Source organism: Odontesthes bonariensis, chromosome 5 (genome assembly GCF_027942865.1).
Source record: "Odontesthes bonariensis isolate fOdoBon6 chromosome 5, fOdoBon6.hap1, whole genome shotgun sequence".
Taxonomy (NCBI): Eukaryota; Metazoa; Chordata; class Actinopteri; order Atheriniformes; family Atherinopsidae; genus Odontesthes; species Odontesthes bonariensis.
In genome coordinates this window covers 41886278-42006277 of record NC_134510.1, presented here as the reverse complement: position 1 = coordinate 42006277, position 120000 = coordinate 41886278, and the positions used below count along the sequence as shown (strand labels likewise).

Genomic DNA, 120000 nt, shown 5'->3' with positions numbered 1-120000 from the left:
TGTGGGAATTTGATATATGTGGCTGAGATGCGGATAATTCTGTCCCAATCGGCTGGCCAGCTCCCTCTCGAATGCTCCGGTTGCTATAGGAACCCCAGTGTGCACATCACCTGTGGAATGCCCCGGTTGCTATGGGAACCCCAGTGTGCACATCACCTGTGGAATGCCCCGGTTGCTATGGGAACCCCAGTGTGCACATCACCTGTGGAATGCTCCGGTTGCTATGGGAACCCCAGTGTGGACATCACCTCTGGAATGCTCCGGTTGCTATGGGAACCCCAGTGTGCACATCACCTGTGGGATGCTCCGGTTGCTATGGGAACCCCAGTGTGCACATCACCTGTGGAATGCCCCGGTTGCTATGGGAACCCCAGTGTGCACATCACCTGTGGAATGCCCCGGTTGCTATGGGAACCCCAGTGTGCACATCACCTCTGGAATGCCCCGGTTGCTATGGGAACCCCAGTGTGCACATCACCTCTGGAATGCCCCGGTTGCTATGGGAACCCCAGTGTGCACATCACCTCTGGAATGCCCCGGTTGCTATGGAAACCCCAGTGTGCACATCACCTCTGGAATGCCCCGGTTGCTATAGGAACCCCAGTGTGCACATCACCTCTGGAATACTCCGGTTGCTATAGGAACCCCAGTGTGCACATGGCTCCTCACTGTGTTGCGCTCCAACGCCGGCCGCAGTTCTGCGCAGTTCCAGGAGGATTTCCCTCAAAACGGCTAATGAGCCGCCATCATGTGCCAGCAGATCCTCTCTGTCTCTGAACACACGCTCTCTTTTAATACCGCTAAAGCAGCCATTGTTTTTAATGGTGTGCATTGCACCACTTTGCGCTGCTTTTATATCCACTCGTTGTTCATGTGTCTCAGATGTGCACATCACTGTCTGAGGACTACAGGTGCTGGTCAACGAATTAGAATAATTTGAAATAGTGCAATCAATAAATTCTTTGAATGCATTTTTCGTGCAGAAAGCAAATCAGGTGTTCACCGCACCTGTCCTACTCGTTAGACTAATCACAGAACTCGTTACCTGTAAAAAATTTGCTCAGCTGATCTTTCCAAAAGGCCCATTTAGGCCATTTAACTGTGACACTGTTGTTTTATTGAATTAGAATAATGGAGAAACCGTTTCATTGAATTAGAATAATTTTTATTATAATTAGAATCATCACTTTCTCAGTATTTTGTGGCTGCCCCCTTGGCTTGTATGACTGCCTGAAGTCTCCGCGGCATCGATTTGACCAGCTTGTCGCAAGTTTCCGCACTCACAGCTTCCCAGGCAGTGGCGATGTTCTGCTTCAGTTGGTCCAGCGTAGTAGGCTTTCTGTCGCGAATTTTCCGCTTGACGATGGCCCAAAGGTTTTCAATGACATTGAGGTCAGGCGAGTTGGCCGGCCATGCCAAAACTTCAAGCTGTTTTTTAGTGAACCAATCTTTGGTCGACTTTGCCGCATGAGCCGGTGCAAGATGCTGTTGAAATATGAAGTCTTCTTCGCCGAACTGTTCCTCAACAGTCGGAATCAGGAACGTTTCCAGAACATCTTGATATACAGTACAACCACGAGTGCGTGAAAAGATCCGTCAAGTTTCCCCAGAGCGTTATGGTCTGGGGATGCATGTCCGCTCGAGGTGTAGGGAAACTCTGCTTCCTCAAGAAGACTGTCAATGCTGCCGTATATCAAGATGTTCTGGAAACGTTCCTGATTCCGACTGTTGAGGAACAGTTCGGCGAAGAAGACTTCATATTTCAACAGCATCTTGCACCGGCTCATGCGGCAAAGTCGACCAAAGATTGGTTCACTAAAAAACAGCTTGAAGTTTTGGCATGGCCGGCCAACTCGCCTGACCTCAATGTCATTGAAAACCTTTGGGCCATCGTCAAGCAGAAAATTCGCGACAGAAAGCCTACTACGCTGGACCAACTGAAGCAGAACATCGCCACTGCCTGGGAAGCTGTGAGTGCGGAAACTTGCGACAAGCTGGTCAAATCGATGCCGCGGAGACTTCAGGCAGTCATACAAGCCAAGGGGGCAGCCACAAAATACTGAGAAAGTGATGATTCTAATTATAATAAAAATTATTCTAATTCAATGAAACGGTTTCTCCATTATTCTAATTCAATAAAACAACAGTGTCACAGTTAAATGGCCTAAATGGGCCTTTTGGAAAGATCAGCTGAGCAAATTTTTTACAGGTAACAAGTTCTGTGATTAGTCTAACGAGTAGGACAGGTGCGGTGAACACCTGATTTGCTTTCTGCACGAAAAATGCATTCAAAGAATTTATTGATTGCACTATTTCAAATTATTCTAATTCGTTGACCAGCACCTGTAATTGTTTTCACATTTATTTATTATAACAGTTTCCCAACATCACCTTAGGTGTCGCCAAAGAACCAGCAGCTGCAGAAACGTGCGTACGCCAGCCCTGAAGCTGCCGTGAGGCGCCGCACATTTCCACGGCCTTTTCACATCTGATGGTTGACGTGAAAAAGTGCGTACGCCACTTTTCTGTGCGTATCTACGTATCCTTTGTACATGAGGCCCCGGGAGCATAAAACTGTCAACATGACCTCAAACCGATGTGATCAATTCAACTGATAAGAAAAGGACTTAGGAGGGAAATATGACTCATTGTTTCATCAAAGTAGATCTCCTCCAAGAAGCCACAAACTCCTTGTGAGGAGGAAGACATCGTTCAAATTAGTTTATATCAGCACGAACATGTTGGACATGGGGACATTTTGGGTGGAAGACCGTCTCAAACTGTGTGACTGACTGCTGGGGGAGCTCCCATGATGCACCTCTCCTCATTTTGTCCCCCCCCCCCCCCCCTTTTTTTGTGACATTATTGTCATCATTAACTTGTGTTTCTCCATCTCAGCAGCTGTCCTTTGAATGATGTTATAGTGTTTGTTGTCCCATCTTCTCTGTCCTCTAAAACTTATTTATATATATATATATATATATATATATATATATATATATATATATATATATATATATATGTTTTATTTATATATATATATATATATAGAAATATATAAGCGTTTTGGTGTCCTCCTCGATATCTTGAGACATACATATATGTACATAGATAAATAGATTTAAGGGGCTTTTCTTTTGAGCCGAGGGGACGGACTGAAGGTCTCTGGGGTTTGGTTTGGGAAACGGCGTTGTTGGGTTACCGGACCTGCTCAGAAGCAGAACAGCCACACAGTTACTTCCAGGACTCAAACACCAATAAAGCTTTCATGTTTATTGATCTCAGAAGCTTCCCTTCAAACATTAATACAGAAACAGACAAAAGTGGAGAACAAACAGAAAGTGACAGGAAATATTTACAGTTACTGATCCGACACTAAATGAGGAGTGATGTCACTGAGACAAAGCTGCTCTATAAATGTGCTGTCAGACTCTGCTTACATTCTGCAGATATGTAATCTATGTGGAACATTTTAAAGTGCAGAGACTTTTTATACTTATTACTATAAAAGCATGCATAATGTAGTCAGACATTAAAAAACAGAGTTAGGAGTGTAGAACAGATGATCCTCTGGCTACATTTCACCGACAGAAAACAGGAGTTAAAACCATCAGCACCGAGATAGGGCTGCAGGAGGATGCCTCACTCTGTTCAGAAAATAATGACTGAGTGAGACATCAACACAAAGATGGAAGAGAAGGACAGATATTCCACTCTGGAGTGAATTCTAAAGGAGGCAGCAGCATCAGGAGTGTTTTTTTTGTTTAAAGTTTAAAGTTAGAGTTTAAGTTAAAGTTTAAAGCTTATCTGATATGAACAGAGATGGGGCTGCAGGAAGATGCCTCGCTGTTGGAGAAGCATTGAAAAAGTTCACCGAAAAACAGACAGAATGAGAAGTGTGAGTGTTTCTTGGTTCATTTTTTGAAGAACTTCTTATTGAGGAGGAAGATGAGCAGATTGACATTAACCTTGGCCTTATCGAACATCTTCATCACTGCGACGCCCTCGTACTGCAGCTGCAGCAGGTCCTGCAACACAAACACAAACAGCATTTGGACCTGGTGCCTGTCTGAAAAACTGGCCCGGTTGGGACCCGGTTTGGACTGGTTTCCGGCCCGGTTTGTACCTGATATTTGAGCAGGAATTCCTCCATCTCCACCCCGAGGAACCGAGCCTTGACGTTGAAGCTCCCTTTCTCGGGTCCAGGAACAATGTCAAAGACGACGTTCTTGAACCTGAAAGCGGAGGTCATGTGGTTACGTGTTCCACGTTGTCATAGCAACCTGTTTGTGTATGTGCGTGCGCTCACTGGGTCGCCGGCAGGTCCTGGATCTCCAGCAGAACTCCCTTCTCCTGCAGCCGGGCGGCGCTGTAGCTCAGAGCAGGAAGCCTCTTCCTCCCTTTACCGTCTGCTGCCTTCTTATTGGTCGATTTACTGCAGCACAGACCAATCAGAGTTCAGCCAGTCAGGAGAGCACCAGCATACATAAGCCCCTTTCACACTGAGGAAGAACCCGCGTTTAATTCGCGAATTTAGCGTGTCCGCTGTTCCTTTCACACTGACGGTCCGGGCTGGCGTGTCAACTCGACTCGCTTTTCGACCCGCGTCGGACCCTAGTCTTTTTGCCGAGCCGAGTTTGATGTGAAACCAATTGACGCGGGATGGACGTGGGCGTGGCGTGACGAGTTTAAAAGACAGACGTACATCACTCGGCATGCAAACAAACCGACGAAGTAACGTCTTCAGCACAGCACTAACTTTGCGCACTATTGTGCACATACCAACTCCAAAAATGCAGCTCACCGATCTGTATTCACGTGGGGTGGCATACCACCACAAAGCAATTGCTAGTTTGACACGTGGTTCCAGTGGTTGTCGAAAGTTTGTTACCTTGCGCATCACATGTGGCTCAACAAGTTCCACAACAAAGTTGAAGGTTTGCCGCGACATCCGAAAATGCTTTCTCCACTCGTCGTTGTCAAAACTGTTCAGAGCATTGGACCTAAACACCAACCCTGGTGGTCTTGCCATCTTCCAGACTCTTCTGGCAGACATGTGTTCAGAGCCATGACAGCTAAACGTCTTCGTCGATTACGTCGACGCTGTTCGCCTTCTTCTGCTTCAAATTGTCGATGGATTTCCTCAACTTGGACATTATAGTGCTCTTGTATTCTTCGCATATGTTCTTCGGCAGCATCCCACGTTGTGACCATCCTCACCCCGTAACATAACATCTCCATGAACTGCATATACAAAAACAAGTCCTCAAGGTGTCCCGCCATCGTTGGTTTGAAACATTTGATGCAGACAGGTGTATTTAACCCTACCTCCGACGCATGGCTTGTGCCTACGTCTTGTACACGCCCAGCATTTTATGTGTTTCCTGTGACGCTCTGCCACTAGGCCACGCCCCCGGAACTCGGCTTCAGGCGGCACAGGTCACCAACACGCCAAGCGTTCACATTGCTCGACGCGGGACGAAGTGGCAGTTTGGACCCGCTAAGGTAGCGGGTCTGAGTGTGAAAACAGCTACTAAGGACTGGGAGGGTGGGGGGGACAGCGAGTTCTTTAACCCGTTTACAGGTGAGTCCACCTCCACACCTGTTGACCTCTGTTGACCTCAGGTGGGTCCCTACCTTTTGGCCGTCAGGTTGTCCAGACAGGAAGTGATGTAATGCCTGTAGTAGTCCACCTGTTCACTGTGGAAGCTGCTCTTCTCCTGCAGGCTGCCGAGGGTCTGACGGAGCTTCAAGAGCTCCGCCCCTCGACACTGACGGTGCAGACGCTGCTGCCGGATGTCCTGGTGGAGGAAAGAGAAACGTTACAGGGAGCACAGGTGTGCGAGTCCCACAGGTGTGCGAGTCCCACAGGTGTGCGAGTCCCACAGGTGTGCGAGTCACACAGGTGTGCGAGTCCCACAGGTGTGCGAGTCCCACAGGTGTGCGAGTCCCACAGGTGTGCGAGTCCCACAGGTGTGCGAGTCCCAAAGGTGTGCGAGTCCCACAGGTGTGAGAGTCCCACAGGTGTGCGAGTCCCACAGGTGTGCGAGTCCCACAGGTGTGAGAGTCCCACAGGTGTGCGAGTCCCACAGGTGTGCGAGTCCCACAGGTGTGCGAGTCCTACAAGTGTGTGACCACATGTGGCCCTAACACCTGTGGCCCTAACACCTGTGACCCTAACACCTGTGACCCTAACACATGTGGCCCTAACACCTGTGACCCTAACACATGTGGCCCTAACACATGTGGCCCTAACACCTGTGGCCCTAACACCTGTGACCCTAACACATGTGGCCCTAACACCTGTGACCCTAACACATGTGGCCCTAACACCTGTGGCCCTAACACCTGTGACCCTAACACCTGTGACCCTAACACCTGTGGCCCTAACACATGTGGCCCTAACACCTGTGACCCTAACACCTGTGGCCCTAACACCTGTGGCCCTAACACATGTGGCCCTAACACCTGTGGCCCTAACACCTGTGGCCCTAACACCTGTGGCCCTAACACCTGTGGCCCTAACACCTGTGGCCCTAACACCTGTGACCCTAACACCTGTGGCCCTAACACCTGTGGCCCTAACACCTGTGGCCCTAACACCTGTGACCCTAACACCTGTGGCCCTAACACCTGTGACCCTAACACCTGTGACCCTAACACATGTGACCCTAACACCTGTGGCCCTAACACCTGTGACCCTAACACCTGTGGCCCTAACACCTGTGACCCTAACACCTGTGACCCTAACACCTGTGGCCCTAACACATGTGACCCTAACACATGTGACCCTAACACCTGTGACCCTAACACCTGTGACCCTAACACCTGTGGCCCTAACACCTGTGACCCTAACACCTGTGGTCCTAACACATGTGACCCTAACACCTGTGGCCCTAACACCTGTGGCCCTAACACCTGTGACCCTAACACCTGTGACCCTAACACATGTGGCCCTAACACCTGTGGCCCTAACACCTGTGACCCTAACACCTGTGACCCTAACACCTGTGACCCTAACACCTGTGGCCCTAACATGTGACCCTAACACCTGTGACCCTAACACCTGTGACCCTAACACCTGTGGCCCTAACACCTGTGACCCTAACACCTGTGGCCCTAACACCTGTGGCCCTAACACCTGTGTCTGAGGGTCAGACGGTAACGAATCACCTTGGCCAGCATCTGCAGGATCTGGTTCTCGGCTTGAGGTGGTCTCAGGACTCCCAGGGCCTCCAGGCGACGAAGACTCCGCAGGATCTTCCTCTTCTTTTCCTCTAAACTCAGGTTGCCGTTGGCGACAAGCGACTGGTTCCTCTTCATCTTCTCAGGTGTTCGAGCGTCCTGTTGCGCCCGACGCTGCACCAGCCAATCGTGGCACACTTCCTGTTGGAAGAAGTCACATGATCAGAAACGTTACAGCGGCACAAAGCATCAACATGTGAAACTGCTCCCAAGGTGTGTTACCTGGTCATGTGATGTCTTTGTCTTCAGGATGTCACTCAGAGAGTCACCTGACTGAGTTCTGATGACATCAATGATCAGCTGTTTGGTGCTGGAACAGAAAAAATAAATTACCTGAGCAGGTGAAGCTGACTGATCTACCCGAGCAGGTGAAGCTGACTGATCTACCCGAGCAGGTGAAGCTGACTGATCTACCCGAGCAGGTGAAGCTGACTGATCTACCCGAGCAGGTGAAGCTGACTGATCTACCTGAGCAGCAGTCCTCTGGCATCTGGTTTGTCGTCTGAGTCGCTGAAGATGTCGAACTTGTTGGTGAGAGTCAGAGAAACGTCGACCTTGCTGAACTCTGATCCTGCATCAAGTGCTGATGAAGACTCTCCTGAGGAAGAGGAACCACACGCTGTTCACACCGTCCTAACACCTGTATACCCGTCCCAACACCTGTCCTAACACCTGTATACCCGTCCCAACACCTGTCCTAACACCTGTATACCCGTCCTAACACCTGTATACCCGTCCCAACACCTGTACTAACACCTGTATACCCATCCTAACACCTGTATACCCGTCCAAACACCTGTCCTAACACCTGTATACCCGTCCTAACACCTGTCCTAACAGATGTATACCCGTCCCAACACCTGTATACCCGTCCAAACACCTGTCCTAACAGATGTATACCCGTCCTAACACCTGTCCTAACAGATGTATACCCGTCCCAACACCTGTACTAACACCTGTATACCCGTCCCAACACCTGTACTAACACCTGTATACCCGTCCTAACACCTGTATACCCGTCCCAACACCTGTACTAACACCTGTATACCCGTCCTAACACCTGTATACCCGTCCCAACACCTGTATACCCGTCCCAACACCTGTATACCCGTCCCAACACCTGTACTAACAGATGTATACCCATCCTAACACCTGTATAACCGTCCAAACACCTGTCCTAACACATGTATACCCATCCTAACAGATGTATACCCGTCCTAAAACCTGTATACCCGTCCTAACAGATGTATGCCCATCCTAACAGATGTATACCCGTCCCAACACCTGTACTAACACATGTATACCCATCCTAACACCTGTATACCCGTCCCAACACCTGTATACCCGTCCCAACACCTGTATACCCGTCCTAACACCTGTATACCCGTCCCAACACCTGTATACCCGTCCCAACACCTGTATACCCGTCCCAACACCTGTACTAACACATGTATACCCATCCTAACACCTGTATACCCGTCCCAACACCTGTACTAACACATGTATACCCATCCTAACACCTGTATAACCGTCCAAACACCTGTCCTAACACATGTATACCCATCCTAACAGATGTATACCCGTCCTAACAGATGTATACCCATCCTAACAGATGTATACCCATCCTAACACCTGTATACCCGTCCTAACACCTGTATACCCGTCCCAACACCTGTACTAACACATGTATACCCATCCTAACAGATGTATACCCGTCCTAAAACCTGTCCTAACACATGTATACCCATCCTAACAGATGTATACCCGTATGTCCTAACACCTGTATACCCGTATGTCCTAACACCTGTATACCCGTCCTAACACCTGCCCTAACACCTGTATACCCATCTGTCCTAACACCTGTATACCCGTCCTAACATCTTTATACCTGTCCTAACACCTGTATACCCGTCCTAACACCGGTATACCCGTCCTAACACCGGTATACCCGTCCCGACACCTGTATACCCGTCCTAACATCTTTATACCTGTCCTAACACCTGTATACCCGTCCTAACACCTGTATACCCGTCCTAACACCTGTATACCCGTCCTAACACCGGTATACCCGTCCCAACACCTGTATACCCGTCCCAACACCTGTATACCCGTCCCAACACCTGTACTAACAGATGTATACCCATTCTAACACCTGTATAACCGTCCAAACACCTGTCCTAACACATGTATACCCATCCTAACAGATGTATACCCGTCCTAAAACCTGTATACCCGTCCTAACAGATGTATACCCATCCTAACAGATGTATACCCGTCCCAACACCTGTACTAACACATGTATACCCATCCTAACACCTGTATACCCGTCCTAACACCTGTATACCCGTCCCAACACCTGTACTAACACATGTATACCCAGCCTAACACCTGTATAACCGTCCTAACACCTGTCCTAACACATGTATACCCATCCTAACAGATGTATACCCGTCCTAACAGATGTATACCCATCCTAACACCTGTATACCCGTCCTAACACCTGTATACCTGTCCCAACACCTGTACTAACACATGTATACCCATCCTAACAGATGTATACCCGTCCTAAAACCTGTATACCCGTATGTCCTAACACCTGTATACCCGTCCCGACACCTGTCCTAACACCTGTATACCCATCTGTCCTAACACCTGTATACCCGTCCCAACACCTGTACTAACACCTGTACACCTGTCCCGACACCTGTACTAACACATGTATACCCATCCTAACAGCTGTATACCCGTCCTAAAACCTGTATACCCGTATGTCCTAACACCTGTATACCCGTCCCGACACCTGTCCTAACACCTGTATACCCATCTGTCCTAACACCTGTATACCCGTCCCAACACCTGTACTAACACCTGTACACCTGTCCCGACACCTGTCCTAACACCTGTATACCCGTCCTAACATCTTTATACCTGTCCTAACACCTGTATACCCGTCCTAACACCTGTATACCCATCTGTCCTAACACCTGTATACCCGTCCCAACACCTGTCCCGACACCTGTCCTAACACCTGTATACCCGTCCTAACATCTTTATACCTGTCCTAACACCTGTATACCCGTCCTAACACCTGTATACCCGTCCTAACACCTGTATACCCGTCCTAACACCTGTATACCCGTCCCAACACCTGTACTAACACCTGTATACCCGTCCTAACACCTGTATACCCGTCCTAACACCTGTATACCCGTCCTAACACCTGTATACCCGTCCCGACACCTGTCCTAACATCTTTATACCCGTCCTAACATCTTTATACCCGTCCTAACATCTTTATACCCGTCCTAACACCTGTATACCCGTCCTAACACCTGTATACCCGTCCTAACACCTGTATACCCGTCCGAACAGATGTTCAACAGTGTTAGCTGTCGTACCAACAAGCTCCTGCAGCATTGGAACCGGTCCAAGATCCTTCAAAATGTGTCTGAGGGGATCCGATGGGTCAGGGCACAGAACCTCCTGGTGCTCCAACAACAGCTGCAGAGACACAAAGAGACGGTGCTGCAGGTCCAGAGGGCTCATTAAACCAGATGGGAGTCCTGGTTCCGGACCGGATCAAAGCACAGCTCCGGGTCCTGGTCTGAGCTTTCTCACCTTGTGTGTGTTGAGCAGTTCGCTGACAGAGATGTAGACGACGGGTCTGTTGACGATCAGCAGCTCCGAGTACTCGTCCATGCTGAACCGGTCCTCTGGTTCTGGGACGTCACAGACCGAGGACAGGAACCTCCTGACAGACAGAACATCCAGAACCATCAGGTCCACCTCCTCCCATCGTCACACCCAGAATAAAACTGACCCTAACCCTTCCATCGTCACACCCAGAATAAAACTGACCCTAACCCTTCCATCGTCACACCCAGAATAAAACTGACCCTAACCCTTCTATCGTCAAACCCAGAATAAAACTGACCCTATCCCTCCCACAGCAGAATAAAACTGACCCTAACCCTCCCATTCCAGAATAAAACTGACCCTAACCCTTCCATGCCAGAATAAAACTGACCCTAACCCTTCCATTCCAGAATAAAACTGACCCGAACCCTTTCATCCCAGAATAAAACTGACCCTAACCCTTCCATCCCAGAATAAAACTGACCCGAACCCTTCCATCCCAGAATAAAACTGACCCTAACCCTTCCATCCCAGAATAAAACTGACCCTAACCCCCCCAGATGAATCTCGGGTTCCCCTGGACAGGTGACCTCACCTGAACTTGCTGTGGGTCTGGCTGATGTACTGGTTCAGGACTCGGATGTGGTATCCGTCTCCGTGGAAGTGCTTGTTCGCAGCGGCGTGCTGCAGCATGCGGGCGATGGAGCCCAAGATGTGGCGCTGCTCCGGCTGCAGGTTGGAGCCGGCGGAGCGGTCCACCACGTCGAAGCCGTCGGGGGCCACGATGGCCGGGTTCATGTAGCGGTAGTAGACCAGGTTCCCTACAATCTGAAGGGAGAAAGGACCAATGGATCAGCCCAGATGCAAACATTTCCTGAGGCTCTGCTCAGTTCTTGTCCCGGAGAATCAAAGATGAAACGATGGAAACCCAGTTTACTCACGCTGATAGCATCAACCATTAGAAATATCATCAATGCAAGGTGTGTTACATTAGAAAAGCTAACCTATGTAATTAGGGGTAAAGTGCAAGAATTTGAAGAGGTGTGGGCACCCTTAACTCATTGGCTGCCAGCCATTTTCAGTTCAGAGCCACCCATTCTGCCAAGTGTTTTTCAGTATTTTGACTGATTTTCCAAGACCCACAGAAAAGTGTGTCTTATGACTATGTACACACCGAAATTACCAAAAGAAAGAGTAGACTCTCTTCTTTGATCAGGAAAAAAAAGTTTGTTTCTACCATTTTCAGTCTTTTAGTAATAGACAGTAGAACATAGGTTGGTTTCACCAAAAACAGCTGTTTGACCCAAAAGAATGGAGAAAACGAGCTCTTTTTTTTTGTGCATAGTGGCACTGCTGCCACCTAGCGGGTAATTTTGCCAGTATATTCTCTGTTTAGTGTTTACAAGCCTAAGATTTAGTGACGAACTCCGCTAGATTGTCCCCAAGCCCGCTCCGTTAAAAAACGCAATTGACGTCTATAGACGTCTTTGGCAGTGAACGTTTTTTTTTAAAATTGACGTCTATAGACGTCAATGGCACCGAAAGAGTTAATGGACTTTCTTAAGCAACAATAGGTTATCTTATCTGTAAGGCTACTGAGTGTGACAATTTTATTTATTTACATTGGATTTATTTCTTATCATTGTTATTATTATTTTATATATATATATATATATATATATATATATATATATATATATATATATATATATATATATGTGTTTTATATGTGTATGTATGCAGTGAGGTCTGCTTGTATTTCATTGTGCAACTAGTGTGGTATGTGTCGATGTTTCGTATGTTCTTATTGAAAATCAATAAAAACATTGTAAAAAAAAAAAGAAATACCTCATCAATACTGATCAATACACAAGCTGTGTGGCCCAAACAGTCAGAGATCCTCTGAACAAGAACCACTGAACGAGGAGTCCATTTACCTTTCAGTGGGGTCACATGGCTCTGAAAGAATTGGATTATTGGCTAAATTACAATCAGACTGAGCTGAGCGAGGGTAATTCTCCTTGGATATGTGGCGGTGAATGAATGGGATCAGAGGCACAAAGCGTGTCATACCCCGGTATGATAGGTGGCGCTGTACCCATTCCAGCTGTTGCTAATAGAGCCACTTCCTGTTGACCTCTTCACCACCAACAACAACAACAAACTCAGGCATTGGAGAAAGATGGAGAACGCAGAGCCAGATGAAGCTACGTCCCTCTACATTTGCTCTGTGATGAGCTGCTTGTTGCACAAACTCGATGCCCAACGGAGCATTCTCCATCGCGTTGTTTGTTTCTTTCTGACGGCGACAACAACAGGAATATCGTCTGCTTTGACTTCCGGGTCACGACCCCGGGAAAACATCTGGAGCATGCGCAGAACGCAAAGTCTGATTCACCACGAGCTTCAGCGTCTACAAGCAGGTTTAGAGTGACTTTCAACCCAGTTATCTCGGGGTCTGAATCCAGCCAATAATCCGATCCGATCCAATTCTTAGTCAGATTAAGGTGTCTACATGCACTTAATAACTCAGTCCGATTGTAATTTAGCCAATAATCCGATCCTTTCAGAGCCATGTGACCCCACTGAGTGTGTTTAGCGCTCAGATAAACAACAGGTAACACGCACAGTCAGCGGGATGCTGTTCACCACGCTGCGTCTGATTGGTCTGACTTTGGCCCTCTGTGACATCACATCTTTGTTTCATGATCATTAATAAGCCCCTCCCCCTCCTCTGTCACAGTGCACGGCGGTCAGGGGAAGTAAGCGCCGGTTCACCTTGTAGAGCTCGTCCTCACTGGCTGCTGGAAACTTCGTCTTCAGGGAGTCCCGGAGCACCTTTGCTGTGTAACGTAGACCATAGCTACAACAAACAACACAAAATAAATACAAACACAAAATAAATACAAAACAACAAAATAAACACAAACAACGCAATAAATGGGAGGAGTTCCACCATCCGGGGGGAGGAGTCTCTGCCTCGGGGGGGAGGGGTCTCTGCCTCGGCAGGAGGAGCTCCACCATCCGGGGGGAGCTGGGAGCAGAGCCGCTGCTCCTCCACATAGAAAGGAGTCAGCTGAGAGGGTTCACCTGGTCAGGATGAACCTGGGAGGAGGCCCCGGGTCAGAACCAGAACTCTCTGGAGGGATTATATATCCCACCTGACCTGGGAACTCCTCGGGACCCCCAGGAGGAGCTGGAGGGGGGCTGGGTTCTCCTCAGATAAAAGGAGGATGGATATAGTGTACGATAGTGTGGGAGTGCATGGATACCTACGGGAGTTTTGGGAGGTTGGAGGTAATGGCCTTGAGGACTCGGTCGGTCAGGTTCTTCAGGTTGATCATGGCGATGTCGATGCGCCTCTGAACTTCAGGATGGGACAGAGCCTGTTCGGGAGAAACCTCGTACGGCAGAGCGCTGCACACAGGTGAGGAAGGCAGGTGAGTCCGACCGTTCTGTAGAAGAATCTACTCAGGATATATGCACCAACCTCTTGTGTCCGGACTGGGTCTCGGTCTGGTTGATCCAGGTCTTGTAGACCTCCACAGGGTCGGTCCTGATACTGAGCATCCGGTCCTGGAGGACATCCTGCAGAGCCGGGCCCAGAGACTCCCGCAGGGTGTTCTGCCCCCGAGCGTGGCGGTAGAAGTTCACCAGCATCTTGATGACGGTGGGATTTCCTGTGACCACATCCTGAGGCTGATCCACCTTCAGTCTGACCCAGGAAACACAGGTGAGTTCAGCAGGTGAGTTCAGCAGGTGAGTTCAGCAGGTGAGTTCAGCAGGTGAGTTCAGCAGGTGAGTTCAGCAGGTGAGTTCAGCAGGTGAGTGGCGCGTGGTGCGTTTGGTGTGCGTGTAGTGCTTTTAACATTCATGTTTATAAAAGTGTTTTTAGACAAGGGACCTGAAATCGGGTCTGCAGGACAGTTACAACCTTTTAAGGGGAACCCAAACAATTTTTTATTCAACAAACATCTAGGATTTGGCAAGAAAATACTCATGGACACATTCCTCTATCCATGCTGGTATCCGGCCAGGCGCATTGATAAGAACAACAACAAACATCAAGTAAATGGTGGAGATCTGATCATCTGTATCTGCCTGTTACTTTCTGGCGATATACACCAATGTCCAGGTCCGATGCCGAGAAATACACCATCTAAAAGAACCTCGGCAGGTGCGGCGTTGTGTATGAGTCGTCCAAATGTTGGAGAGCAAGTTATATCAGTCACGGCAGAGAATGGAAATGACCGTGGGCATGGAGTTGGCGAAAGACGCGGAGATTCGATGATGGGAGGCGAGCTACAGCATGGCGGTGAGCAGGCCAGCTTGAATGTTCGTAACCCCGTAGCTGCGGTGAGGCAGCAGTCTCCTGAGAACCGGGGGGGCATCGGCTGTGAGAGGCCGAATCCTGATTCCTTCCTGGCTATGCGTGGATTACACCTGTTCCCCCTCAATGTCAGAAGCCTTCTGCCGAAAATCACTGGGATTCGGCACCTCAGCAAAAGCAGAAAGGTTGGAAATTTTTGTTTTACTGAAACATGGCTGGACAATTCCGTTAAGGACGCTGAAGTTGAATTGGAGAATTATTTGATTATCAGGAGAGACAGAAACCGCAAAGGGGGAGGGGTGTGCATTTATGTGAGAGCGGACATTGGTATTAATCACAGGACGGACTTGCACAGCGATCAGATTGAAGCGGTCTGGTTGGATATTTTGCTTCCGATGAGCAAACCCTTTCTAATCTGTGCATGCTATAGGCCGCCTGATCAATACCAGTTTTATGAACTTTTAGAAGAACATTGCACAAAACAAATGGACTTGTTGAAAACGGAGGTTATTTTTATGGGGGACTTTAATACTGACATACAGAAACGTGATATGCCTGGGTACAAGGCTTTGATGAATGTGTGTCGTTCTTTTAGTTTAGATCAGCTGATCAACGAACCCACACGTGTATGTTCCAACACACAAACTACAATTGACCTGGTGTTAGTATCAGATAAGTCAAAGTGGGGTTATTAATTATGGACTGAGTGACCATTCAATCATCTTCTGTACCAGAAAAACCAAGAAAGTTGTTTTTAATTGTCATTCTTCTGTTAAAGCCAGGTCAATGAAAACTTACAACAAGGAAACATTCAATGAAAGGTTGAAACAGATGGACTGGTCTTTTGTACTGAATTGTGAAGATGTGAATGAATCATGGTGTACTTTTAAACATATGTTTTTAGAAATATTTGATAAAGTGGCCCCATTCAAAGAAATTAGAATAAAACAGAGGTCAGAGCCCTGGGTAAATGATGACATTTTCGAGGCATTTCGGGATAGAAATAAGAAGTTTAATCATTTTAGAACAAAGGGGGATGAATAAAGTTGGGCTGAGTTTAAAAAGGCAAGAAATGAAGTTAACAGATTAGTGACTAATACTAAAAAGGTTTACTTTAAAGAAAAAAATCAAGGGATATAGAAATGACTCAAGAAAGCTATGGAAATCCCTAAAACACGGATGAAAACAAAAATTTCCAACATCACCTTAGATCTTGGTAATACTGTTACTTCAGATAAGAGAATAGTAGCTGCTGGCTTTAATGATTATTTTTAATCTGTGGCCCATGATCTAGTGGGGAAGCTACCTGTCCAGACTGGTCTATATGGGGAAAGTCATGTGCAACACTATTACTCTCAGTTAAGGGTACAGCCTGGGAGTTTCACTTTTACTAAAGTGTCTGAAGCACTGGTCCTTGAGAAGCTTCAAAAGCTTGATTGTAATAAAGCTACTGGTTTAGATGCTATCCCATCCAGGTTTTTAAGGGACTCTGCAGAGGTCATCCATTACTCATATTATAAACAGCTCTATTAGTCAAGGACGATTCCCAAATGACCTTAAAGGAGCCAGAGTCATTCCGCTATATAAAAAGGGTAGTAAGCAGGACCCAGGCAATTACAGACCTGTTTCTATCCTCAGTAGTCTGTCAAAGGTTATAGAGAAAATCATATATGAACAAATCGATCATTTCCTTTCATCACAAAACATACTTTATTAATTTCAGTCAGGGTTTAGAAAACCCCATTCTACTGATTCTTGCCTACTTTATTTATCAGACTTCATTAAAAAGGAGGTTGGCAATGGGAAATTATGTGGCATGGTAATGTTAGATTTACAGAAGGCATTCGATACTGTGAATCACAGTGTTTTATTGTATAAATTAAAGGCTATGGGGTTTAATGACTTGGCTGTGAAATGGGTGGGTTCATACCTGGGGAATAGGATGCAGGTAGTAGATATTGGCGGTGTTATGTCTCACCCAGCTGGCATTGGCTGTGGAGTCCCTCAAGGGAGTGTTTTAGGACCTCTTCTTTTTCTTTTATATATTAATGATTTAAAAGCTGTCTGTTCATCAAGTTTGTTTTTATATGCAGATGATTATGCACTGGTAGTTTCCCATAAGGATAAAAATATTATTGAGCAATCACTTAGTGCTGAACTTCTTAATCTCAGCAGATGGATGTCTGACAATAGATTATCATTGCATATAGGAAAAACAGAATCCATTCTTTTTGGTTCAAAGATTAGATTAAAGAAAGCCTCAACCTTTAAGGTTTTAATAGGGGATTCTGAAATTGCAGCCAAGGAATCAGTCAGTTACCTCGGCTGTGTTTTAGACAGTAATCTAAGTGGCATAAGTCAGGCACAGAAGGCAATCACCAAAATAAACCATAGAGTGCGTTTTATGGCTTGAATTTCTAAATTTCCAATTCTTTTTTATACAAAAACTTTGGCTATTTTGGCAGGAGCCTTAATTCAGCCATACTACGACTATGCGTGTGGCTCATGGTATAATAGTTTGACAGTGAATTTGAAACACAGGGTACAGACATCACAAAATAAACGAATTAGACTGGTTTTGGATCTCCCAATGAGAACCCACCTTGAGTCATCCCATTTTGATAAGGTGGGATGGCTGAAGGTGGAGGATAGAGTGGCTTTGATTCAGTTGTGCATGGTTCACAGGATTGTGTATGGGAAGGTTCCAAAGTATTTTAAAAACTATTTTAGTAAAGTAAATGAAGTTCATCACTACTCCACTAGGGGGAGCACAACAGATTTTGTCCCTCCCATAGTTAAGACAAACATGGGCAGAGTGTTTTTCTTATGTTGGTTCTGTACTGTGGAATAGGTTACCTGGCCCACTCAAAGCAATAAGTAGTTTAGACAGTTTAAAGTGAAACTTGAAAAAATGGTTTCAACAACAATACTAGACTGAGTGCCAATATTATGTGTCAGGTGTATTCAGAACCATTTCAATGTATTTCTTTTTCTATGTGTTTTGAATGAATGTTGGTATGAATATGTATGAATATAGGCATGTATGTATCTGTGTATGTATGTAAGAATGCTGCCATACTTGCCCTTGTTTTCCTACCATCCAGGGACCACAATGGAAATAAGCCTTAGGGCTTTTTTGTGTTATCCCTGACAATTTATTTCTTTTTATTGTATGGTTCAGTTGCTGTACCATGTTTTTACAAAATACTAGTCAAATAAATTCATTCATTCATTCATTCATTCATTCAGCAGGTGAGTTCAACAGGTGAGGTCACCTGATCTCGTATCGGAGCGCCTCGGTGAACAGCTGCAGCAGCAGGAAGGCCTCCCGCCGGTCGGAGCCGTAGTTAAACAGACTGAACACCAACATCTCCATGAAGGAGGTGGAGCGACTCTGAGGCATCAGGAAGATCACCTGAGCCAGGTACAGGGGCTGCGTCTGAAACAGAGACACGCCTTCAGAACACACCTGCAGCAGTAGAACAGGTGTGAGTCTCACCTGCAGCAGTAGAACAGGTGTGAGTCTCACCTGCAGCAGGTAGAACAGGTGTGAGTCTCACCTGCAGCAGGTAGAACAGGTGTGAGTCTCACCTGCAGCAGGTAGAACAGGTGTGAGTCTCACCTGCAGTAGAACAGGTGTGAGTCTCACCTGCAGCAGGTAGAACAGGTGTGAGTCTCACCTGCAGCAGGTAGAACAGGTGTGAGTCTCACCTGCAGCAGGTAGAACAGGTGTGAGTCTCACCTGCAGCAGGTAGAACAGGTGTGAGTCTCACCTGCAGCAGTAGAACAGGTGTGAGTCTCACCTGCAGTAGAACAGGTGTGAGTCTCACCTGCAGTAGAACAGGTGTGAGTCTCACCTGCAGCAGGTAGAACAGGTGTGAGTATCACCTGCAGCAGTAGAACAGGTGTGAGTCTCACCTGCAGCAGTAGAACAGGTGTGAGTCTCACCTGCAGCAGGTAGAACAGGTGTGAGTCTCACCTGCAGCAGGTAGAACAGGTGTGAGTCTCACCTGCAGCAGGTAGAACAGGTGTGAGTCTCACCTGCAGCAGTAGAACAGGTGTGAGTCTCACCTGCAGCAGGTAGAACAGGTGTGAGTCTCACCTGCAGCAGGTAGAACAGGTGCAGCAGGTAGAACAGGTGTGAGTCTCACCTGCAGCAGGTAGAACAGGTGTGAGTCTCACCTGCAGTAGAACAGGTGTGAGTCTCACCTGCAGCAGGTAGAACAGGTGTGAGTCTCACCTGCAGTAGAACAGGTGTGAGTCTCACCTGCAGCAGGTAGAACAGGTGTGAGTCTCACCTGCAGCAGTAGAACAGGTGTGAGTCTCACCTGCAGTAGAACAGGTGTGAGTCTCACCTGCAGCAGTAGAACAGATGTGAGTCTCACCTGCAGCAGTAGAACAGGTGTGAGTCTCACCTTCAGTAGAACAGGTGTGAGTCTCACCTGCAGCAGGTAGAACAGGTGTGAGTATCACCTGCAGCAGGTAGAACAGGTGTGAGTCTCACCTGCAGTAGAACAGGTGTGAGTCTCACCTGCAGCAGGTAGAACAGGTGTGAGTCTCACCTGCAGTAGAACAGGTGTGAGTCTCACCTGCAGCAGGTAGAACAGGTGTGAGTCTCACCTGCAGCAGTAGAACAGGTGTGAGTCTCACCTGCAGTAGAACAGGTGTGAGTCTCACCTGCAGCAGTAGAACAGATGTGAGTCTCACCTGCAGCAGTAGAACAGGTGTGAGTCTCACCTTCAGTAGAACAGGTGTGAGTCTCACCTGCAGCAGGTAGAACAGGTGTGAGTATCACCTGCAGCAGTAGAACAGGTGTGAGTCTCACCTGCAGCAGTAGAACAGGTGTGAGTCTCACCTGCAGCAGTAGAACAGGTGTGAGTCTCACCTGCAGCAGGTAGAACAGGTGTGAGTCTCACCTGCAGCAGGTAGAACAGGTGTGAGTCTCACCTGCAGTAGAACAGGTGTGAGTCTCACCTGCAGTAGAACAGGTGTGAGTCTCACCTGCAGCAGGTAGAACAGGTGTGAGTCTCACCTGCAGCAGGTAGAACAGGTGTGAGTCTCACCTGCAGCAGTAGAACAGGTGTGAGTCTCACCTGCAGCAGGTAGAACAGGTGTGAGTCTCACCTGCAGCAGGTAGAACAGGTGTGAGTCTCACCTGCAGCAGGTAGAACAGGTGTGAGTCTCACCTGCAGTAGAACAGGTGTGAGTCTCACCTGCAGCAGTAGAACAGGTGTGAGTCTCACCTGCAGCAGGTAGAACAGGTGTGAGTCTCACCTGCAGTAGAACAGGTGTGAGTCTCACCTGCAGTAGAACAGGTGTGAGTCTCACCTGCAGCAGTAGAACAGGTGTGAGTCTCACCTGCAGCAGGTAGAACAGGTGTGAGTCTCACCTGCAGCAGGTAGAACAGGTGTGAGTCTCACCTGCAGTAGAACAGGTGTGAGTCTCACCTGCAGCAGGTAGAACAGGTGTGAGTCTCACCTGCAGCAGGTAGAACAGGTGTGAGTCTCACCTGCAGCAGGTAGAACAGGTGCTGGTAGGCCTCCAGCCTCTCCCTCCTCTCTCGGCTCAGAGCCTTCAGGCCTTTACTTCTCTCTCCATCCATCATGTCCGACAGCTGCTCCTTGTTCTTCCTCGTCAGTTTCTTACAGTGAGACACAACTTCCTGTTCAGAGACAGAAACAGGAACATCTCTCAAGTACAGGTGGTACAGGTACAGGTAGTACAGAGCTACAACAGGTACAGGTGGTACAGGTAGTACAGAGCTACAACAGGTACAGGTACAGGTAGTACAGGTGGTACAGAGCTACAACAGGTACAGGTAGTACAGGTACAGGTTGTACAGGTACTACAGGTACAGGTCAAACAGGTACAGGTTGTACAGGTACTACAGGTACAGGTGGTACAGGTAGTACAGGTGGTACAGAGCTACAACAAGTACAGGTAGTACAGGTACAGGTTGTACAGGTACTACAGGTACAGGTCAAACAGGTACAGGTTGTACAGGTACTACAGGTACAGGTGGTACAGGTAGTACAGAGCTACAACAGGTACAGGTAGAACAGGTACAGGTACAGGTAGTACAGGCTCATACCTGCAGAGTGGCTCTGTTCCGAACCAGGAGACCGATCTTCAGGTCCATCGTGTCCAGGTCCGCCTCCAGTTGGCGATTGAAGCGAATGCTTCTCACCACCTCCTCCCTCAGGCGTAGAAGCTCCGCCTCCTCCCTGATGTCACCGTCTCCGACGTCAAGAAGGTGAAGGAACTTCCTGACCACAGACAGGGGGGGCGTGTCCAAATGCACTGTGACAGGGGAGGGGGGAGGGGCTTATCACTGACCAGGAGCATGGAACAAACAGTTGATGGACCAATCAGCCGCAGCATGGTGAACTCACCCAGCATCCTGTACTCGTGTCTGGCTCTGTTGGCTCTGAAGAAGGCCTGGATCTTTATGACGGCGCCCACCTGTAAGCAGATCATTAAACGTCAGGAAGCTGTCCCTTCCAGGCTGGGATGGAGGTTTCCTCCTGTTAAAACAGGTGAGTCTCACAGGTGAGTCTTTTCTTGGTTTCCTGAGCGAGCCAGGTCAGTGCGGAGCCAGCTAGCATAGCTAGCTCCTGGTTCTGGTTCTGATGGAGGTTTCTTCCTGTTCAAAGGGAGTTTTTTCTCCCCACAGTCGCCTCGGGCAGCTCAGGACGGGGGATTGGATCAGAGGGAAGTTTCAGTTAATCTGTTGGTTTCCTTAACTGGGAAATTGTTTTTGAATTGGCCCCAACCCTAAATGAATGAATTGGGCTAATTTTTGATTAATTAATTGGATCTGATTGGATTATGACAACAATGAATCTAATTGGCTTGAATTGGACTGTTATTGAATTGATGACATTTGTTGTGATTTGGTGCCAATGAAATAAAACTGAACTTTATCAAAGCTCGATTTGGAATTTAATGAAGTGGATTCTATCCTTGAAGTGTCTCGAGACATTTGCTGTGATTTGGCATGTGAATAAAATGGAATTGTAAGCATGAAGACCGGATCAGAAGCTCTCAGGTGGTCCTGGACTCACATTACGTCTGAAGAAACTCAGCCGGGCTCGGTATCTTCTCCTCGCCGACCACATCTTCACAAACGACTGGATCTGTCAACACAAACATTAAAGAGTAAGTTCAGCGTTTGTTCAGCAAAGTTCAGACTTTGAGTCAACTTTAAATGAATAATGAAGCAAACTGTCCTTCACCCTTTTATTCACGTGTCGGGTTCAAATCCAAAGTTTAAAATCCAAATATTTTAAAATTTTCAAAAATGTATTTAAAATTTTAATTTAATTATTTTTATTTATATTTAACAAATTTTAAAAATGTTAAATTTTAAGACAAAAACAAAAACAGATTTAAAATTCAATAAAGTTGCTTTATTTTGGGGCTTTGGTAGGGCGGCTCATTTCTGACCCATAGGACAAAGGAGAGTAAACACAATGTTAAGACCACACAAGGGCTAGAATCTTTTGTTTACATTTTCCACCTCAGTGACTAATCTACAGAGCTCTGTTCTTGGTGGTAAACTCGTGTCCTCTCACACAGATGGAGGTCGTCTTCACTGATGGAACAAACTTGTATCTTCTCTACTCAGACTTTGGATCTATGGGTGGAATGAGCTTCAGACCCGACAGGCTCAGCTGGGGGTTAAACTGGCTGAATGGGACTCATTACTGTACAAATCTTCTAATTACCTCCAACCTCAGGTAATTGGACTCTTTATCTAATTAGGGACCGAGCAGTGAAACTGCAAGGACCCCATTGTATCTGTGAGGTTTATTATTGTTTCTTTCTTTCTTTCTTATTCTTTGCAAAAGGTATGCGAAAACTCTTGAAATTTTGCGAGCGCCACCTGCCAGTCGACGACATGAAAGAATAAAAACTTTATATTTTTGGGAGTCGCTCATTGGCTCTGTAGCGCCCCCTACGATGCTTAAAAATGGTCCCCACAATAGGATTAGTTTCGCGTGGGACGACAAAATTCAGTACACTCATTTATCATGCTCAGACGCACAAAAAAGTCTCATGCCGACAATGTGCCACGTCCACAGGAAGGCGGCCATTTTGGATGGAAGGTGCATTTTCGTGCCATTTTTGACCGATTCCACGCCTTGCATATGATGGAACTCGTCCCACAAATTTAATTTTAAATGAAAAGTCTGCAGCCTTTTCTTCTTCTGTGGCATCTGAGCCCCGTTACCTTGACCACGGCTCTCCAGTTGATGCAGAGGAGCTGCAGCCTCCGTCTGTACGCCCGCTGCTCAGCGACCCTCCTCCACTGAGCCTGAACACAAACGCACAGTTCAACACGGCTGCGGGGCACCTGTGGCGGCACACAGGATGGCGGCGCACCTGCGGCGGCCATGACAGTCTCACCTGGATGAGGATCACAGCAGGCGTCTGACTGATCAGGTAACGCCGTCGAGCCTCCAGGCGCCGTCTGACCAGGAAGCCCCGACACAGAGCCTGCAGGCGAACCACGAGGGGTTCGCCGCTCCGCCAAAGGACGCCACGGCTGTACGACGCCGAAACGCTGCTGACGACTTCCTGTAGGGGAGACGTGACATCACACATCACATGACAGAGAAGATGCCAGCAGCGTTCTGAACCTGTTCGCTCAGCTTCCCCCAGGTGCAACTCACCTGTATCTCTTTCAAAAATATTTTTATTGAATTTTCCATATAAACAGCAATGTGAGGGCACATCCAGCATAAAGAGTAGAAGTAATAATAAATAAATAAAATAAAGTAAAAACAAAACAAACCCCTTGGGTATATAGATAGTAATAATGCCAAGGTCATACAGAGTATTTTTTTTTCTTTTTTAAAAGGACCCAAACAAAGCAATTTAAATAGAATAGTCATGAGAGAAACAAAGAAAAGTTGGAAAAGAAAAACAAACAAAACAACAACAGAACACTGACTAAAGAAAAAGAAAATGTCACCTCACCTGTATCTCCTGCTGGCCCATGAACACACGGTTCTGGGTGAAGCCGGCGGGTCTCTCCCAGCTGCCCTCCAGTCTGCTCAGGTGGAAGTAATAGAAGGACCCGTCCTGCAGCCGGACCTGGACCCAGGGGCTCACCTGAGCTTTACCTGAGCGGGTCCTGCGGGCCATCAGGGCTCCCAGCTCCCTCTGATACTCAGCAGCACAGTCGGGTAGGACGCCCCGCAGCCCCACCTCCGGCAAGACCAGAACCCGCAGAGTCTGCCCGGCTCGGTTCTCCTTCACAGCCTGGTTCACCGCGGCCACGGCCAGGCACACTGCAGGGGGCGGAGCCAATCAATCAATCAGTCAGCCAATACATCAATCAATCAATCAGCCAATCAGTCAGTGAGTCACTCACACTTTAGAGCTTTCTGACTCTGCTGATTGGCCTGCTTCACTACTTCCTGGATATCAGCCAACCACAGCTCAGCTCCTGGGTCTCTGCTCACCTGTTCGGATAAAGGCAGAGCTTTTGACATCAGCCTCTAAACACCCGGCTTCATTTCTTCCACCTGTGTTACCTGTGTTACCTGGGCTTTGTGCTGCCTGGCTTTGGTCAGCAAGGTCAGGTATCTGCAAGTGTTGGCAGGTAAGACCTCCTCCAGTCCGCAAGAGGGCAGCATCAGAGCAGACGTCAGCTGCTGGAGGTCTCCACCCATCACAGCCTGGTTTATCAGCCCGACAGCCAGGAGCTCTGAGGTCGCAGGTCACATAGATAAACACAGGTAAACACAGGTCACATAGATAAACGCAGGTAAACACAGATAAACATATTCCATTTGATGTCTGCTGTCGTTTGCCATTTGTGTTGTTGTCGTTTGCTGTTTACGTTGTTGTCATTTGTGTTGTTTGCTATTTGTGTTGTCGTTTGCGTTGTTGTTGTTTGCTGTTTACGTTGTTGTCATTTGTGTTGTTGTTGTTTGCTATTTGTGTTGTTGTCGTTTGCGTTGTTGTTGTTTGCTGTTTACGTTGTTGTCATTTGTGTTGTTGTTGTTTGCTATTTGTGTTGTTGTCGTTTGCGTTGTTGTTGTTTGCGTTGTTGTCGTTTGCGTTGTTGTCGTTTGCTGTTTACGTTGTTGTCATTTGTGTTGTCATTGTTTGCTATTTGTGTTGTTGTCGTTTGCGTTGTTGTTGTTTGCGTTGTTGTCGTTTGCTGTTTACGTTGTTGTCATTTGTGTTGTCATTTGTGTTGTAGTTTGTGTTGTTGTTGTCGTTTGCTGTTTACGTTGTTGTCGTTTGCGTTGTTGTCGTTTGCTGTTTACGTTGTTGTCATTTGTGTTGTCGTTTGCTGTTTACGTTGTCGTCATTTGTGTTGTTGTTTGCGTTGTTGTAGTTTGTATTGTTGTTGTTTGCTGTTTACGTTGTCATTTGTGTTGTTGTCGTTTGCGTTGTTGTCGTTTGTATTGTTGTTTGCATTGTTGTCGTTTGCTGTTTACGTTGTCATTTGTGTTGTCGTTTGTGTTGTCGTTTCCTGTTGTTTACGTTGTTGCTGTTTGCGTTGTCGTCATTTGAGTTGTTGTCGTTTGCATTGTCATAATTTGCATTGTCGTTAGTTGTTGTTTTTGTTTGCGTTGTTGTGGTTTGTGCGTTCCCATACGTTGGTGCTCGTCCTGCGCCGACTCGTTGACAGAGTTGATCCCTTCCTGCAGCTGATTCCAGGTCAGCATGTCTCTGCCCCTCTGCCGCTTCACGCCGGCCAGAAGCTCAAAGTACCTGAATGACAGCGACGTGGTCATCATCATCTTCAGGTGCTGTGAAACCATCTCACCTTCACAGACAGTCGTCTCACCTGTCCAGCATGATGGGGTCCACATCAGAGAGTCCCGCTGAGGGGCTGACCAATGAGGAGCTGAACTGCTGCAGGTGTGCCACCTCCAGGGATTGATTGATGAGAGCCACAGCTGACAGCATCTCCACGGCAACAAACAGCTCTTCCTGCTGTAGCTCCGCCTGCAGGAGACAGGAAGAAACACACCGATGCAAAAATGTAACAAGGAATGAAACTGAAAGGTGATAAACACACCTGAGACACAGGTAAACAGACCTGAGACACAGGTAGACACACCTTAGATGCACCAGGCGCCTGTGCGGCCTGTCTCTCCGGGGTCCGTTTCACAAAGCAGGTTCAACCAACTCTGAGTCTATTCCTGATCTCTGAGTTGATCTACTCTGAGATAGAAAACTCTGAGTTTTCGGTTCCAGAAATGCTGATTTGAGTGAGGTTAATCAACTCTGAGTAAGTTCACCTTGAGTTTAGCGCGTGCACCACAACTTTAAAAAGCCAGCATCAATGGAGCCCCCATTCGACGAGTCACCATGGCAACGGGGAAGAGGAGGGGCTACGCTTTTCACCAACCTGGAATTGGAAATCTTAATGCGCTCATACGGCGAGTTTCAATACGTTTTTAGAAATAAGTGCAACACCGCTGCAGCAGCAAAAGTGTAAGTTTAAATGTAGTCCTTTGCAATCACAATAATATTACAGGGAAACTGCTTGAATGGTACCCCATTCATTTATTTCATTTAGGTGCAATCCCGCAGGGGAGAAGCGCTCTTGGCAGCAGCTTAAGATGAAATATAAAAACATTGTTCAAACAGGTGAGACCTCGGCATGGAGGTACCTCATTCTGATCATGTTTTACACTGTAAAGTAAATATTAAGTGGCTATTTGACTGTGCAGTTATTTTATCCCCAACATAATGCTGTTTTCACACACATAAACTATGTCTTCTCATCTATATCATGTTCTGTTAAATACTTATGCCTATTTAAACTAACACAGACTTCTACTGAGCCAACAGAAAGAAGGCAGATGCCTCTAACGGGAGGGCAGTGGCTGAGGGAATCCACCCCCAAGACACAAGTGCCTTTATAAAATATAATAGGCCTATATATGTATTTTTTAAGCCTATTCATACTAATATTTATTTGTCTTTTATGTCTTTTTTTTTTCTTTTGTCCCAACAAAATTCTGATGGTGCCGCTCAAAAAGATAATTGTCTGTAAATGCAAAAATCTATGCGGTCTGATAACCATCTCCGACGAATATTTATTTCTTTGCGCAATATTGCTGCACCTTCATCCACGGGATCGTTGTCAGAAGGACATGTTCGTGAAAAAAGTCGCCTCCTACTGTGCCTGATGGACTTCTAGAAGTAGAAGAACTCGCGCTGCTGAATGAATGAATGAGGAAATCAAATGTCGTGTGTAGCTGAAAGAGGGCGGAGACAGAAAGAAACTCGAGGTTTCTTGAGGAAAACCTGGTCCCGACCAGGTTAGGTTCAGAGAGTCTGTTACTACGGTAACTGACCGAGAGGTTAAGTTACCTCTCTTTGTGAAACGGAAAACTCAGAATTTCCCTCATTTCAGGGTTAATCAACTCAGAGTTTTCACTAAACCTGCTTCGTGAAACGGACCTCAGGTGTGTTTACCCGTCTCTCAGGTGTGTTTACCCGTCTCTCAGGTGTGTTTACCCGTCTCTCAGGTGTGTTTACCCGTCTCTCAGGTGTGTTTACCCGTCTCTCAGGTGTGTTTACCCGTCCCTCAGGTGTGTTTACCTGTGTCTGAGGCGGGCTCACCTGTGCGGCCTGTCTCTCAGGTGTGTTTACCCGTCTCTCAGGTGTGTTTACCTGTCCCTCAGGTGTGTTTACCTGTGTCTGAGGCGGGCTCACCTGTGCGGCCTGTCCCTCAGGTGTGTTTACCTGTCCCTCAGGTGTGTTTACCTGTGTCTGAGGCGGGCTCACCTATACGGCCTGTCTCTCAGGTGTGTTTACCTGTCTCTCAGGTGTGTTTACCTGTGTCTGAGGCGGGCTCACCTATACGGCCTGTCTCTCAGGTGTGTTTACCTGTCTCTCAGGTGTGTTTACCTGTGTCTGAGGCGGGCTCACCTGTGCGGCCTGTCTCTCAGGTGTGTTTACCTGTCCCTCAGGTGTGTTTACCCGTCCCTCAGGTGTGTTTACCCGTCCCTCAGGTGTGTTTACCCGTCCCTCAGGTGTGTTTACCCGTCCCTCAGGTGTGTTTACCCGTCTCTCAGGTGTGTTTACCTGTCTCTCAGGTGTGTTTACCTGTGTCTGAGGCGGGCTCACCTGTGCGGCCTGTCTCTCAGGTGTGTTTACCTGTCTCTCAGGTGTGTTTACCTGTGTCTGAGGCGGGCTCACCTGTGCGGCCTGTCTCTCAGGTGTGTTTACCCGTCCCTCAGGTGTGTTTACCCGTCCCTCAGGTGTGTTTACCCGTCCCTCAGGTGTGTTTACCCGTCTCTCAGGTGTGTTTACCTGTGTCTGAAGCGGGCTCACCTGTGCGGCCTGTCTCTCAGGTGTGTTTACCTGTCTCTCAGGTGTGTTTACCTGTCCCTCAGGTGTGTTTACCTGTGTCTGAGGCGGGCTCACCTGTGCGGCCTGTCCCTCAGGTGTGTTTACCTGTCCCTCAGGTGTGTTTACCTGTGTCTGAGGCGGGCTCACCTATACGGCCTGTCTCTCAGGTGTGTTTACCTGTCTCTCAGGTGTGTTTACCTGTGTCTGAGGCGGGCTCACCTGTGCGGCCTGTCTCTCAGGTGTGTTTACCTGTCTCTCAGGTGTGTTTACCTGTGTCTGAGGCGGGCTCACCTGTGCGGCCTGTCTCTCAGGTGTGTTTACCTGTCCCTCAGGTGTGTTTACCTGTGTCTGAGGCGGGCTCACCTGTGCGGCCTGTCTCTCAGGTGTGTTTATCTGTCTCTCAGGTGTGTTTACCTGTGTCTGAGGCGGGCTCACCTGTGCGGCCTGTCTCTGCAGCAGCTGCAGCTCTCGGTGATAAAGTGTTGCAGCAGATGGAAAAACTTCAGGCAGCTGCAGGTCAGAGTTCATCAGACAGCTGACGGTGTGTCGGGGGTCGTTTCCACGCAGCGACGCATTAACACTCTGCACCGCCACGTGCACTGAAACACACACACAGGTGTTTCACAGGTGTTACTTACACAGGTGTTACTTACACAGGTGTTACTTACACAGGTGTTACTTACACAGGTGTTACTTACACAGGTGTTACTTACACAGGTGTTACTTACACAGGTGTTACTTACACAGGTGTTACTTACACAGGTGTTACTTACACAGGTGTTTCTTACACAGGTGTTTCTTACACAGGTGTTTCTTACACAGGTCTTTCTTACACAGGTCTTTCTTACACAGGTCTTTCTTACACAGGTCTTTCTTACACAGGTCTTTCTTACACAGGTCTTTCTTACACAGGTGTTTCACAGATGTTTCACAGGTGTGCGGTGCTCCTGAACCAACAGAAAAAGGAGGCAGCTTACTGTTCCTGGCTCTGTGAGCTTCCCGGTTGGCCAGAGAGACACTTTCCTGCAGCTCGACGGGTTCCAGAGGATCGACGGAGCCTTGATCCTGGGTCAGAGGTCAGAGGTCAGACTTTATTTCAACGCTCATTATTACTACATCATTCGCTTCTTAAGCGAATGTAGAACTCAGATTGAGCTATTCAGTCTGAGGTTGATAATAATTACTGATTATTGATCATAAAACATAACATGCAGGTATAAGAAAAGCTCAGGCAACAGGCAGACCGAGTTCTCAGCTTCAGGCCGGCCGACTCTGAAGATCCCAGCAGAGCAAAGTGCTGCTGAGAGCCTTAAATCCATTTTTAAATGAATGCATTTTCACCAGCAGAATTACACGTTAACGCCTCCTGTAACGTGTTAGATTAACCCCCCCAGTGCTATGCAACAGCATTACAGTGCATTGATCAACCAGCACCAAGTGGTTGTGTGTGTGTACCAGAGCCTTCTGCTGGCGGTCCACCAACAGCTGGTCCAGGTACCAGGGGCCACTGTCCGTACGGAGGCCCCTGAGGGCCAAACAGGGCAGCTGCAGGGCAGACAGCAGAGAGAGTTCGTCTGCAGCATCCAGAGCTTCATCCACCTGTTCCACCGCCGATCGGACTGCAACACAGAGCCATGTGATCAATAATGTGATCAATACTGTGATCAATAATGTGATCAATATTCCCCAGCTGAGAGACTCAGGAACCTGGCGACAGTGGGGGTGGGTCTGGCGACAGTGGGGGACTGGGTCTGGCGACAGTGGGGGGCGAGGCTTGGCGACAGTGGGGGACTGGGTCTGGCGACAGTGGGGGGCGAGGCTTGGCGACAGTGGGGGACTGGGTCTGGCGACAGTGGGGGACTGGGTCTGGCGACAGTGGGGGACTGGGTCTGGCGACAGTGGGGGGCGAGGCTTGGCGACAGTCGGGGACTGGGTCTGGCGACAGTGGGGGGCGAGGCTTGGCGACAGTGGGGGACTGGGTCTGGCGACAGTGGGGGACTGGGTCTGGCGACAGTGGGGGACTGGGTCTGGCGACAGTGGGGGACTGGGTCTGGCGACAGTGGGGGGCGAGGCTTGGCGACAGTGGGGGACTGGGTCTGGCGACAGTGGGGGGCGAGGCTTGGCGACAGTGGGGGACTGGGTCTGGCGACAGTGGGGGACTGGGACTGGCGACAGTGGGGGGCGAGGCTTGGCGACAGTGGGGGACTGGGTCTGGCGACAGTGGGGGCGGGGCCTCTCACCATTAACAGTGCTGATGTGCTCCTGGATCTCCCTCTGCGTCAGGAACTCCTCGTACATCTCTTTGTCCTCCGAACCTCCGTGCTGCCACAGATATATAAAATAAGAACACACGTACCACCTGCCTGCATCAGCTGACTCTGGCTGACCAATCAAAGCTCAGTCTCACCCGGCGCGCGGCGCCCTCGGCCTTCCTCCTGCGGGCCTGCTGCAGCATCTCCTGGTAGAGGCTCATCAGCGCCTCCTGCAGGTCGCTGAGGAGGGCGGCCGGGTTCCTCAGAGCCGCCGCCGTCACGCCCACGTCCCCTCTGTCCACCGCCTCGTTAATGGCGACCACCGCCGCATGAACTGATGGGGGAGCGCAGGGTTAGATCTCCTTCGGACCCCCAGCCCACAACCAATCAGAGCGCGGCTCTACCTGCAGCTTCGTCCACTGACAGCTCGGTGGCGAGGATTCCTCCGATCTTGTTGAACGCCGGCATCTGGATGCCATATTTGTCCAGCTCCAGCTTCATGTTGCTGATCTCCTCGTCTGACAACACAGGCTCAGGTGAGAACACCTCTGATTGGTCCACAGGTTACACTTACACAGCAAACACACGCTACCTGTCTCAGGTAGCCTCAGGTGGAGGCGAGCAGCATTTACCTGTGAACTTGACTTTTCCATAAAGATCATGAATCTGTGGAGCCAAACCCAGTCTGTACAGGTAGAGGCTGCAGAGGGCAGATAATACAGGTGATCAATACTTCTCACACACACACACACACACACACAGGTGATCAATACTTCTCTCACCCACACAGCTGATCAATACCTCACACAGCTGATCAATACTTCTCTCACCCACACAGCTGATCAATACTTCTCACACACACACAGCTGATCAATACTTCTCACACACACACAGCTGATCAATACTTCTCACACACAGCTGATCAATACCTCACACAGCTGATCAATACTTCTCTCACACCCACACAGCTGATCAATACCTCACACAGCTGATCAATACTTCTCACACACACACAGCTGATCAATACTTCTCTCACCCACACAGCTGATCAATACTTCTCTCACCCACACAGCTGATCAATACTTCTCTCACCCACACAGCTGATCAATACTTCTCACACACACACAGCTGATCAATACTTCTCTCTCACACCCACACAGCTGATCAATACTTCTCTCACACACACCCACACAGCTGATCAATACTTCTCACACACACCCACACAGCTGATCAATACTTCTCTCACACACACCCACACAGCTGATCAATACTTCTCTCACACACACCCACACAGCTGATCAATACCTCTCACACACACACACACACACACACACACAGCTGACCAGGTGATCAGGTGATCAGCTGACCAGCTGACCAGGTGATCAGCTGACCAGGTGACCAGGCAGGCGTACCTGAGCGCATGGATGCAGTAAACCGCTCTCGGCATGTTCTTCTTGTCGTAAACGTCTGTAGTTTCTGGATGAAAGATCTAACAACAACAACAAATTATCACTCTAGATTCAAACTGATCAGCTGATCAATAATCTGATCGATCAGTTCACTGACCGCTGGCAGTCCCAGGATCGTCATGGCATTCCTCCAGTGGCTGATGTTGTCGGTGTGACGAAACTGAAGCCCCACTGCCTGAAAAGATCAATGAACAGCTGATTATAGATATCTGAAGGATCAATACACCATTGATGATCAACATTTGACCAATCAATAATCTCTGATGATAAACTCTGGAGGACTGGCTCTGCTGATCAAACTGCTATTAAAGCATCCCGTATCAGTTTAAACTGGTACAAACTAGAATTAAAGGATGTTAAACTCATTTTAAAGCAATACAATGTAACTTCTCAAAAAGCCCATTATGGAGCGCCCCCTACAGGCTTGGAGGTAATGTACGGTTACACTGTCGTAAATGCAACACCCTTTCGCTTTCAAGTTTGTTGACGAACCGGCGAGGAGTCAGAAGGTGCAAGCTATGTCGCCCGAGAAGGTAAGAGTAATCAAATGTACCTGGGAGTGTGAGAGGGGTCTATTTGTTTCTGCGGTAGGTGTGCCAGAAAGCAAGTCGAAGTACTTCCGCTCAGCTCCCGGGCCGCTCCAGCAAAGTTACATAGCGCAGTTTTTCCAACTCAGACCCCCGAAGGGCACAGGAGACAGGCCAATCGTAATATTAAAACTCATTCTAGCCGCACAATTCTTTTCAAACTGTTATTTTAAGGTAGAAATGTTACATAGTATTACTTTAACTGGTACAATCTGGTTTTGAACTGGTTTAATCTGGTTAAAACGGGTTTAATCTGTTTTTAAATCTGGTTAAAACGGGTTTAATCTGGTTCAATCTGTTTTTAATCTGGTTCAATCTGTTTTTAATCTGGTTCAATCTGTTTTCAATCCGGTTCAATCCGGTTCAATCCGGTTCAATCCGGTACACTGTGTTGGATCAGAGCATTTTGTCACCTGGTATCGGCGCTGTTCCGGGTCGTAGATCTTCTTCAGGGGTACGGCACTCGGAGCGAAACGATGGCCGAGTTTGGCGAGAACGACTCCGTTCCTCAGCGCCTCCTCCAGCTCGGTGGGAGCAGGAAGCTCCGCCCCCAGACACGCCTCCATCCACCTGAGCAGGAAGCAGCTTCTGTCAGCAGAATACAGGTAAACCCGACCCGGTTAGGGTTCTGCTTACTGACCTCTTGGCTTCCTCCAACCTGCACAGGTACTGATACGCCACGTTCTGGATCCTCAGCTCATCCATCTGCTCCGCTGTCAGCCGCTCATCTGCAACGCAAAACAGAGCCTTCAGTTATCAGGCCCCTCTCTGTGGAACGAGAGCCTTCAGTTATCAGGCCCCTCTCTGTGGAACGAGAGCCTTCAGTTATCAGGCCCCTCTCTGTGGAACCAGAGCCTTCAGTTATCAGGCCCCTCTCTGTGGAACGAGAGCCTTCAGTTATCAGGCCCCTCTCTGAGGAACCAGCTGCCAGTTTGGGAGGCAGAGCCTTCAGTTATCAGGCCCCTCTCTGTGGAACCAGCTGCCAGTTTGGGAGGCAGAGCCTTCAGTTATCAGGCCCCTCTCTGAGGAACCAGCTGCCAGTTTGGGAGGCAGAGCCTTCAGTTATCAGGCCCCTCTCTGAGGAACCAGCTGTCAGTTTGGGAGGCAGAGCCTTCAGTTATCAGGCCCCTCTCTGTGCAACCAGCTGCCAGTTTGGGAGGCAGAGCCTTCAGCTATCAGGCCCCTCTCTGAGGAACCAGCTGCCAGTTTGGGAGGCAGAGCCTTCAGTTATCAGGCCCCTCTCTGTGGAACCAGAGCCCTCAGTTATCAGGCCCCTCTCTGAGGAACCAGCTGCCAGTTTGGGAGGCAGAGCCTTCAGCTATCAGGCCCCTCTCTGTGGAACCAGCTGCCAGTTTGGGAGGCAGAGCCTTCAGTTATCAGGCCCCTCTCTGTGCAACCAGCTGCCAGTTTGGGAGGCAGAGCCTTCAGCTATCAGGCCCCTCTCTGAGGAACCAGCTGCCAGTTTGGGAGGCAGAGCCTTCAGTTATCAGGCCCCTCTCTGTGGAACCAGAGCCCTCAGTTATCAGGCCCCTCTCTGAGGAACCAGCTGCCAGTTTGGGAGGCAGAGCCTTCAGCTATCAGGCCCCTCTCTGTGGAACCAGCTGCCAGTTTGGGAGGCAGAGCCTTCAGTTATCAGGCCCCTCTCTGTGGAACCAGCTGCCAGTTTGGGAGGCAGAGCCTTCAGTTATCAGGCCCCTCTCTGTGGAACCAGCTGCCAGTTTGGGAGGCAGAGCCTTCAGTTATCAGGCCCCTCTCTGTGGAACCAGCTGCCAGTTTGGGAGGCAGAGCCTTCAGTTATCAGGCCCCTCTCTGTGGGACCAGCTGCCAGTTTGGGAGGCAGAGCCTTCAGTTATCAGGCCCCTCTCTGAGGAACCAGAGCCCTCAGTTATCAGGCCCCTCTCTGAGGAACCAGCTGCCAGTTTGGGAGCAGAGCCTTCAGTTATCAGGCCCCTCTCTGTGGAACCAGCTGCCAGTTTGGGAGGCAGAGCCTTCAGTTATCAGGCCCCTCTCTGTGGAACCAGCTGCCAGTTTGGGAGGCAGAGCCTTCAGTTATCAGGCCCCTCTCTGTGGAACCAGCTGCCAGTTTGGGAGGCAGAGCCTTCAGTTATCAGGCCCCTCTCTGAGGAACCAGCTGCCAGTTTGGGAGGCAGAGCCTTCAGTTATCAGGCCCCTCTCTGTGGGACCGGCTGCCAGTTTGGGAGGCAGAGCCTTCAGTTATCAGGCCCCTCTCTGTGGAACCAGAGCCCTCAGTTATCAGGCCCCTCTCTGAGGAACCAGCTGCCAGTTTGGGAGGCAGAGCCTTCAGCTATCAGGCCCCTCTCTGTGGAACCAGCTGCCAGTTTGGGAGGCAGAGCCTTCAGTTATCAGGCCCCTCTCTGTGGGACCAGCTGCCAGTTTGGGAGGCAGAGCCTTCAGTTATCAGGCCCCTCTCTGAGGAACCAGCTGCCAGTTTGGGAGGCAGAGCCTTCAGTTATCAGGCCCCTCTCTGTGGGACGGCTGCCAGTTTGGGAGGCAGAGCCTTCAGTTATCAGGCCCCTCTCTGTGGAACCAGAGCCCTCAGTTATCAGGCCCCTCTCTGAGGAACCAGCTGCCAGTTTGGGAGGCAGAGCCTTCAGCTATCAGGCCCCTCTCTGTGGAACCAGAGCCCTCAGTTATCAGGCCCCTCTCTGAGGAACCAGCTGCCAGTTTGGGAGCAGAGCCTTCAGTTATCAGGCCCCTCTCTGTGGAACCAGCTGCCAGTTTGGGAGGCAGAGCCTTCAGTTATCAGGCCCCTCTCTGTGGAACCAGCTGCCAGTTTGGGAGGCAGAGCCTTCAGTTATCAGGCCCCTCTCTGAGGAACCAGCTGCCAGTTTGGGAGGCAGAGCCTTCAGTTATCAGGCCCCTCTCTGTGGGACCGGCTGCCAGTTTGGGAGGCAGAGCCTTCAGTTATCAGGCCCCTCTCTGTGGAACCAGAGCCCTCAGTTATCAGGCCCCTCTCTGAGGAGCCAGCTGCCAGTTTGGGAGGCAGAGCCTTCAGTTATCAGGCCCCTCTCTGTGCAACCAGCTGCCAGTTTGGGAGGCAGAGCCTTCAGCTATCAGGCCCCTCTCTGAGGAACCAGCTGCCAGTTTGGGAGGCAGAGCCTTCAGTTATCAGGCCCCTCTCTGTGGAACCAGAGCCCTCAGTTATCAGGCCCCTCTCTGAGGAACCAGCTGCCAGTTTGGGAGGCAGAGCCTTCAGCTATCAGGCCCCTCTCTGTGGAACCAGCTGCCAGTTTGGGAGGCAGAGCCTTCAGTTATCAGGCCCCTCTCTGTGCAACCAGCTGCCAGTTTGGGAGGCAGAGCCTTCAGCTATCAGGCCCCTCTCTGAGGAACCAGCTGCCAGTTTGGGAGGCAGAGCCTTCAGTTATCAGGCCCCTCTCTGTGGAACCAGAGCCCTCAGTTATCAGGCCCCTCTCTGAGGAACCAGCTGCCAGTTTGGGAGGCAGAGCCTTCAGCTATCAGGCCCCTCTCTGTGGAACCAGCTGCCAGTTTGGGAGGCAGAGCCTTCAGTTATCAGGCCCCTCTCTGTGGAACCAGCTGCCAGTTTGGGAGGCAGAGCCTTCAGTTATCAGGCCCCTCTCTGTGGAACCAGCTGCCAGTTTGGGAGGCAGAGCCTTCAGTTATCAGGCCCCTCTCTGTGGAACCAGCTGCCAGTTTGGGAGGCAGAGCCTTCAGTTATCAGGCCCCTCTCTGTGGGACCAGCTGCCAGTTTGGGAGGCAGAGCCTTCAGTTATCAGGCCCCTCTCTGTGGAACCAGCTGCCAGTTTGGGAGGCAGAGCCTTCAGTTATCAGGCCCCTCTCTGTGGAACCAGCTGCCAGTTTGGGAGGCAGAGCCTTCAGTTATCAGGCCCCTCTCTGTGGAACCAGCTGCCAGTTTGGGAGGCAGAGCCTTCAGTTATCAGGCCCCTCTCTGTGGGACCAGCTGCCAGTTTGGGAGGCAGAGCCTTCAGTTATCAGGCCCCTCTCTGAGGAACCAGCTGCCAGTTTGGGAGGCAGAGCCTTCAGTTATCAGGCCCCTCTCTGAGGAACCAGCTGCCAGTTTGGGAGGCAGAGCCTTGTTACCTTACTTAAGTAGAATTTGTGGGTATCTATACTTTACTGGAGTAATTATTTTTCAGCCGACTTTTTACTCCTTACATTTTTAAAACAGCCTCGTTACTGTTATTTAATTTCAGCCTGGGTTTTTTCATCGTTCAAAAACATCGAGTGAATTTGATTGCGATTGGATGAGAAGTATAAACTTATACCATTCGGACACACTATTGGTCTGTAGGCGACCTGTAGCCCTGCACGTCACTCATCAGTCACACAAGCCTGGAAGCAGTGGCTGTGTGGAGCTGTGGTTCAGGGTCTGAGGCCCCCTGCCAGGCTCACCTGCTCCAGTTCAGACATGTGGCTTCACTGACGGATGAAGGGAAGAATGTTTGATTTATTTATCAATCACCTGCAGCTAAGCTTGGATGTTCATTGACATTCCAATAAACATGCCTCTGAAGTTTGACTCTTTGCACCATTACTTATCTGCCTGTAACTACTCATCATACCTTCCACATGTTGATGCTCAGTGACACACATATATGGTGCGTGCATTATACTAAAATGCATTCTTTTTCATTGGGCTGAAACAGGTAGCTCAGTGCTCATTTTTCAACATTGACATTTTAATAGAACACAATAGTCATTATGGCTTTTAGAACAATGAGGTTTTTGGGTTAAGGGTTAGGGGCCTATCACATTTGATGGCTTTTATTTCCTTTACATTACTTTTACTTTTATACTTTAAGTAGTTTTGCTTGAGTTGATACTTCAGTTTCTATAGAAGGCTTTAAACTCCAGCATCTATACTTCTGCTTGGGTAATGAATACTTTTTTTTTTTTTTAAACTTTGTTTATTGAACATTTTTATTGAATACTTTTAACACCCCTGTCCCCAACCAGAACTCAGGTTACTTACCTTTATTGAACCGGGTCAGAACCTGTTCTCTAAGTTTTGTTTACTTTTTAGTATTTTTTTATCCCGTTTTATTTTTGTCCTGTTTGCACCGAGCTACTCTGCTTTCATTCACCTGAACCACATTTAAAATCATATTTCTGTTAACACAACATGGCTGAAACACGTTAAATGATCATATTTCATGAATAAAAATAAAATAAAAATGTATGACTCACAGCGACTGTCCGCAGCTGAATCCCCCATGTTGGCCGGCTCAACGTTTTCCTTCTCCCGCGGGTTAATAACCGTTCCTTCTTTCTCTTGATGAATATAACTGATGTCTAAAGTCTCCAAATGCTCACTTCGGCCGTGAAAAGCATAAAAATAAAGCTCAGAAGTGAGTTCGCGTCATTCCAACTGTCCGCCGCTGTTTCCTGTCTGAGGTTTGAAAGCTCCCGCCGCTCTCTGATTGGCTAAATTATCAACCGCTTCTGCTATTGGCCAGAATTTTGCAGCGTTGGATTGTGGTCGTTGGTGTTCTTAATAGTTTTGTTTTCGTTGGATTCAGAGCAAACACTGGCTGGGTTGACATTAAAGTTTACGATAATTCAACTGTAGACCCACATTGCGTGATAAAAACTTACCAGAAAATAGTTTGTTTTGCAAATGTCTCTTAGACTGTTTTACTGGTTTAAACTTTATTGGGAGTGCTTCCGTGTTGCCATAGCGACCGAGACAAACTAAAAGAGCTGGTACAACGTTAGCTTGCTGTCTATTTACCAGGTAAAAATATGGGTACAACGTTAGCTAGCTGTCTATTTACCAGGTAAAAATATGGGCACAACGTTAGCTAGCTGTCTATTTACCAGGTAAAAATATGGGTACAACGTTAGCTAGCTGTCTATTTACCAGGTAAAAATATGGGTACAACGTTAGCTAGCTGTCTATTTACCAGGTACAAATATGGGTACAACGTTAGCTAGCTGTCTATTTACCAGGTAAAAATATGTTTCCTTGTTTGCAGGTGAATGCATAGGGGCTCTGACCTCAGCTAAAGGCTGTGAGTGTGCCTGTTAGCAGCTGGTTAGTGACTGGTTAGTGGCTGGTTAGCAGCTGGTTAATGGCTGGTTAGCAGCTGGTTAGTGGCTAGTTAGCAGCTGGTTAATGGGTGGTTAGCAGCTGGTTAGTGGCTGGTTAGCGACTGGTCAATGGCTGGTTAGTGGCTGGTTAATGGCTGGTTAGCCGCTGGTTAGTGGGTGGTTAGCAGCTGTTTGAGTGGTTATCGGCTGGTTAGTAGCAGGTTAGCAGCTGGTTAGTGGCCTATTAGCAGATGGTTAGCGGCTGGTTAGCAGCTGGTTAGTGGCTGGTTAGCGGCTGGTTAATGGGTGGTTAGCGGCTGGTTAATATGTGGTTTGTGGCTGGTTAATGTGTGGTTAGCAGCTTGTTAGTGGGCTACTAGCAGATGGTTAGCGGCTGGTTAGTGGCTGGTTAGCAGCTGGTTAGTGGCTAGTTAGCAGCTGGTTAGTGTCCTATTAGCAGATGGTTAGCGGCTGGTTAGTGGCTGGTTAGCAGCTGGTTAGTGGCTGGTTAGCGGCTGGTTAGTGGGTAGTTAGCGGCTGGTTAGTGGCTGGTTAGCAGCTGGTTAGTGGCTAGTTAGCAGCTGGTTAGTGTCTGGTTAGCGGCTGGTTAGTGGGTAGTTAGCAGCTGGTTAGTGTCTGGTTAGCGGCTGGTTAGTGGGTAGTTAGCGGCTGGTTAATGGGAGGTTAGCGGCTGGTTAATGTGTCGTTAGTGGCTGGTTAGCAGATGGTTAGCGGCTGGTTAGTGGCTGGTTAGCAGCTGGTTAGTGTCTGGTTAGCGGCTGGTTAGTGTCGGGTTAGCGGCTGGTTAATGGGTGGTTAGCAGCTGGTTAGTGGCTGGTTAGCAGCTGGTTAATGGCTGGTTAGCAGCTGGTTAATGGCTGGTTAGCGTCTGGTTAGTGGCTGGTTAGCAGCTGGTTAATGGCTGGTTAGCAGCTGGTTAATGGGTGGTTAGCGGCTGGTTAGTGGCTGGTTAGCAGCTGGTTAGTGGCCTATTAGCAGATGGTTAGCGGCTGGTTAGCAGCTGGTTAGCCACTGGTTAATGGCTGGTTAGCGGCTGGTTAGTGGCTGGTTAGCGGCTGGTTAGTGGCTGGTTAGCGGCTGGTTAATGGGTGGTTAGCAGCTGGTTAGCGGCTGTAGGATCGGTCTGTGCACCTTTAACTACATCATTTCTGCTTTAATCCCTCTGAGAATTATGTTTCTGTCTCTGATTCTTTTTTCTGATTTCAGAGGTGTTGGAGTCAGAGAATTGGAAACCTTAGAATGTAAATGTAAATGTTTTTTATTTATTTATTTATATTTATTTCTACAGCCCTTTACAGCCAATCCTTACGGTGTACCAAAATGCTTTACAGCAGGTAATAAATAAAGACAAGAATAAGTCAAAACAATAAAAGAACAGTGAAAGCTGAAAGATAAAATAAGATAAAAGTGTCATCATGCTACTGAGTATTAAAGCCATCCTAAATATAATAATAAATAATATAATCAGAACCCTGTTTTCTCAGGACGATGGAAGCAGCTTCTCTCCTCAGAGATCAATAATGTGATCAGTGTCAGTGAGGTAATGATGTTTCTGCTGGACTGAAGCTTTGCTCCTTGTTATTATTCCACCTGCTGGTGAACACCTGTAACTGCGGCCTTAAATCTGACACCTTTCACTGCATTTTCCTGGTTGTATTGAGCAGGAATCCTGATCATTTGGTCTGTTTTCAGACTCTGTTCAGGCGAGCTGTCCTGCTGAGGACGCAGCATGGCGTCTGATGAGCCTCCACCAGGTGATGAAGAGGTGAGGAGGAGGAGGAGTAAGAGGAAGATGCAGAGGAGGACGATGGACATCGAGGAGTTAACAGCCGCTGGTCACGAAGCTCTGCAGGAGCGCCGGCCGCAGGACGCCGTCAGCTGCTTCAAAGAGGCTCTGAAGACTGCAGCACAGGTGAGAGGTCAGAGGTCAAGGTCAGAGGGACAGGTCAGAGGTGAGAGGTCAGAGGGACAGGTGAGAGGTCAGAGGGACAGGTGAGAGGTCAGAGGTGAGAGGTCAGGGTCAGAGGTCGGGGTCAGAGGTCACAGACAGCTTACACACAGGGTGGGACTCAGTAATATCAGCAGTTCCCAGAGGTCAGGGTCAGAGGTCAGAGGTCGCAGACAGCTCACACACAGGGTGGGACTCAGTAATATCAGCAGTTCTTGCAGAAACTACATTTCCCGCTCTGCTGCCCTCAGCTGCAGGACTCCCGGGTCCTCCGGGCCTGCTCCTTTAACCTGGGAGCTGCCTACGTGGAGGTGGGCCGACCTCAGAAAGGTGTGGACTTCCTCCAGCGGGCTCAGCCCGGTCCAAAGGCAGACCGTCTTCCCGACCTCCAGTTTAATCTGGCCGTGGCCCACAATGCACTGGGCCAGAGCCGAGAGGCCGCCGCCTACTTCCTGCAGGCCGCTCAGCTGTACAGGTCGCAGGGAGACGGAGGAAACGAGGGCGACGCCTGCATGGAGATGGGCCGCTGCCACAGCAGAACCCAGGTGGGCATCAGAACCAGAGAACCAACACAACCCTAATCTGGCTCAGGTGTATCAGTAGCCTAGCAAGCCAGACCCCTACAGCAGTGTGGGCGGGATAAACGGTGTTCTGTTAAGTTGCCTCTGCACTCAATGCCACGCAATAGGATGGCGCAACAACCAATCAGAGCGATGCAGAAGGCGCGAAGGAGCCAGCCTCTTCTGACCAGTCCTGGGTTGTCATGTCTTTGGGTGACTAATAAATTCGTCCATATTTCTAGAAATGAGAGCTGCTCCTTCCAAAGTGGGATGGATGCCGTCTCTCCTCATCAGACCAGATTTTATCCAGAAAGATTGCCAATTATCTCTGTAGCCCACGTTGTTTGCTGGACACCATCTAGACAACCAGCGATTGTAGGAGGACATGCGACTAAACATGTCATCACTGGTCAGATTTGGCAGGGGTCCAGAGAAAACTACGGAGTCCCACATTGTTTTGGCACGTTAACGTTAACTTAGGTGACCTCCGATTGGCGTAACCGGGTGTCATTACCGCCGACGTGAATAACTATTTTACCGTATTTACGTTTATCCTTAGCCAGCAGATTTAAATAGGATTCTACGTCGCCCGCTGGGGCCCCTGGAATGCATCTGACTATGGCCGCTGGTGCCTCTAATGCCACGTTTCTGACTATAGAGCTGCCAGTTACCAGGGTTTTGTCCTCAGCGGGTGTGTCGCTGAGTGGGGAAAATCTGTTTGAAGCGTGGACAGGTCGATGGTGAACAACGGGCTTGACTTTAGAGCTATGCCTCTTCCTGACAGTCACCCAGCAACCCTGTGATCCCGGCTGCTCGGGTTCTGCACAGGGTTAGCTACGCTAGGTGGCTCCGTACTGGCTAAAACAAACACCAAATATCTGTAGGAGTGAGTGTTCGCATTGAACAAGTACTGTGATCGGGTTCAATATTCGAAAATGTGTCACTTATAAGAAGAAACAATTATTTTAAATAATCCAAGAGGAGCAAGAAATTTCACAAAATACAATCAAGATAACAGGAAGTGATGCAATACTTCTTACCGCAAAGCATCAGTGGTTTAACAGGTGTAACAGGTGTAACAGGTGTGAAAGGTGTGTCAGGTGTAACAGGTGTTCTCTTGTATTACAGAACTGGTCTCTGGCGGTTCAGGGTTTCCTGCGAGCGGCAGAAAGTTACAGAGTTTCTTCCATGTTGGATTCTGCAGCCATCGCCCTGAAAGAGGCAGGAAGTCACATGATCCAATCAGATCAGTTCAGCCAGGATGACGTCAGCAGCGTGCTGGACGATTGTCTGAGTTTGACAGACAGCATCACTGACCTCAGAACTCAGGGTAATCACCTTCTATCAATAGAATAATAGATTCATCAATAGGTCGATCACTAACTCCTCTGATGTTGTCCAGGTGAACTGTACCTGTCGGTGGGCGTGTTTTACTGCCGGCTCAGGTGTTTCCAGGATGGGGTGCAATGTTTCCAGCGGGCCCTGGGCCCCGCAGCTCAGTGGCCCCACCTCCAGGCCAAAGTGCTGCACAACCTGGGAGCTGCCCTGAACTCTGTGGGCCAGTTCAGACCTGCTGTGCACTACCACAGGCTCGCTGTGGGGATGTACGGTGAGTCACCGCACCTGTCAGGCACCTGTCAGTCACCTCACGTCAGTCACCTGTCAGGCACCTGTCAGTCACCTGTCAGTCACCTCACGTCAGTCACCTTTCAGACACCTGTCAGTCACCTCACGTCAGTCACCTTTCAGACACCTGTCAGTCACCTGTCAGGCACCTGTCAGTCACCTGTCAGGCACCTGTCAGTCACCTGTCAGGCACCTGTCAGTCACCTCACGTCAGTCACCACGCATGTCAGTCACTTGTTACCACACGTCAGTCACCTGTCAGTTACCTGTCACCACGCATGTCAGTCACCTGTCACCACGCATGTCAGTCACCTGTCAGTTACCTGTCACCACGCATGTCAGTCACCTGTCAGTTACCTGTCACCACGCATGTCAGTCACCTGTCACCACACATGTCAGTCACCTGTCACCACGCATGTCAGTCACCTGTCAGTTACCTGTCACCACGCATGTCAGTCACCTGTCACCACACATGTCAGTCACCTGTCAGTTACCTGTCACCACGCATGTCAGTCACCTGTCACCACACATGTCAGTCACCTGTCACCACGCATGTCAGTCACCTGTCACCATGCATGTCAGTAACCTGTCAGTTACCTGTCACCACGCATGTCAGTCACCTGTCACCATGCATGTCAGTAACCTGTCAGTTACCTGTCACCACGCATGTCAGTCACCTGTCACCACGCATATCAGTCACATGTCAGTCACCTGTCTGTCACATGTCAGTCACATGTCAGTCACATGTCAGTCACTTGTTACCACACATGTCAGTCACCTGTCACCACGCATGTCAGTCACCTGTCACCACGTATGCCAGTCACCTGTCAGTTACCTGTCACCACGCATGTCAGTCACCTGTCACCACGCATGTCAGTCACATGTCAGTCACCTGTCTGTCACATGTCAGTCACCTGTCTGTCACATGTCAGTCACCTGTCAGTCAGCTGTCTGTCACATGTCAGTTACCTGTCACCACGCATGTCAGTCACCTGTCACCATGCATGTCAGTCACCTGTCACCACACGTCAGTCACCTTTCACCACGCATGTCAGTCACTTGTTACCACACGTCAGTCACCTGTCACCACGCATGTCAGTAACTTGTTACCACACATGTCAGTCACCTGTCACCACGCATGTCAGTCACTTGTTACCACACATGTCAGTCACCTGTCACCACGCATGTCAGTCACCTGTCACCACCAATGTCAGTCACATGTCTGTCACATGTCAGTCACATGTCAGTCAGCTGTCTGTCAGATGTCAGTTACCTGTCACCACGCATGTCAGTCACCTGTCTGTCACATGTCAGTCACATGTCAGTCACCTGTCTGTCACAAGACAGTCACATGTCAGTCACATGTCAGTCAAATGTCTGTCACATGTCAGTCACCTGTTACCACACATGTCAGTCACCTGTCACCACGCATGTCAGTCACCTGTCACCACGTATGCCAGTCACCTGTCAGTTACCTGTCACCACGCATGTCAGTCACCTGTCACCACGCATGTCAGTCACATGTCAGTCACCTGTCTGTCACATGTCAGTCACCTGTCTGTCACATGTCAGTCACATGTCAGTCACCTGTCAGTCAGCTGTCTGTCACATGTCAGTTACCTGTCACCACGCATGTCAGTCACCTGTCACCATGCATGTCAGTCACCTGTCACCACACGTCAGTCACCTTTCACCACGCATGTCAGTCACTTGTTACCACACATGTCAGTCACCTGTCACCACGCATGTCAGTAACTTGTTACCACACATGTCAGTCACCTGTCACCACGCATGTCAGTCACTTGTTACCACACATGTCAGTCACCTGTCACCACGCATGTCAGTCACCTGTCACCACCAATGTCAGTCACATGTCTGTCACATGTCAGTCACATGTCAGTCAGCTGTCTGTCAGATGTCAGTTACCTGTCACCACGCATGTCAGTCACCTGTCTGTCACATGTCAGTCACATGTCAGTCACCTGTCTGTCACAAGACAGTCACATGTCAGTCACATGTCAGTCAAATGTCTGTCACATGTCAGTCACCTGTCTGTCACATGTCAGTCACATGTCAGTCACCTGTCTGTCACCTGTCTGTCACATGTCAGTCAGCTGTATGTCACATGTCAGGCAACTGTCACCACACATGTCAGTCACATGTCAGTCAGCTGTCTGTCACATGTCAGTAACCTGTCTGTCACATGTCAGTCACCTGTCTGTCACATGTCAGTCACATGTCAGTCACCTGTCTGTCACATGTCTGTCACATGTCAGTCAGCTGTCTGTCACATGTCAGTCACATGTCAGTCACCTTTCTGTCAAATAGCTGTCACATGTCAGTCACCTGTCAGTCACCTGTCAGTCACATATCAGTCACATGTCAGTCACCTGTCAGTCACATGTCAGTCACCTGTCAGTCACCTGTCAGTCACATGTCAGTCACCTGTCAGTCCCATGTCAGTCACCTATCAGTCAGCTGTCTGTCACATGTCAGTCACATGTCAGTCACCTGTCTGTCACATGTCAGTCAGCTGTCTGTCATATGTCAGTCACCTGTCACCACACATGTCAGTCACATGTCAGTCACCTGTCAGTCACCTGTCAGTCACCTGTCAGTCACATGTCAGTCACCTGTCAGTCACATGTCAGTCACATGTCAGTCACCTGTCAGTCACCTGTCAGTCACATGTCAGTCACCTGTCAGTCACCTCTCAGTCACATGTCAGTCACATGTCTGTCACATGTCAGTCACATGTCAGTCACCTGTCACCACGCATGTCAGTAACTTGTTACCACACATGTCAGTCACCTGTCACCACGCATGTCAGTCACTTGTTACCACGCATGTCAGTCACCTGTCACCACCAATGTCAGTCACCTGTCTGTCACCTGTCAGTCACATGTCAGTCACCTGTCTGTCACAAGACAGTCACATGTCAGTCACATGTCAGTCAAATGTCTGTCACATGTCAGTCACCTGTCTGTCACATGTCAGTCACATGTCAGTCACCTGTCTGTCACCTGTCTGTTACATGTCAGTCAGCTGTATGTCACATGTCAGGCAACTGTCACCACACATGTCAGTCACATGTCAGTCACATGTCAGTCACCTGTCACCACACATGTCAGTCACATGTCAGTCAGCTGTCTGTCACATGTCAGTAACCTGTCTGTCACATGTCAGTCACCTGTCTGTCACATGTCAGTCACATGTCAGTCACATGTCAGTCACCTGTCTGTCACATGTCTGTCACATGTCAGTCACCTGTCTGTCACATGTCAGTCAGCTGTCTGTCACATGTCAGTCACATGTCAGTCACCTTTCTGTCAAATGGCTGTCACCTATCAGTCACCTGTCAGTCACCTGTCAGTCACATATCAGTCACATGTCAGTCACATGTCAGTCACATGTCAGTCACCTGTCAGTCACCTGTCAGTCACATGTCAGTCACCTGTCAGTCCCATGTCAGTCACCTATCAGTCAGCTGTCTGTCACATGTCAGTCACATGTCAGTCACCTGTCTGTCACATGTCAGTCAGCTGTCTGTCATATGTCAGTCACCTGTCACCACACATGTCAGTCACCTGTTAGTCACATGTCAGTCACCTGTCAGTCCCATGTCAGTCACCTATCAGTCAGCTGTCAGTCACCTGTCAGTCACATGTCAGTCACCTGTCAGTCACATGTCAGTCACATGTCAGTCACATGTCAGTCACCTGTCAGTCACCTCTCAGTCACCTTTCAGTCACATGTCTGTCACATGTCAGTCACATGTCAGTCACCTGTCTGTCACATGTCAGTCAGCTGTCTGTCAGCTGTCTGTCAGATGTCAGTCACATGTCAGTCACCTGTCAGTCACCTCTCAGTCACATGTCAGTCACATGTCTGTCACATGTCAGTCACATGTCAGTCACCTGTCACCACGCATGTCAGTAACTTGTTACCACACATGTCAGTCACCTGTCACCACGCATGTCAGTCACTTGTTACCACGCATGTCAGTCACCTGTCACCACCAATGTCAGTCACCTGTCTGTCACCTGTCAGTCACATGTCAGTCACCTGTCTGTCACAAGACAGTCACATGTCAGTCACATGTCAGTCAAATGTCTGTCACATGTCAGTCACCTGTCTGTCACATGTCAGTCACATGTCAGTCACCTGTCTGTCACCTGTCTGTTACATGTCAGTCAGCTGTATGTCACATGTCAGGCAACTGTCACCACACATGTCAGTCACATGTCAGTCACATGTCAGTCACCTGTCACCACACATGTCAGTCACATGTCAGTCAGCTGTCTGTCACATGTCAGTAACCTGTCTGTCACATGTCAGTCACCTGTCTGTCACATGTCAGTCACATGTCAGTCACATGTCAGTCACCTGTCTGTCACATGTCTGTCACATGTCAGTCACCTGTCTGTCACATGTCAGTCAGCTGTCTGTCACATGTCAGTCACATGTCAGTCACCTTTCTGTCAAATGGCTGTCACCTATCAGTCACCTGTCAGTCACCTGTCAGTCACATATCAGTCACATGTCAGTCACATGTCAGTCACATGTCAGTCACCTGTCAGTCACCTGTCAGTCACATGTCAGTCACCTGTCAGTCCCATGTCAGTCACCTATCAGTCAGCTGTCTGTCACATGTCAGTCACATGTCAGTCACCTGTCTGTCACATGTCAGTCAGCTGTCTGTCATATGTCAGTCACCTGTCACCACACATGTCAGTCACCTGTTAGTCACATGTCAGTCACCTGTCAGTCCCATGTCAGTCACCTATCAGTCAGCTGTCAGTCACCTGTCAGTCACATGTCAGTCACCTGTCAGTCACATGTCAGTCACATGTCAGTCACATGTCAGTCACCTGTCAGTCACCTCTCAGTCACCTTTCAGTCACATGTCTGTCACATGTCAGTCACATGTCAGTCACCTGTCTGTCACATGTCAGTCAGCTGTCTGTCAGCTGTCTGTCAGATGTCAGTCACCTGTCAGTCACATGTCAGTCACATGTCAGTCACCTGTCAGTCACCTGTCAGTCACCTGTCAGTCACCTGTCAGTCACCTGTCAGTCACATGTCAGTCACATGTCTGTCACATGTCAGTCACCTGTCAGTCACATGTCTGTCACATGTCTGTCACATGTCAGTCACATGTCTGTCACATGTCAGTCAGCTGTCTGTCACATGTCAGTCACTTGTCACCACACATGTCATTCACTTTTCTGTCACATGTCTGTCACATGTCAGTCACATGTCAGTCAGCTGTCTGTCACATGTCAGTCAGCTGTCTGTCACATGTCAGTCACTTGTCACCACACATGTCATTCACCTTTCTGTCACATGTCAGTCACCTGTCAGTCACATGTCAGTCAGCTGTCTGTCACCTGTCAGTCACATGTCAGTCACATGTCAGTCACCTGTCAGTCACCTGACAGTCAGCTGTCTGTCACATGTCAGTCACATGTCAGTCACCTGTCTGTCACATGTCAGTCAGCTGTCTGTCACATGTCAGTCAGCTGTCTGTCAGATGTCAGTCACCTGTCAGTCAGCTGTCTGTCAGATGTCAGTCACATGTCAGTCACCTGTCAGTCACATGTCAGTCACATGTCAGTCACATGTCTGTCACATGTCAGTCACCTGTCAGTCAGCTGTCTGTCACATGTCAGTCACATGTCAGTCACATGTCAGTCACATGTCAGTCACCTGTCAGTCAGCTGTCTGTCACATGTCAGTCACCTGTCAGTCACCTGTCAGTCAGCTGTCTGTCACATGTCAGTCAAATTTCAGTCACCTGTCTGTCAGATGTCAGTCACCTGTCTGTCAGATGTCAGTCACATGTCTGTCACATGTCAGTCTCTTGTCTGTCACATGTCAGTCACCTGTCTGTCACATGTCAGTCAGCTGTCTGTCACATGTCAGTCACTTGTCACCACACATGTCAGTCACTTTTCTGTCACGTCTGTCACATGTCAGTCCCATGTCAGTCACCTGTCAGTCACCTGTCAGTCACCTGTCAGTCACCTTTCTGTCACATGTCAGTCACCTTTCTGTCACATGTCAGTCACCTGTCAGTTACATGTCAGTCACCTGTCTATCACATGTCAGTCACATGTCAGTCACATGTCTGTCACATGTCAGTCACCTGTCTGTCACATGTCAGTCACCTGTCAGTCAGCTGTCTGTCACATGTCAGTCACCTGTCTGTCACATGTCAGTCAGCTGTCAGTCAGCTGTCTGTCACATGTCAGTCACCTGTCAGTCAGCTGTCTGTCACATGTCAGTCACCTGTCTGTCACATGTCAGTCACCTGTCAGTCACCTGTCTGTCACATGTCAGTCACATGTCAGTCAGCTGTCTGTCACATGTCAGTCACCTGTCTGTCACATGTCAGTCAGCTGTCACCACACATGTTTGGAGGTTTATCAATGAGACAGTTTATTATTTTATCAATCACACCTCAGACCTCATCTACCGGTGCATCCGGGGGGGCAGCCGTGGCCTAGTGGTTAGAGAGGTGGACTTAAGATCAGAGGGTTGCAAGTTCAAGGCCCGCCATTACCTCTCCCTACACCTCCATTCATGGCTGAAGTGCCCTTGAGCAAGGCACCTAACCCCACATTGCTCCAGGGCCTGTAACCAATACCCTGTATCTAAATAAGATGTAAGTCGCTTTGGATAAAAAAGCGTCAGCTAAGTGTAATGTAATGTAATGTAATCTTTTTCTGCAGGCTCCCTGGGTTGCCGTGGTGACCAGGCTCAATGTTTCAGTAACCTGGCGTATGCTCGCAGTGAGCTGGGTGAAGAAGATGAGGCAGCGGAGAGCTTCATCCTGGCTCTGCAGGGGTTTAGGGACACAGGTAATTAATTCAGTGTTCTCCTGTGTGTCAGCAGTGATCAGGTGTTCTTACCTGTGTGTCTGCAGAGGATCACATGGCTCAGGTGCAGGTGTGTGAGTCCTTGGCGGAGTGTTACCTTAGGCAAAGGAAGCAGCAGAAAGCTGTTCAGCTCTACAAAGAGGCTCTGAGCGCCCTGGCTCACTGTGAGGTAACTCACCTGGAACATAAAAGCTGTGATAACCATGATGTCATTTCCTGTCACATGGTTCCTTGTTAGCCCATCAGTGATCTCTTTATTCTGAAATGAGAGCAGTGATGTCATGAGGGGAACCATCAGATCATTCTGACCAATCACAGCTCCTGTTCTTCTCCTCAGGAAGGTGGAGGTGTTCAGGATCGACTGGTGGAGCGACTCACTGCGGCCCTGCAGCAGAAGCTGACCGTCAGTCTGCAGGTCAGACCACAGGTCAGACCACAGCTCCACCCACCACAGCTCCACCCACACTGCTCCACCCACACTGCTCCACCCACCACAGCTCCACCCACACTGCTCCACCCACACTGCTCCACCCACCACAGCTCCACCCACACTGCTCCACCCACACTGCTCCACCCACACTGCTCCACCCACCACAGCTCCACCCACCACAGCTCCACCCACCACAGCTCCACCCACCACTGCTCCACCCACACAGCTCCACCCACCACTGCTCCACCCACCACTGCTCCACCCACCACAGCTCCACCCACCACAGCTCCACCCACCACAGCCCCACCCACCACTAATCCACCCACCACAGCTCACAGCTCCACCCACTTTCTTTCTCTCACAGATGCCCCGCCCCCTCAGCCCACCTGTGAGGCAGGCTCTCAGGTAACTGACAGAGTGAAAGTTCAGTCCGGTGACCAGTTCTGTGCTCATGTTCTGACTCCGCCCCCTCACAGAAAGAGTGACATCACACAGACTCCGCCCCCTCGCAGAAAGAGTGACATCACACAGAGTCCAGCTGCTGCAGCCAATCAGCAACCAAAGGAGCAGAGTGGGGAGGAGCCAGGTAAGTACCTATCACCTGTTCCAGCTTGAAACGAACACCTTGGCGAACACCTGGTGCACACCTGGCGAACACCTAGCGAACACCTGGTGCACACCTGGTGCACACCTGGCGAACACCTGGCGAACACGTGGCGAACACCTGGCGAACACCTGGAGAACACCTGGCGCACACCTGGCGAACACCTGGCGAACACGTGGCGAACACCTGGAGAACACCTGGCGAACACCTGGCGAACACCTGGTGCACACCTGGCGAACACCTGGCGAACACCTGGCGAACACCTGGCGAACACCTGGTGAACACCTGGTGAACACGTGGCGCACACCTGTCGAACACCTGGCGAACACGTGGCGAACACCTGGAGAACACCTGGCGAACACCTGCCGAACACCTGGCGCACACCTGGAGAACACCTGGAGAACACCTGGCGAACACCTGGCGCACACCTGGCGAACACCTGGCGAAGACCTGGCGAACACCTGGTGCACACCTGGCGAACACCCGGTGAACACCTGGCGAACACCTGGCGCACACCTGGCGAACACCTGGCGAACACGTGGCGAACACCTGGCGAACACCTGGAGAACACCTGGCGCACACCTGGCGAACACCTGGCGAACACGTGGCGAACACCTGGAGAACACCTGGCGAACACCTGGCGAACACCTGGTGCACACCTGGCGAACACCTGGCGAACACCTGGCGAACACCTGGTGAACACCTGGCGAACACCTGGTGAACACCTGGCGAACACCTGGTGAACACCTGGTGAACACGTGGCGCACACCTGTCGAACACCTGGCGAACACGTGGCGAACACCTGGAGAACACCTGGCGAACACCTGCCGAACACCTGGCGCACACCTGGAGAACACCTGGAGAACACCTGGCGAACACCTGGCGCACACCTGGCGAACACCTGGCGAACACCTGGCGAACACCTGGCGAAGACCTGGCGAACACCTGGTGCACACCTGGCGAACACCCGGTGAACACCTGGCGAACACCTGGCGCACACCTGGCGAACACCTGGTGAACACGTGGCGAACACCTGTCGAACATGTGGCGAACACCTGGCGCACACCTGTCGAACACCTGTCGAACACCTGTCGAACACCTGTCGAACACCTGTCGAACACGTGGCGAACACCTGGCGAACACGTGGCGAACACCTGGAGAACACCTGGTGAAGACCTGGTGCACACCTGGCGAACACCTGGCGAACACCTGGTGCACACCTGGTGCACACCTGGCGAACACCTGGCGAACACGTGGCGAACACCTGGTGAACACGTGGCGCACACCTGGTGCACACCTGGCGCACACCTGGCGCACACCTGGCGAACACCTGGCGCACACCTGGCGCACACCTGGTGCACACCTGGCGAACACCTGGCGAACACCTGGCGAACACCTGGCGAACACCTGGAGAACACCTGGCGAACACCTGGCGAACACCTGGCGAAAACGTGGCGAACACCTGGAGAACACCTGGCGAAGACCTGGCGAACACCTGGTGCACACCTGGCGAACACCTGGCGAACACCTGGTGAACACCTGGCGAACACCTGACGGACACCTGGCGAACACCTGGCGAACACCTGGCGAACACCTGGCGAACACGTGGCGCACACCTGGCGAACACCTGGCGCACACCTGGAGAACACCTGGAGAACACCTGGCGCACACCTGGCGCACACCTGGCGAACACCTGGCGCACACCTGGCGAACACCTGGCGAACACCTGGCGCACACCTGGAGAACACCTGGAGAACACCTGGCGAACACCTGGCGCACACCTGGCGAACACCTGGCGCACACCTGGCGAACACCTGGCGAACACCTGGTGCACACCTGGCGAACACCCGGGGAACACCTGGCGAACACCTGGCGCACACCTGGCGAACACCTGGTGAACACATGGCGAACACCTGTCGAACATGTGGCGAACACCTGGCGAACACCTGGCGCACACCTGGCGAACACCCGGGGAACACCTGGCGAACACCTGGCGAACACCTTGTGAACACCCGGCGAACACCTGTCGAACACGTGGCGAACACCTGTCGAACACCCGTCGAACACCCGTCGAACACGTGGCGAACACCTGGCGAACACCCGGCGAACACCTGGAGAACACCTGGTGAAGACCTGGTGCACACCTGGCGAACACCTGGCGAACACCTGGTGCACACCTGGCGAACACCTGGCGAACACCTGGCGAACACCTGGCGAACACCTGGAGAACACCTGGCGCACACCTGGCGAACACCTGGCGAACACCTGGCGAAAACGTGGCGAACACCTGGAGAACACCTGGCGAAGACCTGGCGAACACCTGGTGCACACCTGGCGAACACCTGGCGAACACCTGGCGAACACCTGGCGAACACCTGACGGACACCTGGCGAACACCTGGCGAACACCTGGCGAACACCTGGCGAACACGTGGCGCACACCTGGCGAACACCTGGCGCACACCTGGAGAACACCTGGAGAACACCTGGCGAACACCTGGCGCACACCTGGCGCACACCTGGCGAACACCTGGCGAACACCTGGCGCACACCTGGAGAACACCTGGAGAACACCTGGCGAACACCTGGCGCACACCTGGCGAACACCTGGCGCACACCTGGCGAACACCTGGCGAACACCTGGTGCACACCTGGCGAACACCCGGGGAACACCTGGCGAACACCTGGCGCACACCTGGCGAACACCTGGTGAACACGTGGCGAACACCTGTCGAACATGTGGCGAACACCTGGCGAACACCTGGTGCACACCTGGCGAACACCCGGGGAACACCTGGCGAACACCTGGCGAACACCTTGTGAACACCCGGCGAACACCTGTCGAACACCCGTCGAACACCTGTCGAACACGTGGCGAACACCTGGCGAACACCCGGCGAACACCTGGAGAACACCTGGTGAAGACCTGGTGCACACCTGGCGAACACCTGGCGAACACCTGGTGCACACCTGGCGCACACCTGGCGAACACCCGGTGAACACCTGGCAAACACCTGGTGCACACCTGGCGAACACCCGGCGAACACCTGGTGCACACCTGGCGAACACCTGGCGAACACTTGGCGAACACCTGGCGAACACGTGGCGAACACCTGTCAAACACCTGGCGAACACCTGGCGAACACCTGGCGAACACCTGTCGAACACGTGGCGAACACCTGTCGAACACCTGGCGAACACCTGGCGAACACTTGGCGAACACCTGGCGAACACCTGGCGAACACCTGGCGAACACCTGGCGAAGACCTGGCGCACACCTGGTGCACACCTGGCGAACACCTGGCGAACACCTGGTGAACACCTGGCGCACACCTGGTGAACACCTGGCGCACACCTGGTGAACACCTGGCGCACACCTGGCGAACACCTGGTGCACACCTGGCGAACACCCGGTGAACACCTGGCAAACACCTGGCGCACACCTGGCGCACACCTGGCGCACACCTGGCGAACACCTGGCGAACACGTGGCGAACACCTGTCGAACACCTGGCGAACACCTGGCGAACACCTGGCGAACACGTGGCGAACACCTGGCGAACACCTGTCGAACACGTGGCGAACACCTGGCGAACACCTGGCGAACACCTGGCGAACACCTGGCGAACACCTGGCGAACACCTGATGAACACCTGGCGAACACCTGGCGAACACCTGGCGAACACCTGGCGAACACCTGGCGAACACCTGATGAACACCTGGCGAACACCTGGCGAACACCTGGCGAACACCTGGCGAACACCTGGTGCACCTGGCTGCTGGTGTATCTCACCTCTCAGCAGAATCCTGCTGCTGTTATGATGTCAGAACAAATGTTTGACAGCTGGAGGTAGTGACTCACCTGTGTTTCCAGGTGAGCGCTGGTTGGACAGAGGGAACCCCCAGACTGACAGGTGACTGACATCTATCAATAAAACTATTTAGAACGTGATAATATTTGGTAAATGTTCCTTTTGTAATGTTTTCTTCCAGCGCCGCGTCATTGGCTCAGGAGGCCCGGCGCACCTGCCCAGGTGACAGGACAGAGGCGGCGCTGCCCAGGTCCAGGTGGAGGTCGCGGCTTTGTTTGCTGATGTAGCGTTCTCTCTGCTGATGGACAGTTAAAGGACTGCGAGTCACCATCGGCCGCTGCTTTAAGAGGCCGACGACTCTGTTAACAACATCAGAAAAGTTCATCAGGAACTACAGCGCTGCTGTCTTTTTATTTTTCCAGAAATATTTTATTTAAGTTTTCCACAGTGAAAAATACAAACATACAACAAACAAAACAAGCTTTTCACTGAAAATTCTCTCTCATCCAGGTGTTTACTTCCTCCAGACACTGACACAGTACGTCTGCTGGGCTGCAGTCGTCCGGTGACAGAAACACATAAAGTTGTGTATCGTCTGCATAACTGTGATAATTGATGTTAAAATTCTGCAATATCTGATCCATAGGGAGCATATACAAGTTAATGTAATGAAATGTAATGTAGAGTAATGTAATGTACAGTAATTTAATGTAATGTAATGTAATGTACAGTAATTTAATGTAGAGTAATGTAATGTACAGTAATTTAATGTAGAGTAATGTAATGTAATGTACAGTAATTTAATGTAGAGTAATGTAATGTACAGTAATTTAATGTAATGTACAGTAATTTAATGTAGAGTAAAGTAATGTAATGTACAGTAATTTAATGTAGAGTAATGTAATGTAATGTAATGTACAGTAATTTAATGAACAATATTGACCAAACTGAGATCATTCTGTTTGGGAGAAAAGAGAAGAAGGTCAGCGTTGGTAAATATCTTGAGACTCAGGCCCTTACAATCACTGACCAAGTTGGTAACCTCGGAGTTTTGATAGTGTACATTACATTACTCTACATTACATTACTCTACATTACATTACTGTACATTACATTGCATTACTCTACATTACATTACTCTACATTACATTACTGTACATTACATTACTCTACATTACATTACTCTGCATTACATTACATTACTCTACATTACATTGCTTTACATTACATTACTGTACATTACATTACTGTACATTACATTGCATTACTCTACATTACATTACTGTACATTACATTACTGTACATTACATTACTCTACATTACATTACTTTACATTACATTACTTTACATTACATTACATTACTCTACATTACATTACATTACTCTACATTACATTACTCTACACTACATTACTCTGCATTACATTACATTACTCTACATTACATTACTCTACACTACATTACTCTGCATTACATTACATTACTCTACATTACATTACTCTACATTACATTACTGTGCATTACATTACATTACATTAATTTACATTACATTACTTTACATTACATTACTGTGCATTACATTACTTTACATTACTGTACTTTACATTACTTTACATTACGTTACTGTGCATTACATTACATTACATTAATTTACATTACATTACTTTACATTACATTACTGTGCATTACATTACTTTACATTACTGTACTTTACATTACTTTACATTACATTACTGTGCATTACATTACTTTACATTAATTTACATTACATTACTGTGCATTACATTACTTTACATTACTGTACATTACATTACTTTACATTACATTACTGTGTATTACATTACTTTACATTACATAACTGCATCACATTACTTTACATTGCTTTACATTACATTACTGTGCATCACATTACTTTACATTGCTTTACATTACATTACTGTGCATTACATTACTTTACATTACATTAATTTACATTACTGTACATTACATTACTTTACATCACATTACTGTACATTGCATTACTTTACATTACATTACTTTACATTACTACATATTACATTACTTTACATTATTGTGCATTACATTACTTTACATTACATTACTGTGGATTACATTACTTTGCATTACATTACTGTACATTACATAACTGCATATGACATTACTCTACATTACATTACTGTACATTACATCACATTACTTTACATTACATTACATCACATTACTTTACATTACATTACATAACTGCACTTGACATTACTGTACATTACATTACATCACATTACTATACATTACATCACATTACTATGCATTACATTACATTACTCTACATTACTGTGCATTACATTACATTACATTACATTACTGTACATTACATTACATAACTGCATATGACATTACTGTACATTACATCACATTACATTACATTACTCTACATTATATCACATTACATTACATTACATTACATAACTGCACATGACATTACTGTACATTACATTACATCACATTACTATAAATGACTCTACATTACTTTACATTACTGTACATTACTGTACATTACATTACTGTACATTACATTACATTACTGTATATTAATTTACATTACATTACTGCACATTAATTTACATTACATTACTTTACATTACATTACATTACTGTACATTACTTTACATTACATTACTTTACATTACATTACTGTACATTACATTACAATACTGTACATTACATTACAATACTGTACATTACTTTACATTACATTACTGTACATTACTTTACTGTTTATTACTGTACATTACATTACATAACTGTATATTACATTACTGTACATTACTTTACTGTTTATTACTGTACATTACATTACATAACTGTAATTACATTACTGTACATTACATCACATTTCATTACATTACTGTACATTACATCACATTACTTTACATTACTGTACATTACTGTACATTAGATTACTATACATTACATTACATTACAGTACTGTACATTACTGTACATTACATGACTCTACATTACTTACATTACATGACTGTACATTACTGTATATCACATTACATGACTGTACATTACTGTATATCACATTACTTTACATTACATGACTCTACATTACATGACTGTACATTACTGTTCATTAGATAGTCTGGGATCAGAGTCTGGGATCTGCAGTGTGTAAGTGATGAGCTGAATGAAGCTGAATGGAGCTGACAGACTGCAGGTGTCAGCAGCTCTGCTTCCTGCTGTCGGCCGGCTGGTTCTGATGTTTAATTCATCAGAGGCGGTGCTGATGCAGCAGCTGAGGCTGCGTGGCTCTGCAGGAGGAAACACGTTGCTGTGATCCTCTGCTGTGATCCTCTGCTGTGATTCTCTGCTGCGATCCTGTGCTGCTCTGAGCAGGAAGACTTCAGCTGACAGGAAACAACAAAGAAGAACAGAAACAAGGTTTTCCACCAGAATCTGTTCACATCAGAATCTGTTCACATCAGAATCTGTTCACATCAGAATCTGTTCACACCAGAATCTGTTCACATCAGAATCTGTTCACACCAGAATCTGTTCACATCAGAATCTGTTTACATCAGAATCTGTTCACACCAGAATCTTTTCACATCAGAATCTGTTCACACCAGAATCTCTTCACATCAGAATCTCTTCACATCAGAATCTGTTCACACCAGAATCTGTTCACATCAGAATCTGTTCACATCAGAATCTGTTCACATCAGAATCTGTTCACACCAGAATCTGTTTACATCAGAATCTGTTCACACCAGAATCTGTTCACATCAGAATCTGTTCACACCAGAATCTGTTCACACCAGAATCTGTTCACACCAGAATCTGTTCACATCAGAATCTGTTCACATCAGAATCTGTTCACATCAGACCAGAATCTGTTTACATCAGACCAGAATCTGTTTACATCAGAATCTGTTCACATCAGACCAGAATCTGTTTACATCAGAATCTGTTTACATCAGAATCTGTTCACATCAGAATCTGTTCACACCAGAATCTGTTTACATCAGAATCTGTTCACACCAGAATCTGTTCACATCAGAATCTGTTCACACCAGAATCTGTTCACACCAGAATCTGTTCACACCAGAATCTGTTCACATCAGAATCTGTTCACACCAGAATCTGTTCACATCAGAATCTGTTCACATCAGACCAGAATCTGTTTACATCAGACCAGAATCTGTTTACATCAGACCAGAATCTGTTTACATCAGAATCTGTTCACACCAGAATCTGTTCACACCAGAATCTGTTCACATCAGAATCTGTTTACATCAGAATCTGTTCACACCAGAATCTGTTCACACCAGAATCTGTTCACACCAGAATCTGTTTACATCAGAATCTGTTCACACCAGAATCTGTTCACACCAGAATCTGTTCACATCACAATCTGTTCACATCACAATCTGTTCACACCAGAATCTGTTCACATCACAATCTGTTCACACCAGAATCTGTTCACATCAGAATCTGTTCACATCACAATCTGTTCACACCAGAATCTGTTCACATCAGAATCTGTTCACATCATGTTTCAGGTCCCATCTGAGCTGCTGGTAAACTGCAGGATTTCCTCAGCTGAACCAGGATCAGCTGCAGACACACACGCTAACACACACACAGACACAAACACACACACACTAACACACACACACGCTAACACACACACAGACACAAACACACACACGCTAACACACATACACGCTAACACACACAGACACAAACACACACACACACGCTAACACACACACACACACAGACACACGCTAACACACACACACGCTAACACACACACACACACACACACGCTAACACACACACACGCTAACACACACACAGACACAAACACACACACACGCTAACACACACACACACACACACACGCTAACACACACACACGCTAACACACACACAGACACAAACACACACACACACGCTAACACACACACACACGCTAACACACACACACGCTAACACACACACACGCTAACACACACACACGCAACACACACACAGACACAAACACACAGACACACGCTAACACACACAGACACAAACACACACACACGCTAACACACACACACGCAACACACACACAGACACAAACACACAGACACACGCTAACACACACAGACACAAACACACACACACGCTAACACACACACACACGCTAACACACACACACACGCTAACACACACACACACGCTAACACACACACAGACACAAACACACAGATACAAACACACAGACACAAACACACACACACACACACACACACACAGACACAAACACACACACACACGCTAACACACACACACACAGACACAAACACACAGACACAAACACACACGCTAACACACACACACACGCTAACACACACACACGGCTGTAGCCCCGCCCCCGCTGCAGTCTCCAGGTTCCTCAGATTTTCTCCTCAGTGTTTCTGCTGCTGCTGCTACTGCTCAGGATCCTGAACTCATTCGGATTACAGCGGGTTCTGTGCATCTCCTTGGGTTCTTCGGGTTCCTCGGGTTCTTCAGGTTCTTCAGGGTTCTTCGGGTTCTTTGGGTTCTTCGGGTTCTTCAAGGTTCTGAGTGTGTCGGAGTTTGGAGAAACATGAGGAGGAGAGGAGAACAGAGGAGTCCGACCTGAGGAGGAGAACAGCTGCTGAGCAGGTAAACACACAGAGAGCCCGAGCACCCGGATCAGAACCGGATCAGAACCGGATCAGAACCGGATCAGAACCTGTGTGTGTGTGGTGGAATGCTGCAGCCCGATCTGATCTGATCTGATCTGATCTGGAAACTAAACCTTATCTAAAACTAAAACTCTGTTATCTGTGAGATGAAGAACTGATCTAAAGTGGATCTGAACTGTCTCCAGATCCACAGGGTTCTGTTGGGTCCCTGCAGCAGGTTTAATGATGATGAGAGGGTGTTTTACTGCAGGCTCACAGCAGGAGAGGTTGAACATGTGGTTCCTTCCTTTATGAGCCGACAGGACCCCCTTAAAGCAGCTACTTTACCGGCGAAGGGGGACACCAGCGGGTGTTTATATCCCAGCTTCAGGTACGATGGGCTCACTGCAGCCTCCATCCTCAACAGCAGGGGTCACAGAGTAAAGTCAAACTGCATCATTTCCACACAAACTAACCACAGATGGGACCGTCCTCCAGGTGGGCAGTGTTGCCAGGTTGGGCACAGTTTCAGTATAGGTTTCCCTTTTGCAATCCTCCCATTTTCTTTGTTCTTGCTGCAAATGTCAGACCCAGCTGACTGGGAACATCTTCTGTGGGGTTAGGGTTAGGGTTAGGGTTAGTTTTAGGGTTTGGGTTAGGGTTAGGTTAGGGTTAGGGTAGGGGTAGGGTTGGGGTAGGGGTTAGGGTTAGGGTTAGGGTAGGGGTTAGGTTAGGGTTAGGGTAGGGGTAGGGTTGAGGTAGGGGTTAGGGTTAGGGTAGGGGTAGGATTGAGGTAGGGGTTAGGGTTAGGGTTAGGGTTGGGGTAGGGGTAGGTTAGGGTTAGGATTAGCATAAGGGTCAGGGTTTGGTTTGGTTTGGTTTGATTAGGTTAGGGTTAGGTTAGCGTAAGGGGTAGGGTCAGGGTCAGGGTAGGGGTTGGGTCAGGGTTTGGTTTGGTTTGGTTTGATTAGGTTAGGTTAGCGTAAGGGGTTGGGTCAGGGTTTGGTTTGGTTTGGTTTGATTAGGTTAGGTTAGCGTAAGGGGTTGGGTCAGGGTTTGGTTTGATTTGGTTTGGGTTAGGGTCAGGTTAGGGTGTCTTGGAGGAGTTTGTAATCATTTCTGCTCTCTGGTTTCCTGTCAGGGTTACAGGGTTCCTGTATGGTGTTTGTTTTAGAAATGCAGATTTAAAGCTGATTCCATCATTATTTCTTCTCCTTGATATTAATAACAAGACTTTAATATAGATTTATGAAGCCGGAACGTTCATAAAACCTGAGGGATGAGTTTCAGATTCTTCTGCCACCGGCTGTAAAATCCAACATGAAGCAGCTCTGAGGGGCCTGAGCCTCAGCCAATCAGAGGCAGCGGGCGGGGCCTGGCGCTCTGCAGTCACAGAGCCGCAGGTTGCCAAGGTGACATCATGAACACACGCAGACCAACCCTGCGGCTAAAAATAACCCCGGGCTGCAACCTAACCTGGGTGTGTGTGAGTGAGTGTGTTCACCATGTTGTGGGGACCTGCCTGTGTGTTCACCATGTTGTGGGGACCTGCCTGTGTGTTCACCATGTTGTGGGGACCTGCCTGTGTGTTCACCATGTTGTGGGGACCTGCCTGTGTGTTCACCATGTTGTGGGGACCTGCCTGTGTGTGTTCACCATGTTGTGGGGACCTGCCTGTGTGTTCACCATGTTGGGGGGACCTGCCTGTGTGTGTTCACCATGTTGTGGGGACCTGCCTGTGTGTTCACCATGTTGTGGGGACCTGCCTGTGTGTGTTCACCATGTTGTGGGGACCTGCCTGTGTGTGTTCACCATGTTGTGGGGACCTGCCTGTGTGTGTTCACCATGTTGTGGGGACCTGCCTGTGTGTGTTCACCATGTTGTGGGGACCTGCCTGTGTGTGTTCACCATGTTGTGGGGACCTGCCTGTGTGTTAACCATGTTGTGGGGAACTGCCGGTCCTCTTAACATTATCAGATGGTTTCAGGTGACAGATGGATGATGGATGATGGATGATGGAATTCTGAATGTTTGACTTCAGAGTGATCATTCTTCCTTCGACTCTCTGGTCTGAAGGAAACTCTCTGGGTGTTTCTGATGAAGTTTATCCTCCTGAAGCATCTCTGGAATCTCTCCTGGACAGGTGGCTCCATCCTGGTTCTTCTGTGAGTCATCATCTGCTCACTCCTCATTGGAGGGTGGGAATCTGTTGCCACGGAAACCCCTTCCCACAGTCTTTGTGCTTCAACAAGCTTTATCTGTGATCTTTCCTGGGTGCGGAGGCAGGAAGTCCCAATAAGAGCTGATGGACTGTTGGCTGGTAGATAGGACAGCGGACAGACAGGTGAACCATGGCGTCCAATCAGTGCTCACCAGGTGATTCTTCCTCAGTCAAACAGGAACAAACCTGCTCTGTGTGGGCTTCAGCATGATGGATGTCCTCCAGGTGATTGTTAGCCTTAGAACAGGCGGTGGAGGGTTTATAAAAGCCCAGAAACACAACATCAGTGGGAATCTTTCACCTGCATCAGACCAGTCCAGCATGAGTTCTGTTGTCCTGCTGTAGCCTTTGGATTCAGAGAGAACAATCCTGCCCATCAGACTCAGTGGCTCCACACCATCAGATTAATTCCATTACAGCTATAGTTGGGTTCTGCTCCTTATTTAAGGGTAATTCTCCTTGGATATATATGGCGGTGAATGAATGGGATCAGAGGCACAAAGCGTGTCATACCCCGGTATGATAGGTGGCGCTGTACCCATTCCAGCTGTTGCTAATAGAGCCACTTCCTGTTGACCTCTTCACCACCAACAACAACAACAAACTCAGGCATTGGAGAAAGCTGGAGAACGCAGAGCCAGATGAAGCTACGTCCCTCTACATTTGGTCTGTGATGAGCTGCTTGTTGCACAAACTCGATGCCCAACGGAGCATTCTCCATCGCGTTGTTTGTTTCTTTCTGACGGCGACATTACATTACATCACATCACATCACATTACATCACATTACATCACATCACATCACATTACATTACATTACATCACATCACATCACATCACATCACATTACATCACATCACATCACATTACATTACATCACATTACATCACATTACATCACATTACATCACATTACATTACATTACATCACATCACATCACATCACATCACATTACATCACATCACATCACATTACATCACATCACATTACATTACATTACATCACATCACATCACATTACATCACATTACATTACATTACATTACATCACATCACATCACATCACATTACATTACATTACATCACATAACATCACATTACATTACATCACATCACATCACATCACATCACATTACATCACATCACATTACATCACATTACATTACATCACATCACATCACATTACATTACATCACATCACATCACATCACATCACATTACATCACATCACATTACATCACATTACATTACATCACATCACATCACATCACATCACATCACATCAATCACATTACATTACATTACATCACATTACATCACATTACATCACATCACATTACATCACATTACATTACATTACATCACATAACATCACATTACATTACAGTACATCACATCACATCACATCACATAACATCACATCACATTACATCACATTACATTACATTACATCACATCACATCACATTACATCACATAACATTACATTACATTACATCACATCACATCACATCACATCACATCACATTACGTCACGTCACGTCACGTCACGTCACGTCACGTCACGTCACGTCACGTCACGTCACGTCACGTCACCTCACCTCACCTCACCTCACCTCACCTCACGTCACCTCACGTCACATCACCTCACCTCACCTCACCTCACCTCACCTCACGTCACATCACATCACATCACATCACATCACATCACATCACCTCACCTCACCTCACCTCACCTCACGTCACGTCACCTCACATCACCTCACCTCACCTCACCTCACCTCACGTCACCTCACCTCACCTCACCTCACCTCACGTCACCTCACCTCACATCACCTCACCTCACCTCACCTCACCTCACGTCACGTCACCTCACATCACCTCACATCACATCACATCACCTCACCTCACCTCACCTCACCTCACCTCACCTCACGTCACGTCACCTCACATCACCTCACCTCACCTCACCTCACCTCACGTCACATCACATCACCTCACGTCACATCACATCACCTCACCTCACATCACATCACCTCACCTCACCTCACCTCACCTCACATCACATCACCTCACCTCACCTCACATCACCTCACCTCACCTCACGTCACATCACATCACCTCACCTCACGTCACATCACATCACCTCACATCACATCACCTCACCTCACCTCACGTCACATCACCTCACCTCACCTCACCTCACATCACATCACGTCACGTCACGTCACGTCACATCACATCACGTCACATTATATCACATTATGTTACATTACATCACATCACATCACATCACATCACATCACATCACATTACATCACATTATATCACATTATGTTACATTACATCACATCACATTACATCACATTACATCACATCACATCACATCACCTCACCTCACCTCACGTCACGTCACGTCACATCACATCACCTCACCTCACCTCACCTCACGTCACGTCACGTCACATCACCTCACCTCACCTCACCTCACCTCACCTCACATTACATCACATCACATCACATCACCTCACCTCACCTCACCTCACATTACATCACATCACATCACATCACCTCACCTCACCTCACCTCACCTCACGTCACGTCACGTCACATCACATCACGTCACATTATATCACATTATGTTACATTACATCACATTACATCACATTACATCACATCACATCACATTACGTCACATCACATCACATCACATCACATCACATTACGTCACATCACATCACATCACATCACATCACATCACATTACATCACATTATATCACATTATGTTACATTACATCACATCACGTCACGTCACGTCACGTCACGTCACGTCACGTCACATCACATCACATCACATCACATCACGTCACATCACATCACATTATATCACATTATGTTACATTACATCACATCACATTACATCACATCACGTCACCTCACGTCACATCACATCACATCACATCACATCACATCACATCACATCACATCACGTCACATCACATCACATCACATCACATCACATCACGTCACATCACATCACATTACATCACATTATATCACATTATGTTACATTACATCACATCACATCACATCACATCACATCACATCACATTACATCACATTATATCACATTATGTTACATTACATCACATCACATTACATCACATCACGTCACCTCACGTCACATCACATCACATCACATCACATCACATCACGTCACATCACATCACATTACATCACATTATATCACATTATGTTACATTACATCACATCACATTACATCACATCACGTCACCTCACGTCACATCACATCACATCACATCACATCACATCACATTACATCACATCACATCACATCACATCACATCACATCACATTACATCACATTATATCACATTATGTTACATTACATCACATCACATTACATCACATCACGTCACCTCACGTCACATCACATCACATCACATCACATCACATCACGTCACATCACATCACATCACATCACATTACATCACATCACATCACATCACATCACATCACATCACATTACATCACATTATATCACATTATGTTACATTACATCACATCACATTACATCACATCACGTCACCTCACGTCACATCACATCACATCACATCACATCACATCACGTCACATCACATCACATCACATCACGTTACATCACATCACATCACATCACCTCACCTCACCTCACCTCACGTCACATCACATCACATCACATCACATCACGTCACATCACATCACATTACATCACATTATATCACATTATGTTACATTACATCACATCACATTACATCACATCACATCACGTTACATCACATCACATCACATCACATCACCTCACCTCACCTCACCTCACCTCACGTCACGTTACATCACATCACATCACCTCACCTCACCTCACCTCACCTCACGTCACGTCACATCACATCACATCACATCACATCACATCACATCACCTCACCTCACCTCACCTCACGTCACGTCACATCACATCACATCACATCACATCACATCACGTCACATTACATCACATTATATCACATTATGTTACATTACATCACATCACATCACATCACATCACATTACATCACATTATATCACATTATGTTACATTACATCACATCACATTACATCACATCACATCACGTTACATCACATCACATCACATCACCTCACCTCACCTCACCTCACCTCACGTCACATCACATCACATCACATCACATCACATCACGTCACATCACATCACATTACATCACATTATATCACATTATGTTACATTACATCACATCACATTACATCACATTACATCACATCACATCACATTACGTCACGTCACATCACATCACATCACATTACATCACATTATATCACATTATGTTACATTACATCACATCACATCACATCACATCACATTACATCACATTATATCACATTATGTTACATTACATCACATCACGTTACATCACATCACATCACATCACCTCACCTCACCTCACATCACATCACGTCACATCACATCACATCACATCACATCACATCACATCACGTCACATCACATCACATTACATCACATTATATCACATTATGTTACATTACATCACATCACATTACATCACATTACATCACATCACATCACATTACGTCACGTCACATCACATCACATCACATTACATCACATCACATCACATCACATCACGTCACATCACATCACATCACATCACATCACATCACGTCACGTCACGTCACGTCACATCACATCACATCACATCACATCACATCACATCACATCACATCACATTACATCACATCACATCACATCACATCACATCACATCACATCACATCACATCACATTACGTCACATCACATCACATCACATCACATCACATCACATTACATCACATTATATCACATTATGTTACATTACATCACATCACATTACATCACATTATATCACATTATGTTACATTACATCACATCACATTACATCACATCACATCACGTCACGTCACGTCACGTCACATCACATCACATCACATCACATTACATCACATCACGTTACATCACATTACATTACATCACATCACATTACATCACATCACATCACGTTACATCACATCACATCACATCACCTCACCTCACCTCACCTCACCTCACGTCACATCACATCACATCACATCACATCACATCACGTCACATCACATCACATTACATCACATTATATCACATTATGTTACATTACATCACATCACATTACATCACATCACATCACGTTACATCACATCACATCACATCACATCACCTCACCTCACCTCACCTCACGTCACGTTACATCACATCACATCACATCACATCACCTCACCTCACCTCACCTCACGTCACGTCACATCACATCACATCACATCACATCACATCACATCACCTCACCTCACCTCACCTCACGTCACGTCACATCACATCACATCACATCACATCACATCACGTCACATTACATCACATTATATCACATTATGTTACATTACATCACATCACATCACATCACATCACATTACATCACATTATATCACATTATGTTACATTACATCACATCACATTACATCACATCACATCACGTTACATCACATCACCTCACCTCACCTCACCTCACCTCACCTCACCTCACGTCACATCACATCACATCACATCACATCACATCACGTCACATCACATCACATTACATCACATTATATCACATTATGTTACATTACATCACATCACATTACATCACATTACATCACATCACATCACATTACGTCACGTCACATCACATCACATCACATTACATCACATCACATCACATCACATCACGTCACATCACATCACATCACATCACATCACATCACATTACGTCACATCACGTCACGTCACGTCACGTCACGTCACGTCACGTCACGTCACGTCACGTCACGTCACATCACATCACATCACCTCACGTCACGTCACGTCACGTCACGTCACGTCACGTCACGTCACGTCACGTCACGTCACGTCACGTCACGTCACATCACCTCACGTCACGTCACGTCACGTCACGTCACGTCACGTCACGTCACGTCACGTCACGTCACGTCACGTCACGTCACGTCACGTCACATCACCTCACGTCACATCACGTCACGTCACGTCACGTCACGTCACGTCACGTCACGTCACGTCACCTCACGTCACATCACATCACATCACATCACGTCACGTCACGTCACGTCACATCACATCACATCACATCACATCACATCACATCACATCACATTACATCACATCACATTACATCAGAGCTTTCTCAATATTGGAATACAATTGACACCACGCCAAAATCCCATATTCTTCCCCCCTAACATCCCACCTCATCCAGCCCCTCCCATTCCACCACGTCCATCACGTTGGAAACAACCCTCAAACAGAAGTGACCAAGCCCCCCCACCTCCTCTGAATCATCATATCTGTGAGTCTGACTGATATGTGCCGGGTCCAGGCTGTAATACTGATATCAAGAATGCTCTTCCCCAGATAAAGTCAGGGCCCTATGGAGTTCAGGCAGCCTTTTCAATCCCTGTGATGACAGGTAACAGAAAAGTGTTCAAACTGGTGAGAAATAAAAAAGGTTCAGTTAAATCTACCAATATATTGAATATAGTGTGTCAACTCCGAAACACACCAGTATCACCTGTTGTCTGCACGAGATTAGCCCTACTCAATATCAGATCACTAGCCAACAAATCCCTCTTAGTAAATGACATGATCATGACCTATAATCTAGACTTTTTATTTCTTAGTGAAACATGGCTGACTGAATGTAGCTGTGATACCATTCTCAATGAGGCCGCACCAACAAATTTCAGTTTTATCAATAAGTGTCGAAGTGGTAAGAAGGGCGGGGGAGTTGCCGCCATTTTTAAATCAGTCTTTCAGTGCAAAGAAATTTTACTTGGTGATTTTAGCTCGTTTGAATATCTCTGTTTTTTGTAAAGGGGGATCCAAAAGTTATCTTCCTAATCATTTATAGACCACCAAGATACCCAGGAACTTTCTTTGATGAGTTTGCTGAACTCATCAAAGATCTGGTTATTTCTAAAGGTGTTGACATTTCTTTTTCTTTCATTTCATTTTTATTTATATAGCGCCAAAAACAACAAATGTCATCTCAAGGCACTTATATAGTAAGTCCAATTCAAGCCAATTGGAATTCAATTAATTAATAATAATCATAATTCATAAAATAATCCAATTCGTTCATATAGAGCCAATTCAAAAACAATTTCCTAGCTAAGAAAACCAACAGATTGCACTGAAAACTTTTTGTTTTTCGGTCCAATCTCCCGGCCTGAGCGGCGTGCCTGAGGCGACTGTGGAGAGAAACGACTCCCTTTTAACAGGAAGAAACCTCTGGCAGAACCAGACTCAGGAAGGGTGGCCATCCGCCTCCACCAGCTGGGGTTTGAGAAGACAGAAAGGGGGGGGAGGGCCGCAGCGGCGGCGGCACTGTAACACCATTCAAAGGATATCTGTTGGAACAGGGAAACACGAGTTAATGACCACAATAATATCACATATACATAAAGAGAGTAAAGTGAGGAAAGGTGTGTCAGATGAGGCCCCCCAGCAGTCTAGGCCTATAGCAGCTTAACTATGGGATGTTTCAGGATCACCTGAGCCATCCCTAACTATAAGCTTTATCAGAAAGGAAAGTTTTAAGCCTGGTCTTAAAAGTGGAAAGGGTGTCTGCTTCCCGGACATTTACTGGCAGCTTATTCCACAATAGAGGGGCCTGATAACTGAAGGCTCTGCCTCCCATTCTACTTTTAGAAACTCTGGGAACCTCAAGTAAACCTGCAGTTTGGGAACAAAGTGCTCTGTTAGGAAAATATCTTACAATGAGATCTTTAAGATATGATGGAGCTCGGTCATTAAGAGTTTTATATGTAAGGAGAAGAATCTTAAATTCTATTCTGAATTTAACAGGGAGCCAATGAAGAGAAGCTAAAACTGGAGAAATATGATCTCTCCTGTTAGTTCTCATCAGAACTCTGGCTGCAGCATTTTGGATCAACTGAAGGCTTTTCAGAGAATATGTGGGACAGCCCAATAATAAAGAATTACAGTAGTCCAATCTTGAAGTAACAAATGCATGGACTAGTTTTTCTGCATCACTCTGAGACAAGATGTTCCTGATTTTAACAATATTACGAAGATGAAAGAAGGCAGTCCTAGAAACCTGTTTTATATGCGAGTCAAATGATAAGTTCTGGTCAAAAATAACTCCAAGGTTCCTCACTGTAGAACTAGAAGCCAAGGAAATACCATCTAGAGTAACTATATAGCTAGACAATTTCTCCCTGAAACGCTCAGGTCCAAAGATAACGACTTCAGTTTTGTCTGAATTTAGCAGCAGACAGTTCTGAGTCATCCAGGTCTTTATGTCTTTAAGACATGCTTGTAGTCTGACCAACCTATTGGTTTCATCTGGTTTTATAGATAAGTACAGCTGAGTATCATCAGCATAGCAATGGAAATTTATGCCATGCTGTCTAATAATGTTACCTAATGGAAGCATGTATAAGGTGCATCTCGCCTTCAACTGAAAACTGTTGGTGCTTTAAAGCAAGTGAGACCAACTTGTTTTCTGTATTCTGACACAAGATCATGTTGATTAGGTGAAGGGGGCCAGAGATGGAGCTTTCCAAGTAAAAAAAGTGACTTCCTGTTCTGAGGGGGCGGGGCTTATATGACGTCAGCATATGACCACATAGGATCGACATGCATCCAACATGGATGACTCATACCAAGTTTGGTGCAGATTTAACTTTTTAGGTGAAAGTTATAGCGTTTCGTTTACACTGGCGAGTACACCAAGTTCGCCGCTTGGCCAAGCCCCCTAAACATGCTCAAAAACTCAAGATTTCTGATAACTTTTGTGCCCCCATCCCTTAACTGCATACCGACCAAAGATGAAGTCCGTAGCTCAAAATCCCTGGGGCGTGAAAATTTTCCTACGAGGTGTGTAAATATGAAAAATGGCCAAAATTTGCCCTTTGACCCAAAATGGCCGCCTCCTTGTAAGTTTTAGAGCATACCTCCAAGAGACTTTTGTTCTTGATTTGAGGCAATCTACGTACATACCGAGTTTCAGATCTCTACGATGTACGGTTCGGGCTATCTCACGTTAGGTGGCGCTATAGAGCAGTTTGGCCACGCCCACTTTCGAATACATTAAAAACATGTGATTTCACGCGGGGGACAATTTTGGGCAAAGTTTGGGGAGTTTTCGAATACGTTCAGGCCTCCCCATTCGCGATTCCGGGCGGAAAAGAAGTAAGAATCACAAGAAAAAGAATAATAGTGAAATCCTGCAGATACAATAGGCCTTCGCAGCGCTTAGCTGCTCGGGCCTAACTACCACAGCTATGCAGATGACACACAGATATATCCAGATGACTGTAGTCCTATAGAGTCATTGTGCGACTGCTTAGAGCAAGTCAAAAAGTGGATGAACCAAAATTTCCTTCAGTTAAATCAAGAAGAAACTGAGTTCATTGTGTTTGGCCACAAAGAGAAGAGGTTTGCTGTCAGTAAACATCTTGAGTCTCTGTCTCTAGAAACTAAACACCAAGTCTGGAACCTCGGCGTGCTGATAGACTCAGACCTGACCTTCAACTATCATATCAAATCAGTCACCAAATCAGCCTTTTATCAACTTAAGAACATATCCAGAATGAAGGGTTTCATGTCCCAAACAGATCAGGAGAAGATGATTCATGCTTTCATCTCCAGCAGACTTGACTACTGTAACGGTCTTCTGACTGGACTCCCCCAAAAGAGTCTCAAACAGCTGCAGCTCATTCAGAACGCTGCAGCCCGAGTTTTAACCAGAACAAAGAGATCACATCACATCACCCCAGTTCTCAAGTCTTTACATCGGCTCCCGGTCAGATACAGAATAGATTTTAAAGTTCTGCTGCTCGTCTACAAATCACAGAATGTTTTAGGTCCAGAACACATGAATGACATGCTAGCAGAGTATAAACCCAGTGCTAAGCTAAGCTAACAGTTTCCATGTGTTTCCAGTCTTTGTGCTAAGCTAACAGTTTCCATGTGTTTCCAGTCTTTGTGCTAAGCTGAGCTAACAGTTTCCATGTGTTTCCAATCTTTGTGCTAAGCTAAGCTAACAGTTTCCATGTGTTTCCAGTCTTTGTGCTAAGCTAACAGTTTCCATGTGTTTCCAGTCTTTGTGCTAAGCTGAGCTAACAGTTTCCATGTGTTTCCAGTCTTTGTGCTAAGCTGAGCTAACAGTTTCCATGTGTTTCCAGTCTTTGTGCTAAGCTGAGCTAACAGTTTCCATGTGTTTCCAGTCTTTGTGCTAAGCTGAGCTAACAGTTTCCATGTGTTTCCACTCTTTGTGCTAAGCTAAGCTAACAGTTTCCATGTGTTTCCAGTCTTTGTGCTAGGCTAAGCTAACAGTTTCCATGTGTTTCCAGTCTTTGTGCTAAGCTAAGCTAACAGTTTCCATGTGTTTCCAGTCTTTGTGCTAGGCTAAGCTAACAGTTTCCATGTGTTTCCAGTCTTTATGCCAATCTAGTCTTTCAGTTTCTCTCTATTTTCAGTTTTTCACTCAGCACAACCTGTTCTCTTTTTTTTCACCCGTGCAGGATGTCAGGCAACGTGTCATCACTCGCTCCCTCCACCAGCTCTGTGGCGCCAACTCCTTCCAACGTCTCCCACTACCCCCCCCTCTCAAACTGGGAGCCTCCCAGCTTCACCCGAGCGGCTCAGTTTCGAGTCTGCGCGACCTTCATCCTCTTCCTGTTTGCCGCCTGCAGTAACCTCGCCCTATTGGCCAGTGTGTGGTGTGGGCGTGGCCGTCGGCTGGCCTCCCACCTGCGGCCGCTGATGTTGAGCCTGGCGTCGGCCGATCTGATGATGACGTTCGTCGTGATGCCTCTGGACGCCGTGTGGAATGTGACGGTGCAGTGGTACGGCGGCGACGCGCTCTGTAAACTCCTGTGCTTCCTGAAACTGTTCGCCATGCACGCCTCGGCCTTCATCCTCGTGGTCATCAGCCTCGACCGCCAGCACGCCATCATGCATCCGCTGGATGCTTTGAGTGCGCACCGCAGGAACCGACTGATGCTGCTGCTGGCCTGGGGCCTGAGCCTGCTGCTGGCATCCCCACAGGTACCATCCCACAGGTGTACTCTGGGTAACCACAGGTGTACTCTGACATTACATTACATCACATTACGGTCATTTTGCAGACGCTTTTAACCAAAGCGACTTACAATAAGTGCGTTCAACATCGGTAGGCAAAAGAACTTCAGGTCACAAGAAATCATAAGTGCATTTCCTTCTAATACCAAACAGCTGAGAGCAAAACTAGTGCTAGAGTAAGTGCGATAACCAACCAGCCTCTCACCAACTGCACACCCGTCACAGCGGGGTGGGGATGCAAACCCTGGTTCGGGTAGGGGGAGACATAAAAGAGGTAGAAAAGCAGGAATGGGATGCAAACCCTGGTTCGGGTAGGAGGTAATGAAAGTATAGAGGGTGCCAGTGGTGGAGGAGACAGTAAGTGCGTAAGGAACTAGGACGGAGCAGGTGATGTCCTCAGAGGGCGGATCAGGGTAGTGTTTCCTGAAGAGGTGGGTTTCAGCCTGCGGCGAAAGATGGGCAGCGACTCAGCTGTCCTGATATCAGTCGGAGATCGTTCCACCATCGGGGCGCCAGAACAGAGAAAAGCCGTGACCGTGTCGATCGTGCGCAGGGACCCCTGAGTGACGGGGCAGCCAGGCGCCTGGTAGCCGCAGAGCGAAGTGGTCGGGCGGGGGTGTAGGGCTTGACCATAGCCTGGAGGTATGAAGGAGCTGCTCCTTCCACTGCCCTGTAGGCTAGCACCAGAGTCTGAAACTGGACCTCAGCCTGGAGGTATGAGGGAGCTGCTCCTTCCACTGCCCTGTAGGCCAGCACCAGAGTCTGAAACTGGACCTCAGCCTGGAGGTATGAAGGAGCTGCTCCTTCCACTGCCCTGTAGGCCAGCACCAGAGTCTGAAACTGGATGCTGCAGCTACAGGGAGCCAGTGTAGAGAGCGGAGAAGGGGAGTGGTGTGGGAGAACTTGGGGAGGTTGAACACCAGACGAGCAGCAGCTTTCTGAACCAGCTCCAGAGGTCTGATGGCAGAAGCCGGGGCACCAGCAAGGAGCCAGTTGCAGTAGTCCAGGCGGGAGATGCCCACCTGCTGCCTTGTCGGTGAGGAAGGGGCGAATCCCAGATTCCTCGCGGTCCGGGTTGATGTCACCACAGAGTCATCCATGGTGATGGCCAGGTCTCTGAACGGGCAGCCCTTCCCCGGGAGAAACACCAGCTCAGTCTTGTCCAGGTTGAGCTTAAGGTGGTGCATCGACATCCACCCCGAGATGTCTGCCAGGCACGCAGCAATGCGTGCTTCCACTTGGGTGTCAGAAGGGGGAAAAGACAGAATCAGCTGGGTGTCGTCTGCATAGCAGTGGTAGGAAAAGTTATGGGAGTGGATGACAGAACCCAGAGATGATGTGTAGAGGGAGAAAAGAAGAGGACCCAGGACCGAACCTTGGGGAACCCCGGTGGTGAGCCTACGTGGCTTCGACACAGACCCTCTCAGTGTGACCTGGTAGAAGCGATCTGTCAGGTAGGATGAGAACATGGAGAGTGCAGAGCCAGAAACCCCCATTCCCTCCAGGGTAGAGAGAAGGATGTGGTGGTTCACTGTGTCAAATGCTGCAGACAGGTCCAGGAGAATCAGGACAGAGGACAGAGAGTTAGCTCGAGCAGTTTGGAGTGACTCAGTTACTGCTAGGAGGGCCGTCTCAGTTGAGTGGCCCAGCTTGAACCCGGACTGGTAGGGATCCAAGAGGTTGTTCTGGTGGAGGTAAGAGGACAGTTGTTTAAAGACAGCACGTTCAAGAGTTTTGGACAGAAAGGGTAGAAGGGATACCGGTCTGTAATTCTTGATCTCTGAAGGGTCAAGAGCTGGTTTCTTTAGAAGAGGAGTGACTCTGGCAGTCCTGAAAGCAGAAGGAAAAGAGCCTGATGTCAAAGATGTGTTAATGAGGTGGGTCAGGTAAGGAAGAAGATCAGCTGCAGCAGAATGAAGGAGAGGGGAAGGGACTGGGTCAAGGGAACATGTGGTGGGGCGGCTGGATGTTACAAGGTGGAGGACCTCATTTGCAGAGAGGGGAGAGAAGTGGGACAGAGAGGGAGGTGAGGGAGAAGGTGGTAGGGAGGGAGGTGAGGGAGGGCGACAGGTGTGGGTGGTGTGGACAGCTGGGAGGTGAGGGAAGGAAGATCGGATATCGTTAACCTTCTTGTCAAAGAAGTCGGCGAAATCGTCAGGGAGGAGGGAGGAGGAGGGGAGAGGGGGTGGGGGTTGGAGGAGGGATGAGAAAGTTTGGAAGAGTTTTTTTGGGTTGGAAGCAGAAGTTTGAATTTTGTTACAGAAGAAGGCAGTTTTTGCAGCAGAGAGAGAGGAGGAAAAAGTGGAAAGCAAGGACTGAAAGGCAAGAAGGTCTTCAGGAAGTTTACTTTTCCTCCATTTGCGCTCGGCCGCCCTCACGCTCCGCCTCTCAGTACGCACTGAGTCCGACAGCCAAGGGGCAGGTGGAGCTGAGCGTGCAGGCCTGGAGGTGAGGGGACAGAGTTTGTCCAGAGAGGAGGACAGGGTGGAGAGAAGAAGATCAGTAGCAGTGTCAGGGGAAAGAAGAGAAAAAGATTCAGGGGCAGGCAGAGCAGAGAGAACAGAAGAGGAGAAGTCAGTGGGGGAGAGAGAGCGGAGATTGGGACGAGAAGATACCAAGTGGGTGGGGGGAGGTCGGGAGGGAGGAGAAGAGAGGGAGAGGGTGTAGGACATGAAGTAGTGGTCAGAGAGATGAAGAGGAGTGACGGAGAGGTTGGCGCTAGAACAGTGCCTGGTGAAGATAAGGTCCAGTATGTTGCCAGCCTTGTGGGTAGGAGGAGATGGGGAGAGAGCTAGGTCGAAGGAGGAGAGAAGAGAAACAAGAGGGTGAAGCTTCTCTGTCTGTATGTTGAAATCACCGAGAAGGGTGAGGCCGGAGCCATCATCAGGGAAGTGAGAGACAAGCGTGTCCAGCTCCTCCAGGAAGTCCCCAGCAGGGCCTGGTGGGCGATAAACTACAGCGATGGTGAGCTTGACTGGGTGAGAGACAGTGACAGCATGAAATTCAAAGGAGGAGGGAGAGAACTGGCAGAGGGAACAAAGAGAGTATTTCCAGTCCTTGGAAATCAGCAGGCCAGTACCACCGCCCCGCCTCGCAGCTCTGGGAGTGTGAGAGAAAGAGTACGCATCAGACAGAGCTGCGGGTGTGGCAGTGTTTTCTGGGGTGATCCAGGTCTCTGTAAGAGCAAGAAAGTTAAGGAAGAGCATGGATGCATAACCTGAGATAAACTCAGCCTTCTGCACAGCAGACTGGCAGTTCCACAGCCCCTCTGCCACCACCTGCTCAACATGAGTAGAGAGAGAAGGGTGGATGAGGTTAGTGGGGTCCCGGCCTCTGGGTCTGACCCTGTATCTGCGTGGGCGCCGAGACCGAGAGGAGAGAACGGGAATTAAGCACATGGTTTCTTGAAAAATGGTACTTTGCACTTACAGGGACCGTCCAGATGAAAATCGTCCTTGAGCAAGTTGGACTTGAAAAAGTCAAGTGCCTTTGTACGACAGCCTTCGTTTGAAGACTGAAGCCTGGTTTATAGTCGGTAACGCAAGCCGCAAGCCGCAACGCAAGCCCTTGCGCGGTTGCAAGCCCCCCCTTGCGTGGTTGCGTGTGTCACCTCAATTTTCTAAACTTCACGCAAGACGCAAGCGCAACCCACTGGCTGTGGTCGAAAACACAGTGCACTTCACTCCTGCCCGAGCCGAAATCAGCCGGCCTGAAAAGCTGATTTCCCTTAAGCTATAGGCTAAACTCTGTAAATATATAACTTTAGCAACATTTGAAACATTTTCAGGCGAGAAAGTAGTCGTTTAGACCCCCAAGGTGTTGAAAATCTGACAAAATACCGGCTATTTACAAGAAGAAGAAGAAGAAGCATGAATCTATGGAAGAGAGACTTGCCAAAGAGCTCCTGGCGGTGAATTTCCTTTCATCGTAGTAGGCTTGTCATTGAAAAAACCCGCTACTCCACCTACTGTCCAGGCGGTGAATCGCCACGCAGCACACGCAACCGCCGACAAAGCTAAATGAAGTATAAACGTCTCGAGCCATTAACATACGCGCAAGACGCAAGCGCAAGGGCAGTTAAAAGAAGTATAACTCAGCCTTGACGCTTGAAAGCTGACGCTTCCAACAACAGGAGTTGCTTTGTACTGATTCACTAATTGCTGATTGTCTGCAGGAGTGCAGGCCCCTCCCACAGATTAAAAGACAAGTGGCCACTCAGGCCTGAAGCTAGTTTCAATGGGGCTGTTATCACACAGTGAAAAACAAGCCTACAGCAAATTGACTTTTTAGCAGTCAAAATCTAGCAAAGATTTAGCGAAGATTTAGCAAAAATCTAGCAAAAAGCTAAATGGTACACAAGATAAATGTAGCTTACGAATTCTGGATGAATCAAGAAGTCCACAGCTCCTCCAGAAGGTCAAACACACTCAAATCACAGGTGTACTCTGAGTAACCACAGGTAGAGATCCCACAGGTGTACTCTGGGTAACCACAGGTAGAGATCCCACAGGTGTACTCTGAGTAACCACAGGTAGAGATCCCACAGGTGTACTCTGGGTAACCACAGGTAGATATCCCACAGGTGTACTCTGGGTAACCACAGGTAGAGATCCCACAGGTGTACTCTGAGTAACCACAGGTAGAGATCCCACAGGTGTACTCTGAGTAACCACAGGTAGATATTCCACAGGTGTACTCTGGGTAACCACAGGTAGAGATCCCACAGGTGTACTCTGAGTAACCACAGGTAGAGATCCCACAGGTGTACTCTGAGTAACCACAGGTAGAGATCCCACAGGTGTACTCTGAGTAACCACAGGTAGAGATCCCACAGGTGTACTCTGAGTAACCGCAGGTAGAGATCCCACAGGTGTACTCTGAGTAACCACAGGTAGAGATCCCACAGGTGTACTCTGAGTAACCACAGGTAGAGATCCCACAGGTGTACTCTGGGTAACCACAGGTAGAGATCCCACAGGTGTACTCTGAGTAACCACAGGTAGAGATCCCACAGGTGTACTCTGGGTAACCACAGGTAGAGATCCCACAGGTGTACTCTGAGTAACCACAGGTAGAGATCCCACAGGTGTACTCTGAGTAACCACAGGTAGAGATCCCACAGGTGTACTCTGGGTAACCACAGGTAGAGATCTCACAGGTGTACTCTGAGTAACCACAGGTAGAGATCCCACAGGTGTACTCTGAGTAACCACAGGTAGAGATCCCACAGGTGTACTCTGAGAAACCACAGGTAGAGATCCCAAAGGTGTACTCTGAGTAACCACAGGTAGAGATCCCACAGGTGTACTCTGAGTAACCACAGGTGTACTCTGGGTAACCACAGGTAGAGATCCCACAGGTGTACTCTGAGTAACCACAGGTAGAGATCCCACAGGTGTACTCTGAGAAACCACAGGTAGAGATCCCACAGGTGTACTCTGAGTAACCACAGGTAGAGATCCCACAGGTGTACTCTGAGTAACCACAGGTAGAGATCCCACAGGTGTACTCTGGGTAACCACAGGTAGAGATCCCACAGGTGTACTCTGGGTAACCACAGGTAGAGATCCCACAGGTGTACTCTGAGTAACCACAGGTAGAGATCCCACAGGTGTACTCTGGGTAACCACAGGTAGAGATCCCACAGGTGTACTCTGAGTAACCACAGGTACCATCCCACAGGTGTACTCTGAGTAACCACAGGTAGAGATCCCACAGGTGTACTCTGAGTAACCACAGGTAGAGATCCCACAGGTGTACTCTGAGAAACCACAGGTAGAGATCCCACAGGTGTACTCTGAGTAACCACAGGTAGAGATCCCACAGGTGTACTCTGAGTAACCACAGGTAGAGATCCCACAGGTGTACTCTGGGTAACCACAGGTAGAGATCCCACAGGTGTACTCTGAGTAACCACAGGTAGAGATCCCACAGGTGTACTCTGGGTAACCACAGGTAGAGATCCCACAGGTGTACTCTGAGAAACCACAGGTAGAGATCCCACAGGTGTACTCTGAGTAACCACAGGTACCATCCCACAGGTGTACTCTGAGTAACCACAGGTAGAGATCCCACAGGTGTACTCTGAGTAACCACAGGTAGAGATCCCACAGGTGTACTCTGAGTAACCACAGGTAGAGATCCCACAGGTGTACTCTGGGTAACCACAGGTAGAGATCCCACAGGTGTACTCTGAGTAACCACAGGTAGAGATCCCACAGGTGTACTCTGAGTAACCACAGGTAGAGATCCCACAGGTGTACTCTGAGTAACCGCAGGTAGAGATCCCACAGGTGTACTCTGAGTAACCGCAGGTAGAGATCCCACAGGTGTACTCTGAGTAACCACAGGTAGAGATCCCACAGGTGTACTCTGAGTAACCACAGGTAGAGATCCCACAGGTGTACTCTGGGTAACCACAGGTAGAGATCCCACAGGTGTACTCTGAGTAACCACAGGTAGAGATCCCACAGGTGTACTCTGGGTAACCACAGGTAGAGATCCCACAGGTGTACTCTGAGTAACCACAGGTAGAGATCCCACAGGTGTACTCTGGGTAACCACAGGTAGAGATCCCACAGGTGTACTCTGAGTAACCACAGGTACCATCCCACAGGTGTACTCTGAGTAACCACAGGTAGAGATCCCACAGGTGTACTCTGAGTAACCACAGGTAGAGATCCCACAGGTGTACTCTGAGTAACCACAGGTAGAGATCCCACAGGTGTACTCTGAGTAACCACAGGTAGAGATCCCACAGGTGTACTCTGGGTAACCACAGGTAGAGATCCCACAGGTGTACTCTGAGTAACCACAGGTAGAGATCCCACAGGTGTACTCTGAGTAACCACAGGTAGAGATCCCACAGGTGTACTCTGAGTAACCACAGGTAGAGATCCCACAGGTGTACACTGAGTAACCACAGGTACCATCCCACAGGTGTACTCTGGGTAACCACAGGTAGAGATCCCACAGGTGTACTCTGGGTAACCACAGGTAGAGATCCCACAGGTGTACTCTGGGTAACCACAGGTAGAGATCCCACAGGTGTACTCTGAGTAACCACAGGTAGAGATCCCACAGGTGTACACTGAGTAACCACAGGTAGAGATCCCACAGGTGTACTCTGAGTAACCACAGGTGTACTCTGAGTAACCACAGGTGTACTCTGGGTAACCACAGGTAGAGATCCCACAGATGTACTCTGGGTAACCACAGGTAGAGATCCCACAGGTGTACTCTGAGTAACCACAGGTAGAGATCCCACAGGTGTACTCTGAATAACCACAGGTAGAGATCCCACAGGTGTACTCTGAGAAACCACAGGTAGAGATCCCACAGGTGTACTCTGAGTAACCACAGGTAGAGATCCCACAGGTGTACTCTGAGTAACCACAGGTAGAGATCCCACAGGTGTACTCTGAGTAACCACAGGTAGAGATCCCACAGGTGTACTCTGAGTAACCACAGGTAGAGATCCCACAGGTGTACTCTGAGTAACCACAGGTAGAGATCCCACAGGTGTACTCTGAGTAACCACAGGTACCATCCCACAGGTGTACTCTGAGTAACCACAGGTAGAGATCCCACAGGTGTACTCTGAGTAACCACAGGTAGAGATCCCACAGGTGTACTCTGAGTAACCACAGGTAGAGATCCCACAGGTGTACTCTGGGTAACCACAGGTAGAGATCCCACAGGTGTACTCTGGGTAACCACAGGTAGAGATCCCACAGGTGTACTCTGAGTAACCACAGGTAGAGATCCCACAGGTGTACTCTGAGTAACCACAGGTAGAGATCCCACAGGTGTACTCTGAGTAACCACAGGTAGAGATCCCACAGGTGTACTCTGGGTAACCGCAGGTAGAGATCCCACAGGTGTACTCTGAGTAACCGCAGGTAGAGATCCCACAGGTGTACTCTGAGTAACCGCAGGTAGAGATCCCACAGGTGTACTCTGAGTAACCGCAGGTAGAGATCCCACAGGTGTACTCTGAGTAACCACAGGTAGAGATCCCACAGGTGTACTCTGGGTAACCACAGGTAGAGATCCCACAGGTGTACTCTGAGTAACCACAGGTACCATCCCACAGGTGTACTCTGAGTAACCACAGGTAGAGATCCCACAGGTGTACTCTGAGTAACCACAGGTAGAGATCCCACAGGTGTACTCTGAGTAACCACAGGTAGAGATCCCACAGGTGTACTCTGAGTAACCACAGGTAGAGATCCCACAGGTGTACTCTGGGTAACCACAGGTAGAGATCCCACAGGTGTACTCTGAGTAACCACAGGTAGAGATCCCACAGGTGTACTCTGAGTAACCACAGGTAGAGATCCCACAGGTGTACACTGAGTAACCACAGGTACCATCCCACAGGTGTACTCTGGGTAACCACAGGTAGAGATCCCACAGGTGTACTCTGGGTAACCACAGGTAGAGATCCCACAGGTGTACTCTGAGTAACCACAGGTAGAGATCCCACAGGTGTACTCTGAGTAACCACAGGTGTACTCTGAGTAACCACAGGTACCATCCCACAGGTGTACTCTGAGTAACCACAGGTGTACTCTGGGTAACCACAGGTAGAGATCCCACAGATGTACTCTGGGTAACCACAGGTAGAGATCCCACAGGTGTACTCTGAGTAACCACAGGTAGAGATCCCACAGGTGTACTCTGAGTAACCACAGGTAGAGATCCCACAGGTGTACTCTGAGAAACCACAGGTAGAGATCCCACAGGTGTACTCTGAGTAACCACAGGTAGAGATCCCACAGGTGTACTCTGAGTAACCACAGGTAGAGATCCCACAGGTGTACTCTGGGTAACCACAGGTAGAGATCCCACAGGTGTACTCTGAGTAACCACAGGTAGAGATCCCACAGGTGTACTCTGAGTAACCACAGGTAGAGATCCCACAGGTGTACTCTGAGTAACCACAGGTAGAGATCCCACAGGTGTACTCTGACTAACCACAGGTAGAGATCCCACAGGTGTACTCTGACTAACCACAGGTATGGCACGAAAATGCACTTTCCATCGAAATTGGCTGTCTTCTTCTGGACGTTGGACCATAGCTGCATGAGACTTTTTTGTGCGTCTGGGCATGATGAATGAGTGTACCGAATTTCGTCGTCCCACACGAAACTAAGCCCAATGCAGGAACCATTTTTAAGCATCGTAGGGGGCGCTACGGAGTCAATGAGCGACTCCCAAAAAAAGAGTTTTTGAGCACCTTTTGCAAAGAATCAGAAGATTAGTCCTTACAGATACAGGGGTGGTCGGTGGCGTAGTGGGCTGAGCAGGCGCCCCATGTATAGAGGCTATAGTCCTCGCTGCAGCTGGCCCCGGTTCGAGTCCCACATCAGACCTGTGCTGCGTGTTGTTCCCTCTCTCCCTGCCCCCTGCTTCCTGTCTCTCTGAACTTTCCATCAAAGGCACAAAAGCCCCCCAATTTATTTATTTTTTTAAAAAATAAATAAATAAAACCTGCGTTAATGCGCGATAAAATATTTTAACTGCGTTAAATAATTAGCGAGTTAACGCGATAATAACGAGTTAACTCGCCCCAGTTTGAACACATGAGCTGACGACTTAAATCAGGACCAGCCATATCCATATCTGACAGCAGAAATCTGCTGTTCTCATCCTGGAGAAGATGTCGGCGGCTTCTGGGGCTCTCAGCTTCACATTCATGTGAATGAAGTGATAATCAGCTCAAGGTCATGATGGGGAGCGGAGCCATGTTTCCTGTCAGAGACCCCCTGAGGGTCCCATATGTCCTATGCTGCAGCCTCACTGCGTTTGCTCTCAGCTCAGAGTTCTGGTAGTAAATCCTGACTGGTGGTAAATCCCTGCAGGAATGTTCTGAGGATTAAAAGCCCGCAGCCTCCTGCTGTTAGCTCAGGCTAACTACTCCCCTTGGTTTCTATTAGGAATGCTAACAATGCTAAGAAGGCAGCAGCTGCTCAGCAGCAAGGATAATTCAATTCATTTAAATTCATTTTTATTTATAAAGCACCAAATACAACAAATGTCATCTCAAGGCACTGAGATAATAAAGTCCAATTCAAGCTAATTGTAATTCAATTAATTGTAATCATAATTATTTATAAAGTAATCCAATTCATTCATATAGAGCCAATTCAAAAACTATTTCCTAGCTAAAAAAAACAACAGATTGCACCGAAACTTGTCTTCAGTCCAATCTCCCGGCCACAGAGTCCAGAGACCGTCGAGCCTGAGCTGGCCCCCACAGAGCCCATGGGGCCCTGGCCCGGGGACCCACAGTTTGGAGCCCCTCCAAATGTCTGGCAGCCATCCCTGATGGGGGGGGCTCCCCCCTCGCCGGATGTCCGGCTGCCCGCCGTACGGTCTCCGGCTCCTCCTGCTGCCACGTCGCAGGAAGTCAGGCCGCCCGCCAGACCGCCTCGTGCTGCCACGTCGCAGGAAGTCTGGCCGCCCCCATACCGCCTCCTGCTGCCACGTCGCAGGAAGTCTGGCCGCCCCCAGACCGCCTCCTGCTGCCACGTCGCAGGAAGTCTGGCCGCCCCCCAGACCGCCTCCTGCTGCCACGTCGCAGGAAGTCTGGCCGCCCCCATACCGCCTCCTGCTGCCACGTCGCAGGAAGTCTGGCCGCCCCCCAGACCGCCTCCTGCTGCCACGTCGCAGGAAGTCTGGCCGCCCCCATACCGCCTCCTGCTGCCACGTCGCAGGAAGTCTGGCCGCCCCCCAGACCGCCTCCTGCTGCCACGTCGCAGGAAGTCTGGCCGCCCCCCAGACCGCCTCCTGCTGCCACGTCGCAGGAAGTCTGGCCGCCCCCATACCGCCTCCTGCTGCCACGTCGCAGGAAGTCTGGCCGCCCCCCAGACCGCCTCCTGCTGCCACGTCGCAGGAAGTCTGGCCGCCCCCATACCGCCTCCTGCTGCCACGTCGCAGGAAGTCTGGCCGCCCCCCAGACCGCCTCCTGCTGCCACGTCGCAGGAAGTCTGGCCGCCCCCATACCGCCTCCTGCTGCCACGTCGCAGGAAGTCTGGCCGCCCCCCAGACCGCCTCCTGCTGCCACGTCGCAGGAAGTCTAGCCGCCCGCCAGACAGCCTCCTGCTTCGAGCCCCTCCCTCCCACCCACGTTTTGGGTTGTCTGGGATCCATCCCTTAAGGAGGGGGCTCTGTCACGCCCATGATTCCTCCCCATGTTTTTAGTTTGGTGTCTAATGTGTTAAGCATGTCTTAGTTTTAAGTCCAGGTCTGGTATTTAGTTTAGCCATGTTTTCACCACAGTTTCTGTTGCTTTGCCATCACCTTCATTCACTTCCCCTGTTTTTCCCCTCAGCTGCACTCACTCAGTCAGTATTTAGTTTCCAGGTTTCCTCATTGTTTTTGCCAGATCCTACCCGTCAACATCCCTCATGCCACGACCCCACGTCCCAGTTAAGTGTTTTTTCCATGTTATGTCAAGTCTTTTGTCTTGTTTTGTATTTATTCCACAGTTTAGGTTTTTTATATCCGGCTCAGCCGCGCTTTTTGTTTGAACTTTTGTTTTTGTGAAATAAACCCTGTTTGCTTTCTACATCTCTGAGTCCTACCCCCCCCAAACCTGACAAGAGGCTAAGAGGAGATCATTGGTAACTTTCAGCAGTGCAGTTTCTGTGCTATGATGCACTCTGAATCCTGACTGAAACTCTTCAAACAGATTATTTCTGTGTAAATGATCACAAAGCTGAGCTGCAACTATTTTTTCAAGAACTTTAGACATAAAAGGGAGATTGGATATAGGTCTATAATGAGCCAACACTTCTGAGTCAAGAGTAGGTTTTTTAAGTAAAGGTTTAATTACAGCAACCTTAAAGGTCTGAGGTACATATCCTGTCAACAAAGACAGATTGATCAAATCCAATATGGAAGTGTCAATTAATGGGAAAACCTCCTTGAACAGTCTGGTTGGGATTGGGTCTAAAACACAAGTTGATGGTTTAGAAGAGACTATTGCTGTTGTTAGACTGAAACAAGACTGTCTCTCTGACTATTTGCCTCTCTGAGTATTTGTCTCTCTGTATCTTTGACTCTTTGACTCTCTGTCTCTCTGTATCTTTGACTCTTTGACTCTCTGTCTCTCTGTATCTTTGACTCTTTGCCTCTGACCGTCTCTCTGTCCCTCTGTCTCTCTGTCCCTGCAGCTCTTCATCTTCAGGACCATCAGCGTGGATTCGGCGGACTTCACCCAGTGCGCGTCTCACGGCAGCTTCAGCCGCCGCTGGCAGGAGACGGTTTACAACATGTTTCACTTCATCACGCTGTACGTGGTCCCGCTGCTGGTGATGAGCTGCTGCTACAGCCGCATCCTGCTGCACATCCACCTGCAGCACCTGCGGGACAAAGGTACCTGAGACCATTCAGCTGCACCTGAGACACATCCAGCTGCACCTGAGACACATCCAGCTGTGACACATCCAGCTGCACCTGAGACACATCCAGCTGTGACACATCCAGCTGCACCTGAGACACATCCAGCTGTGACACATCCAGCTGTGACACATCCAGCTGCACCTGAGACACATCCAGCTGTGACACATCCACCTGTGACACATCCAGCTGCACCTGAGACACATCCAGCTGTGACACATCCAGCTGCACCTGTGACACATCCAGCTGCACCTGAGACACATCCAGCTGTGACACATCCACCTGTGACACATCCAGCTGCACCTGAGACACATCCAGCTGTGACACATCCAGCTGCACCTGTGACACATCCAGCTGCACCTGTGACACATCCAGCTGCACCTGTGACACATCCAGCTGCACCTGAGACACATCCAGCTGTGACACATCCAGCTGTGACACATCCAGCTGTGACACATCCAGCTGCACCTGTGACACATCCAGCTGTGACACATCCAGCTGCACCTGTGACACATCCAGCTGTGACACACCAAGCTGCACCTGTGACACATCCAGCTGTGACACATCCAGCTGTGACACACCAAGCTGCACCTGTGACACATCCAGCTGTGACACATCCAGCTGTGACACATCCAGCTGTGACACATCCAGGTGCACCTGTGACACATCCAGCTGTGACACACCAAGCTGCACCTGTGACACATCCAGCTGTGACACATCCAGGTGCACCTGAGACACATCCAGCTGCACCTGTGACACATCCAGCTGTGACACATCCAGCTGCACCTGTGACACATCCAGGTGCACTTGTGACACATCCAGCTGTGACACATCCAGGTGCACCTGAGACACATCCAGCTGCACCTGAGACACATCCAGCTGCACCTGAGACACATCCAGCTGCACCTGAGACACATCCAGCTGTGACACATCCAGGTGCACCTGAGACACATCCAGCTGCACCTGTGACACATCCAGCTGTGACACATCCAGCTGCACCTGAGACACATCCAGCTGTGACACATCCAGCTGCACCTGAGACACATCCAGCTGCACCTGTGACACATCCAGCTGTGACACATCCAGGTGCACCTGAGACACATCCAGCTGCACCTGTGACACATCCAGCTGTGACACATCCAGGTGCACCTGAGACACATCCAGCTGCACCTGTGACACATCCAGCTGCACCTGAGACACATCCAGCTGTGACACATCCAGGTGCACCTGAGACACATCCAGCTGTGACACATCCAGCTGTGACACATCCAGCTGTGACACATCCAGGTGCACCTGAGACACATCCAGCTGCACCTGTGACACATCCAGCTGCACCTGAGACACATCCAGCTGTGACACATCCAGCTGCACCTGTGACACATCCAGCTGTGACACATCCAGCTGCACCTGTGACACATCCAGCTGCACCTGAGACACATCCAGCTGCACCTGAGACACATCCAGCTGTGACACATCCAGCTGCACCTGTGACACATCCAGGTGCACTTGTGACACATCCAGCTGTGACACATCCAGGTGCACCTGAGACACATCCAGCTGTGACACATCCAGGTGCACCTGAGACACATCCAGCTGTGACACATCCAGCTGCACCTGAGACACATCCAGCTGCACCTGTGACACATCCAGCTGCACCTGAGACACATCCAGCTGTGACACATCCAGCTGCACCTGAGACACATCCAGCTGTGACACATCCAGCTGTGACACATCCAGCTGTGACACATCCAGCTGTGACACATCCAGCTGAACCTGTGACACATCCAGCTGTGACACATCCAGCTGCACCTGAGACACATCCAGCTGCACCTGAGACACATCCAGCTGCACCTGTGACACATCCAGCTGCACCTGAGACACATCCAGCTGTGACACATCCAGCTGCACCTGTGACACATCCAGGTGCACTTGTGACACATCCAGCTGTGACACATCCAGGTGCACCTGAGACACATCCAGCTGTGACACATCCAGGTGCACCTGAGACACATCCAGCTGTGACACATCCAGCTGCACCTGAGACACATCCAGCTGCACCTGAGACACATCCAGCTGTGACACATCCAGCTGCACCTGAGACACATCCAGCTGTGACACATCCAGCTGTGACACATCCAGCTGTGACACATCCAGCTGTGACACATCCAGCTGAACCTGTGACACATCCAGCTGTGACACATCCAGCTGCACCTGAGACACATCCAGCTGCACCTGAGACACATCCAGCTCCACCTGTGACACATCCAGCTGCACCTGTGACACATCCAGCTGCACCTGAGACACATCCAGCTGTGACACATCCAGCTGAACCTGTGACACATCCAGCTGCACCTGAGACACATCCAGCTGCACCTGTGACACATCCAGCTGCACCTGAGACACATCCAGCTGTGACACATCCAGCTGTGACACATCCAGCTGAACCTGTGACACATCCAGCTGTGACACATCCAGCTGCACCTGTGACACATCCAGCTGCACCTGAGACACATCCAGCTGCACCTGTGACACATCCAGCTGCACCTGTGACACATCCAGCTGCACCTGAGACACATCCAGCTGTGACACATCCAGCTGTGACACATCCAGCTGAACCTGTGACACATCCAGCTGCACCTGAGACACATCCAGCTGTGACACATCCAGCTGTGACACATCCAGCTGCACCTGTGACACATCCAGCTGCACCTGTGACACATCCAGCTGTGACACATCCAGCTGCACCTGAGACACATCCAGCTGTGACACATCCAGCTGTGACACATCCAGCTGAACCTGTGACACATCCAGCTGCACCTGAGACACATCCAGCTGTGACACATCCAGCTGTGACACATCCAGCTGAACCTGTGACACATCCAGGTGCACCTGAGACACATCCAGCTGCACCTGTGACACATCCAGCTGCACCTGTGACACATCCAGCTGTGACACATCCAGCTGCACCTGTGACACATCCAGCTGTGACACATCCAGCTGTGACACATCCAGCTGAACCTGTGACACATCCAGCTGCACCTGAGACACATCCAGCTGTGACACATCCAGCTGCACCTGAGACACATCCAGCTGTGACACATCCAGCTGCACCTGAGACACATCCAGCTGCACCTGAGACACATCCAGCTGAACCTGTGACACATCCAGCTGTGACACATCCAGCTGTGACACATCCAGCTGAACCTGAGACACATCCAGCTGTGACACATCCAGCTGTGACACATCCAGCTGAACCTGTGACACATCCAGCTGTGACACATCCAGCTGCACCTGAGACACATCCAGCTGCACCTGAGACACATCCAGCTGTGACACATCCAGCTGAACCTGTGACACATCCAGCTGCACCTGAGACACATCCAGCTGAACCTGTGACACATCCAGCTGCACCTGAGACACATCCAGCTGCACCTGAGACACATCCAGCTGCACCTGTGACACATCCAGCTGCACCTGAGACACATCCAGCTGTGACACATCCAGCTGTGACACATCCAGCTGCACCTGAGACACATCCAGCTGTGACACATCCAGCTGCACCTGAGACACATCCAGCTGCACCTGTGACACATCCACCTGTGACACATCCAGCTGCACCTGTGACACATCCAGCTGCACCTGTGACACATCCAGCTGCACCTGTGACACATCCAGCTGGACCTGTTTACAGAGTCAGACTAACTGTAACCCCCCCTCTCTCAGCAGGTGAGTCCCACCTGCGCCGCAGCGGCACCGACATCATCCCGAAGGCTCGGATGAAGACCCTGAAGATGACGGTGGTCATCGTGCTGTCCTTCGTGGTGTGCTGGACGCCGTACTACCTGCTGGGGATCTGGTACTGGTTCCAGCCCGGCATGCTGCGCGTCACACCTGAGTACGTGCACCACGCCCTCTTTGTCTTCGGGAACCTGAACACCTGCTGCGACCCCGTCATCTACGGCTTCTACACGCCGTCCTTCCGGGCCGACCTCGCCGCCTGCTGCCGCCGGACGAGGAGCGACTCCTCGCCGCGATCTCTGGGCCGACTGTCCGCCAGGCAGGGTCCTCACAGCGGGGAGCAGGAGCCGCCACGCCCAGCGGACCCCCAGGCCGCCACGGACTGCGAGCGACCAATCAGGGGACAGGACTGACTACACTGTGCTTTGTATTTAAAGTGCAGCTGATTCTGTTGAAATGATGTTTTTACCTCAGTTTTTTGTTTGAGATCAGAGAATAAAGGTGTTGATCAGAGTTTCTCATTATTGTCTCATTATTCATGGAATCTTTCCTTTCAGAGAGAAGAAGCTTTCTCCTGCAGCCCGTCCAAGCAAGCTGAGGCCTAACTGAGGCCTGCAGAGTCTGAGATGTAGCTCCTGGGTTTCTGACCTTGGGGTGACCTTTAACCTTTAACATGCTAACTGAGGCCTGCAGAGTCTGAGATGTAGCTTCTGGGTTTCTGACCTTGGGGTGACCTTTAACCTTTAACGTGCTAACTGAGGCCTGCAGGGTCTGAGATGTAGCTCCTGGGTTTCTGACCTTGGGGTGACCTTTAACCTTTAACGTGCTAACTGAGGCCTGCAGAGTCTGAGATGTAGCTCCTGGGTTTCTGACCTTGGGGTGACCTTTAACCTTTAACGTGCTAACTGAGGCCTGCAGAGTCTGAGATGTAGCTCCTGGGTTTCTGACCTTGGGGTGACCTTTAACCTTTAACGTGCTAACTGAGGCCTGCAGAGTCTGAGATGTAGCTCCTGGGTTTCTGACCTTGGGGTGACCTTTAACCTTTAACGTGCTAACTGAGGCCTGCAGGGTCTGAGATGTAGCTCCTGGGTTTCTGACCTTGGGGTGACCTTTAACCTTTAACATGCTAACTGAGGCCTGCAGAGTCTGAGATGTAGCTCCTGGGTTTCTGACCTTGAGGTGACCTTGCTGGGACGTCCACTCCTGGGAAGATTGACAGCTGTCCTGAATGTTTTCCACCTGTCAATAATCGTTGGACTTGTCAGACCTGAGTCGGATCTCCATGTTGTCTGATGTGATCCAAGAATCTTCCTATACTTCAGGACTGCAATCGACCTTTTGATTACACAAACAGCATTATCCAAAATGGCTGGATGTGTCACAGGTGCACCTGGATGTGTCACAGGTGCAGCTGGATGTGTCACAGCTGGATGTGTCACAGGTGCAGCTGGATGTGTCACAGCTGGATGTGTCACAGGTGCAGCTGGATGTGTCACAGCTGGATGTGTCACAGGTGCAGCTGGATGTGTCACAGGTGCAGCTGGATGTGTCACAGCTGGATGTGTCACAGGTGCAGCTGGATGTGTCACAGCTGGATGTGTCACAGGTGCAGCTGGATGTGTCACAGGTGCAGCTGGATGTGTCACAGGTGCAGCTGGATGTGTCACAGCTGGATGTGTCACAGGTGCAGCTGGATGTGTCTCAGGTGCAGCTGGATGTGTCACAGGTGCACCTGGATGTGTCACAGCTGGATGTGTCACAGGTGGAGCTGGACGTGTCACAGGTGCACCTGGATGTGTCACAGGTGGAGCTGGATGTGTCACAGCTGGATGTGTCACAGGTGCAGCTGGACGTGTCAAAGTGGCACCCCTGGGCCCGCCTCCACCCCTGGGCCCGGCCCCACCCCTGGGCCCGGCTCCACCCCTGGGCCCGGCTCCACCCCTGGGCCCGGCTCCACCCCTGGGCCCGGCTCCACCCCTGGGCCCGGCCCCACCCCTGGGCCTGGGGTGGGCCTGTGTTTCAGTTGAAGAGAAGAAGCACTGGAGACAGTTTTCTACTTAAATTTTATTTGGTTTTAAGTGTCTAAACAGCGGGAATAAGGGCAGACAGATACTCAGAATCACATTTAAACAACATTTTAGAGAAATTTCATCCAAAAGAAGGATAAATCTGAGACTTTCAGAGTGGTTACAAAACCTTGAATCTGGTTCTGTTCTGTCGGGTTTAAACAGTAGTTTAAAGCTTTGGGGTGCTTTCAGTTTTAGAACACATTAACGAATATAAAACGTTTTGAGAGAAAAGAAATCAGAAACATTAAAGCATCACTTTTCTCATTGGTTCTAGCTTTCAATCACTACAAACTCTACATCTTAATTTTAGTTTATACAGAGCGTGGACAGCTGAGGTAGATTTAAAGTAACAGCTTTAAAAATAATCAGGTTTTCTCCTAAAGTTACACTGAACCACTCTGACATCACAGCCTGGCTCTGACATCACAGCCTGGCTCTGACATCACAGCGTGGCTTATTGTTAAATATGGCGGCTGTCCATCACGTCTGAGTTTAATCAGGTTCTAACCTCAGCCCAAAACAACTTTTCTACAAAAACATTTTCTCATCATTCAACTACCAACAAAAAGAATCAGAAAGAGTCAAACCATGTAAAAGCAGGGGGAGGGGGGGGGTTTCAAATGTTAGGAATTACAATATTAGAAGCAATTATAAAAATTTGGCAGAATTTTCTCGTCGACACCAGAACAAAATTAACAAACCGAAGAAGGTTCTAGTAAAAGAACGGCAATAAAACACTTTGTTCTGGTCGAGACTTTTACAAACGCTCAGCTCTTATCAGAGCTGAGACGAAGGCAACTAGGAGCTCCGAACGGACCAGACCGGACCAGACCGGACCAGACCGGACCAGACTGGACCAGACCAGACAAGACAAGACCGGACCAGACCAGACCGGACCTGACCAGACAAGACAAGACAAGACCAGACCAGACCAGACCGGACCGGACCTGCCACCCTGAGGACAGCGAGGAGGCGGGTGTGAGCCGCAGAACGAGTCCACGGGGGTCGGACAAAATGGCTGCAGCTTCAGACCTGAAGCAGTACGATGCTCAGTGAGACAGACCCGAGTTAAGGAGACTCGACGGGACTCGACGGGACTCGACAGGACTTGGTGAGACTCGACGGGACTCGGTGAGACTCGACAGGACTCGGTGAGACTCGACGGGACTCGGAGAGACTCGACGGGACTCGGAGAGACTCGACGGGACTCGTGAGACTCGACAGTACTCGGCAAGACTCGGTGAGACTCGACGGGACTCGGTGAGACTCGACGGGACTCGGCAAGACTCGGTGAGACTCGACGGGACTCGGAGAGACTCGACGGGACTCGTGAGACTCGACAGTACTCGGCAAGACTCGGTGAGACTCGACGGGACTCGGTGAGACTCGACGGGACTCATCAGGACTGAGGTTGCCAACATCTGAGGTCAAAGGAATCGTTTTGGAGCTTTTGGTCAACATGTTTCCATCATTCATTATTTGGTGACTCATCATGACTCATCATGACTCATCATGACTCATCACGCTACACTATATGAAAATATATCTTCTCCGTTTTCCAAAGGCTTGGTCTGAAATATAAGACTTTTGGTTGGTTTGTTCTTCGACTCTGAACAGGAAGCAGAGTGAAAACAAACAGGAAATGCTTTTTTCTTTGGAAGTTCAGCTCGTTTTAAAGAACATTTGGCTGAAACTCTACAGGAAGCTGCTGTGTGCTGTTCACCTGCAGGAGGTTCCCCCACAGGTGAGACAGGTGAGGTAAAACATGGCTGTGTGCACACAGGAAGTGGCCACGATCGCCAAAATAAAACATCAAAACTTTCACAAAAACTCAGGACAAACAGCGAGGATCCTTTTCTCTTTAGCCACCATGGACTCATCAGCAGAGTTCAGAGGGTTCCAGGAGACGGGCGCAAACATCGAGACGGAAGAAAAGGTTGGTCGGCCCCAGAGGAGCTTTTGGTTTAGAGGTAGGTTAGTGTGACCAGCAGCAGGAGGCCGAGGGGCGCCTGGGAGTCAGGCAACTGGCGTTCAGCCCGAGGTAGCTCTCTTTGGAGGTAAAGAGTTTGGTGAAGGAGTCAGAGGAGGGAGGAAGGAGGGAGGAGGGAGGAAAGGAGGGAGGAAAGGAGGGAGGAAAGGAGGGAGGAAGGAGGGAGGAGGGAGGAGGGAGGAGGGAGGAGGGAGGAAAGGAGGGAGGAAGGAGGGAGGGAGGAGGGAGGAGGGAGGAGGGATGAGGGAGGAGGGAGTCGGAGGAAAGGAGGGAGGAGGGAGGGAGGGAAGGATGGAGGGAAGGAGGAGAGGATCCAGCTTGGGTTCCTTCCTCTACATCCTGACCTGAACAGCTTCTGCTGCCACCAGAGAACCAGAGAACTCAGTTCCACCTTTGGGAGGATTCTGGTGACTAATGGCTATACGATACGATACGGCTCGATACGGCTGGATACGGCTCAGCACGGCTCGGCACGGCTCGGCACGGCTCGGCACGGCTCGGCACGGCTCGATGCGGCTCGATACGGCTCGGCACGGCTCGGCACGGCTCGATACGGCTCGATGCGGCTCGATGCGGCTCGATGCGGCTCGATGCGGCTCGATGCGGCTCGATGCGGCTCGATGCGGCTCGATGCGGCTCGATACGGCTCGATACGGCTCGATGCGGCTCGATGCGGCTCGATGCGGCTCGATGCGGCTCGATACGGCTCGATGCGGCTCGATGCGGCTCGATGCGGCTCGATGCGGCTCGATACGGCTCGATGCGGCTCGATGCGGCTCGATGCGGCTCGATACGGCTCGATACGGCTCGATGCGGCTCGATGCGGCTCGATGCGGCTCGATACGGCTCGATGCGGCTCGATGCGGCTCGATGCGGCTCGATACGGCTCGATACGGCTCGATGCGGCTCGATGCGGCTCGATACGGCTCGGCACGGCTCGATATGGCTCGATACGGCTCGGCACGGCTCGATACGGCTCGATACGGCTCGGCACGGCTCGATACGGCTCGGCACGGCTCGGCACGGCTCGGCACGGCTCGGCACGGCTCGATACGGCTCGATACGGCTCGGCACGGCTCGATAAGGCTCGGCACGGCTCGGCACGGCTCGATATGGCTCGATACGGCTCGGCACGGCTCGATACGGCTCGATACGCCTCGGCACGGCTCGATAAGGCTCGGCACGGCTCGGCACGGCTCGATATGGCTCGATACGGCTCGGCACGGCTCCATACGGCTCGATACGCCTCAGCACGGCTCGATAAGGCTCGGCACGGCTCGGCACGGCTCGATAAGGCTCGGCACGGCTCGATACGGCTCGATACGGCTCGATACGGCTCGGCATGGCTCGATACGGCTCGGCATGGCTCGATAAGGCTCGGCACGGCTCGATACGGCTCGATACGGCTCGGCATGGCTCGATACGGCTGGATACGGCTGGATACGGCTGGATACGGCTCGATACGGCTCGATACGGCTCGGCACGGCTCGATACGGCTCGATACGGCTCGGCACGGCTCGGCACGGCTCGGCACGGCTCGATACGGCTCGGCACGGCTCGGCACGGCTCGATACGGCTCGATACGGCTGGATACGGCTCGATACGGCTCGATACGGCTCGGCACGGCTCGATACGGCTCGATACGGCTGGATACGGCTGGATACGGCTGGATACGGCTCGGCACGGCTCGATACGGCTCGATACGGCTCGATACGGCTCGGCACGGCTCGATACGGCTCGATATGGCTCGATACGGCTCGATACGGCTCGGCACGGCTCGATACGGCTCGATACGGCTCGATACGGCTCGATACGGCTGGATACGGCTCGATACGGCTCGATACGGCTCGGCACAGCATGGTGACGAGACTCATCGGCCAATCAGTGGAAGGCAGTCAGCTGATGTCAGGTTTTAGTAACGCGGTGGGGGGGTAAGGGGCAGGTGGGGGGTTAAGGGGCAGGTGGGGGCAGGTGGGGGGGTAAGGGGCAGGTGGGGGGTTAAGGGGCAGGTGGGGGGGTAAGGAGCAGGTGGGGGGGTAAGGGGCAGGTGGGGGGGTAAGGAGCAGGTGGGGGGGTAAGGGGCAGGTGGGGGGGTAAGGGGCAGGTGGGGGGGTAAGGAGCAGGTGGGGGGGTAAGGGGCAGGTGGGGTTATCTGGTGCTGGCGCCCGGTTCCACAGATGGAGGCGGGTCCACCATGACCATCACCGGAGGGGGGGCGGAGTCACATCTCTGTGGGCGGAGCAGAGGAAACATGTGACGAGCTGCCAGCAGAAAGAGTTGTGATGAGGGCGGCGCCGTGCGTTACCTGGCTCAGCTCCAGGCTCTCAGGTGTGTGACCTTTAGGCCCTCTGACATCACTGAGGGGGGGCGGAGCCTCCCAGCTGGCTGCCTTCCTGCAGAGAACACTGAGCACAGAGAGGATGATGAAGATGAGGATGATGAAGGTGGGGGGATGAAGGTGAAGATGATGAAGGTGAGGATGATGAAGGTGGGGGGATGAAGGTGAAGATGATGAAGGTGAGGATGATGAAGGTGGGGGGATGAAGGTGAAGATGATGAAGGTGAGGATGATGAAGGTGGGATGATGGTGGGATGATGAAGGTGAGGATGATGAAGGTGAGGATGATGAAGGTGGGATGATGAAGGTGGGATGATGAAGGTGAGGATGATGAAGGTGAGGATGATGAAGGTGGGAGGTCTGTGAGGATGATGAAGGTGAGGATGATGAAGGTGGGATGATGAAGGTGAGGATGATGATGAGGATGATGAAGGTGAGGATGATGAAGGTGAGGATGATGAAGGTGAGGATGATGAAGGTGGGATGATGAAGGTGGGAGGTCTGTGAGGATGATGAAGGTGAGGATGATGATGAGGATGATGAAGGTGAGGATGATGAAGGTGGGATGATGAAGGTGGGATGATGAAGGTGAGGATGATGAAGGTGGGATGATGAAGGTGAGGATGATGAAGGTGAGGATGATGAAGGTGGGATGATGAAGGTGGGATGATGAAGGTGGGGGGTCTGTGAGGATGATGAAGGTGAGGATGATGAGGATGATGAAGGTGAGGATGATGAAGGTGAGGATGATGAAGGTGAGGATGATGAAGGTGAGGATGATGAAGGTGGGATGATGAAGGTGGGGGAGATGAAGGTGAGGATGATGAAGGTGGGATGATGAAGGTGGGGGAGATGAAGGTGAGGATGATGAAGTTGAGGATGATGAAGGTGGGATGATGAAGGTGAGGATGATGAAGGTGAGGATGATGAAGGTGGGATGATGAAGGTGGGATGATGAAGGTGGGGGGTCTGTGAGGATGATGAAGGTGAGGATGATGAAGGTGGGATGATGAAGGTGAGGATGATGAAGGTGAGGATGATGAAGGTGGGATGATGAAGGTGGGATGATGAAGGTGGGATGATGAAGGTGGGATGATGAAGGTGAGGATGATGAAGGTGAGGATGATGAAGGTGAAGATGATGAAGGTGGGGGGTCTGTGAGGATGATGAAGGTGGGGGGTCTGTGAGGATGATGAAGGTGAGGGGTCTGTGAGGATGATGAAGGTGAGGATGATGAAGGTGGGAGGTCTGTGAGGATGATGAAGTTGAGGATGATGAAGGTGAGGGGTCTGTGAGGATGATGAAGGTGAGGATGATGAAGGTAGGATGATGAAGGTGGGATGATGAAGGTGGGGGGTCTGTGAGGATGATGAAGGTGGGGGGTCTGTGAGGATGATGAAGGTGGGGGGTCTGTGAGGATGATGAAGGTGAGGATGATGAAGGTGGGGGGTCTGTGAGGATGATGAAGGTGGGGGGTCTGTGAGGATGATGAAGGTGAGGATGATGAAGGTGGGATGATGAAGGTGGGGGGTCTGTGAGGATGATGAAGGTGAGGATGATGAAGGTGGGATGATGAAGGTGGGGGGTCTGTGAGGATGATGAAGGTGGGGGGTCTGTGAGGATGATGAAGGTGGGAGGTCTGTGAGGATGATGAAGGTGAGGATGATGAAGGTGGGGGGTCTGTGAGGATGATGAAGGTGGGAGGTCTGTGAGGATGATGAAGGTGAGGATGATGAAGGTGGGGGGTCTGTGAGGATGATGAAGGTGAGGATGATGAAGGTGGGGGGTCTGTGAGGATGATGAAGGTGAGGATGATGAAGGTGGGGGGTCTGTGAGGATGATGAAGGTGAGGATGATGAAGGTGGGGGGTCTGTGAGGATGATGAAGGTGAGGATGATGAAGGTGGGGGGTCTGTGAGGATGATGAAGGTGAGGATGATGAAGGTGAGGATGATGAAGGTGGGGGGTCTGTGAGGATGATGAAGGTGGGGGGTCTGTGAGGATGATGAAGGTGAGGATGATGAAGGTGGGGGGTCTGTGAGGATGATGAAGGTGAGGATGATGAAGGTGGGGGGTCTGTGAGGATGATGAAGGTGAGGATGATGAAGGTGGGGGGTCTGTGAGGATGATGAAGGTGTCTCACCTGCGCCTGTAGCCCAGCAGGATGAACAGCAGGCAGCACAGGATGCAGGCGAGGCCGCCGTGCACGCCGACCAGCAGAGTCGATGTGGAGCCGTCGGACTGGTCGCAGTTACAGCTCCGACCAGCTGGGGGAGACAAACACCTGGTCAAACTGGTCAAACTGGTTAACCTGGTTAACCTGGTTAAACTGGTTAAACTGGTTGAACGGGTTGAACGGGTTGAACTGGTTAAACTAGTTAAGCTGGTTAAACTGGTTAACCTGGTTGAACGGGTTGAACGGGTTGAACTGGTTAAACTAGTTAAGCTGGTTAAACTGGTTAAACTGGTTAAACTGGTTAAACCAGCTGACCCACCTGCAGCAGCGTCTCCGCCCTCTGACAGCGACACCAGGCGGCGGCTGGGCGGACTGTCTCCGTTCCCGTTAAACGCCACCAGCTGCACGTTGTAAACCGCCGCCGGCTCTGCAGGAGGAAACAAACACTTCCTGTTTACCTGTTCACCATCATGAGGTCAGAGTGAGACGGTTAAATCACACAGGTGGGGCAGGTGAGGAAGTCAGTCTCGCTCGTACTCACCCAGGTGGGAGATGGTGTGAGTGTTGATGTGTCCCGGGAGGATCTCCTGCCCCTGGATGTCTTGGTTGGAGACCCCGCGGTACTCCAGTCTGAAGCCCTCCAGCTTCCCGGGTTTACTGGGCAGCTCCCAGTACACCTGCATGGCGGTCTGGTTCAGGACTTTGGTGAAGAAGCTGGGAGGAGCAGGAACTGTGGGACAGAGACTCCGGTTAGGGACCAAGCGTTTTTAAACTCAGAGAACTCAGAAAAGTTGCCCCAGGTGACGTACCGCCCCCCAGCGTGGTGGCTGTGACGGTGTCGGACTGCTGGCTGCCCCCCAGGGCAGAGTAGGCCTTCAGGTACACGGAGTAGGTGGTGGCAGCTTCCAGGTTGTTGAAGTCGTGTTTGAAGGTATTCTTATCAACCGCCTCCTGTAGCTCGGCGCCATCCGGCTCTGAGGACGCCGCGGGAAGCAGAAGACAGGTGAGCCACCAACAAACGCCAACCATACGAGATGAACAACTTCTTAAACTCTGCGGCCCCTTACCTCCCAGCGGCCCCTTACCTCCCAGCGGTCCCTTACCTCCCAGCGGTCCCTTACCTCCCAGCGGCCCCTTACCTCCCAGCGGCCCCTTACCTCCCAGCGGCCCCTTACCTCCCAGCGGCCCCTTACCTCCCAGCGGCCCCTTACCTCCCAGCGGCCCCTTACCTCCCAGCGGTCCCTTACCTCCCAGCGGCCCCTTACCTCCCAGCGGCCCCTTTCCTCCCAGCGGTCCCTTACCTCCCAGCGGCCCCTTACCTCCCAGCGGCCCCTTTCCTCCCAGCGGCCCCTTTCCTCCCAGCGGCCCCTTACCTCCCAGCGGCCCCTTACCTCCCAGCGGCCCCTTACCTCCCAGCGGCCCCTTACCTCCCAGCGGTCCCTTACCTCCCAGCGGTCCCTTACCTCCCAGCGGTCCCTTACCTCCCAGCGGCCCCTTACCTCCCAGCGGCCCCTTACCTCCCAGCGGCCCCTTACCTCCCAGCGGCCCCTTACCTCCCAGCGGTCCCTTACCTCCCAGCGGCCCCTTACCTCCCAGCGGCCCCTTTCCTCCCAGCGGTCCCTTACCTCCCAGCGGCCCCTTACCTCCCAGCGGCCCCTTTCCTCCCAGCGGCCCCTTTCCTCCCAGCGGCCCCTTACCTCCCAGCGGCCCCTTACCTCCCAGCGGCCCCTTTCCTCCCAGCGGCCCCTTACCTCCCAGCGGCCCCTTTCCTCCCAGCGGCCCCTTACCTCCCAGCGGTCCCTTACCTCCCAGCGGCCCCTTACCTCCCAGCGGCCCCTTTCCTCCCAGCGGCCCCTTACCTCCCAGCGGCCCCTTTACCTCCCAGCGGCCCCTTACCTCCCAGCGGCCCCTTACCTCCCAGCGGCCCCTTACCTCCCAGCGGCCCCTTTCCTCCCAGCGGCCCCTTACCTCCCAGCGGCCCCTTTACCTCCCAGCGGCCCCTTACCTCCCAGCGGCCCCTTTACCTCCCAGCGGCCCCTTACCTCCCAGCGGCCCCTTACCTCCCAGCGGCCCCTTTCCTCCCAGCGGCCCCTTACCTCCCAGCGGCCCCTTTACCTCCCAGCGGCCCCTTTCCTCCCAGCGGCCCCTTACCTCCCAGCGGCCCCTTACCTCCCAGCGGCCCCTTACCTCCCAGCGGCCCCTTACCTCCCAGCCGTCTGATGTGCAGCACGTATCCGATGACCTGCTGGCCGACCCGCTCCTCCTGCTGGTCCCAGGTGAGCTGCAGGCTGTTGGGGCTCAGTGCCGTAGCCCGGAGGCCTGTGGGGGCCTCGGGCAGCTCGGGCCCCTGGCTGATGGCGAGGCGCGCGCTGGCCTGGTTGGTGCCGGCGCTGTTCTCTGCGATGCACTGATAGATGGCCTCGTCCTCGGGCGTGATGCGTGTGATGGCGAGCGTCCTGTGGGCGAGAATAAGGTGTTCGATTTCTACAGAAGCTAATACGGACCTTTACACTGGCCCTTGTGTGACACCTGACAGTCTTACATGTTTCCGTCGGTGAGCTTGACGTTGCTGCTGGGACTCAGCAGTTTGCCGTTCTTCAGCCAGATGAGGTGTGGCTCAGGGACGCCGGCGGCGGTGCAGCTGAAGACGGCGCTGCCCCCCGCTGGTCTGGAGACGGACTGAGGCCACTGCACGAACTCTGGAGGCGCTGCGGAGCAGAAGAGAGTCAGTCTTAAGCCTGATTTATGGTCGTCTACGGAGACGCACCCGGAGACGCATTCGTCGGGTGAAACCCTCTAACCCTTTCCCGGTTTAGCTCCTTCCTCTCAGAACAACAACACCACCATTTCTGAAAGAGTTTACTGTGTGCCGGTCAACATTTAGTCAGAATTATTTGCATTTCAACATCAACGAGCTCCGACTCCAACAACAGTCTTTCTCTCTGGGTCGCCATCGTTCACTGTGAGGAGTGGAACGGCAGAGCCGGCCCAAACCTCCATGGGGCCCTAAGCAAATTTGGATTTTGGGGCCCTCTATTTCTGCCAATAATATTCTTGTTGTTCATTTACACTATAAACTCAGTGTTGTTTACATTATCCTATTGTTAGCCTGACATGTCTTGACACATTTAAGGCCCAGTTAATAACATAAATAATGAATGAATGATGTCCAGATGGGTTTTGATCGCAAAATTCGGCAACAAGAGCACCCTGGGGATGATTTCCACAACATTCCAAGTGATAAAGCATTGTATTTACTGTAAAAGTGTCATCTGGTTTATTAGTTTTGGTTTAAAAAAACTGCAACAGCAATGTGCAAAAATAATTTGTAGTGCAAGAACAACAATAAAGTGCAACAACAAATAAAATCACTTAGATATTTAAAATGAATAACAAATTCAAATGCACAAAAACAGACAGAATTCAATAAAATATCATGCAAATACTTCGATAATGATGTAAATTAACCTGGAGCAAGGTTCAAATGGTTCAATTATAAAGTTGAATAATTAGGTCTATGTAGATGGATGTAACTATGTGCTAAATAAACTACCTTAATCCACACTTTTGACCTTTTTTTTGTTGTAACTGTTCTTCCTCAATACTCCACCCACTCCTTAAAAGCTGCTTCCTGGCTTATCTGGAGGCAAAGTCATTTATGACATCACTGTAATAATTCTGATGGGCAACTTTGTTTTTAACATTTATCACTGCCAGTCCACTCAGTCTTTCTTGTGCCATGGAACTCTTCCATGGAATTGTTTTGCCTTCACCTGCACTTTAGATGCGCACCGCACACACTGCACGGGGCAGGAGACACACTGCACGGGGCAGGAGACACACTGCACGGGGCAGGAGACACACTGCACGGGGCAGGAGACACACTGCACGGGGCAGCAGAGCTTTGACATTTAAAGAGGCAGTAAGCATCACTAGGCCTACATCAGCAGCATCACTCTGTTGACATAAAATTGTGTTTTTGTACAATAATATATATTTGATCATATAGAAACCATCACTCATACATGCAAAAAATAAAAAATATATTTTTTGTCAATTGCTCTTGGGGGCCCCCTAGTGGCCACGAAGCCATAAGCAGGCGCTTAGTTCGCTTATCCCTCGGGCTATGGCGTGATCTTTGTGCCACCTGGTTGAGCGCGCAGTGACACTGATTTGAGGGCACAGATCTATCTGAAGGAACAATCATTTTAAGCGTGCGTATGAATCTCACACACGCTCGCTCATAGGTGCTCGGACACGCGCTCAACTCTGACAAACTGCTCGCTCGAACGGCTCACTCTGCTCGTGCTCGGCTCTATCTCTCTGCTCGCAACTCTAAGTTGTATGTAAATGAGCCACACCACCAGCCAATCACAGACTGGTAGTTTTCACAGACTGGTATTTGTGTGATAAATACTAAAAAAATAAAGAGGAAGAATTGTAATAATCATGTTAGAACTGGTGTAGTTGGGTGCTAGCTAGTTACTGGTTACTGTTGTAGGGTGTCAGGGATAGGTCACAAACATTTTAGAGAAAGAAACCTAACAAACTTTTTTATTTGTTTCTCTTTATATTCTTTTATGTATTTTAATGCTTCTTCCACTCCCTGCTGCAATGCTTTTATTTTATGTAAAGCACTTTGAATTGTTTTGTACATGAAATGTGCTATAAATAAATTTGATTTGATTTTGATTTGATCAAAATAGAAAAATAAAACTACACCAGCTTAGAAAATTAAATGTTTGAAGTATTGAAGTGGTTGTTTTTACCTTGTAAGTTATGAACTATAGCAGCTGACCCACAGTGGGGGTTTTTAAACTTTAAACTGATCAATTGTGTTATTGGTTTAATCTGTAATGGTTACTGGTTTGACAAAAAAATATAACATCTAGTTTAATTCCTTTAGGGTGATGGTAGAAGTTCAATTGAGTCTGCACTGCAGACTCTGCACTGATTGGCTGGTGGCGTGGCTCATTTACATACAACTTAGAGTTGCGAGCAGAGAGATAGAGCCGAGCGCGAGCAGAGTGAGCCGTTCGAGCGAGCAGTTTGTCAGAGTTGAGCGCGTGTCCGAGCACCTATGAGCGAGCGTGTGTGAGATTCATACGCACACTTAAAATTATTGTTCCTTCAGATAGATCTGTGCCCTCAAATCAGTGTCACTGCGCGCTCAACCAGGTGGCACAAAGATCACGCCATATCGGGCCGGCTCTGTGGAACGGAGCCGGAAGGTGAACAACCAATCAACCACTTTCACCATAGACGTCGGCAGATTGGGTCGTCTAACGTAGCGCCGCCTGCTGATCGGGAGGTGAACTGCCTCGGGTATCCGACAGCCCGACGGAGAACTTCCAAAGGTTTAGTGACCACGGAGTCGGATTGACGGAGAAGCAAACTGAGGCCTTGAGGAAACAGCTGAAACGTTATTACTGTGAGGTCCACTCTTTCCGACCTGTGGGGGCGCTGTGACCTCCAACAGCAGCAGCCACGCTGCACACAAGAAGAAGAACTGAGCCATAAGCTGCTGGGTTTCATGTTTAAAGATGTTTGAGTCCCAGTAGAGCGAAAACAGGACCCGAACTCTGCGGACGACTTAAAGCTCCATGAAGTCCTTAGCATCTTCACTGATGATGTCACAGCTTCTTCTGTGATGTCACATGTCTCTGAGGTCATCGATCGTCCTGCTGATCATTGAAGCTAACTGAATATTCAAAACATGAAATATGGGGCGGTCTGTGGCGTACAGCAGGCGCCCCGTGTACAGAGGCTGTAGTCCTTCGAGTCCTGCATCGGACGGCCCTTTGCTGCATTTTGTTCCCCCTCTCTCTGCCCCCTGCTTCCTGTTTCTCTAAAACTGCCCATACCCTAACTCCATTAAAGGCATAAAAGCCCAAATAAATGATTAAAATATAAAATATGCAGAAGTTACAGAACTTTATTGCCTTCGTTCTTTAGGGCAGATCGTGCTGTAGTTCCATGTTTCCCCCAGCAGAGGGCGGCAAACACCCATCTGCTGAGGACAGGACAGCAAAGGGAAAGTTCCCACGCTGGCTGAGACCCTGAACACTTCATGCATCGTGTTTTTTAAATGAAAGCTCAGACTGATGGACAGAATCTGCTGGTGTTTTCATCATGTGACCCAAGCAGGTCAGAGGTGAAGACAGAGCTGTCAATCATCCAAAGCTGGAAATGTTTTCCTTCAGTTTGCAGCTGAAAACTGAAAGCAGCACATCCTAATTCAGAGCTCTGTCCTGTTCTGGCCTGAGAAACATCTCCCATCAGACTGATAACCAGCTGCTTCCTGCAGCCCGAACAGGGCCGTTTCCAGCTTTGTGGGGGCCCTAAGCGAGATGCTGTTTGGGGCCCCAGTTTGTCAAACTCCAACAAAGAGATCCGAACCCTTCAGATGGAGCTAAGATCTGTTACACTTCATGAGCAAGTTAAAGTGATAAAAAAACTATCCTACAGAGAAAACAACAATAAATAAAACAGATTTTTAGTGTTTTTAAAAGATATTAAACATTGTAATGTGCTGTGTTGGTTGATGAGCACATGCTACCCATTGACAAGATGAACGCGTTTGCTTTTGCATCTTTGATAGCCCGTAGAAATATAGTTTTACATCGGAAATCACCTGAACCACCCAAAGTGTCTGTCTGGCTCACTGAATTAATGTTTTCTTGAAATTAGAGAAAATTAAATACTTTTCTAGAGGCTCAACAAGACAATTTCACAAGATGTGGGACCCTCTAATAGAGTACTTTAAAATTCTCAAGAGCCCTGAGATATATATTTGATCTTGCCTAATTATTGACATGTACTTGAATATGTAATGCCCCCATTGTCTATCATTATTATTATTTTTATTATTATTATTATTGTTTATTTATTTATTTTTCTCAATTTTCTCATCACTGTATGGATACTTTAATTCTTACTAGCATTACTACTATCATTATTACTGTTTTTCCCTTTATTTATTTATTTCATTTGTTGCATTGTTCATTTCTTTAACTTTGCTATCTATGCTTATATGTGTTTTTTTTTCTTTATAGCAGTATATGGGTGTTGTGGGTTCTGTTTGTTAAAAAGAAAACAAATCCAATTCAAGATATTGTATTTAAATTAATCTTACTTTGTGCTTTCTTGAATAAAAAACATTCTATAAAAAAACATTGTAATGTGGAGCGTCCCTTTAAAGCTCTCACCCAATCACAAAGCTGTCACTTTGAAGAAGTTCCTGCATTAGTTACACTTTACTGTACGAGTTAAAGAGAAATGATCCGCAGCCACAATATTCTACAATAAGCAACTCGATGCCCAATATTTATATATCAGGGAGAAGAAGAAGGAGAAGAAGAAGAGGGAGTGATGTCATCAGTGATGTCATCACTCAGTGTGAGAACTTGATGTGAACTTGAACTTCTTTGTGTTTGTGTTTAAACTCCACTTTGACCTCTGACCCCCCCAGAGACAGACAGGTGCTGTCTCGCCTCCGCCCTCCCGTCTCCATAGCAACAGGGACCCCGCACACACACGTCTCCATCACCTCCAAAAGCCCCGCCCCCTCCACTCTAAATGCAAAGGAGCGGGGAGTCAGAAGTCAGGGGGGGCATATATCAGGGGGGCATTAATCAGGGGGGCATTTATCACTGTGTGTGAGCGGGGGGCATTTATCACTGTGAGGGGGGGGGGGGGGGGGGGCATTTATCACTGTGAGGGGGGGCAGGGACTGATGAAGGGGTGAGTGTGTTGCTGACAGACGGAGTTTCAGGGAGAATAAAGTCCTCATTGTGAAGTGGACTCTTCTCATGCTAATGCAGATTCTAATGAGACTCAGTGTCTGAGCCTGGTTGACCTCTGACCCCCCCCCCATGAGAGAAGCAGCTGAGCGTGCCAGGCGATCGAAACAAACACCCCCACCAACAGAGCAGAATGTCTCAGAGCGAAGTGATCAGGCTGAGAGCTGCTGGATCAATAAGGTCGGTTCCAGGCCCTGGAACATGTTTAACTTCAGAATCCCTGTTCAGGGAGGTTTCCCCCTTAATCTTATACTTCAATATCGGATCTGATCAATCTGTCTTTGTTGACAGGATATGTACCTCAGCCTTTAAGGTTGCTGTAATTAAACCTTTTCTTAAAAAACCTACTCTAGATTCAGAAGCGTTAGCTCATTATAGACCTATATCCAATCTCCCTTTTTATTTGTGATCATTTACACAGAAATAATCAGTTTCAGTCAGGATTGGGGTTTTGGTTACTGGGTTAGGGTTACTGGGTTAGGGTAAGGGTTATTGGGTAAGGGTTAGGGTTAGGATAAGTGTCAGGGTAAGGTTGTAATAAGGGGAGGTCGTGGGTGGGTTAGGGATTAAGGTTACTGGCTAAAGATTAGGGTTACTGGGTAAGGGTTAGGGTTAGGGTTACTGGGTAAGAGTTAGGGTTACTGGGTAAGGGTTAGGGTTACTGGGTAAGGGTTAGGGTTACTGGGTAAGAGTTAGGGTTACTGGGTTAGGGTTAGGGTTACTGGGTAAGGGTTAGGGTTACTGGGTAAGGGTTAGGGTTACTGGGTAAGGGTTGGGGTTAGGGTTACTGGGTAAGGGTTAGGGTTACTGGGTAAGGGTTAGGGTTACTGGGTAAGGGTAAGGGTTACTGGGTAAGGGTTAGGGTTACTGGGTAAGGGTTAGGGGTAGGGTTAGGGTTAGGGTTACTGGGTAAGGGTTAGGGTTACTGGGTAAGGGTTAGGGGTAGGGTTAGGGTTACTGGGTAAGGGTTAGGGTTAGGGGTAGGGGTAGGGGTAGGGTAGGGCTAGGGGCTAGGGGCTAGGGGCTAGGGGCTAGGGGCTAGGGGCTAGGGGCTATGGGTTAGGGGTTAGGTTAGGTTAGGTCAGGTTAGGGTAGGGTAAGGGTTACTGGGTAAGGTTTAGGGTAGGGTTAAGGTTACTGGCTAAAGATTAGGGTTACTGGGTAAGGGTTTTGGTTACTGGGTTAGGGGTTAGGGTTAGGGTTATTGGGTAAGGGTTAGGGTTAGAGTTAGGGTAAGGGTAAGGGTTAGGGTTACTGGGTAAGGGTTTTGGTTACTGGGTTAGGGGTTATTGGGTAAGGGTTAGGGTTAGGGTTAGGGTTAGGGTTAGGGTTATTGGGTAAGGGTTAGGGTTAGGGTAAGGGTTACTGGGTAAGAGTTTTGGTTATTGGGTAAGGGTAAGGGTTAGGGTTACTGGGTAAGGGTAAGGGTTAGGGTTACTGGGTAAGGGTTAGGGTTAGGGTTAGGGTTAGGGTTACTGGGTAAGGGTAAGGGTTACTGGGTAAGGGTTAGGGTTACTGGGTAAGGGTTGGGGTTAGGGTTACTGGGTAAGGGTTAGGGTTACTGGGTAAGGGTTAGGGTTACTGGGTAAGGGTTAGGGGTAGGGGTAGGGTTAGGGTTACTGGGTAAGGGTTAGGGTTAGGGGTAGGGTAGGGCTAGGGGCTAGGGGCTAGGGGCTAGGGGCTAGGGGCTAGGGGCTAGGGGCTAGGGGCTATGGGTTAGGGGTTAGGGGTTAGGTTAGGTTAGGTCAGGTTAGGGTAGGGTAAGGGTTACTGGGTAAGGTTTAGGGTAGGGTTAAGGTTACTGGCTAAAGATTAGGGTTACTGGGTAAGGGTTTTGGTTACTGGGTTAGGGGTTAGGGTTAGGGTTATTGGGTAAGGGTTAGGGTTAGAGTTAGGGTAAGGGTAAGGGTTAGGGTTACTGGGTAAGGGTTTTGGTTACTGGGTTAGGGGTTATTGGGTAAGGGTAAGGGTAAGGGTTACTGGGTTAGGGGTTATTGGGTAAGGGTTAGGGTTAGGGTTATTGGGTAAGGGTAAGGGTTAGGGTTAGGGTTATTGGGTAAGGGTTAGGGTTAGGATAAGTGTCAGGGTAAGGTTGTAATAAGGGGAGGTCGTGGGTGGGTTAGGGATTAAGGTTACTGGCTAAAGATTAGGGTTACTGGGTAAGGGTTAGGGTTACTGGGTAAGGGTTAGGGTTACTGGGTAAGGGTTGGGGTTAGGGTTACTGGGTAAGGGTTAGGGTTACTGGGTAAGGGTTAGGGTTACTGGGTAAGGGTAACGGTTACTGGGTAAGGGTTAGGGTTACTGGGTAAGGGTTAGGGGTAGGGGTAGGGTTAGGGTTACTGGGTAAGGGTTAGGGTTAGGGGTAGGGGTAGGGTAGGGCTAGGGGCTAGGGGCTAGGGGCTAGGGGCTAGGGGTTAGGGGTTAGGGGTTAGGTTAGGTTAGGTCAGGTTAGGGTAGGGTAAGGGTTACTGGGTAAGGTTTAGGGTAGGGTTAAGGTTACTGGCTAAAGATTAGGGTTACTGGGTAAGGGTTTTGGTTACTGGGTTAGGGGTTAGGGTTAGGGTTATTGGGTAAGGGTTAGGGTTAGAGTTAGGGTAAGGGTAAGGGTTAGGGTTACTGGGTAAGGGTTTTGGTTACTGGGTTAGGGGTTATTGGGTAAGGGTAAGGGTAAGGGTTACTGGGTTAGGGGTTATTGGGTAAGGGTTAGGGTTAGGGTTATTGGGTAAGGGTAAGGGTAAGGGTTAGGGTTAGGGTTATTGGGTAAGGGTTAGGGTTAGGGTTAGGGTAAGGGTTACTGGGTAAGAGTTTTGGTTACTGGGTTAGGGGTTAGGGTTAGGGTTATTGGGTAAGGGTAAGGGTAAGGGTTAGGGTTAGGTTAAGGGTTTGGGTTACTGGGTAAGACCAAATCAGGGGTTACTGGGTAAGGGTTAGGGTTAATGGGTAAGGGTTACTGGTAACCCCAGAGTTCATCAAAGTCCATTTGATCTGGTTCTATTACGGTGAACTGGACTGAAGACCCTGACATTTCTGTGATTTGGTCTTTATAAATAAAACTGATTGGAATGTAAAATTCAATATTTCAGGAGGTTCCAACACTCCCCAAACTGGTGAGTCAGAACCAGAACCAGTTCTTTCTGTGTTCAGACCACCTGGTTCAGAACTTCCTCCAGCAGGGTCAGGGGGAGGAGTTACAGAGTTCAACCTGACTGACTGAAACTCTGACCTCCATGTTTAACAAACAGAACCAGTGTCGTTGTTGTTTACCTTGCACCACGAGCCGACCCAGCGCGGTTCTTCTGGACCTGCTCCCGGGTCTGTTGGCCGAACAAACATAGATTCCTGAATGCTGCAGAGTCGCATCAGAGATCATCAGGTTCCCCGTTCCCAGAACCTGAACCCCCTCCACCCCGATGGACCGGCCGTCTGTGGGAACCAATACAGGTGATCAGTACAGGTGATCAGTACAGGTGGTCAGTACAGGTGGTCAGTACAGGTGATCAGTACAGGTGGTCAGTACAGATGACCAGTACAGGTGATCAGTACAGGTGGTCAGTACAGGTGGTCAGTACAGGTGGTCAGTACAGGTGATCAGTACAGGTGGTCAGTACAGGTGATCAGTACAGGTGGTCAGTACAGATGACCAGTACAGGTGATCAGTACAGGTGGTCAGTACAGGTGGTCAGTAAGGTTATCAGTACAGGTGATCAGTACAGGTGATCAGTACAGGTGATCAGTACAGGTGGTCAGTACAGGTGGTCAGTAAGGTGGTCAGTACAGGTAGTCAGTAAAGGTGATCAGTACAGGTGATCAGTACAGGTTATCAGTACAGGTGGTCAGTACAGGTGATCAGTACAGGTGGTCAGTACAGGTGGTCAGTACAGGTGATCAGTACAGGTGGTCAGTACAGGTGATCAGTACAGGTGGTCAGTACAGGTGATCAGTACAGGTGGTCAGTACAGGTGGTCAGTACAGGTGGTCAGTAAGGTGGTCAGTACAGGTAGTCAGTAAAGGTGATCAGTACAGGTGATCAGTACAGGTGGTCAGTACAGGTGGTCAGTACAGGTGATCAGTACAGGTGGTCAGTACAGGTGATCAGTACAGGTGGTCAGTACAGATGACCAGTACAGGTGATCAGTACAGGTGGTCAGTACAGGTGGTCAGTAAGGTTATCAGTACAGGTGATCAGTACAGGTGATCAGTACAGGTGGTCAGTACAGGTGGTCAGTAAGGTGGTCAGTACAGGTAGTCAGTAAAGGTGATCAGTACAGGTGGTCAGTACAGGTGATCAGTACAGGTGATCAGTACAGGTGATCAGTACAGGTGATCAGTACAGGTGGTCAGTACAGGTGGTCAGTAAGGTTATCAGTACAGGTGGTCAGTACAGGTGATCAGTACAGGTGATCAGTACAGGCGGTCAGTACAGGTGGTCAGTACAGGTGGTCAGTACAGGTGATCAGTACAGGTGGTCAGTACAGGTGGTCAGTAAGGTGGTCAGTACAGGTTATCAGTACAGGTGATCAGTACAGGTGGTCAGTACAGGTGATCAGTACAGGTTATCAGTACAGGTGATCAGTACAGGTGGTCAGTACAGGTGGTCAGTACAGGTGATCAGTACAGGTGGTCAGTACAGGTGATCAGTACAGGTGATCAGTACAGGTGGTCAGTACAGGTGATCAGTACAGGTGATCAGTACAGGTGGTCAGTACAGGTGATCAGTACAGGTGGTCAGTACAGGTGATCAGTACAGGTGATCAGTACAGGTGGTCAGTACAGGTGATCAGTACAGGTGATCAGTACAGGTGATCAGTACAGGTGATCAGTACAGGTGGTCAGTACAGGTGATCAGTACAGGTTATCAGTACAGGTGATCAGTACAGGTGGTCAGTACAGGTGATCAGTACAGGTGGTCAGTACAGGTGATCAGTACAGGTGGTCAGTACAGGTGATCAGTACAGGTGATCAGTACAGGTGGTCAGTACAGGTGATCAGTACAGGTGATCAGTACAGGTTATCATGTGGTCCTTACCGAGGCGGCTCCACGACACGATGGGGCGGGGGTTTCCCGTGGCAATGCATTCCAAGATGGCGGTCTGGTGAACGTTGATGGTGAGGTTCTGGGGACCGGACAGGATGACGGGTTCTTTATAGATCTTGGATCCTGCAACTGGACGCACAAAACCTCATCAATAACGAGATGAAGACAAGTGAAGCCCTCAGTTCGGTCTGTCATGTCGGGTCTTTCTGCCCTTAAAGGGACATTATGTAATTTCTTCCCCCATCTAGTGGTGCAATTTTATTTTGCAAAGTCGAATGAATTTGCTCTCTAGCGCCTCGCGTTTTCAAATGTGCGCTGCAACTTCTTGAACTATGGCAGGCGGTATGTGTCAAGATTCAAGAAGCTATAGCTTCAGACTCAAGGTCCATACAAACAAAAAGACATCAAGACACACAGTACAAAGGATTACATAACACACATACAACAACACTATAAATACAGATGGCAGATAACATGTCAGATAACATGAGTTGACATAGCCTTTGGTGTGCAAGCAATGCAATTAGTCATATTCCAGGAGTTACCGGAAGTGACGTCGACGCAGCGGTAGCGTTAGCATTAGCAGCAGTGTGTAGTTGCTATCTGGAAAGTGTTCTTTTAAATAAACTCCCGGTAAACTTACAAACTTTCTAATGCCTCGTTTTGTGAGTTAAGAGCCTATGTGTACTACGGCAGAAGTTTGGTAACAATCAATGCATTATTAGTGGGATAATTTACCAGATAAAATTTACCAGTTGATACAGACAAGTTATTCTTCACTCAGGAGGATAAGTGAGATTTTTGACAGAGATAATTTTACACCAATGAGGACTAATTTATGAATGAATATGTTGATTTGAGCTAATAAATGACTTAATTTATTACATAGTGTCCCTTTAAGTCAGGTGTTTCTGTCAATAAGTCATCTACCCTGGTCCATCTCACCAGTGACGGTCAGCTGGGCCTCGTGGCTGTAGCGCGTGTTGGCGATGTTTGAAGCAACGCAGCGGAACACGCCACCGTCAGCACGTTGAACGCTCGTGATCTGCAGCACGCCGTTAGGCAGCAGAGTATACCTGCACAAAACAAAATGGCCGTTAACACCACGTGACCTGCTGAGTAACACCTGAACGCTAACAAAGCAGACACAGATGTCCAACCCAACATCTGGAAACCCACCTGTGGTCAGCTGTGCTCAGTGGGCGGCGGTCTCTCTGCCAGGTGATGCTGGCCTCCGGGATCCCGTTCACCTGGCAGCTGAGTCTGGCCACGCCCCCTTCGTCCACAGCCAGGGACCGTGGCTGAGACAGGAACTTAGGGAGTGCTGTGGAAGGGGAGATGGGTCACAGCTTTGCACCCATAGATATGTATAGAATGGCTCGATGTGTTACGTCTGAGTTTAGAACGTCCGCACAGGTCGGCCATCTTACCACAGGGTGAGATGTCCGGGAGACAGCCAAACCTGAGGTAACCATAGTTACGCTAAGTGATCTGCTCTGACGCTGTTACTCTTATCTCACAGAAATCTCCACCATTTTACACTGTTTTACATACTAAAAGACCCTGTGCCATATTTTATTTATTCGGTCATCTGTGCAATAATTCACGTCACTACTGTGCAATATCTTTTCTATTTATGGTCAGACTATGTGCATACAATGTGTAATTAACACAAGTGTAGTGCAATATGGGCAATAACTCAACCATAGTGCTATAACTTATTTTATTAACTCTCTTTACTTTGTATATCTTGTATAGCCTATATTCTTTTTTACACTTTGTTTTAGATTATTCTATATTAATGATATATTATATTAATTATTCTATATTATACTGTATTTAGATTTATAGAGATCCTATGTGTGTGTTTGGAGCTACTGGGGACTTGAATTTCCCTGAGGGAGTCATCCCAAGGGGTAAATAAAGTTGAGTCATGGGGCAAATAAACATGAAATATTTACGTTTTTATTTTAAAAAATAAATATGGACTTTGTCTGTAGTGTGATAATTAGCTTACTACTTTGGTGTTTATAATAACCTAAACGTTTGAGAATTAAGCAAGTTATGTCTTGAATGTTTGAATGTTTCACCATCAACACAATGAGAGAGCTGCCTGTGGTAAGATGGCCGCCATCTGCGGACGTTCCACTCCGTTGCCCAGCAACGCGGACGAGACATCTAGCCATTCTATACATATCTATGATTCTATACATATCTATGGTTCTATACATATCTATGGTTCTATACATATCTATGGTTCTATACATATCTATGGTTCTATACATATCTATGGTTCTATACATATCTATGATTCTATACATATCTATGGTTCTATACATATCTATGGTTCTATACATATCTATGGTTCTATACATATCTATGGTTCTATACAGATCTATGATTCTATACATATCTATGGTTCTATACATATCTATGATTCTATACATATCCATGGTTCTATACATATCTATGATTCTATACATATCTATGGTTCTATACAAATCTATGGTTCTACACATATCTATGATTCTATACATATCTATGGTTCTATACAAATCTATGATTCTATACATATCTATGGTTCTATACAAATCTATGGTTCTATACATATCTATGATTCTATACATATCTATGATTCTATACAAATCTATGATTCTATACATATCTATGATTCTATACATATCTATGGTTCTATACATATCTATGGCTGCACCTGTGTGCTGGGTGTGTTTGCACCTGTGTGCTGGGTGTGTTTGCACCTGTGTGCTGGGTGGGTTTGCACCTGTGTGCTGGGTGTGTTTGCACCTGTGTGGTGGGTGTGTTTGCACCTGTGTGCTGGGTGGGTTTGCACCTGTGTGCTGGGTGTGTTTGCACCTGTGTGCTGGGTGTGTTTGCACCTGTGTGCTGGGTGTGTTTGCACCTGTGTGCTGGGTGGGTTTGGTGTGTTTGGCGACTCACAGGCGAGCTGCACGCGGGCCTTGCGGCTGATCAGCATGCCGTAATGGTTCTGCGCGGCGCAGTCATACTCTCCTGCGTCCGTCTCGTTGCTCTCGCGTCTCTTGGAGAAGTTACTGATGAGCAGTGTGCCGTTGTTGAGCACCGTCGCCCTGGCGCCTGTCGCCATGGGAACACCGTTACGCCTCCAGGTGATGGTGATAGGACCCTCCCCCTCCACCTGGCAGTCCAGCATCAGGGGGCGGTCCCTGACTGCGATGACATCACTGGGCTCCGTCAGGAAGGCCAACTCTGAGGCTCCGAGCACACCTGAGGGGAAAAAGGCCGATCAGGGGCGGAGCCTGAAGTAGGAAGTGATGTAAGAGCGTCAGGTTCACACAACGATGAAACCTCTGATTATTTATTTATTATCGTTCCGATTGATTTACTCATTATTGGCTTTGATTTTCGGTTTGTCAGAAACCTGCAGTCAAAACTCAGGGCCCAAAAGACTGCAAACAAGTTTGTTTATTTGTAAACAACTGGAGCATGACATCACGACTGATAAACAGGTTTGTATGTTTGTAAACAACTGGAGCGTGACATCACGACCGATAAACAGGTTTGTTTGTAAACAACTAGAGCGTGACATCACGACCGATAAAACAGGTTTGTTTGTTTGTAAACAACTGGAGCGTGACATCACGACCAATAAACAGGTTTGTTTGTAAACAACTGGAGTGTGACATCACGACCGATAAAACAGGTTTGTTTGTTTGTAAACAACTGGAGCGTGACATCACGGCCGATAAAACAGGTTTGTTTGTAAACAATTGGAGCGTGACATCACGGTCGATAAAACAGGTTTGTTTGTTTGTAAACAACTGGAGCGTGACATCACGACCGATAAAACAGGTTTGTTTGTTTGTAAACAACTGGAGCGTGACATCACGGCCGATAAAACAGGTTTGTTTGTAAACAATTGGAGCGTGACATCACGGTCGATAAAACAGGTTTGTTTGTTTGTAAACAACTGGAGCGTGACATCACGACCGATAAAACAGGTTTGTTTGTTTGTAAACAACTGGAGCGTGACATCACGGCCGATAAAACAGGTTTGTTTGTAAACAATTGGAGCGTGACATCACGGTCGATAAAACAGGTTTGTTTGTAAACAATTGGAGCGTGACATCACGGCCGATAAAACAGGTTTGTTTGTTTGTTTGTTTGTTTGTAAACAACTGGAGCGGGACATCACGACCGATAAACAGTTTTGTTTGTTTGTTTGTAAACAAATGGAGGAGCGACGCTTCTGTGCCTCATCTTTACATTTAGAACAGAGATGAAGCAGAATGCTGAAACTTACTGTCAGGATGGCGTGATGATGATGATGATGAAGATGATGATGATGACGATGATGAGCAGCGTTCATGATGCTGGATGGTTTCAGCCACATTGCCCTGATTGATCTGATTGATCTGATTGATCTGATTGGTGTGATTGGTGTGATTGGCCTGATTGGCCTAATTGGCCTAATTGGCCTGATTGGTGTGATTGGTCTGATTGGCCTGATTGGCCTGATTGGTGTGATTGGGCTGATTGGTCTGATTGGGCTGATTGGTGTGATTGGCCTGATTGGCCTGATTGGTGTGATTGGGCTGATTGGTCTGATTGGGCTGATTGGTGTGATTGGCCTGATTGGCCTGATTGGTGTGATTGGCCTGATTGGCCTAATTGGCCTAATTGGCCTGATTGGTGTGATTGGTCTGATTGGGCTGATTGGTGTGATTGGCCTGATTGGTGTGATTGGGCTGATTGGCCTAATTGGCCTGATTGGCCTGATTGGTGTGATTGGGCTGATTGGCCTAATTGGCCTGATTGGTGTGATTGGTCTGATTGGCCTAATTGGCCTGATTGGCCTGATTGGTGTGATTGGGCTGATTGGTCTGATTGGGCTGATTGGTGTGATTGGCCTGATTGGCCTGATTGGTGTGATTGGGCTGATTGGTCTGATTGGGCTGATTGGTGTGATTGGCCTGATTGGTGTGATTGGGCTGATTGGCCTAATTGGCCTGATTGGTGTGATTGGTCTGATTGGCCTGATTGGCCTGATTGGCCTGATTGGTGTGATTGGGCTGATTGGCCTAATTGGCCTGATTGGTGTGATTGGTCTGATTGGTCTGATTGGGCTGATTGGCCTAATTGGCCTGATTGGTGTGATTGGCCTGATTGGTGTGATTGGGCTGATTGGTGTGATTGGTCTAATTGGTCTAATTGGTCTGATTGGTGTGATTGGTGTGATTGGGCTGATTGGTCTAATTGGTCTAATTGGTCTAATTGGTCTAATTGGTCTGATTGGTGTGATTGGTGTGATTGGTGTGATTGGCCTGATTGGTGTGATTGGTCTAATTGGTCTAATTGGTCTGATTGGTGTGATTGGTCTGTCTGTGAAGCTGCACTTGAACTCTTAAGTTTGACTGACAGCTCTATAAAGGCCCCGCCCCCTCTCCTCAGACCCTCAGGCTGAATGAGTCTGCAAACAGATGGGGGGGGGGGGGTGATCAGGTGACCTCTGACCCTGGAAGTCTCAGCTGTCAGGATCAAACCCATCTGAGTCTGAGGTTCTGTTGGACTGCTGGTGCTGCCTGAGTTCTCTGCAGTCGTTTCATCGTTTCTCTTTACAAGTTGAACTTGGTCGAGGTGACTTTCCCAGCACCCCCCCCCCCCCCCTCCTCAGTTCTGGTCCCAGCTGCTCTTTCACAGGATTCTGGGGGAGGAGTCAGGACGGGTGGATGGCAGCAGGACTCCCCGTGACGACTGGACCCCCCAACAGACCCTGAATCCTCCCCCAACCCCCCCCATCCCCCCATCTAAGGCATGAATGACAACAATAAAGACAACAAAAGTAAATCCAGACACAACAACCCCCACAAACCCCGAACATCACACCAACCCTGCAGCTGTCGGACCCCCAAACTTCCGTCTCTGGTCAACTTCAAGTTCAGAGGAACAAAAGTCCGAATGTTTGCAGCAACCAGAACTTTTGGGCCTCAAACATTCGGACTTTATCTGCAGCAGGTTCGGTTTTACGTCTTTAAAACTCCAAACTCAGACAGGAGCTTTGAATCTGAGCAGAAGGTCTCATCTGGGCCCGGTCCGAGCTGCTACCCCCCAGCTGACTCACAGGACCGGTTCAGAACCGTTTGGGTCTCCGGCTGGACCGCACCTCATTCTGCAGGCTCAATTCAACTCAACTCAAACTTTATTTGTAGAGCACATTTAAAAAACAACCGAGGTTGACCAAAGTGCCGTACAGGACAAAAGCCGCATTAAAAGGTAAAAGTGACTCAGATAATGCTTCCGTTCCAAGCAGTTAAAATCAATAGATACTGAAAACACAGTGCAATAAAGTAGAATAAAATAAGTTCAAATAAAATACATTAAAATAAATAAAATAAAAGATATAAAACAAATCAAGGTCATCAGCCAATAGAGTCTACTTAAATATGATTAAAGGGAGAAAAAGTGTGTTTTTAAGGAGGATTTAAAAGCCTCAAAAGATCCTGCAGATGGAATGTGCCAGAACTCAGCCGAACTGGGCCGGCTTTACAAAACATCTAATCCAGAGAGAGCAGGGTCGGTTCTGGTGAGGATCTGGTTCTGCTCCCCTGGACCGGCGGTCCGACCCGGTCCGACCCGGTCCGACCCGTCAGCTGAACCTGCTGCTGGTCAGAAGCTTCAGTTCTGCAGCTCAGGCCCGGTTCTAACGGCTGGGTAACCCATCCAGCCCATAAACACAGCCCCAGAGATCAGAACCACTCAGATGGTCACAGAGGGACCGGAGGACGCAGGACTCAGTCCAACAGAACCTTTCACTTCAGGCTCAGAGCAGCAGAAGAACCCGTCCTGGTGTTCTGATCCGCTTCACCAGGAGCTGAACGTGGGTCAGACTCAGAGTTCAGCTCAGGACAAACAGAAATATGATGTAAATATATGAAGTAATTCTGCTGCTGATGGTTGGACCCCCAGCTGTCCTGGTTTGTTTGTTTGTTTGTTTGTTTTTTGTTTGTTTGTTTGTTTGTTTGTTTGTTTGCAGCACACTGATCGGTTAAAGGGCCGGTGGCAGCAGAATTTCCCCTCTGATCCATCCGTGTGATCAGCTCCATATAAAGTATATTTATTGATATCAGTGATGGTTTATATCATTATATACTGATGGAGATCTGTGGGTGGGGGTTAGGGTTAGGGTTGGGGGGGGTGGGTCCTGAGAACTGAGCTCTTCATTATCAAACCCCCGCCTCCCATCTGGGGGGCATTTAAAACACAGGGGCAGCAGACAGACCCCCCCCCCGCTCTCTAAATCCCTGAACCCCCTCGACCCCGCAGACGGGGCCCCTAAAGGTCATAAGAGCCCCCCCCCCCCCACGGTGTGATGTCACACGCCGATTCCGACCGTGAACTTCACGGGTTTCACTGTGACAATGACCCCACCACACCCCCCCCCCCCCCATAAATCCTTCAGGTCTGAACCCTGAGAACCAGACCGAGGGCCCCCCACAGGACAGATGTCCCCCCCCCCACAGTGTGATGTCACTTCCTGTTCAGGTAAGTCACCTGCAGCCTGATCAGTTTCTATAATCAATAATCTGTAAACCAGAGTCAGACTGATCGATTAAAGGGTTCTGGTTCTGGTTCTGGTTCTGGTTCTGACATGTTCCATTCAGTCTGATCTTAGTCTGCAGGAACAGAAAGCTGCACCGGCCCTTTAACCGATCAGTGTGCCGTAAACAAACAAACAAACAAGCAAACGGTGTGACCACAGCAGCTTTAAAATCTTTACTCTGGCTTCCAGTCAGTCACAGAATAGATTTTAAAAGCCTGCTGATGGTTTACATCTGTGATCTGTTCAGAGAATATAAAGCCAGCAGAGCTCTGAGATCCAAGGACTCAGGTCAGCTGGTCCAGTCCAGAGTCCAGACTAAACATGGAGAAGCAGCATTTAGCTGTTATGCTGCAAACAAGTGGAACAAACTGCCAGTGGAGATTAAACTTTCACCAAATGGAGACATTTTTAAATCCAGGTTAAAGACATTTCTGTTCTCATGTGTCTATGCATGAAATCTGCACGATATCTTTGAACTTATCTGGACTGTTGCTGGTTTTAAATTCATTTTAATTAATTTTAATTATTTTATTTGTTTCTCTTTATATTCTTTAAATCATTTAAATTATTTTATTTGTTTCTCTTTATATTCTTTAAATCATTTAAATTATTTTATTTGTTTCTCTTTATATTCTTTTATGTATTTTAATGCTTCTTCCACTCCCTGCTGCAATGCTTTTTATGTGAAGCACTTTGAATTGTTTTGTACATGAAATGTGCTATAAATAAATTTAATTTGATTTGATAAAAACTGAGGAAAGAAAAGAGGAAAAAGGAAACGATGAATCAGACCTGAGAGCAGCGGGTCAGACGGTTCTGAAGCTGAACGGGTTCAAACTTTAAATCAAACTTTTCTGTTTTTTATTCAATGACTCAGAGATGAAAAGAGAAGCTGAATC

At 49.0% G+C, this 120000-nt stretch overlaps 4 protein-coding genes across 6 annotated transcripts in view; 2 read left to right on the top strand and 2 right to left on the bottom strand.

The window, feature by feature from the left end:
* Nucleotides 1-3287: 3287 nt before the first annotated feature.
* On the bottom strand, nucleotides 3288-38236 carry iqgap3 (IQ motif containing GTPase activating protein 3). The gene is made up of 37 exons (XM_075466431.1): nucleotides 38039-38236; nucleotides 33492-33579; nucleotides 33265-33421; nucleotides 32362-32439; nucleotides 32208-32284; nucleotides 31428-31495; nucleotides 31200-31313; nucleotides 30951-31129; nucleotides 30784-30865; nucleotides 29999-30162; nucleotides 29521-29608; nucleotides 28979-29142; nucleotides 26022-26182; nucleotides 25830-25945; nucleotides 24763-24926; nucleotides 24591-24681; nucleotides 24194-24507; nucleotides 23621-23791; nucleotides 23445-23528; nucleotides 22276-22347; nucleotides 21604-21673; nucleotides 21303-21511; nucleotides 20721-20873; nucleotides 18487-18650; nucleotides 14372-14596; nucleotides 14158-14298; nucleotides 13660-13744; nucleotides 11477-11709; nucleotides 10864-10996; nucleotides 10644-10746; nucleotides 7714-7843; nucleotides 7468-7555; nucleotides 7174-7386; nucleotides 5638-5801; nucleotides 4310-4435; nucleotides 4127-4235; nucleotides 3288-4028 (listed from the first exon to the last, which is right to left on the bottom strand). The coding sequence occupies exons 1-37, from the start codon at nucleotides 38064-38066 to the stop codon at nucleotides 3915-3917; spliced, it is 4920 nt and encodes a 1639-aa protein (XP_075322546.1). The 5' UTR covers nucleotides 38067-38236; the 3' UTR covers nucleotides 3288-3914.
* A 301-nt stretch (nucleotides 38237-38537) lies between these two features.
* Nucleotides 38538-55359, top strand: ttc24 (tetratricopeptide repeat domain 24). Of its 2 annotated transcripts, none has more exons than XM_075466878.1 (12): nucleotides 38538-38585; nucleotides 40595-40814; nucleotides 41102-41395; nucleotides 42539-42740; nucleotides 42813-43019; nucleotides 49771-49899; nucleotides 49965-50086; nucleotides 50255-50344; nucleotides 50712-50752; nucleotides 50824-50933; nucleotides 54824-54863; nucleotides 54943-55359. In XM_075466878.1, exons 2-12 carry the CDS (start codon nucleotides 40632-40634, stop codon nucleotides 55046-55048), a joined length of 1524 nt encoding a protein of 507 aa, XP_075322993.1. In that variant the 5' UTR covers nucleotides 38538-38585; nucleotides 40595-40631; the 3' UTR covers nucleotides 55049-55359. The 2 variants fall into 2 exon arrangements, with proteins under 2 accessions (XP_075322993.1, XP_075322994.1); XM_075466879.1 differs by lacking the exon at nucleotides 38538-38585 and adding an exon at nucleotides 40395-40442.
* A 4879-nt stretch (nucleotides 55360-60238) lies between these two features.
* LOC142380515 (gonadotropin-releasing hormone II receptor-like) lies at nucleotides 60239-90608 on the top strand. 2 transcript variants are annotated; one of them, XM_075466429.1, is made up of 4 exons: nucleotides 60239-60463; nucleotides 73391-73916; nucleotides 86132-86333; nucleotides 90081-90608. In XM_075466429.1, exons 2-4 carry the CDS (start codon nucleotides 73392-73394, stop codon nucleotides 90506-90508), a joined length of 1155 nt encoding a protein of 384 aa, XP_075322544.1. In that variant the 5' UTR covers nucleotides 60239-60463; nucleotide 73391; the 3' UTR covers nucleotides 90509-90608. The 2 variants fall into 2 exon arrangements, with proteins under 2 accessions (XP_075322544.1, XP_075322545.1); XM_075466430.1 differs by lacking the exon at nucleotides 60239-60463 and adding an exon at nucleotides 68922-69189.
* Nucleotides 90609-96302: 5694 nt separating this feature from the next.
* Nucleotides 96303-120000, bottom strand: part of LOC142380625 (immunoglobulin superfamily DCC subclass member 3) — a 26972-nt gene continuing 3274 nt past the window's right edge. The window contains exons 6-19 of the mRNA XM_075466541.1: nucleotides 116898-116971; nucleotides 114463-114768; nucleotides 112684-112828; nucleotides 112450-112580; nucleotides 111496-111633; nucleotides 109734-109892; nucleotides 101210-101375; nucleotides 100873-101123; nucleotides 99477-99641; nucleotides 99209-99397; nucleotides 98987-99094; nucleotides 98635-98758; nucleotides 96460-96547; nucleotides 96303-96383 (exon numbers count right to left, since the gene is read on the bottom strand). Coding sequence (XP_075322656.1) covers nucleotides 96303-96383; nucleotides 96460-96547; nucleotides 98635-98758; nucleotides 98987-99094; nucleotides 99209-99397; nucleotides 99477-99641; nucleotides 100873-101123; nucleotides 101210-101375; nucleotides 109734-109892; nucleotides 111496-111633; nucleotides 112450-112580; nucleotides 112684-112828; nucleotides 114463-114768; nucleotides 116898-116971 — 2125 coding nt within the window. The remainder of the gene's footprint in view (nucleotides 96384-96459; nucleotides 96548-98634; nucleotides 98759-98986; nucleotides 99095-99208; nucleotides 99398-99476; nucleotides 99642-100872; nucleotides 101124-101209; nucleotides 101376-109733; nucleotides 109893-111495; nucleotides 111634-112449; nucleotides 112581-112683; nucleotides 112829-114462; nucleotides 114769-116897; nucleotides 116972-120000) is intronic.

Bases quoted from the DNA above. Each gene is read 5' to 3' on its own strand.
- iqgap3 (XM_075466431.1), bottom strand. From the start codon at position 38,066: ATGGGGGATTCAGCTGCGGACAGTCGCT. The intron at 31,496-32,207 runs GTACGCCTGCCT...TGCCCTCTGCAG, and splicing joins TACTGCATCCATGCGCTCAG to CCTCTACCTGTACAGACTGG. The intron at 5,802-7,173 runs GTGATTCGTTAC...TTCCTCCACCAG, and splicing joins TCCTGCAGATGCTGGCCAAG to GACATCCGGCAGCAGCGTCT.
- LOC142380515 (XM_075466429.1), top strand. From the start codon at position 73,392: ATGTCAGGCAACGTGTCATCACTCGCTCCCTCCACCAGCTCTGTGGCG. The intron at 73,917-86,131 runs GTACCATCCCAC...CTGTCCCTGCAG, and splicing joins TGCTGCTGGCATCCCCACAG to CTCTTCATCTTCAGGACCAT. The intron at 86,334-90,080 runs GTACCTGAGACC...CCCCTCTCTCAG, and splicing joins GCAGCACCTGCGGGACAAAG to CAGGTGAGTCCCACCTGCGC.
- ttc24 (XM_075466878.1), top strand. From the start codon at position 40,632: ATGGCGTCTGATGAGCCTCCACCAGGTGATGAAGAGGTGAGGAGGAGG. The intron at 49,900-49,964 runs GTAATTAATTCA...GTGTGTCTGCAG, and splicing joins GCAGGGGTTTAGGGACACAG to AGGATCACATGGCTCAGGTG. The intron at 50,345-50,711 runs GTCAGACCACAG...TTTCTCTCACAG, and splicing joins GTCTGCAGGTCAGACCACAG to ATGCCCCGCCCCCTCAGCCC.